Here is a 122678-nt window from a genome sequence, read left to right as displayed (position 1 = left end):
CCCCTTTCCCCGGCGCAGATTGGCACAAGGTGCCTGCTGCACCCTGACATCTCCCTGAACTCATTGTGATTTAAATAACAGCCCTTTCTCATCTAAACAAAGCATCTTAATAGCAGATGCAAAGAATTCAGCTCATCTGAAAATCCAATAGCATTTAAGTGGATTAACTGCAATAACACAACTGAGGAGTGATACTATCCTTCATGGAAGACAATAGACTGTAAATGCACAGCCAGGGAGACTTATCCTTTCATCTCTGAATTTCCTTCAGCATTTCAAAAGCGAATGCTTTCTAGAAGCCTTGAAGGGGTTTGCACGCTACTGGCTTGGACATGCTTCTAGGAAACAACCTGTGCTTTAATGGGCACTTTGCAATTGCATAGAAGTTCCCACCAAAACAGAAGTGGCCTTTCAAGTACGTTTAATTCTCTCTCATGATGTCATGTAGACTTACAGGGTGGTCTCCAGGACCACAAGAGGGGAAAAAAAAGGTGGGGGGTTGAAAAGAAAGAAAAGGAAAAGAGATGTAAAAGATTTGGAAGCACTTTAAAAAGGAGAATGCTTTTTTTTTTTTTTTTAAAAAAGGCAGAAAATGCTGAGCCAGTGTGGAGCCATTCTCAAATGCCTCCTGATATAAAAAAAGAAGATCCGAGTGCCACACTGCAGCAGACCCTTCCACGCAGGCTGTGCTGGCGAGCAGCAGGGCAAGCAGGAGGCAGAGCAGGGTAAATCATTCTGGTATTGGCATCATTTTCTTACATGGGGGTTGACATCGCAGAAGTAAGAAGTGATGACTTTAGTTAAAAAGAAAAGTCTCATCTGTACTTATCATTTGCTGGGGTTAAAGAAACAGTTCTTATGGTCTGTGTTGTCATAGTAATAACAAAAAATAATTACCAAACAGTGAAATAGATTCTGACAGTACCGGCTCGCTGTGCATTTACTCTTCTTCCTTCCTTCATTGGCTATCATGTCTGGGATCAGAAGTGCTGGGTATTGATAGCTCTTTCAAGTGGTATTCCACTACGAAAACCAACATAGAGATAACTCCTACTTTATCTATTGGTAAAAAAAATCTATGCAGTTTTGATTTTTCTTGCCTTTCCCTCATTTTATGAGAAACATACTGCATCGGCATCTTTTCTAAATCTGTCATTGTGGAGCTCAGATAAGCATCTTTCCTCTGGGTCGAGTTACACTTGGAGTAGCTTTTAACATTAGACTGTTTATATGGATCATTGCAAATATTTGATAATAATGCAAAATATGCAAGATCCCAGAAGAGACCAAAGACCAGGGAACGTAAATAAAATTCACATAGATTCTGCAGACAACTTTATACTTGGGTTGTCTGTCTGCTTATGAAACACATTTTCTCCTCGTCTATTGTTTGATCTAAAAATGCCTTTGTGCCGTGTAAGTCCTTACAAGCGTGCAAAGGTAGGTCTGTGTGAAAAACATCACACAAGTGCATCTTTACTTCAGCATGGCACCTTCCCACAGTCTACAAGTCTATTAAACATACGTGCATCAAACATGAAATACCATCTTTTATGTAATACCTACAAGCCACACATGTGGAAAGAGCGACAGGATGGTATTTATAGGTTTAAAAGAAAATCAGTAACAAAGAGCAGAGCACCAGAAAATGAGGGTTTGCACTTTTTTATTTGTCTGGGAGCAGCAAGCAAGATACTGCTTGTCTAATTTAGAGCACGTACTGTTAGAAGTCCTTCAAATGTCAGGAATTATAATAGAATTATACTATGACAGAGTGTTGAGAGGGAGGATTCCCAGGGTTTGCACAGCACTTGGCATGGGGGAAGGGATGCACAAGCTCCTTGACACAAAATGAAACTGCTTCGGTGGCACCAGTGCTTTCTGCAGGCGGTGACGCATGAAGCCAGGGTGCCCCAAATCAGACTTCCAGCACCAGCTACAGAGATCATTTAAACCTCTGCTGGCTCAGTTGTTAGAAACACAGGTCAAGCCGAGTAGCGGGACCAACTCATGTTTCAGAGAAGCGTGCTGGGGCTGCGATGCACGAGAGCAGCCCAGCTGCGGGAAGGTCGCTGGGAGAAGTGTGGTCCGGGGATGGGCAGCGAAGCAGGCGCTGCTGTACTCGAGAGGGGGCTGAAGCCACCGAGGGCACTGGGTTGGCTTCAAAATGGTACTTGCAACCCGTGGCAACTATTGCAGAGGTCAGGCTGAAATGTTGACGCTTGCTTGGCCCTCCTGACAAGCTGTAAAGTTGCAAGAGGAATCATTTCATTGCTTCCTGCTGAGGGAGTCTTGGGAAACCTGCCTGGGTCTTTTTCAGACTTGATTTTAGTGGGGATTGTGCCTCATTGATAATCATGTTAAAATTAACAGAACAGAATGAGTTTGGGCAAGGGTGGGTTGTTGTTTTTTTGAAGGGTGGCTTCCTTTTATTGTAGTGGCTGGTTTGGGGTGGGCCAAAAGGGTTGGGGTGGTTGCGGGCTACATCCTGCCACTGCAGCTGAAAAAGGACCAAGAGCCAAGAGTGTCCTGGCTCCAGAAAGGGACCATAAGAAATACTCGAAGTGAGTTGGACCCACACCAGTCAGTGTCGGTGCCACACAGTATAATACAAAGGATGAAAGTTCAGAACATAAAATCCAGAAAGCTAGACAGGAAGCTCACCCACTTTGGGTGGTTTCTCTCTGGTTTTGAACATTTCTTTGGCCTGTAGCTTCAGAAGGGCAAGTGGCCGTGATGGGGGAAGGTCATCTTCCCGCTCTGCAGCTCGACTGCTGCCTGCCTACAGAAACGGGCACAAAGCTGTCACAGGTGCAGGTGAAGTACAGGCAATGGATTACAAACACAGAAAGCACTGATGGCAGGCAAACCATTCCCTTTCCTGAAACTTGGCCCATAAAGAGCAACAAGGAAAGCTGCAAGGAGAACAAGCAAGGCAGTTATTATTCCAGCTGGTACACCTACAAACATTATTTCCTCCTTTTCCAGCTCTTCCTTTTGGATCCTTGCACTGGCTCCATCCTTCTGGCCGAGCTTTGTTTTCTTTGAAACTTTTGTTGGTGCAGCTTTCCAGATGCTTTCACGGTTAATAATTTTCTTAAATAGTCATGAGATGCAAATCTGCTACAAGGTTTCAGCTAAGCAGAGTGATCAGAAGGGGCATAGAAAAGTAGTATTTCTGGAGATGCTTTGCCCTCCTATGAATGGGGCAGGATCCCACTAGAACTGATCTTCACCCCAAAACTGCCCCTTTGATTTCAGCAGGGGTTAGACCCAACTCTCCCTGGAGAAATGGTTTGGTTTAATAGCAGAGAAAGACAGTTAGTAACGCTCTTGTAAACGTGCTCTTCTCTCCCCCCTTGCCCAGCTCCTTCTTACCCAGGAGATTCAGCGGCACAGCCGAAAGCAAGGGGCCGTTTGACCTTCCTTGCTGCAGGAGCCACTACTGAGTGACACACAGTTCACCTTCAGGGCTGGAGTACGAACTGGCAGCCCTGCCAGCCTGGGTAGCAAGATACCATGTTTAGGCATTAAACTAGGGCACTTGCATACCAGCACAGGCCGCTATTTTAGTGGGTATATGAAGTTGCTCCCTGCTCTCCACCCCTATGGGACAACGGAGCTGCTGCGAGTGTGGGATGTCCTCTGCCTGGTAGATGAAGCTATGAAAAACGGGCTGTGTTTTATCAGTAATACTTAGTTCATCCAGCTGAGTAACTGTAAAAGTACCAGCCCAGCTTAAGGTATACTGATATACGTTGTAAACGAAAGCAATACGCTCTGGGCTCGGCCTCCAGAGTCTTGTGCGTGGTATGCTCATGTCTCCTCAGCAAGCTGGATGTAAAGCTCTTCTCCTCTGACTCAAATCAAAGCCAGTCACAGTGATTTTGTGGAGACCATCCAGGATGTAACTCAGCCATGCTAAGTACCATAAAATTGTGATATTATTCTTCATTGTTTGTAGCTTGGAAGCCTGTAGAGGCCTAGCTTGGAGTGGTCCATTTTATTAAGCTCCATCCAAACACAGTGAGATAGTTGTTCTTCCGAAGAATTCGTATTCTCAAAGTGCAAGCCACCCCGTTTGTGTTCTTGTATCCATGCAACCTTGTTGCTCCTACAACATTACACATTGATCCTGTGAGATTCCCTCCCTTACAATAAAAACTCACAAGAACGATACATGCATTTTCAGCTCTGCACACACCAGAGACTGCAGGATCCAGCAGTACCCAAAGGACATAGGAGATATGAAGGCTGCTGTAGCAGAATTGCTAATTTATTTTGAACTGCAGATGTTTGTAATGGCTGTGAAGTTTCCTAATTGAATTTTTGACCCTTTTTGTCACAGAAACCCAGTTAATATAGGGACAGGAAAAGATCAAATAGAAGCTTTGGTTTGCTTTTTCTTTTTTTCTTTTCTTTTTTTTTTTTTTAAACAGAAACTCCAGTGTAGAGTTCTGTGCATTTTTCTTTTCATTTTCTTACATCTAGGAATACAGCAGCCTGGCCCTCAGATGGTCTCAGTGGTTGCACATCGTCCAAAGGACCATGCACAAAGTCCCCAGTCCAGTGCAGCATCTCTCCAGAGGGCTTCATGGAGCCCACGCTAACCAAGTCCTTCAAAGCTAATCCTCTCTGAGCTCTTCTGTCCTTTTGAGGCATGCTGTTATGCACAGACCCAGTAATGGTGATGGCCAGACCAGAGCCAGCCACCCATGTTATGGCATCTGTTCCTCAGCAGAAATTCCCAGGGCTTCCCAGAATTCAGTGCTTTCCAGCTGCTTGTTCCCAATACTTTGTACTTACTCAATTTCTTACTAAAAGCTGATAAAGATCCTCTATAACCACAAGGCACATCAGTAGTCAGAAATGCAGAGAGGATGTAGTGAACCTACATGTGACTACAGAAGAACCTGCCATCTGACTGTGGCCAAGTTGCAGATGAGAAACTGGGAGCAACCATTTCCAAAGTCCTTTTCTCTCAACCACCTAGCACCTCAGGACAAGTTTTAGCATTGGCCTGCTACGTCCCAGGTCCCACAGACCTCCTACAAGCACACAGTGGTCACATTATTTGGCTGTGTCACATGTAGATGTCTTAGCTTGGTCTGTCACCTGTTAGCCACCATCACGTGTTCACTAGGAACATGTTCTTGCCCTTGATATGCTGCTGGGCTAGAAAGGGAACACGTACCCACATTTACACCAGAAGTGAATTTCTTGGTTCTTGCAAAAAGTGAAGTGCAGAACCTTCTTCTCCGTCCTACTGAATGTAGCATTTGTTTACCTTTCAGCAGTGATTTGTGATGTTGTACCCTCCAATCTGGATGCAGAAGTCCTTCTTTCCTGGAAATCAGTGAGAAATACAATGTTAAACCGGAGCACAGGCAATGGCCCTTTAAGCATTGTCTGTTTAACCGTAGCATGATCTCTCCTGCACTCGAGTGCTTTCCATAAACAGCAAGTCATCCTGGAAGGAGAGGGAGAGGATGATAAATAATCCTGTTATTCATGCAACTGCGTTCTTTCATGAAACTGGGAAAAGGCAAAATAAAGTGGTGACTGTGAGACAGAGAACGAAATGCAAGGCGGTGGGTTGTGTTGCTGCAGTTATTTTGGGCTAGGAAAAAATTTGAAAAGAGAAAGGTGAGCAGAAAAGGTTTAAAATGCCAAGAAGAAAGCCAAGAGACAGGGCATAAAAGAACAGCTTTCTCCGCATCGCTGCTTTGTGTCTCAGCCAGCTGCTTAGGCTGGCTGTAGCTCTGGCTGCCCACCACCTCCTCCCATGGTGTGGCTACCTGTGCTGGAGGCTTTCTTCTGTCTGTGCACCTTTCAGAGAGGTGGGAAGTGGGAGATGCCAGAGCTCCAGCAAGGATGTCTGGGCAGGGAGAGAGGCAAAAGTAGGCAAACCCTGGGAAAGAAATCCCATGGAGCAATGGGGAAGCAGAGAAGAAACCTGTTTGCTGAGGGTTCTAGCAAATGAGCTCTAATTAGTTTTCCTGGAACAGTCTATGGTGTTCCCTCTATCCTGCTTTGCCCCTGTGCCAGAGGTGCCTCCCCAGCTTGTGGTGGAGGTGTCAGTGCCCACACTGCAGCCACTCCAGTTCTGTGTCTGCCCTCTCCATGCATCCCCCCAGGCCCCAAGCTGGAAGAGCTGAGGCCCAGGCATCCGTCCCATTCGGTCACCTCCGCTCGTGGGCAGCCTCCTGCCGAGAGCCTGGACAGACAGCTGTGGGGCAACATCTTAAACCACTGCAGCTGTTTGCGTGTTGTGAGTCAGAGCCCTCCATCCCTGGGATGCTCCTGGATGCTGCCTGGCCCCGTACTGCTGCCAAATTGCCCAGTACCAGCCCAGTCTTTGGTTTCTAGGAGCACCTTATGCCAGGAGAGTGTGTCAGCGCCTTTAAGACTTAAGTAACAACACACATCTATTTCAGTGGTGTGGCTTCAGGGATTAGGATAAGGCAGCCACATTGTTATAATCTTCTGAAAGTGCCTCTTCCTCGTGTAAATTTGTGGCATCAGTGCAATTCCTTCAGGCTTATAAAACCTTAAGCCATTGTAAACAAGGCAGCTTTGGAGCGTAGGTATTGTGGAGAGAGAATTCCTCTCCATGTCCTAGATATTTCAGATGGGGGGAAAAAAAAAAAAAAAAGAAAAAGAAGAACATCATTTATGATGTCAGTTTCTTTGCTAGTGTAAATGGGACCAGCTCCATCTAACTTTGATCCGGTTTCTCTCTTATACTGTCATTGCATGAAGCTCCCGTTTAAGGCAAATGGGAATTACACATGGTGTGATGAGAAAGCAACAGATACTTTTGTAAATACTGCATAATCACATGAGCCACATGTATCTTTCCTGAGACACCCTGCCAAACTAGCAGGTGTTTTTTACATCAGGCCTTATATTAACACACTCCTGCGTATGTCTGGCTGCATCTGCTGCATTAATGATTGTTCGGTGCATAATGGCTGGGTTAGTTTGTGAAGTTAAATACCATGGGCAACAGCTCAGCCACAATGCATACAAATGTTAAACTGCGCCTGTTTGTATCACAGGGTTTATCACTGCTGTTCCTTCACTATGACTTTTTCTTTCTTTCTTCCTCTCGCTGCATTTTATTCCTTGTTCCTGCCCATCCTTTCCCCAGTTTGTGGTTTCCAGATTGCCTCCGTCTCTTTATTTTCTCCATCTTTTGCCATAGCTTTCCTGTCTCATTTCAGTTTCTGTGGATGCCAGAGAAGATGAAAGCTGCAGCCAGCCAGCTCCAACTGCTCCAACACACCCTGACAGCCCCGGAGTGATGGAATGCTCCTCCAACCAGTGCATGTCTGGGGTCCAGGAGCAGTGCTATGAGGGCTGGTGGCTGGAGATGCCACCATTTCGACTCTGGATGCTCTTAGTGGCTGCTGTGGAAGTGAAAAAAGCCAGATCAGGAACTGATGCTGTTTCAGTGCCTGCTCCAATTCCACTCTGAATGCAGACAACAAGCATAACTGGTGGGTCTATGTCCAAGTCCAAATCCACTGGGGAAAATACGTGCCCTTAGCAACAGCCAGTGTGAAATCCTGCTTTTACAGAAGTCAATGGTAGAAATCTTTGGGCATTAGTCTTCTTTTGTAATTATCAATGACTTAAAAAATATCCTGTGGCCAGGCACAAAAGCTGTTCAGAAACAAGGAAGGGACGAATCTGAAGCCAGCTATCATAGACTTCTACCAAAAAACCCCACCTGTCTTTGTAGGGCTGATACTGAAGTTAGGTAGAAATTCCCAAGGGCATCAAAGAGGTGTGTGTGTTCGACTGCCACTGAAATGGGAGATGGGGGCATTACTTTATGAGAAAGATGTAAAAAACAGTCTTCTATCCTCCTTTGTTTAAAATTAAGATGCCAAATGCAAACAGCCATGTTAGCATGGTGTCTGTTTCCATTGCTAATGCTTTTAGTCTTGTAGTTGTTGTCATGGTCCTTCATGGAGGTCTAACCTTTGGTCTCAGGCTCTCTTGGCCTGAGGTTTAGTTTTTTGCAGTACTTCCATGGCATATGCACATACACAAAGCAGAACAGCTGGTAGATCTCTTATTCATGGCTTAATCACTTCCCTCTGTAGGTGTGCGGTGTGATGTGTGGTCTTACTCAACCCTGGCTTTCTGAGGGATGGAGAGGCAGGGTCAAACACAGCCGAGATTCAACCCAGCACTTAAGAGCATGACTAACCCAGAGCCTGGAGTGTTCTCTTGAGGTCATTAGGATGGACCTGCTTCTTTTCCTGGCGTTAAGCAAGCATTTAGTCTTTCGGAGTTTGCCTGACCACACCCTTCCCATCTCATGCTCATCTCAGCATCACGTTGCTAGCTGCCCACTGGGTTTCCACACATCTCTGCTGACTTTCCCCAGGCCGTCCATCTGATCTCATAACCACATCTTCTGTGGTGGTTCACCATGTGCCCCTGGTCCCACCCTCCGTAGGGGTTTGCTGTATCATTGCTACTTTCCCATCCATCTGGAATTTCCCCTGAAGGTTCTGAGCCACCTACTCCCATAAATGTCATCAGAAACCTTGTGCTGGGAGGGACTTTCTGCGTTGCGGCTTGTGTTTCTTTGCTTCATGGTTGCGTAATCCAAATTGGCTGTCGATTTAATTTGAAACGCCATTACACCAGAACAGGGCCTCAGCATTTGCAGCAATTGAGAAAGATAAAATAGTGATAGGGAGCCAGATGGCTCAAGAAACTAGGAATCAGTAATGGAGTCTTTAACTTCTACATCACTGTTTCAAAACGCAGCTCTGATCCACAGTGAACTTCGTGGTCTCAGTCCAATTTCTAGTGTATGTGTGGTCATGGCAGAAAAACTTCCCCCCTAGATTACCATCTGCTTTGGCTGGGAGGTATGTGGAGGTCTCCTCAAACTAGAGTGAAATGTCACCTGCTGCACAAGGGTGACATGGTCACAGCAGCTCTAGCAGTGCTCATGCATGGTCTGTGGCAAGGGAAATTCTAATTGCAGCGCTGCCCACCTGGCCATCTTCCGCAGGAAAGATACTTCCTTCTTCCCCAAATTACCTTTCAAGCTGTTTCTAAAATAGCCTTGTTGCTAAGTCTCATGAAGACCGTAACTCTGCAGTCCCAGAGGTCTGACTTTGATCCCACGTGTACCTAATGAAAGACTCCTCAGAGGTGAGGGACATTTTGCCAAAGTATCAGTAGAAAGAATAAGCAGCAAGTAAGAAGTTTGTGTCTGGAGTGTCCCTAGGATAAAAACAGTGTGAGAACAAAATCTGGCCATGCGCATGGGAGCCAAAAGCCATACTAAACTAAGCTACAATTTCTTGCAGCATAGTCTTCCTTCCTGATGATGGTTATTTTCAAACCTAGCTGTGTGTGAATTAGAAAGAAGCAGGTGCCGGAGAAGAGGTGACTATGAAATGGCACTAAGGTCATTACACACGGACAAGGAGAAAAGCAATCCAAGCTTCCAGGTTTCATTTACTAAAGCCATAACAGTCTGATAGGGTATCAGACCCCTTACTGGTAAAGTCTTCAACTGTACGTGAAGGCAACAGGGCAAATGACTGTTTTTCCTTGCAAGGCTTCTTGGCTTGGATGTTGTCCCTCCTCAGCCCATGTTCATTCAGCTGCTCTCTCCCGGGTTCCCCTTGTCCCCACTGGAAAGCTGCCCAGAAACTCCCTCCCCAGCTTAAGGGCCAAGACCAAAACAGCCGAGTCAGGCTTGTTATTTAGGTCTCTGCCCCGTGTCGCCTCCCTGTGCAGGTCCATCTTGTGCCTTCATCCTTGTTTTGGCTGCAGACACTCCCTATGTCCCTGGGGGCTCCTGGCTGTTAGATGCGCCCAGCCAGCCAGCACACTGCTGCTCTGTGTGTCCCCCGATAGCCAGGCCCACGCCACGTGCCTGCAGCCCCACATAAGCTCTGGGGATCTGCTTTGTACCATCAGCAATTGTTTGGTTTATATTTGCCTATCAGGCTATGACCCTGAACTGGCTTCTCCCTTTAAATTCCTTCCACTTGGCTCTGCCCACACTGTCCACAAAGCCTCTCAAAGAAACGCAGTTGGGGGAAAAAAAAAAAAAGCAAGCTAAGAAGAAGAAAAACCCCTTCACAACAAAATGTCCTTCTCTCTCCTGGCAGCTCTGCTTGGGTGCAGTTTTCCCAACACTCCCCCGCAACTGAGACGCAGAGTCTGTTCAGCACTGCTCTCTCTGGCACTGCAGGCGACAGGGTCACCCCACGGCTGGGCACAAAGCACCCGCAAACTGTCCCCATCTGCAGGGCTCATCCCAGCTTATGAGGGACTGGTTGCCTTCCCGGAGTCGCCGCATTGCTGCAAAAATGTGCTTTTATGCTGTTTTCATCCCAAGACCTATATTGCCCTTTCAGCATCTGCTGTTACGCAGCGCTGCATCTTATGCTGAGCTTGCCAGTGGGGTAGCGTGGCCCACAAGTCCTCCTCCACAGTGAAGAGCCCGTGAAAGCCCCTTGCTGTCTCATTCACTCCCTTATATATATATATAGGATTGTCCTCATAAAGTGGCAGCTCCACGCATGTGCTGGTGGGTGGATAGCTTTGCATTTGCCCTCATGATTTCATGCCAAAAACATTTGCAAGTTCAGCTCATCGCTTGATTTCCCTCTCTCTCATTCTCCCTTTCGCAGTTCCTCACTGAGTCTAACGAAGGCGTCCCGCGCTCGTCCCCCCCAGCAGCCCATATGGTCTCGTGCTCGGATTTCTGCTTGTGTCCCTACAGCTTCATCATTCCCTTGTCCTGCTCCGAGCTCTTAGAGATTTTCTTAAAGACTTTCAGTAAGATCAAAATAAATTATGTCACATGCATTTCTGTTATCAAGCCTTCCCTTTCGCCTCTATTTTCAGCAGCTATTTTGGGATGATTAATAATTTACAGCGAGGCTTGGCACAGCAATGGTTAAAGGGACGAAGCTGATCTGACGCAGGAACCTTCTGGACAGAAGCAGTTTTATAAAGTCTTATAAGTGCTATTTTTTCTTTAGGAAAGAAGTGGATTTTTTTTTTTTAAGTGTTGTGAGAACAGGAATGTTTCTTTTTTAGCCAATTCCACATACTTTTTGTTATAGGAGAAGATGTGGTCTGAGGGTTTTAGCAGAGGCTAAAACAGGGGAGAACTGGATCTATTTTGGTGGTGTATCAAGTGAATAGGAAATAATCGAAAATGCTGCATTAAAAAATGAGTTTAGCAGCAGCTCCAGGCGAACCTTGTTCTGCAGACAGCCCTCCCCTTACCTGCGTGGCACCCAACAGCCAGCGCCGCTGGGTGCAAAGGTGCAGATTTGATCCATTTCCACCCTTTGGCCAAAATACATTCCTTTAATCATGCCCTCCTGGGAACTGAGGTTTTCTGTGTAATTGTTTTTCTGTTGGTAAAATGAAGCATGTTGGCTCCCAGAGGTTGTTGCAAGGCTGTTTTCAGGAGTGTGTCTTGGTGGACAGACAGGTCTTGCCTAGGGCTCCGCTGAGATGCTCTCACACATATTGGTTAATGGGCAGCACGTGGCTTTGCTCGTACTGAAGGACTTTGAATAACCCTTGCTCCCTGGGATGCTGGTGACAGCAGCGTGGCAGCAGCTTCTGCCTTGTATGGACGATTTCTTTTTCCCCAGCTGCTGCTTGGGCTGACATCAGAGCTCAGGTTCACCCATTCTCATCCCAGCACCCTGTCGCCGTCACACCCTGCTCGGCGGAAGGTGATGGTGTTTTTTCAGGACCCCACAGGACAGGCACATCCCCTGCTAAGGACGCTCACTGGTCCTGTCGCTTCAGACACACGTCCAGGTCTGCCAACAACCTCGCCTGTAATGATGGGTGGGACATAAAATGGATTAAAAACCCGAGGCCAGAATTTTTTTAGGTTAATCTGCTAATGCCAAAGGATCATATTTGGCAGCAACATAAGGAGAGAATTCTCATCAGTTTATATTTCTGCTTTTCTTCCCTTTAACAATCAAATTTTATATGTCATCGTGTGGAATCCAGATGCAGATAATCCTCCCCCAGTTAACACCACCCTAGTTGTGCCCTGTGGAGATCTGTGTGCTGCTTGTGGGAGCTGGAGAGATGTGGGTGCTGTGCTGGCCTAGAGACTATCTGGAGGGGTCTCAGAGGGTAACGCATAGCTTGGGGTCACAAGAAGGGCTTCTGGAGACACGTGCAGAGCTTTTCATGAGCACTTTTGAAGAAAGTGCCCTTTCACGTTTGCATCTTGCTTTGCAGTTTGGTGCAGGGGACAGCGGTAGCTATTGGAAAATGAAATATTTTGATTGTCACAGAGGAGAAACTCAGAGTTTTCCCTGAAAAACTTTCACACCAAATGGAAATTTTCTGACAAACTGTTCAGCCAGAATGACCTTTTGTACTACAGAACACACTGCAATGAACACTTTTTCTATCAGATTTTTCTTCTGACATTATGAATCCTGATGGGGGATTAGCTAACGTGGCTCGTTATCAGTGTACGTAGCATTGGAGAGGAAGACTTGAAGCTGTGTGAGATCTTGAAAACAGCCATCCGATGCCAATAAGCAATTTGAGATGCTGCTAGAACCAAAAAGCAGGAACCGTGGACTAAAATCGGTGCTGATGTTACTCCTAGCTATGGGTAAAGTTGCCCCAGGGCTGAATTTCCCTCAAGAGAGTCAAGCTGGGGAGCAAATTAACTTCTAAGAAACTCAGAGTGAATGAATTACGGGAATTAATTGATAAGGTCAGCAATGAAATCGTGACTCTATTGCAGAGGAAACAGGATGCATTTCTAAAGGGATAAGAACAGCCCCTTTGCTAGATTTATGGGGCTAAGGTGATGAGAGAGAGGTCAGATAATAACCTTTCAAACCACCAAGGCAGAGCAAATATGCTTTGCCATCGTCCGCTTGCTTTTCAATGTATGTGTGTCATGTTTGGAAAACAAGGCCCCGTCTGTCCCTGCTGAAACAGAAGCAACAAAATAACACTGATTGTTAGGGAAATGCCAAAACAGAAAAAAAGATAATTGAAACATTCAGGCTGCCAGTAAATGGGGATAAAGGCAATAAATCTTGAAAGCACGCTGCGTTATCTCGGGCAGGAGCGGCTGGCGCTACTCTTTGGCCAGCGTTTCGCCAGGCCGGGGAGGCTTCCTTCAGTGCCCGGTTATCTGGAGTGTCGGCCTTCAGCCAAGGCCACCAGCTTGCGATAGAAAAGGGATGCTGGATTGGAAAAGATACATGTCCCTCCTGCCACAGCTGTTTTCTCTTCTAATCAGAGATGCTCTGCATGGGGAAACGGCTGCAGGTGAAATGGGGTTTATGAATTAACCCTGCAGGCGCACAGCCAGCAAAACAGGAGGCAGAGAGGGGTGGCTTCGCTGGGGAAGGACACATGGCCCCTTACAGAGCTGCTCCAAGGCCATCTAGCATGGTCCTGGTGCTCCCTCATCACCCAGAGGGCTTGGTGGGCTGGAGGCTGCCACTCCGGTACTAGCGGTCTCCTATATCATTTTGAGGGTTCCTTGATGCCTGCACAAGCCACTGATCCCTAGTGACTCTGAATTTATTTTAACATGAATAAACTCGGAGTAAGTGGTCAAGGAACCCCCATGATTCAGCTGCAAATTTGATATAAAAGAAGACACAAACTTTCCTTCCAGTTTTATGTATAGTTGAAACATGAGCAATAGAGGGGGGGGGAACCTGCAAACAAAAATAGTATCCTCGAGTCTTCTGCTTATTACATGGCAACAAAAGTATGTGATGCTGCAAAGCTCTTGGCTCCTGGCCTTGCCCTGCTCTCACACAAATCCTGCAGAAGTTACGGAAGTCCAACGAGAATCCATGAGTTTTGATGAAGAGTATCCCTGCTTCCCTGCCCTCGTGACAGGAGTCAGCGCAGAGATGTGCCACAAGGCAAGTGGATGATAGGGACCACTTCATTACTGCCCAACATTGCACCCCATGACTTTGTTCACCCAATTTTCCCTTCTCAGTATCTGCTCTCCTGTTGTGGTGCTAAGGTTCATCTCTGAGTGATTTTTCAGCTGGCAGCCTGTGCAGCGGTGAAGCCCAGCCTCAGCCAAAAAGGGTCACCTGGTGGGACGTGGGCTCCAGGGAGCACATCAAAGCTGGAGGACTACAATCCTTCTCTGAAGAGCAGCTCCTCTTTGAGATTTTTCAGAGACCACCCTCTGCCCTTTCACTTGCTTTGATGTTCTTCAGATGGAGACAGGATTTCAAAATGCTTGACTACAGGATAAAAAAAATGTAGAGGAGAATGCTATTTCTCCCCCTGCTTCTTTCCGTCATCTGCTCAAGGGCTTGATCCTGCAAGAACTACTGAGACAAAACTGCAGTTGGGGGGGAAAGATGTTTTCCAAGACAACTCCAAGGTGGGCAGTAAGCACAGAGCAATTGGCTCCTGCCTGCGTTGCTTTGTGCTCATCAAGCAGCAGCCAGACACCCTCCAGGGAGACATGCTTTTTCCAAGGTGCCAGTATAGCTCCTTACACAGAGCACGTCAGTTTGAGGTCTCGAGGCATTGCTGTAAGACCCCAGCTTGCTATAGAAATGTTGATCTGGTAAAGATTACTTCTCTTCTGCAAAACACACCCCTTTCTTTTTCTCTGCTGTAGTAATTTTTCTGCAATTATAACTTACCGCTGAACAGCTTAAACTGCAGGCACTAATAGAACACAGGCAGCAGCCTCCCTCTACCTTCGGGTGGACAGCGTGTATCAGATGGCACCCGGATGGTTTCAGCATGAATCACTCACTGCCTCTGTAACCAACATTCCCATAACCTAAATCTATCAAAACGAACATAAACCACATCAGAAGCCAATTCTCAGATACTCATTTGCTAAGACTTTGGAAATCTCTTATATTAAACAGATCATGTCTTTATAGGAGTATGAAGCTGCCTTAATTATACAAAGGGTGAAAAGGAACCATCTTCCATCTGGGAAGGCTGTTTAACTTTTTCTGGCTTCCTAAAAAGCCATTGTCTTGTAAACTGAGCATTCCTTCACTAGCCGGGTAGACACAACATTCCCCATATCCCAACCAAACGCTGCGCAAGGCTGGCTTTGCTCTCTGTGAAGCAGTGGTACCTGACCCTGCCAGCCTGGAGACCCACGGGCACAGCCCCACGGAGATCAGAGGTGTGTGGGCAGGCTGGCCCTGTGCTGGCTTTTGCATGTGGTCCCTCAGCAGTGGCCTCTGGCCTGTTATTTTTTGGAAGGATGCGCTTTGCTCGGGCACTTACTGCGTATCGACACCCTTCTCCCTCTGCTTGCCGGCACCCTCCCACGCCGCCCCTGCGTGGGGTGCACACTGAGATTCAGCTCCAGGCGATGCGGCAGAGCAAGAGATGTTAGTCTTCAACCTTTTGGTTCCCTCCTCTGCCAAGCTGTGTGATACCAACAGCGATTCCCACCCCTTACCTCCCCAGTGACATTTTAAATTTGGAAATCAAACCTAGGAGCTTTGACATCGCGAGTCACTGGACTTGCAGGGTCAGCAGCATCCTCCGAGGCTTTCATCTGGTGTCTCTTGGGCTTCTCTGTATGGTTGGAGATGCGATAAAAACTCCAGATCTTCAGGAAGATGAACTGCTTCGTTACAAAGGCTGCCTCGTTTCTTACCAGCCACCTGGGCAGCAAGCAGGGCCAGGTTCACTCACACTGAGCACCCGAGGAAGGTGACACCTCAGAATACTAAACAACATCCATCAAATGCCCTTTGCTTGCAAACCATGCAGAATTTTGTTCTGCAGCTAAAGAACAAACTGTGAGTAGCAGTGAGGTGTCAGCTACTAACATCAAGTCAGATCTTATAGGGAATATTTTCCTTCCATGTTATGATAATCCCAGGCATTTTCATTCTGCACCAGTAGCTTTTATTCTTAGTTTTCTTCATCTGTTGATGATAACGTATTCACTTTCCATTTGTGTACACACTCTGGTACATGCTATTGTACAGCTGATGGGCCTTAAGTTCATGCTTTATTGAAGGTATATTTCTTTCAAAAGGTTTTACATTGCTAGAGGTAGCAAGTCACAAAATAAAACCATTATTGCAAATATAATTTGAATATTAATCTTGATATAATCCACAGTAAATATTTATATGCAGTACAAAAGTGGCTGGATTTGTTTACAGTTTGAAATTGTTGGAGAGAGGATTCCGTGTAGATTAGTTGGCTAATCTGCTGTAATCGGCTTAAAAAGCAACCAAAATGGGTTTTCTTTCACTGAATCATTTTAGCCCTAAGTGTGCAGTGACTTCAGATAGGGAACGGATTCAAGCACAAAAGGGCATTTACCTTGTGGGCACTCAGAGCATTGCTCGCATTGCAGGAGAGCCATAAATTTCCTCTTCTGCCTTAAAGAATGGGACAGCTGCAGTGACTGAATTTAAGCTGAGGTGGGTGTCAGGCTCTTCTATCCCATTTCCTCGCTGCAGCATTTGAACTACATCGCCTGGGGATAAACTGATCTTTGATGAGGCACCTGCGAGGTGTTTGCACAGAAGTTGTCCTTTCTGAATTTATTCTGTTTTATTTTACTCCCTCCTAAGGAGAATCTACATGAGGTGCCTCTAAACTAGCATGGTCCTGAGTTAATAAGGAAAGCATCCTGCTAGTTTTCTTGACGTTGCTAAATTTTGGGAGGAATGGGAAAGTATCCCATATTCTTTACTCATAGCTCAGCTTTGCTCACAAGGGAATTGCGGCTCACAGTGGAAAAAGATTTTAGATACTCACCATACTTCACAGAAGGTCTCTGGCTGTTCTGGGTTCCCACGGGACCTGTGTGTCTCTGTGCAGGGGCTGCAAGGTTCGGGCTTGGACCTCTGATAGCCCAAGGAGTTAAGAGCAAAGCACGGGCAGCAAACTCAGAGATCCTCCTCCAACCAAGCAACGAGCTTGGCTGCAAGGTTCATTTCACACACAGCTGAGACGGTGTGAATGGTGATGAAATCCCTTAACGTGGTTGTTCACAACGCACCAACATTCAGAGGTAGCAGAGGGATCTCTCCGAGCCCCTGTCCTTGGTGCAGGGATGCTCACAAAGAGGTGGCTTCTCTGAGACAACGCGCTGGCTGCAGCGTGGGTGAGTTCTGAGCCCCCCGCACCCTGTCTCTCCAGGATATGGGCATGAGCCAGGCAGGGAGCAGCCCTGCCAGGGGAGAAATGGGCTGAAAGAATCCTCCCTGTGGGTATGAGGCCATTTTATTTCCCATTTACCCACCACACCTGGGACCAACCAGGTGGCCATCAGCAAAGCCCACATCTCCCTGCTCCCGACTGGTTTTAAATCCCATTTCTTGTACACCCCGTGCCGGGCAGGCTGGGCACTCTCCTGCCTGTAACCTGCTCCTCCGTCTGGGTCAGAACAGAAGCTGCAGCCCAGCTCTGCTCCTGGGCCTTGAGACTGAGAACCTCCCCAGGGAAACCTGGGGAAGGAAAAACACATCTTGCCTCATCCTGTAAACAGCAACAGCCGCAGGACTGCAGATCCCAGTCTGGGAAGGGATCTGGCCCATCACCTGCGCTGCCCTCTGGCAAATGCATCAGCTTTTGGTGTTGGGGCAATCACTTTTTCTTCCCCTACCACATATCCCCAGTGCCGGTAGATTATTTCAGTGTGGGTCCCTCTGAATAATACATTCATCCGCAGTCCTTCCCCCACCCCGTCCTCAGCAAGGCCTTCATTAGTTGAATACAGTGGCTCAGCTCCAGCACACACAGCTGCCGTCACTGCTGCAATTCTTTTGCCTTGAGAAAAAGCATATACAATTTAATATGCTCCTGGCACAACAGCTTTTCTGTAGCAGAGGAGGCGGGTTTGTTTATGGGTATTTTGATAGGGCAGCTTTCATCCGGACACAGGTTCTGCTGCATCTCCCCGCTCACACAAGGACGCCTTTGTTGGGCTTGTTCTTGTGTTCCTCAGGAACCTCTGGCCGTTTTGGTACCTTCTCCTGCCCCCTGCAAATCCAAGTTTTAAAAAGCCCTCCTTGACTAATCCTCTATTTCTCTAAAAGCTAAATCCCAGGCTAAGGGCCAGAAATGCAAGGCAATAGGAGAGAGTGTGATGCTTTACTGGATACGTGTCAAGGATGTGAGCCACCCTGCCATCTCATGGGAATTTGGCCCATGGTAGCATGTGCTGGATGCATCTGAGTGTCCATGTCAGTGGGAATGGAGCTCGTGATGCTGCCGGTGGCCGTTACCGGTGACTTACAGGATTACCACTATCGGGAGCAGCTCTATTGCTTTCCCAGATACCTTTGGCCTCTCCAAGAGCCGTGCAAACCATGCACAGGGGCATGACTCCTTCTTCCTGATTGCAGGACCAAGGCTGGGGCTTTTCCATTTCTGCAGGAGCCGGTGCTAAGAAATGCAGATTCTCTTCCAGCAGCGATTCCCGCAGTCATCGTTACGCAAGTTAAACTGTGAACAGCAACGCATCTCCCCGCTCGGCGCTTCTGTGGCACATTCAGCTCCCCAGGCAGGGTGGGGTGCAGAAGAGATGCACCTCCGGGCTGGAAAGTCTCAATCAAGTAACACAGAGTCTGCAAATGCAGCCAACTACTTCTAGCTGGCAAATTGCTTGAGCTGCCCCCGGATGAGAAGGAGAAATAATCTCTTGTATTTTTCAACTGCTAAGTCTGTTCCCTCTCGCTGCCGTAGTGGAAATAAATGGTGGGAGGGTTCAGCCAGCACTAATTCATTGCCACGTTCGATCTGAAGTCGCTGCGACTTTGTGCTTGGCCCACAAATACAACCAAGAAAATGAAACCAGCTAGAAATACGGGTAATCAGCCGATTATCGTAAACACATGGTAACAAAACAGTGTCACTCTGTAGTGCATATAAATTCCACACATGTGGAGGAATGCAAAGCAGCTATTGTACCCCCACTTTGCAGATCCATTTCACTATTTTCCCAGTTTATCTGGAAAATACATACTGCATGGTACTGTACGTCGTATTTCACTGCTATGCACCATGATGTCTTCTAATGGAACAATCGCCATGCTTGTAGTCTAAGGGCAATACAAAAGTGCTTTCAAATAATAACAATACATTTTCTGTATAAAGAGGATAGGGAGTAGCCACTTCCCAGAAAGGCTTGATTTCCCTAGAGCCAGCAGTATGAACATCCAGAGCGCCAGTAACAGCAGGCAGTGGTGAGAAAATCCCTACCTCATCATCAGTCTATACATCCCATCTCCAACTGCCAGTTCTTGCAAAGAGCGGGGGCTGTTAGCACCCACCAAGGGTAAGGTGAATGCACCCGGCGAGTCCTGGCAGCGCGAGGCTCGATTTATCCCATCAGGGCTTGGGTGAGGGGCACTTTTTTGGCAAATCAACTCTTTCGGCTTCGAACCAAAGCTGTGAGTAGAGAGGAGCAGTGTTCTCGCAGCCCGGCTACCAGAGGTCACGCTGCAGCGCAGCATCTGCCAATTCATTCAGCACTGCTGGCCCATGCAGCGACATGGCACGCCACTGTTCCATGTTTGGAGATGGTTTATACTGGAATAGGAGCCATCTTCTTGGGTAAAATGATTATTTTTTTCCTCCGTGAGAGCTCACAACTTTTTAAAGAGAACTCTGCACACTTAAAATTGCCAGAGCACAGGAGGATGGGATGTGTGTTGCAGCTTGTCTGGGCAGCGAAGGCTCTCTGCGATACTTATCCAGAGAGTGACTTGAAAACGAAGATTAAAACACAGCTGGGGAGGGGCTGGAACACTCAGAGGTGAAAAGTTACCTGTGCACCTCTGAGATAGGAGTCAGAGTACGCCCAAGGAGACGCTCGTGCTTTGCTTCCCTTTCCCAGGCAAAGTGCAGCTTCTTTTCTAAAAGCTGAATCCAGAGTTTTAGACATCAGAAGAATCACTTTGGTATTGGAGCCTGATCAAGCACAAAAAACGTCCTCAGCCTTCACAAAAATACCAGATGGCTGCAGATGCCAGCTCCTTTTCAGAGAAAAGGCCAGCTTGTTGTGCGAGTGCTGCATCCCAGATAAAACTCTGCTGAGCAGCAATGAGCCATAGAGAAACCCTTGGAGGAGGAGGACCATCAAAGCCCATCCATTCCCATAACACCAGATTTTCAAGGCGACGCATCGCTCATATCCAAATATGTTCTCCTTCTCCAGAGGGAATTGGGACCTACAGAAATGACTCTCGCTGTGGAAACACTCTGAGGAGTTTCTGAGCAGTCGTGTGCATTTGAAGAAGGCAAAAATGAGCTCCAGTCAGAGTTGCCAAATCATTAGAAACAAATTAAAAAATCATGCCTGGGAATGTGAGAGTAGATAATTCGGTCTCTAAATGGTGAGCTGGTCTTGGAAATATCACGTGTGAGCTTTTAAACTGGTTAGTACTTCTTGGGTCAATGGTGCAACATCATGTACTCTGTCTTCCTACTCTGCTAACTCCCATCCACCTGCAGCCGTCATTGTGGACACACAGTGATGTTCCTGTGGCATGGCGATGAACAGCAGGCAATAGCACTTCTGGCTCTCTTTAAGGAGATCACCGTGGTTTTGCCTCTGCACAAGATAATATTCTCTCTCTCAGCTGCTACACAGAAATATGCGCAAAGAACAAACATGATCTCTTCCATAAATAGGTCAATGAAAGGATTTATGCACCATTTAAGACTTAAAACTGAATGTGATGCACACACCTTGTGCAACCTTCACAACAGGAGAAACGTTACCCTTCGTGTGGTGACTCTGCATCTGAAGACCGCTTACCGCAAGAAAAACAAACCAGCAGCCAACAACCAAACTGGCATGAACTGGGATTACGTGGTTCTCTGCAATAGCTCCTGTTTTCCACCAACACCTGAACAGGTAACATAGTGCCAGACTGTGCTTGCTTGAGGATCATGGATTGACGGGGTTCATATGACTCAACAACTTTAGGCACCCATTGCCACAAAGCAGTGAGAACGCTTGAGAGAGCTTACAGTAATGATACACACACGAAAGCCTGGTCAGCCACATGGGCCTTATAAAAAACCTGGAGATACAATTAGTTTCTATTAAAAAAAAAAGTATTTTCTTTTGTTTTGGGAGTCCTGAAATGGCTGCAACACAATTAAAACCAACCGAAAAAAGAATGGCAATGAGGAGTGTCAAGATGCTTTTTTCTGGGGAGCGTGGGCTGGTAATGTCCTTCTGGAAGAACCTCAGAGAGAGTGGTCACTTTTGATTACTACATAATGTGAGTAATTCTCTGGAAAGACGAGTCCTTCCCGCCTGAATCATAGCGAAGGGGGGAAAAATAACACACTCCAAAAACGGAAAGCTGGACAGCCCTTGGATGTCGGGAGCCGCCCAAGATTCCTTTGCGGGGGCCACCACAGAGGAGCGGCACAGGGTGAGTCCACCAGCCCTGCACGCCACTCTGAGGCGACGGCTCCAGCACCAGAGCCAAGCTTGGACCCCAAGGTACCAACTGATGTGGACCCCAAGGTACCTACTGAGGTGGCCATCCAGAGCTCTGGTGGGTATCGTAGGTAGTGCAGCACTAACCACACGCTAAACACCTCTTCCTCACCCAGAAGCCGTACTCTCCAGTCCTTCAACCCATGTATTCACCCCGATGCATGAGATACAGATGGTTCCTTTGGAGGCTCTGCCTTCTCCGCGAAGTTTGTTCTCAATGTAGTCCTTGGCCAGCCCATTACATGAACAGAAGCCATGGCAGCAGCACAGTACATCTCTGGTGCCAAAAATGGCTTTGTGCTTCAGTCCCAGGGCAGCTGCACTGCTAAAAATCCATGCATGGCCAGAAGTTGAGAGGAACGATTGGGACAGATCCCCAGTCTGGTCAGGGCCATGGGCTTTCTCTACAATACTCAGGGGGAAAAAGGAGCAGTATTGGTATTTGAGAAAGAGCGAGCATGTTCTTCCTCAAGTCTTCCCGCTGGCTGTACAACAGACTCAGCAGCAGTCCTGTGGGTTTTGAAGTTCGTCACAGGGTCCCTACGACCAGCAAGACAGCTCGCATACTGCATGTTCCACATGTGCTTAAATGCCTGGCTAAACTGGCATCTAAACAACAACATGAAGGTTTGAGAGACATCTTGAACCCCTATTTCTTTATACAAACATACATGGTTACATTGAAACAGAAGAAATTTTGTTCTTCATGCTAATCCTCCAGAAAACCAGTTTGGTTTCCATTACTATATATAGCACTGGGATTCTTGGTCTATTTTTTGTCCCTTTGCATCTGATTATTTTCAGTAGAGTTCAAACTTTTTATGATACGCAGATTTTAACTAGAACATGACTTCTATTCATACAGACTTCCATTATTAATAAACCCACAATGGCCGCATATAATGTAGAAGAATTTTATTCATACTATAATTCTGTCCCATCATCCACTGCAAATATTACAATTATCTTTAAAATGTCATTGAATATAATTTTGTTCCACTTAAAGCATAGGAATCCTGCTGTTAAATGGTTACACTTCTCTTGAGATTGCTTATAACAGAACCATAATTCAAATGTATTTTCCATGAGCTGTAAAGGTTTAAAGCAAAGAATCTGTGTTGTATGTGTGTGCTCGAGTGACTTCTAAACAGTGAGGCTAATACTTGATGTTTAACCAGAAATGTGTCTTGCATATTGTGCGAAACACTCACAATTTTTTACCAATACAACAGAAATGCAATAGGTAAAAGAACATACATGAATGACTGGTAGCCTTTAAAAAATATTTCTTTTAAAAATTGCACAAGAGAATACAAAAACAGTGAAGCAAATCAAAAGTTTTGCAAATGCATATACATTTTTATATATATATTTATAATGAGGGTCTGCCTATATAAATGTATGTGACAAAAGTTGGAAGGTTGAAAAATGTGAATGGTCATATTTAATAACACGTGCAAGAAGCGTAACATAATAATAATAAATAGTAGCAACGAATATACACTGACAGGACCACTGAAAATACACTGAAATAAATTAAGCACCTTGAAGTGATGAGAAGAGTCTGAAGTCGAAAAGCAGTTAGCTCTGTAAAAAACATTTTCTGTACCTTTTAGATGTCAAAGGGCAAAACTCTTATTTCTCCCACCAAGAGGGCCCAATATTCCAGTAGCTGCCCACAGTGGTTTTTACAGAAAGTTTTGCCATAACTGAAAAGCGGGCAGTGCTATTTAGGGTAGCGGAGACGCAGACCTTTGCTGCTGTTAGCAAAGACAAGTTTTCCTTCAAAGGAAAAGCTTCTCAAAGAATAATCTAAATGATCCCATCCTTGAGGGCTGCGCAGCAGAGTAAGGTCTGGATCTGCAAAAAGCTCCGTTCAAGAGGAGACCCATGTCTAGGCAGGGCAGCAACAACTGCCAGCGAGGCTGCACGCCCCTGGAGGGACCTGAACCAGGACTGCAAGAACCTGGTGCTTTTTGCTATGATATACATGTCTTTTGGAGGACAGGCAGCATTTTGAAGCATGTATTTGGCTCCCAGAAAATCCTTAAAAAATGCTAAAATTTAGTCATATACTAAAAGAAAGGCATTTGAATTTAATTAAGTGGACCTTATTAAAAACAAACTGCCATTGTTGCCCCTGATGTACACCTGGCACTCTCTCTTCAGCATTTCATATAATATTCAGAGAAGTGGCTGAGGACACTCGCTGCAGATAAATATGTTTCAAAGCCCACTTAATTCAGTGGAGAAGTTCCCGTTGGACTTTTAAGGGATGTAATGCAAACCCTCATTTAAAAAAAGCTGAGGACAAATAACTTAGGTCCTAAAGGCTCCATTTGAATTCTTATAAAACTTTGTCCCTTGACCTCTTCACCCAGAAGACTGGAGCAGGCTGTTTGGCTTAGTATATCCTACAAAGCAGACCTGAAAGGGCACCTAACACGGAGGAATACGGCCCCTGTATCTAAGCCACAAACAAATTAACTCAAAAGCTCTACTTTTCCCTGGCTTGCTGGAATGATCAAAACCTTCCTCCAACCTTCCCTCATAAACTGCATGACTGCCACTCACCCCGTGGAATTTCAGAAGCCTCCCGTCCATAACCGGTGAAAAGTCTTTTAAAAGTGACAGGCAGAGGGACATCGCTTGGGCAAAGAAGCTTGACAAAAGATGAATAAGACAAACTTTAAAGATAATGAGGGAAATAGAAATTCATATGTATTTTAAATAGTTAAAAACACAGTTTTAAGCTATATGATCCAACAATAGGTAAAAATCTTGCCTGCAAGCCAAGGGCCTAATCTTCCCCAAAGCTAGTCTTATCTAAAGAGTTGTCTTCCTACTTACATGATACATGAGATTTGAACTGACATCCACTACGTGACATAAACAGAAAAAATACACATAAAATGCACACTTTTTATTTTTTTCTTCATAAAGCTATGGAGCTGCACAGAGCAAATTTAAGTGCACAAGGTCACACAAAGGCAGCTTTCCAAAAGGAATCATTTAGACCGTGAGTGAAATGAAACTGTTGTATCTCTGAATGTTTCTCTTGAGGATTTCGGAACAAGGACCGAGCACTCGTTCGAAGCGGGGCCGATCCAACTTTACGCACTTCAGGGGTCCGCGTGCCACCACCGTAGCAGCCCGGGGCCGATTGAGCAGTAACGCTATCTCACCTGGAAATAGGGATAAATATGCGGTCACACCCCCTGTGCCTCTTTTTTCGGAGGGTGCATATTCTAGCCACCATCTAGTTGCTTTGGTTGCAGAACCTCTCCCTTTATATATCTCTTGATAGACACTTTACATAATTCTGTTGACAGTACAAATGCATTACACATGCATAATGCATGCGTGTAAAATGCCTTTGAAAACAAATGCTTTCAGACTGTTTTGCTGATTCTGGATCTGTCTCCTGTCAGCTATACGGGTGTAAACCAAGGAATGGTTTCAGCTTCACTGAAATCTCTCAGTATCGCTGAAAGCAGCAGCTGACCTACACATAACCCCTCTCACGTAAAAGAGTAGGACATTAATTAAGACAATGACTACTTGATACAACTCCACGTGCCTGTCTTTCTGAACCATACTTAAGCTGAAGTGTCTTACCAAAATAATCTGAGGGACCAAGTCTTCCGACTTCGATGTACTCCTCGTTGTCAGACCTGCGCTGCAGCACAGAAGCTGTGCCCTGGGAAGAGAAGTGCAGAAAGTCAGTTGGCTTTGCTTAAACGCGTTATGCTTTAAAAAGCATCAAGTCCTGAGTATTTCCTTTTGCGTGTCACACTCCTTTAATTCTGCTATAGGAGAGATTACAATTTCAGTCAATGCCTTATATATCAATGAAAGGAATTAAAGGATAAAAAAGAAAATCCATCAGTATGACAAACAATTTCACTCTTATGAATTGTTTGGATGCAGACAGATTTAGCTCACACAGAAGAGAAGAGGAACAGGACAGAACTCAGCAACGCCTATTTAACTAATGCACATCATGCTGTGCAAATCTGTGCTTTAATATACTTTAAAAATATGTTCTGGGTGGATGCAGAACCTTACAGAGATGCAGAAAAGATTTACATCAAAAGGAATAGAAAGGCAATTTTCCCAGTCACAATCCTGGGACATGATTTTGTAAGATAGCAAACACAGTTTATTCCTCACTTGAGCATTCATTGGATCTATTGCTGAAACGGTTGAAAAAGGGAGTTTTTAATGCTTGTCGCAGCAAAGGGTGACTTTTTTTAGTGGCTTTGCCCGCTTGTGGCCTGTAGTGATCTGGACACCTGTGAGTCAGTTGCTGGAGAGATGGAATGTGTCTTGTCTCCACCACCCTTAATAACTGCTGTACTTGACACGTGCTAATACATGTCAAAACTCAGTTACAGTCTATTTAAACCTTCAAAGAGGTTTTACATGCAGAAATATTCTAACCTGGAGGAAATCTTAAATTATTGTGGCATAAAGCTTTTGTAGAGGAATAGAGAAGGTATCTGCTTTTCTGGAAAAAAAAATGACAGTAACATACGAAATTATCTTCTGAGTCCAAACCAAAAGCATAGGCACAGGCAAAATGTTAACATATTTTTATTTTAACTGAAATTGAGAAGATTTTTAAATAGACTGGAGAGCTATTTTTTGACAGTGCAGTTGGAGATGTTGGATTGATGTTCCGATGGTTTTTTTAAGATTTTCAGATTCGAAAGTAATACGTATGGGCTGATCCTGCCCCAACCAGGACAGGGAAGGGAAGGGGACACAGTAATGCGGACTATCCTCGGAAGACTGATGCCAGTTATTGGAAAAAATCACAGCCCTCACTCTGTAGTTGAACACCCAAGTCTTGCATTGCTTGGCTCATCAGCGCTGTCGGTGCCTGTAAGCAGGTGCAGGACCACCCCAGCCTGCAGCATAAACCTCCCTCCAGTGCAGAGTGTTCCATGCAGATTCACTGACTGCAAATACCCTGCAGCTTCCTTGCATGAAAAGAAACTTGTGTGCCCCAGGTTATGGTGGGGGACTTGAGAAGACACTGAGCACCCTGAAACGCCTTGGCTTCAATGAGGTTAAAGGCACTCAGCACTCTGCAGAACCAGCCCTTCACCTTTGCACTGCATTTAACTACACCCTATAGTATCCCAAACATCGTCATTGAATTGCAAATCTGAACAGCAGTGTAAGGCTGCTTCACGTCTGGCTTTTGCTCCTCTAGGACCTGGTGGCCCAGGAATAACCAGAGCAGTAGACTATCCACTATTATGTAGCAAACAATCATAATTTGCTTTCTTCTGAAGAAACAGAACTAAGCTGCTGTAATACCATTGTATTGCATTATGTCCTATTTCATAACAGAGTTATTTTTAAGCTCAAACACTTTAAAAATTGCTGGGTCGCTCTCTAGGTTAACTTATGTGCTATATAAATGAAGAGATAAATCTTACTTCTGCTGATGCCAGGAACCAGAAACAAAAATCAAATAATGTGCAATGTTTGTTTGAGACATGCTAAGCAGCTAATGGTTTTTAAACAGACTTGGATGTATATCAAATTAATCTGGCACATTGAAAGTTATAATTTCTCATTTTGCCCATTAATGGTAACCTGTGCTTGGTATAAATCCCTAGATATCAGACTGTCAACACGTTACATTGGTCACAACAATTTACCATTCCACCCCATCAGCTACATGCCGTATCGGTATTACAAAACTACTGAAGAAACACTAGGGCTGTAAATCCAGCTCCATTTGAAAACAATCACAAACCTCTTCTCAGCTTCAGTTCTTACACTCTTAACATGCCAGGCAGTGAATGGCAGAAGATACAGAACTATGTGCTTGGCACAACGTGCATGAGCAAGGGCACCTGAGCTGGGCTAGGTTGTTCAGAAATAAGCCAAACATACAAGGGAAGGTTGGTTTTGCTCTTTTGTGGGGTTTGTCTGGGGTTTTGTCTACCATTAAAACATGGCATGCACATAAAAGTATCCACAGCAAGTCTAAGGCTCTCCACAGAAGTAACTGGAAGAACTGGATATAAGAAAGTGATTTGGTGCCTGTCAAGTTTCCAGCAAAAATTCCTTATCCTTGATATAACTAAATTGTTCCGCCAAAGCTGCTGTTTTCCAAGATCTTCCAGTAAATCTGCAAGGGCATGAAAATGCAAAGACAGTGTAATGAGTTCTGTTATTCACACTTACTGCAATTTTTCAGAACAAACACGCATTCATAAGCAGCATTCTCAGAAATAACCCATACAGGGAATAATGCGTATATGGACCTCTCTCTTGCCAAACTTCAGATCAGGTGCAGCTCACTAAATTGATGCTGTTCTTGTTGCCTGTGCAGCATAGATGGATTCAGCTTCAGAATCGCTTCCATCCCCTGTCATCCTGTCCGTCCTCATCTGGAGCCTGGCAAAAACCTAACCCCTTGACCCAAATAGCTGTCTGCAATCCATGTCCCCAGTCTCTTTCCCAAAACTGTTTTTTTAAAAAAAACTTTTATTACAGATGTTTTATTACATAAAACAAAAAAAAAATCCCCAAAGTAATCATATTGACGGCCCATGTCAAATGAAGAAAGGACTCGATTTCCCACTGCCCACCTTGAGCATGTTGCCGTAACGGTAATCACAATATCAAGCAATATTGGTTTCATCTCCCCAAGTGTCAGCTTTTATTGTGGCTAATATTTTTTTGACAGGGTCCATATGATATAGGACTCCAATAAGTCAGTCTTCTGAAGCAATTTCTTCCACTGTTCCACTACAGTCGGCCTTTTTAATCCAAGAAACACCATGATATCTGTTGGAGGAGGACAGATGTGTCTGGCCTCCACAATAAACACTTGGCTTGGCAGGATAAAGCAACGCATATTCCAGATACATATTTTTCCACTCTCGTTTTAACAGTCACATAGGCTTTTCCCGTTGCCCAGTGAGAACAGGTCTATCACACAGCAAAAGAAGTTTCCCGAAACCCTGACAGCCAGCACCCAGATGTAAGATCTGATTACGCCGCTTGGCCTCTTGTTGCACCAGTCACCAGCACCACAAGTACATCCTGGAGCACTGTCAGAGTTACCTTCACGGGAAGACTGTCCACACCATGAAACAAAGCAGATGTATTTGTAATTATCTATCTGTATCACTTTCACTTTGCATGTCTCATCTCTGGAATCAATGCTATTCTGACCGTATTAGAGGAAGAGTCCAGCTGTAGACAACCAGTGTAACCAGGGCAAAAATAATACAGAATTAAATAACACATAATACAATACTACAGAAATAATCCTTTATTACCCATATACTTAATGAAGTTGTCATACAAAACGAATTGGGTGCTGACCCCTACCCTTGCTCCCATCACAGGTTTCATGGCTGTATTTCATTTGACTTTACTTGTCAAATCTTTCCAACGCAGTTTTTGAGCTTTCTGTCCTTCTTGTGCTTTAGCAAACCCTACCTCCTATAATTGATATGACTGAATAAATCTCCTGATCCCTGTCCCAGGCATTATTTAGCAAGGATTCAAGGGGCTTATCACTGTCACTCCCAAAAGCATTTGGTCTTGGTGGGAAAGATTTCCCCTTAAATGACACACAAAACTTGGGAAGATCAGTCTCTCTGAAATAAACTGCACAATCCTAGATTTGCAGGATCAGGCTATTTAGTGCTGCTCAATTTAAAATACTGTCTTGTACACTGATAGCTATTTCAGCCTCCTACACCACCAAGCAAAACCTACAGAGCACAGGCTCAAAGACTGTCAAGAAGTTTGACACCATTTAATAAATCACCTCTTTGTGATGATATTAAACTAAAGGCAGACAGGCATGTCTTTCTGCTAGCAGTCACTTGGGAGTGAAATTATGATCTTTGGTGGATCCAGGAATATTCCCTTTCAGTCACTGGGGAGTGCCTGTATTCCCAGGAACCAGTATCATTAACCTTCTCTCCTCTCCTCCAAGGAAATGGCATCTTATTGCAAAAACAACAGGAGTTGCAGTTCCAAAAGCAATATGCCATCACCACCTCTCTGCCATCCTCACCCCACGCATCTGCTCACTCCCTCTATCACTAGTCTGTCGTGGTGCTGAGAGTATTTATTTGACTCTTTCAAATGCATCAGCAGTTTGTTTTCTAAAAATTTATGGCTTAGATACGGCACCATAATTTAAGATATAAAAAATAAATTAAGGTTTATAATCCATGAGCTCCCATCCTCTCCAAAGTAATGAGATTTTGATAGATGTTTCACTTTTAAACTATTGGACCATACAGATGAGTGAGACATCCTATAGCATAAAGACAGTGACCCATCTGGATCAACATTGAGATTCCCAGGCCTTATCCTGCATGCACTTATAAGCACTAGCTGCTGCAGGAACCCTATTTTTATATTTGAGTATGAATCCTATAGCCAGCAGTTGACCTAAGTAGCCTGGCTACAAAAGGCAAGTGTTCATGATGCTAAAAACTGAAATCCTGTAATTTTTCCTCTATTTCTAGCTCAGCAGATCAGATGGGATCATTCCCTGGCAGCATAAGGCAAAACATGGAGGATAGGGATGTGCCTGTGTTACCTCTGGATGGGACAGGCTGTGCAGAATGGTCCTTCACCAGGGGCAGTGGGTGGGAAGGGAAATTCAGCACTGTTTTAAAAACTTTTTGGTTTAAAAGTCCATCGTGTTGAAGTTTCGGGTTTGCTGGTTTAATCTCCCATTTTAAAGATATAGCAATCAGTAAAAACTATAGTGAGGCTCCATCTGTAATAAAGGACATATTTATTATTAAAATTGAATCATATTTATTCTACCATGAGTGTATGCAACTCATGTCTATGTCTATGTCTTTTTGGTACACTAAGTATACATAATAAATTTCTACATTTTAAAGAAAAGAATTTAAATTTTCATAAGCAGGAAGTTACTATTTCTATTTTTATTTCATATTTTTAGTTACTGCCTTTTTAAAGAAAATCATGGAAGACAGGTTTTTTCCCCATGCGCTCAAAATATTACATTTTTATCCTAGTTTTGAGCTTAGAAAGTTTCTCTAGCCTATTTTGTTTTCCTCTCCACCATCCACTAGAAAAGAGCAGTGCAGTCTGTAGAATTAGAGATGGAAAAGGTCAGGCTGATCCATCTGCTATTGCTATTAACTCTATCAATTGCTATTATGAACATACCTTTGCTCTTTCCCACTTTGTTAATCTCCACACTCCACAATTCACACATTCAAAAGATAAGTTTCCCCTCACTCCATGGTCACACAGACCCTCATTATATGTCGCTATCAAATCTTTGCAAAGTTACTACAAAAGATGAAGGAAGAGGCTGTGATGTGGTATAAAATGCTCCTGTTCACAGGGCGAAGCAGATGGGACTTTCTGGATGGAAGCTATAGCAGATCTGAAATGAATTAAAAGATCTTTCACACAGTATGATTCTGGGAGTATTCTATTGAATTGCAGGCAAGATGAGGTTTGTGGAAGTAATATCTTTTATTAGACCAACAAGCATAGCTAGAAAAGGGAGAAGAGCTTTTGGGCACACATGCCTTTCTTCGAGTTGCCTATTTCTCCAGATATATCTAATAAAATATACCATTTACCTGTCTACAAACACTGTTTGGGCAATGTTCTTACACTGTAATACCTACAACCAGTTGCACCTTATTTAATCATATCTGCCTGCTTACTGGTTCATGCATGTGATTAAATCATTCATAGAGCATCTCCAAATTATTACCTCAAATTAAGGAGAGTCAAAAGCTACAGCTCCTGATGCTACAAAACTCCTGGAAATAGTGATTGCCTGGTGAATCTGTGAGACCTGCTAAGATCTGTCAGCTAATGTTTCACCCTCCACTTTAAAAAATGATCTTTTAAATTGGTTCGGTTGTCTGATGTGAAACCTCAAGCAACTTCGGTCCAGTTCAGCAAACTTTACTTTCCTGACTATCATTTACGATGTGCCTGTTGTAATGACTGTTGAGTGGGTAAGGGCTACAAGAACAGACCAGGTTTGCATTGACTGAAAAAGTAGTGGTTGGTTGGTTTGCTTATCTCTAGCAAGTGAGTTCTTTTCTGCATCCATTTGGGTTCACTACAAATTACAGCGCAAGACAATGCTCAAGCTAATGAGCTACTGAGAGCCTTTGAAAACAAATATACAACATTTTACACATTCAGCTTTTTAAATTTGGTTGTGACTCTGGAAATCTCGAGCGCCACTGACTTCAGGGGATTTTCAGAAAGCCAGCACCTTGGGAGTATCCTTGGATTAATAATGCAAGGTCAAATGAGCTTGAAAGGCAACATTAGAGTAACAACGTGTGCACCATGATACCTATACAATCTCCTGGAGAGACAACAGTGCTGTAAAAAGTGACTTTACGCTGCAACAATCGCAGTGTCAATGTATATGATTATCATTACATCGTCATTATAACATTAATGCATCGTATTCTTATTGGCCATAATTCTCAACAACACTAATGCACACTGCAATCTAGCAAAGATGGAAAGCAAACTACCCAGCTGGTACGGATCCTATACCTTAGCTCTACAGCCACTCTTGATAAACAATCTGCAGTTCGCCGTGTGTACCAGCTGTATCACACCTGCAGAAGACTACCGTATCTATGTCTAAACTTCCACCACTTCTGCTACTTAGGTACATTTATAAGTTTAGGAATAACATCCAGACCCAAGAAAGAGGAACAAAGCTGTCTAGAGCAGTCACCAAAATAGCCACAAACATAAAAGTACTTTTAAAACTGACAATCAATCATAAATGAAGTGTAGCTTAAAACAGCAGAAACAACCGAGCCACAGGGCATTTCCTAGGGATATACGAGAGGCCAGGGTTAAGGCCCAGACATGACTACACCCAGCCCGTCATTAATCACCAGGAAACGCCTTTGCCTTGATCGTTCAGTATTTAAAATCATAGATGTTTGACATGGGAAGACCTTTTCAATCATTTTGTTCATCCTCCTATTGCAGTATCTCAGACAATCTTCCCCTTCAGTGTTGCTTTGATACAGTCTGCATTAAACCTGTGCTACACTTACGTATTCCCCTTGAAGTAAAAGAAGTGTTGTCATTAGGTGGAAGAAGACAAGATTCAGGCAGGGAGAGACCAGTAAACATAGTGAAAAGCCAAAAGAAGCAGAATAAACTGCACCAGCTGCAATTTTCTCCATGCATGGAGAACCCTGCAATACTTAGGTGAAATAAAGTGGTTTTCACACAAAGAATAAAAAATTAGGATTTTTTTTGTTAAGTCTTTTCTTTTGGAAGGCTTTTCAGAATCAACACATTAAGTTTTACAGTCCTTTGACTTCAAAATGTTGCCCTTGAGCCACAGCAGCAGGGCTAACATCAGGCTAGATCACGTAGGTGTCCAATGGAGGCGTATCCATGTGTTGGGGGACTCAACTTCGACTTCGTCGAGAGTCATCATCATCCCCCACCATCAGACAGAGGGACATCACAGTGGCCTCCGTGGTCCCCAGCCTCGGTGCCACGGTAGTCCCATGCTTCTCTTCCACACCACCAGTTGCCAACTGGGATTGGGAAGCCTGGGAGCAAGGGGATGGTGACAGAAGGGTAAGGATACCAGCTCTGAGCCATGGGAGGAGTCCCTTGCCTGGGGGGAGATCCTCCTTGGCTGGTTGTCCTGGCTCCATGCCCAGAAAGCTGGGAAGCAGTTGCACCACAGCCCAGCATTTGGGATCTCATTGCATTTTTATCTTTTCTCCATTCTAGGATTTTCATTGCCCCTTTTATTACACATTCAGTCCACCTGTTGCAGGGGTGATGAAAAGCAGATCCACTCAGTAAAGGTGGGCTCAGATGCTAGGTTTTAATGAATCATCTCAGTGATACTTGGCCTTGACTAATCAGTAGCTTCTGTGGGAAAACAACTGAATTAATATTCATCCTGGTGCCAGATTTTAAAGACTGTCTGTGCCAAGCGCTGTGGATTATTGGCAACAAGGCACTGTTTTCCTCCCTCAGACATGTCAGTGTACAAAGCAATAAAAGTCACAAAGGAAAAAAAATGTTGCATTTTAGAGATTCTTTCTTTCTACAAAGCTAGCCATTATCTTGACTCTCTCTGAAGCCAGGAAACGTCCACTGAGTCAACATAAAAGTGACTCTATAATGGGTTATTCATCAACTGTTCATATTTGTGACTGACCTGACAGGGCTCATCTCCTGGAAGCAGACAGTGCAGAGCACTACCACCTACAGCAGGGGCAGGGTTGAATGTACGGGAGAGAAAACAAGAAAACAGTGCTGAACCTCCCTCACCCTGCCCACAAAATCCTTTCTGGTGAAAATCGTTTTTAGCTGTTAATGTTGTTTTACGGCCCAATTACTCCTACCACCATCTGCTTCTTTGTGAAAACATTCTGTAGATGCTGAAGTAACCAGACCAAGCAAAAGGCTGAGACAGACATCGTCATTAAAGTCTCATAACTAATGCTGTGACCAGGGCTGGGCGAGCAGCTGTGGCCAGCTCAGGCAACAGCTTCTGAGCAAGAAATAAAACTTGAAGCAAACTGGGGGAAGGAGAAAAGAGAGTTTATCACATAGATCAGGAAAATCCCCCACGAAAAGCTCTCTTTAAGTCCTTTCAATTGGTGAATCTTGTGTATTAAAAGGACCAAATTCTGAAATTCAGAGGAAAAAGCCTCATGTGCTCAAAGTTGCCTCTCCCTGGAGCACACTGTGGAGAGCCTTGCATGCTCCACAAAATCCACACTACAGAGCTAACGAATGAGCCCTAAGGGGTATATTCATTCAGCAAATCTGCAGTCATCTCAATGGTACCTTTGCAGAGGAGGGACAAAAGGCATCCCAGTAAGGGACAGCTTTAACGCGATCCAGAGAAAGGGATGAACTCCAGCAGGGACTAGGAAATTGTCCATTTCTCTTCCACCAGGTTGGATGCCACTATATTTCAGGCCTTGTTTATATGGCAGTATTTTTCCTTAAAGACAGAGAAGCACTCCTCAGGATTGAGCTCCTAGCTCCTGAGACAGTAGATGCCTTTAATTTCAGTTTAGATTTAACATGCCTCGGGCCATAAAGTTCTTGGTCACGTTGACTAAGTGCTTCGAATCGGGGCTTGTGAGCTCAGTCTTCAATGCCAAAAGAGCTTATAAGGATCCTGAGAACCTCCTGAAAACCTTGAGGGGTAAACAGCCTGTGCTGCTCTCCTTACTGACACAGAGAGGTGTTTCGTTACCTGGAAACCTCCTCTGCTTTTGCAGACTTTCACAGGAGGAAAACACTACTGGACAAGACTAAAGAGAGAAGAGTCAAAGCATCAACTATACCTTACAGCAAGTATTAGCTAAGTAAAAAGTCACAGGCTGTTTTGAACATGGAGAAAATCTAGCACTCTGATTTTCATGAAAATTTAAATGGAGCATCTATATATTAAGAATGAAACTGCCGATTACTAACTTCGGGTTTTACTTCTTGCACACCAAATGATCTCTCAGTTTTCCACGTATCCTATAGTGGTAAGAGGCCAGGGTGTGTCTGTATTTCCAGCATAAACTTCAATTTTACGGGTTTACAAATCAGATGTTTTAAATTACAGCTGAATGAGACCAAAGACTCCTACACAAGTTGTCATGTCAAAAGTGAACTGGGGAAACTTTCACACACATTTTTTTGCGCTGGGTATAACATGTGCAAAAGAGAGGTTATGAAAACCACTTTTAAGCCTTTGAGAATAGTATGGCTACACTGCATCCTCTCGATGGTTTTGCTTCAAGACCTAAGTTTACCAATGTCCCAGTGACACAGAGTAACGCAGCAAGTCCTCCATGTACCTCATGATGCTGGCATAAGCAATGTTCTCAGTCGCAACGCCCTGGAAGACCACCAGTATATCACTCCTCAGCTGCCATTTTAGCCCTTTGGGACTGCTGATAGCATCATTCCTGGGACGGCTTTTATGTTACAGCTGAGGATCAGCAGTTCTAGGGCTACTTTCCAAGAGAAGACAAATCCTTTGAACTATGTAGCCAAAGACACTGCAAATATTCCTTTAGCCAGTAAATAATCTTGGATTTTTATTATTTGCCAATCTTTGATTTATGAAAGACTTTTCTAGAAAAACAAGGGAAGAAATAAACAAGTTTCAGTCAGCAATACAAAGTGCAAGTGACTTCCACATAACCTGCAGTAGAAAATAACACCCATCATTTTGGGGTGGTAAAATTTAACATAAAGGAAAAAGGATGGTCAGTTGATGTGTTAGCCTGGGATGTTGACCATAGGGCTAAGATGGCTTCTCTCCCTTAGGCCCTCTGTGAGCAAAATCATGAAGGTTCAGACCCTCAAGGTGCCTAATTCCTGTTGTAGGAATGAAGAACTATCTTAATTCTTGTGCCTGTGCTTCAGACCACACCATGTAACATGGAGGTTGCGTCACGCATCTCATCACACAGGTATAGTGAGGATAAACCCTGTGAAGTTCACGAGATGTTCATGTAAGACAGATAAGTAGCTAAGATGAAATGAGCTGGTTAAAAGGATGGTGCAAGAGGACTTAATTCTGATTGTGGACTCAAGATTGAGTCATGACTGGGTTTGACAGTATTTTTTTAACTGTGCATTTTTAAACTATTATACATTATTCTCCAGTCTCTGGGTTCATAGCAACTCACAGAATTTACATACAGTTGTCCTGGTTTCTGCCACAAATGAGGAACAAAATCTGCAAAGTTCTAAAATAGACTAGAAATATTGGCTAATCTGAAGTTTCATAAAATCGTTAAGAAAATGCTCCATGGCACGTCACTTCTGAGGTTTCAGATTTTGCAGAATTAACCAGAGGTGTCTGCATTGCAGTGGTTATTACCGGGGCTGCAGAAAGAGTTGGAAGGCAGGGCCAAAAGCTGCGGTCACTGACAGGTCCTCCATGGCTGGAGGGAAGAAGATGAGGAGCAGCCAGTTGCTTCCTATGCAACACTGTCCCTTTTTGACAGAGGAGGGATAAGGATACGCTCAAGATTGGATGTATATGGATATTGCATGGATATGCAGCCTGATCCACTGCCCATGGAAGTCAAAGTTAAACTGAGTTTAACAAGAGCTGGACTAAGTTGACGCTTTAGTCCCTTTGACTCAGCAAAATACTTCACCTCCATCCCTAGTCAGGACGGGACCCAATCACACACCTAACTTTCAATCTTTGACATCAGCTGGCCATTAAAAATGCCAGTCTGAACACAGATGAACTTTGTAGCAGGGCCAATGGAAACACTATTGCTCCACCACAGCTAGGTGATATCAAGAAAATTGAATGTACCTTTCCTGTAAGAGCTCTACAGGAAACAAAGTCTCTGCAGTTAAAAATAAGCAAAGTACAGAGCCCTCAGTGACTGCTGGCTCTGCTCATACGGTATATTTTGTTTATTAGGTATATTAGGAGTCGCTGTAGACTGCCTTTGACAAACATTTTCAGTATCAACAAAATCCTAGTAACACTAAGCAGTTCAGATTGTAGCCTTTGAAACTCCTTTTCTAGACAACATTCATCTTCCTAATTAATAATTAATCGCACTGTGTTTTTAAAGAGATTATCAGGTGTGATAGCAGAGTGTGCCTAAGGCAGTGACTTCATTAACCATACGGAAGAAGTTTACTTTGTAGTTCTCCTGCCTGTTGCAGGGGTAGGTGCCAAAGGGGTCTCTCTTAAGTTAGAAAGTCAAAGAGCAACAATTTAGAGCAGGAAACAATCGGGCTATTATTTTTCTTTTTTCTTTTCCTTCTTAAGGAGCTTTTAAATCATAAATCTTCAGATGCTTGTTGTGCAAATTAAGACTCAAGTCGACTTTTCCTACAAAAAGGCTCAATTCTGTGAAGAATGGAGCGCCCTTCTGAGTTAAACCGAGGACCTTCCTCTGTTGGTGCACGTTACCATGGTAGGAAGAGTTTACAAACACTGTTCCACCTAGCAAGGCTTTGAACTGCATTTGTGCAGAGACGCTCCGCAGCGTGCCAAGAGTGTCAGCAGGGCTGGAAACACTGATTTCACCTACAGGACACTATCTCAAGTAGACTCTCAGCAAGAACTCGCAGCAGATCCTGCCCAGACCGGAGCCAGTTTGTGGCCCTGACTTGAAACGTCAACAGCAGCATGAAAGCTAGCAGCCTCCCGAGGACTACAAGACTGTTTTCAATGTGATCAGCCAAGAATAGTGCTGAAGAAATAATCATTACCAATTAACTTGATTCATTTCTGTCAATGAGGCAGCTCTGTGCATTAATTCTGGAAGGATTTCTGCACCATCAATTCAATTTCTTCTCTTATGTGTCAATTTTGCCATTTGCATTGCCTGGTTTCAGTACTGATGGACACTTTATGCCTTTTCCCATCAAGCTTTTGCTCACCTTTGTGAAGTGTCATTAGGATTATTCCCACTGGTGGGGAAACAGGAGGGTAACATTCTGCCCACAGACTGGACTGATAATCCAGGTGAGACTGAAAATCAGATGCCCTGACTCTGCCTCCTCTCTAACCAGCAGGGTAATAACAAAGAACACAAATCCCCAGCTTTTTTTGAAGTACTTTTCACAAAGGATTTGCAGAAGAGGGTACAACTACCCCCTGTAACTTAGCACTAATCTGCAATTAAATATACTGTTTTTTCAAGTTAAAATCAAAAATCTAATGTGAAACTGCTTGATACAATGGGTCCATTTCTCCTTGAATTTTCTCCTGTAAATTACCTTCTATTTTTAGGTCTTTTATTTTTAGGCTGCTGCATGCGATTGCTGGGCAGCTCGACCGACTGTTAATGGGAAATGTTTTACATCTGATTCAGTTTTATTTCTTTGCTTTCTGCACCACTTAAACCAAACTGTCCTCTGAGGAGATGACAGGCTACAGAGAGCACATTTAAAGGACAGGTACAAGCTGTGCTCTTTGGGCGCAGTGTGGCACTATTATAAACCTTTTGCTGTTCTCTCCTCCTACACCTGCGTACATTTGTGTCTGCACACATTTTTCTTAAGCCATGTCAAACTTTATGGAGTATTAGGGCCATATGGCAACAGTTCAGCAAGCTCTCAGTATGCAGCTGAGACTAAAAGACTCCCTGAGCACAGTCGGTGGAGTCCCGTGACGGTATCTGCGTGTCGTATACGGTGCTCGGTCATGACAAGTAGATCCAAATGATCTGACATGGGGAGGGGTGGGAGCTGGAAAACCCAGCAGGGCACTTCACAGCTGCAGGTCCCCACATTTTTGGCAGCTGTGTTACAAACTTCGAGGTACTGTGCCACCCAGCCAAGTTCAAAACTGAACTTGAGAGCGGTACATGATCATAACCGCTATTTTTAATAGTGGTTGTCACTACCTTTCTCAGTAACCTAGACAACAGCAAAAACCTCACTTCTTTCCAGTTTCAGAGCACTACTACACTAGTTCGAACTACTGTTCGAGCTGAAGTCAGTGGCAAAGCACGAGTCAGGAATAAAATCAGCCCCCATTCAACTGGCATTCCATTTAAAGGGACGTAACATTTGCTGGGATATTTAACTCCGCAAAGCTCACAGGCCTTTGCAAGCTACCACTTTAAAATGCTAGCTAAAAATATTTGCTTTATCTGAAGTTAGATGAATAAATCCTCCCTACTGCTGGGTACACAGTGTGGCAGTGTAAAATACAACTGGAAATTTATTTGTTAGAAACTGTACATCTGTTATGATTTACGCTTGCCAAAATATAATTCTTTATGGCAACAATTGTTTCATGGTGCTTAAAGTTTTTCACCTCCGTGCCAGGAATCTCATATGGGATAATTCCATGACCTTGGAATCCAGCAGATACATTCCACATCTGTCTGGTCTGGGAAAGCCCAAATTTGTTGTGTGAAAACCATAGTGGGAAAATAAGACCTGGAAATATCTGAAAATACAGAAACTGCAGGGCTGCTTCTTTTTTTCTTTTTTTTTTAATTACCAGTTTCAAGTGCAGTAAATCAATCTCACAGAAGCGGTTACTTTGCTTTTGTAAGCAGACATTCACTTCTGATCTTATCATCAAATTAAGGAATATGGTATAAACATTAAAATAATTCTATCTCTGGAAAAAATCACAGCCTTTAAATATTAAAACTAAATTTTGTTGAAGGCTGCTTGGGATTTAAATGGAAAAGCACCCAACCTACTGCAAGTAAACATCTTACTGGTGCATGTGAAGATTTAGGATGGCAGAAAAACTGTAGCTGTCCCGGAATCTCAGGGTAATACTTTTCTCATTAGATTTTTTAACAAAAAATGAACCATAAACAGCTTTGTGAGCAGTGAACTTAAAAAGCCCTGGTTTCCTGTGATACTTTCCTGTGCACATTTTCTGTTATTCTAATAATTTGGCTGAGCTCCTGCTGCAGCCTTGCTCCCCATGGGGCACTGTAGCATTTTCATGCATACAGCCTGCACTCTACTACAACCTGTGCAACACTGGAGATAAGATGGTGGACAGAAAGCCACGAAAAAAGGTTATATTAAGAAAAACAGAGAAAAGGTGAATGTGCTTGCTTGACAGAAGGAGGAGACTAAACATTCCTGGTTTAAAGCAGGAATTGCTGTTCTGATCATCACCGAGGCTGGAAGTCTCCCTTTCAAAAGGGTTTAATGGTTGCTCTTCAGTCTGCAAATCCTGAAGGTGTCAATTCACTTATAGGCTATGTCCTTCTGCAGGACCAATATACTTAAAAGATGGTATCCCAAAGGGATGTCACATAGGAAGGCAGCATTGCAGGCTAAGCAGAAATGAATGACTAATTTATGAAGTTCATACAAAACTGTGCTCACAATTTAAAATCCATGTGTGAATCCTGGGTGTCTTAGAGAAGCTTTTATGATAGGAGTCACAAGATCCCACTTGGAACCAGTATCTGTGATGCTGGTGCACCAAAGCTTTGTAAATTGGTAACTGATTTGTCTAAGGCATGCCATGAATGACTGTGGTTTATAATAAATGAGTACCTTGCCCAAAAATTGTGTGGCGAAGTTTAGCTTTGTACTACTGGATATAATGTGCTCCAAGGGAGACTGCATTCTGGTGATACATGAAATGGTTTCTGCATATACAGCAGTCAAACAAATTTGCTGCATTTCTAGTGTTGTGGATTATAAGGCCACAAACATCAAAAAACATATGAAAGAATCTAATGACTTTTCAACATATTGTGACAATAAACCAGCCAAAACTACTTTCAACCAGTTTGTAGAATGATGTGTTCCTGGCAGCTCTCATCAACTCTCCTGCAGAAAAGTTTAACATCAAAGATGTAAACTCCTGTGAAATCCAGTTTAAAATACAAAGCTTAAACTATGTTTGACCAGACAAAAATACCACTGCAGCACAAGAAAGAGTTGATACTGGATGTTCATTCTTTAATGTAGAAAAATATAGACAATTTCCAAAGTGAGAAACAATGTTAGATTTATAGTGGAAGGGCGAGGTGTGCAGATACTTTATGATTATGCGGTATGCAGTGTTAATACTTTTCTACCCATTCAAGTCTTAACAGCTGTTCCATCAACAGGGGAAAATAAAAGCCCTTGGTAATTCTTAAGTAAGCTGCCAATTTTCCACATGGGATTCGACGGCTAAGAAAATTAGGTTTTCCTGCTTTCATGCTGCTGCAAGGCATAGCAGCACACTTAGTAACACTAGTAGAAATAAAAAATTAATATTTCTGAAAAATGTTTTATTTCCTAAATTTTTTTATATACTAAATATCTTGTTAACAAAAAAAATTCCCTATCTAGTATTTAGTCTCTTTTATTCAGATACTATTGTTTTGAAGGGGCACTGCTCATCACATATTTAAAGTTCTTTAAGTGCCTAACTGTGTGATATACAGGAGCACTTACTTGCACTGACAATTTTGTCAGCATCAGAAGAGAAACTCTGTTAACAAATCAAATACATATTTCCAGCACTCAAGAGGAAAGAAAGATGCAATTTTAAGTGTCAGATATTGATTATGAACCAAATTCTGGCTGCCTTGGATAGAGGCACCTGTCCAAAAATCCACAGATAAGGAGCAAGCAAAGAAAAACTTGTTGGCCTCTACATCATTTGGAATGGGTGCTGTACAAGCCCTTTATCACTTGAGTGGGGAAGGGTCTCTTTCCTCATAAATCACATCACAACACAGCAGCCTGATGGAGCCAGAGATGTATTCTGTGTATCTACAACTGGATCCCAAGGCAACACAATGATACCAGCTTCCTTACTTCCATCTGACTCACCTTCTACTGTAGTGAGGGATTCAGATTGCCTCCTAGGTCCTGTGCCACCACTGCCTTGTTGCTAGTCACATAACACCTGACCTGGCCTGGCCTGTGTACTTGAGCTGTCACCACACAACCATATGTTGGTCATTCCTAGTCTATATATTTGTGTATGAACACTCACAGCTGGTACTGAAAAGCTCCTACTTCAATACACATACAACCATATCCTAACGCTGTCTTGTTAGTCTTAGTCTGAGTCTCTGTAATACCTTTTTATAACCTGTTATATCACAGCACCTAGGTATTCGTACGAGATACCAAGGATCCAAATATTTATGTCAGAGAGGGAGGAAAAACCCCGTCAGCATCTGTTTGCAGAAATGAGATGGTGGAACTGAAGTGTCAGATAATCTCCCAAAAAGATGTCAGCATTTTCAGCTGCCTGACAGATCTGTCTGCCTGTGTGAGAGTAAACAAGAAAATGGCTCAGCCGTTTGGACTGAGTTTAAGGCAAAACAAAGAACAAATTATCCATTTTCAGATCAGGTCTCCTGCTCCAGTTTACAGATGTTCGTTTGTGATTTCCCCTGCAAGTCCCTTTGGGAACAATGATCAATGCACTGTGTGGCTGGCCAGCCTGGTTGAAGTATTGGCAATTTGGAACAAGAAAAATCTCATGCAGAAAACGAACCTTCAAACAGTGAAGACACTAGACACACCTCAAAATTCCTCCACATCTTCAATTTACTGGAAATTAGGGATTGTCCCACTTAAGGCATTTCCATGGAACTGGTGTTTGAATTCATTTGAATTTTGAGTAATTCTCCTGGTCTGAGTGGAGTTAGTTCAGATTTATGCTGAAGCAAGAGATTAAACTGAACCCAAATGTCTTTTCATACAAAGTCTTGATCTTTACCAGGAAATGACAGAGCTTATCAGGATGCCAATCTTACCTCTGTAATAATGAAGAAGTCATCACCAGGCTCTCCCTGCACAACAATTTTTTCTCCATCTTCAAACTGGACAGGTTCCAGTGCATCAGCCACTGTCAGCCGCTCCCATTTGTCCAGAGACTCTAAAATATTGAAGATCATAAAGCTTTATTATAAAAAGACTCTTAACTTTGGCTGAAGATTCATATCTAAACTGACAGCTCTGCTATGCCTGGTTGTGTTATAAAAGAAACATTTCTTTCATCCAGACACTTTGCACGAACCTCCAGTTGGGAAACATGAATGTATTTATTCATTGTGTCTTAGACTTTAGTAATCAGCCAGATGATAATCTTAAAAGTTGGACAGGAAAAGTTGGCTCTGGTTCCCTACGCCTGCGATCTGATCTGCACTGCCCTGATGCTGCAGCGGGATTGGAGCAGCCTAGGAGTTGTTTGGAGATACCAGCAATATGGGAGCGCCGAGATTCGCTTACCACATCCCACACCAGATGTCAGAACAAGTCCTACTGTCTTTTCATCAGAGTTGCTCTCAGCTGGTTACTGATGGCCTGCTAGATAAGCAATGCCAAAGTGTCAATCTAAAAGATGACTCTTCCCCCGTAGGTGAGACCATGCACCACTGAAGCCAAGGGCAAGACCCTGGTAGCATGGGTAGCAGTGAGACAGAGGGTCAGTATGGATGTGTTTGAAGTGGCACCTCTGTTTCATTTGCCAGCTGGATGGTTTACAAAGTCTTTTTCTTTTCATTCCCCCACTTAAGAGAGAAAAGTTATGAAACTTCAAAGTAAACTTCATCATCCACTTGCAGCTGCCACAAATCCCCTGTGATACCTACATGCCAAAAGACAACCTGCACAGTGGCTCGTCCAGGGCTGCTCACTGTCCCACTGCCTTCCTCCTCCTGCGTTTGCCAAGGGAGGAATTTTACCTGTCCTGCTCTCGGGGAGAGAAGGGGTGCCAACCTGTGTCTCTCTCCTCTACCCATTCGCATGAGAATTCAAGGCAATGAACTGTACTTGAACTTCTGTGCTTTTATCAATTTTGATTGAAAGAAGTGACAGGTTTAAAAGTTATTAAAAGAAACAGATAATACAATGACATAACCTTCACCTCAAAAAGCTGGGCTAAAATTCATGTACTAGAGCTCTACTGATCCTTACTTATTATGAATTATTGAACTAATATAAGTCAAGACATGGCTTCTGACACCAGGATTAGATCTGGGCTGTTCTCTCAGACTCTGTTTTCCCCATTTTGTCCAAATATTGCTTAGAAGTATTGTGTGAGGGTGAAAGAGTTGTTTTTTAAAAGTTTAAAAAGTGTTTTGGCTGAGCTCAGAAGTGCACACTGAGTTCAGTAACAAAACCAGATCGAAGTGATCAATGCAAAGCTAAGGTTTGAGTTGCCTGACACACGTCTTCATGTTTTTATGCCACTTTCTGTTGCTGTTTGGGAAAGATTATTTCTAATATTTTCCCCACCTATAATCACTAATGCACTTTCCTGGTGTATTTCTGACCTTTGCTGCAGAAGCATTAATATCAAAGACCAAGCCAATATTGTCAATGCAACAATTTGACTAAAATTGTTTGACTAAAAATAAGGATAAAACTCTTTCATACAGACTAGACTAGGCTTTTTCTTTTTTTTTTTTTTTTTTTAAAGAACTCAGTAATTAACAATGAAAAGATACAGTCTCTTGAGACTTCTTCATTTGGCTTTACGAAACATTCAAAATTAATTCAGTCTTTAGTCATAAAGTGTCTCTCTTTTGTCTAAGGGAATTGTACCACTACAAATACATTGGTTAATGATTCTTGCAAACAAAGCATTATATAAATATTGTACATGATAAAACTTCTAAAGTTTTAGTTGCAGAGTTAAAGTCAAGCATCAAATAAAGTAGACCATATGCAATTTTTTGCAACTTCTAAATTGTATGTATCAATTCATGGTTTTACAAACTCCAGAAGAAAGATTTAAAACAATTAGTCTTCTCATATCTTCTTTGATACACTATAAGCAACTACTGATAATCTAAGAAATCCTTAGATCTTAAAAAAAATACGACTCTTACAATTATATGGCTAGTTACAGACCCTAGACAGGCCTTGCAAAAATATATATAAAAAGCAGGTAAAGGTTTTTCCACCAAGAAATCAACGAGTTCTGACCACATTAAGGCATGAAGTGAAGTTGACTTCTCCGTGCTGTGTTGAGATTTCTAAAATACCTTTCTGTTTTGCAGGTGTCATCTACTTTTTAGACATGCAAAATAGATCCTTACACATTTCACCTAAATTCTCCATGTTCCTGAAATTATGCGTTATTTTGTCCACTGCTTTTCCATACTTAAAAAAGGTTCAAATCTTGAAGTCCTTCCTCTTTTTTTACTGAGATTCAAAAGCCGTACTACAAACTAGGATATAATTACATTGCAAACTGCATGTTTGAGGAAGCACATCTTTGAATAACCTTTCTACTCTGAAATTGTTTTGAGATGTCTCGTCGTAATTGCTCCTCATTAGTGCAGGTGCAGAGATCCTTTTTTCTTTAAATACTCATTGTAATTTGGTATAATTTGTACTCTTAATTTAGGAAGCTTTAAATTAAGCATAAAAGAAGCCATTTAAATGACAAAAACTTCATTAATAAGTGAGCAACATACTTAGCCTTAGTTTGAGCATACAAATACAATTGAAAATTTCATGGATAGCACTTCTCAGAAGTTCAAGTATATTTTCACTAAGACACTCTCATATTTCAGGTACCTAAGCTTGAATGGTAGACGAAGACCATAAACAAGAAATGGAAATTGTTTAAGTAGAAATATAAATAATTTAATTACATAGCAAATGAATCCTGAACTGTTTTTTTCAAAACAGCCCCAGCAGAAACATGATGTTTTTCCCACAGAATCAACATTTCATTGTACTGTCTAACACTGTCCTCCTTATTAGAAGCTTTTGTTCTCCTAATGGTGATTTATTGGTCAGGCATTATGGGTTTGTTGTTTTTCCTACTGAAGGCCATCAAGAACATGTCCAAATTTTGTGGCTATCACATTAATCAAAGGGAAACAAAATCCAAGGACAAGCAGCTAAACAGATGTTTTAAGAATGTGAGACAGGGGTCGTAAAATACATAGAAAAAAAAAAAATCAGTCCATTTTGATTTGTAAAATTAGTTTGTTTAGTGCACATAAATACCGTATTCTTGCAAGAAAAATCTTTTCACCTGTCACTTGGAAGGATGTAACTAGACTTTATGACAAATTCATGTCTCTGCACTGCTTTCTCTATCCGTATGATCTTTACTGCAACAGCAGCCACTGAAAGGTTACCAGTGCATGCCTGCTCCCATATTTAAGGAAAGATTTGTCCTTCAAACATGTTCAGTGCATATTAAAGAATGAGAAAAAGAAGTCCTAAAAAGGGCCCTTTACGCTTTCATTCCTTCAGAAACGATGCAACCGTGAGACCTTCTGTTTGACCACCATTGCTTTCATCGTGCCATCAAAGACCAAAATTCATTCTGCCAACACGTATAACAGAGGAAGTAACAGGCAAGTCCAAAGGGCAACTGACCCAAAATGGAGACCTTGCTCAGGAATTCTTCATACATCTTCCGCTTTCTCAGCGTGCTGCCCTGTTATTAAAAGAGAGAAAAAAAGGAGGTAGAACATTACACGAAGTATTTTTGTGATTTCTTCCTACAGCTGCTCTTTTTTTTCCCCTCCCCTTCCAAATCTTAAGCATAGCCAGTATAAACAGCCTAAGGCAAATGCTTCCCCATAAAATGTCTAGGCAAGTTGTATTGCTGATAAGCAAAGACAGAAGGAATCAAATTCAATCCTGGTGTAATTTCACTGACTTCACTGGTGTTACTGGACACTGCAGATTAATTGTATCCATTATTTACAGGCACTCATTTTAAAGCCAGAGCTTCATCAATTAACTGTTTAGCTAATTCAATATATATCTTCTTACCAATGAGGCCCTGCTAGATGCGAATTCACAATTACAAAGTAGGATAAAACTTAAAATGTCCCCCTCATGGGTCTCATCCTTTTAGGTTAAAACCTCTTTAATGCCAAGAGTGTTTATCTGTAACCTTGGTTTATATCCTGTATACTGTTGTACGTATTGTTACTGCTGAGCAACCTATTCATATTATTTTTTTAACAAGATTTAAGCGTTTTGGAGCAGACAATCCATCAATGTATGTGCAGCCACCAGCACAGTCATTCCCACTCTACTAAGATTTTATTGTGTGATAAATTACTGAGATACCTTCTGCTTACATAGTGTTTGATCAGCATAGACAGAAACCCTAAGTAGCCATTCCAGCATGCATTTTTGAAGGAGATTCAGGTATGAACAAATATGATGCAGTTTTACCAATACAAAATAATTAACTCATCCTTAACTCCTTCTTCAGTGACACAAATGACTTGAAAAGAAAACCTTCCCAGGTACCAAAGAGGAACTCTAGGCTGTTCCTTGGTACCGCGCAGTTTATTCCACACTGTTACATGACAGCCCCCATCATTTCTGCCTGGGTAGATTCCCTGTGGATGTCAAAGGCTGCCTGGTGCCTGCTGGTCAAACCTACAAGGCAGGAGTACAGCACAAAGATGATACATTCATCTTCTGAAGAAAGGGGAAATACAGATGGCATTTACTCATAGGCTGGGCAGAGAAGACAGAAGCAAATGTTAGTGTCTGCCACAGAAAAAGCCACTTCTCTATTCCTCCTTTTCCAAGTGAGCACTGGTAAGTGCTGGAAGCAGAGGCAGAAAGTGGGGATAGAGAAAGGAAAAGGAGAAGAAACGTTTTACCCTTCACTGTGAAAGCATTCAGAAGTGCTTTAAGTAAGAAAATGGGAAAGGCTGGAGTACTCAAGTGCAATGACATAACTAAGAAGTAAATATCATCCTTCCTACACATGCTGTGCAGGTGGGGCTTGATCCAATGATCATCAAAGCAATGTGAGTCCTTCCACCAACATCAACAGACTTTGGCTCCAGCTTCTGACCGCAGCACCAGCAGAAGCTGCTGGGTGCTCTCCTCCGAAGAGAGCTGCCATTGCATCCCTCTCCCGGGGCCACCCCTGCTCCGAAACAGCTGCAGCACCGTCAGGAGCTGCCACTCTTCCCTGGTATCTCTGGATCAGCACCGGCTACCAAGGTCTCCCCCTCCGCACCCTGTTCATAATTTCCGAGTCTGGTGATGACAGTTCGCCTCTCAGCGATAGCATCGGTAACCCTTGTCTGACCTCTCTCTCTGAGAAACCTGGTTCTCAACCTCCGGGGCCCCCGAGAGCATTTGAAGTGCCAGAAAGAAAAGAAAAAAAAGTACTTCAAACGGAGAAGGCTCTGTGAACCACGCCAGATCCTGACAGTTTGCTGCGAGACAAAGAATGGAAAACTGGACACTGTGCAGTTGTTGCTTTCCTCCCTACAATTGAGTGGAAATGAGACCAGCAAAATTGACAGCTGTGGAAAACCAGATTGGTGGTTTAGTTTGATGGGCTGGGGCACCCAGGGACAGATGTGGAAAATGCTTTTTAAATGACTTGCGGACACAGATGAATTTTAAGAAGCAGTAATCAGTAGCCATAAGTGACGCCTGGCCACAGCTTCGAGTATTTAGAGATGCAGACAAGACCCAGGAAGGTAAGAATTGCAGGCATCCCGCCTGGCCTGGAGAGCAAGAGCCCATCACTTCCTACAGGAAAATGGGTGTGTTGTGTCTTGGCTAAACTAAGACAGGGCAGCGGTACAGAATCCACCATGAAGACAAGTGCAAAAGCAAAACTGAAGTGGAAAGAATTAATTAAAAGTGCTGTTACCATTTTTTGTATTGTGATAGTATCTAGAACCTCAGTGGGACTCCACTTAATGCATAGCTACACTGTCTTAAATATCCCGTGCCTCAGAATGATACCACAGAGGTAAGGGAGAACAAGAGCCTAGGGAAGAACAAGTGATTGAGGCTTTGGACACTTTCCAAGCACATGCACTGAAACCAAAGGAGACCCAACTGATGGCTCATGACTCAACCTGCAGGATGGCTCCATCCAACCCTCCATCTCCATCCAGGAGACAAAAAATAGCTTCCAGGGTGGCACGAGCCTTCCAATAGCACAGCTTCACCAAAGGGTGCCAGGCAGGCACAGAAGCTTCCTCTCCATTTTCAGAGAACATGAGGCTGGATTCCAATTGGCACAACCAGATCTCAATTTCTCTTCCAGAAAGGAGAAGCTTGGCTCACCCTTACGCACATTATTTTCACTTGAGTGTGTTTTCCCGCTAAAGCTTTCACAAGCAGAGTGAGGGGAAGAGATTTTGAGAGAACACTACTGTAATATAAGCTAAAATCAATCCATCAGTAGAATCTTACAACCAACCAAATCATGGGCTTATTTCCAGTGGTATTAATCATCTTTTTCTGCCCATGAAACAGGGAGAGAACATGCCTACTTCCCACCTTCCCTGATCAGTCTAATATTCCCCTTTCATCCCCTCTCACAGGCATAATGTCACCTCTGACTCCTGACGTCCTTTTTATATTTGTTTTATTTGGTCTAATAGCTTTACCCAAATTGTTGAGGCCATGGGTGTGAACACCATCATAACCTCTTCTACTCTTCAAGTCATTTCTGCAGAAGTGTCAACTGGCACGCTCCCTGGGATTGGTACTAAGTCTGTTCTTATGCAATGTTTTCATGGATCTTCTAGAAGCAGCAACAAATCAGACAGTAATGATATCTGCAGACTAGGAGATACTATGAAAGCTTGCCAGAACAGGAAAATAACAAGAAAGGACCTGGAAATATTAGAAATGAGAGTAGAAAATAATAGAATGAGCTTCCATTTGGAAAATACAGATAAGAAATGCAAAGAAAAAAAAATCCAAAGCACAGATGTTTGACAAACAGAAGAAGGCTGGAAAGTTGTAACGCTGAAAGAGATTTACAGACAGTAGGTGAGACCCGGTTTGCAACATCAGACTTGTTTGCAACAGGAATACAGCCAAGGCTATTTTGGTCTGTATACTCAAAGACATCATCCTGGAATGAAGTTTAGAGGCTCCATCTCCATGGCTTGGATGTGATGGCATCTGACGTGCTACACTCTGTCTCGGTACCTCTTCTCCAGAAAATCAAACCAAAGAGAGCCTGAAGAAATGCTAAAGCATTTGGGGAGAGCTGATGAGAAAGGAGCAAAACAAATTCAGCCTGTATATGTTAGCTCAACACTGGGATCATAGGTATGTCATCCTTATAGCTAGCATGCATTGTTGCAAGTGTTTTAAGTAAACAGTGATAATCATCTACAGATCTATGACAGAAAGACAGGGCAATTTAGTACAGCATAACTTGACATAACTCAAAGTAATAGGAGAAAATTAAGAAAATCTAATTTAAGATCAGTAACAAAAAAGTTTTCCCAACGTAGGAATTATTCTCTTGCAGAGAAGTTTTCCAAGGGAAGGAATAGAAATCTTACTCCTTGAGCCAGATAAAAACAATAGTAAATGTACATGAATAATTCTGCACTGGCAGGGTTCTTGATGGCATGTTTTAAAAAGTCTTTATTAATTCTGCTTTTTCTAACCTATTAATACCTTATTTCAATAGTTGCTGCTTCTCCTCTCCCCGCTTCCCTTTGTTCACTTTCTCCCCGGTTCTGAGCTGTCATGCACAAGCTCATCTTCTTAAAGACAGTGGTTCCCACTAACTACGAAGACTCGTTAATATTCTAAGCTGCAGTGCTCCTCCCTGAAACAGTCCCAAGGAGAAACAAGATCACTTGCATTTGCCAAATTCACCCAGAAAAGAGCTCAAAGTCAGTTTTAGGACCACTTAAAAATGTAGCAAGCCCTAGGCTTAGCTTAAACAATACACAGGCTAGGAAAAAGGAATGCCCCAGAGAATATAACAGGTCTTGTTGAATAGGACTGTTGCATCTCTTTTCCAACTGCCCCTTCTTCACTTTCCCTGTTTGCTTCAATTTTTTTCTTCCCACTCCTCCAGTCCAGTCTCTGTCTTTCTTCCCCTCTGTTCATCTTTTTGCTTTGTCCTTCCAGCACTCTTCATGTCTTCTTTATTGCTTCATTTTTTCAGGTGGAGTTAATCGGGTCCTTCTTAGAAATCCCCACCTTCAGTTAGAAGCCAAACAAATGGCTAACGAAAGGCAAAGCATGGTTCAAGTTTCAAATAAAAAGAGTATGCTGGCAGGAGGTGCCAGAACGGCCTTCTGGACTGTTCCAGCTCCATTTAATCCCTGCATAAACCTGATATTGAATGATGCTTTGGGTGTACATTCTTACAGGAGCGTACGAGAAAGAGTCACCATGCACACTGGCCATGAAAACAAAATAGCCCACAAGATCCCAGTGCTATATTGCACACGTTGGATGGATTGCAGGCTTCGGATTTGCTTTATGTTTTCGCACCATGCAAACTACATTTTATGGCAACACAAAGTCCTTCTGACTTTATTTTATCTGAGTAGTAAACAGCACTTGTTAAAGAACTTGTTCTCAGGTTCAAAGCTGTGAAAAGACGGTAAAACAAAGCCAAAATAGCATAAATAAAATGAGGCATAACATTAGGAACTGACTAACCTTGATTTGTCATGACTTACATCCCAATATTACAACTCACTTTCTGCAAGCAAAGTTTGCTAAATAGGCAAAAAGTATCGTGTATGGACTAGTGTCAGCTGGGATAGGATTAATTTTCTTCCTAGTGGCTGGAATGGGGCTAAGTTTTGGATTTGTGCTGACAACAGTGTTGATAAGACGGATGTTTTAGTTACTGCTGAGCAGGGCTTACACAGAGTCAAGGCCTTTTCTGCCTCTCACCCCGCCCCACCAGCAAGGAGGCTGGGGGTGCACAAGGAGTTGGGAGGGGACACAGCCGGGACAGCTGACCCCACTGACCCAAGGGATATCCCATACCGTATGATGTCATGCTCAGTGTATAAAGCTGGGGGAAGAAGCAGGAAGGGGAGGACGTTCAGAGTGATGGTGGTTGTCATCCCAAGTAACGGTTACGTGTGATGGAGCCCTGCTTTCCTGGAGATGGCTGAACACCTGCCTGCCCATGGGAAGCAGTGAATGAATTCCTTTCTTTGCTTTGCTTGCGTGCATGGCTTTTGCTTTACCTACTAAACTGTCTCTATCTCAACCTACGAGTTTTCTCACTTTTACTATTCAGACTCTCTCCCCCATCCCACCAGGGGAGAGTGAGCAAGAGGCTGTGTGGGGCTTAGTTGCTGGCTGGGGTTAAATCACGACAGTATCTCATGCAAGCCCGCTCTCAGAGCCAGGTATCTTGGACCATGGGAACTAGAGGATAGTTAAATTATGCTGAATCAAGCCTTCTTAAAGAAGAAATTACAAGAAATTAATACTTCAAATTTCCTCAGTCTGGGAACTGAATTGTCTAGGGGATCAATCTGATGTTGGGATGCAGACATTTGCTTCTCTGGTATTTGTGGTATTTGCTATGTTTAGAATACAAATATTGTACTACCCTGGGATGTTTCCCACTCTGTGATGCTCTTGAATCCCAATTGCAAAGAAGAGAGCAGCAACATTTCAGCAACTGAATTACATGAATCCTATGGCAAAAAATTCCTTTGCATCTCTTCCAGAAGAATGTAAGTAAATAAATATAGAATAGATACATAAATATGTGGGCGTGTGCTTGTGTATGCACACACAGAGAACATATACATAAAAAATTTGCAACAGAAGGAAAAGTATGCAGATAATTTTGTGAAATAAATGGAACATACAGATGGACAGATAATTTGTGAGTGTACTCGTGGGGGGAACATGTTGAGGTGGGTTTTTGTAATCCGTCTAGTACAATGAATTTCATGGCGTAATACTTTGTTAAGAACTGCAGTGAAAGCCAAGCAAATTCACTGAAAATCCTGACACAAAGAACTATCCCAATATTTACAATCATCACAGCTGCTAAAACAAACTTGAATGTGACCTTCAAGCCATGAGAGTACCTAAGCTGAGACAATGAAATATAAAGAAATATATCTGTTTTAACAAACTTCCTTTGGGACAGGCTAAATAATAAATGGATGACAAGTGTAACTAAAAGCCAGCAGGAACTTTTTGCATCAGGCTTTGTCCATCCAAAAAAAAGGAAAACCCAAACTCCCAAACCTCCTGAGATGCATTTTATTCATACCATAAACCAGTCAGGATCAATGAGACACGTGTGGGGAAAATGGCACTAAGCAGAAATAAAAACTAGAAATTACTACATGCAAAGCAAAGAACCAAAACAGACCCTGTAAGGAGAAATGAGGTAGAGTCAAGTGTCTCATGACAGGATAAAATCTTTTTGGCAAGTGTGAATCTGAAGGGATGATTTGCAAATAAATATTTACAACTTGAATAAAATTTCAACATCAGACTGAGATAACATGGGGCTGGTCATGGCTAGGAAGGAATGCAGATGAAAAAAAAGCTGTCTTGGGTTATGGAGGGGATGTATCTGACTACAGAAAAAAAACCCTACCTTTGTGAGAAAAAGGCCATTGATCCCTTGGACAAAAGTATTTGCAAACAAAAAATAAAAAAGGAAAAACCTGCTCACTCTCCAGTTTTAAAATAATCTTAAATTATATATTTCAAATGATATCCTAAACATTACTACCTCTTATTTAAAGGCAGAAGCATTTCTACATCCAAAATATCCAGCAACTTTCTAGAAATGTGAGGTTAGAGGCTAAATGGCAGCACACTGTGTTTCTGGGACTTGAAAGGCAGCTACTACTACATCTTGAAACTGAGTACAGCAAAACTAGCCAGGTAATGGTGGAGTTAGCTTCAAGTATGAAATGCAGCCACTGAAACATGATGTAATTAATTCTTAGGCTTGAGGAAATGTGCAGAGAGCCACTGTAACCTGCCCTCACACGAATGCACAAAGACAGGTGTCTCATTTCACCTCCAGCAAAGAAATTATCCACGCTTCACCTACAATAAATGAAAAGATGACAGAATTCGTGTAGTCTGGGTGGGTAAATTGCATTCACCGTGGACAGCACTTAAAATTGGACATTTTTTATACCTGCAGCAATCAATTCACCATGCTACCTGAAATATTTCCTATCTAAGTGTTGGGAATACTACAATTACACTGTCTGGGTATCTAATATAATGCAACAGACTACCAAGTTTTAATGGCCCCAACTGCAAAAAAAAACACGAGAAGAGAGAGAGTGAGAGAAAACATCTCCATCTTAAGTTAAACGTCTCATCAACTGCAGAAACTGAGTTTGCTCGGTAAAGTACAGCAGTCACTGTTTCAGAGAATATGTAGATTAATTTCAACAGCACTTAGCACTACACTAGAATCAAATAGAAGTACATCCATAATATTCCAGTTGTATGTATGGCTAAAGCTAGCATTAAAAACAGTCTTTTCCACTGTGACTTTAGTAAAATCCTGTCTCTGCATCAAGTATTCATCTTCCGAAGGCTGCTGTCAGATGGTAATGGACACAAGACCAAACCTGAAAGCTCACAAGGTTGGATGATGTTAGGTACCACTATCTTCATCAATGCTAAAATTGAAATTACCTCTAGGCTACAAGGCCTGTGAATCTGTCCCTTCAATTCTTTAGTAGCAAAATTGCAGGCAGCTGTAAAAAGCTATGCTTAAAGAGCCAAAGAATATGTGGCTTGTCCTGACATTTATTTCCCTTGTACAATCCTTCTCTTTTATACGTTGGATTCTTCCTTGCAGCATGCAAGTTCATCGCACCAGTTATCCCAGACACCCCTCCATTGCATCCATGTAGGACATGGGACAAATAAGCTGAGTGTGCCTCTTAAATCTGTTAGGAAATTCTCCTGCTCTATGTTTTAGAAATACCTTGCAGAAAGGTCTCATTTACTACTGCCTGCTTCCCAGCATTGGGAAGCATTTAAAACTACTCATCCTGCTTATCCACAAGAGAGAAGACAGTACGCTTCTCATCATTATTCCTCTATTTTGTCTTGGAGTGATCAGGCTGAATATTTTGGGATACAGTAAATTTCCGTAAGATGTACTCTCCTAGATGACAGTGTGATGTTCATTTATGTGATACAGAACTCAGCCCATGAAATACAGAGTGAAAAAGAGCAATGTTTCATACAGACATCCAACAGTCATCACACAGTATAAATAAAGATCACTCTTACACTCTGTTGCTTAAGAACTAATCATTTAAGTGTAAAATCTACTCAATTCTTTTGCTAATTTTTCTGTTATCCATGACATCCACTGGAAATATAGATGATCTCAAAACGCACACTCCTTTATTATTCTGAGAGCATAGTGTAATTTCCTTCAGATCAGAATGAAACAATGCAGCTTTTAGAGACAAGTCCCATTGAGAAAGAAGCTTTGCACAGAGTTATGTCTGTTAATTATCAAAAAGAAAGGAATATTTTATGGAGAAGAAAGATATGCACATAGACATCAGAAGCAAACTCATAAAAAAAAGTTATGACATTGCTGAAGTTAATTATCTGTCAAAGTTTCCATTATAAACTCACCACTCAAGAACCACCAGCAAATCCAGAAGCTAGCACACACCCCAAATGCCCAGATGGTCTGTTGAGCTTTGCTGCAGAGATGAGGGAGTTTGAAAGGAGCAGAGCAATGAAACATTAGCAGGAACTCTGCAGCTACCATCCTATCATACGTGTGGCTGTGTGCTGGCTAACAAAGATGGAGGGCTCAGTCCAACTAAGATTTTTTTTTCAGCAGAGCTGGATTTACCTTGTATTGCCTGCTTTGAAGAGTATAATACAAGTTCAGACAAAGACCTCATAGGCAAGGGGTAGTGCCGAAAGACACTTTGAGGTTCACAATAAGAAGAGGATTTGCATAGCTTCGGTGGGTAACAGAGGCCTCCTGAGGTTTTCATTCATGTATAATAGTTATGAATAAGGTTATTCAATTGCATCTCTGACTCAGCGTCTTTCCGCTGAATCTTGTCCCCTTTTCCTTCACTTCACTTAATTTAGTTACTCAATGTTATTGTCATGTCCTCTCTCTTATGTAGAAACACAGACCACGCAGCTTTCTATCATTAGTGTGCTCTGAACACAGAAGTGCTGGCACTACAGAAGAAAGTAAAAAATATCAACTCCATAAACAAGCCCTTCTCCACAAACTTACCATTAAAATGCGTCTGTAGCTGTCTCTGTCGATGCCCCAGAGCTTGAGATCTGTCTTGGCCTTGACGGTGGCAGCCCGGGGTGTTCCATAGATCAATGCCAGTTCCCCGAAGCTGCCTCCTTCTCCGATGCTGGTGACCCACTCCCCATTGACATAAACCTACCACGGCACAAGACAAAACAAGAAGCAAAACCAGTTTGGGGACTTAGGTGCAGTTTTCCTTCTACTGCCAGTTACTTAAAAAGCTATTAGTAATTTCCTTTCTAATCATCAATGCTGGTGACACAGAAGGAAAACAAGAGCGTAACAGTTTCCACAGTTGGTCCCCAAAGAGGGCAACAACCTGCTTTGTGGACAGAATTTCAAGTTGTCTTGCTTCGGTACAATGACTGTATTTACTCTCTGAGTTTTCAGCTCCCATGGTTAACTGGCATTGTGTTTTCCTTCTTCTGTTCAAGGCTCAGGCAGTCAACAAGCAGAACTGTCACAACTTTGGCTTTTTATTAACACTGTCAAACTTGAAAGAAGGAAGACTTGTTGATATGTGTAATGAAGTTTGCTGAAAAGCACCACACAAAACGAAAAACAGTCAAAACAGGGAAACATCTTTTGAAAAGGAACATTTTTTTCTTCCCTAAGCCTAGTGCCTGCAACAACCATTTAAATACAACTATCAAGATTTCTATCTCCCTTAGTGAAGACTACTAAGTGCTTTGGACTTGAGAAGCTATATGCAGCATTAACCTTCATCTTTAACATCAGCTCTACAGAACTCTTGAAGCAGTATTTGATCCACAGCCTATTTAGATAACATGTCCTCTCAAAACACGGTATGGATTGATACCGCTATCACAGTATTTTTCCTAGACAATGTTTAATTTGAGAAGAAATCCTACACTTGAGTGGTATGTAAAACCTTCTCTGGAGAAAGGAGGACTCATGCAGATGCTTTCCGCTGGGCTGCATTTTCCTCACTATGCATGGACAATGCAGCTCATGATACATAAGATTGTATTCAAAGATAGGTATGGGTGGTGTATTCTGCAGCTTGCTTGTAGGCTTGCTGCTATAAACCTACGCAATAAATCCTTTTCATTCTGTTACTGTGTCTGTGAGTTTAGAGGGCAGGAAAGGCTGTGTGCATTTACCCTGTGCAGAATATGTCCCAATCTGTTACAGACCAGTAACAGCAGAAAACAATGAGAATTAATTTCATTTGTTTGGAAGCTCTGTGAAGAAAAATAATATGAAGAAAATACGTAAGTATTTCTCATCTTAAGCAGAAAACTATGGCAAAGGAAAAGACCATAACCTATTACCAATTACTGAGTAACAGACTAGCAGTTTTTTAAAAATATATGAATTAGAGCTGTGTTCAAGCTGGGCATGAGAAAAGACGTGACCAAAATAAATGAACTGGGGTGAAAATTCAACAACCTGTCAGTATTCATTTTACTTCTATCTTCATTTTATGATGAAAAGGCGTATTATAAACTACAGCTGGAATCAATCCCAATTTATCTTCCCAATAGTCAATTAAGATCTGATCCAGCTCCTACTGAGGTCAGTGAAATGCTGGTTCAGTAGGAGATGGATGAGGCTGCTGATCAAGGGACCTCTTGGGTATCAGCTGAAAAGGAGCAGTATTAGCGTCACTGCTGAACTCGAGGCAATGTTGTGGCTCTTGGTGTTCCTAGAGCATCTGAGGATCAAGGGGCTGAAATAAAGGGTAAGAACAGTCTCAAACGGGCAGGTGGTAGCAGACTGCCAAGAAAGAACTAGAGCCACAAAAGCTATAGCTTCATTTCTTCACCACAACAGAATGAATGTCACATAGAAGAATATCACACAAGAGAATAACAACAGCATTTCCTTTGAACAGAGCATTGAATCTAATTTTGATTCTCCTCATGATGAAAAAAAAAGAAAGCAAAAAAAGAAGTTTCAAAAAAGCCAGGCAACCCAAGCACTTTTTTGGTGATACAAGCAGGTAATACTGTGGCTCCTGGATCTTTTTTTGTGAGACAAGCAGGAGAAATGGATGAATAAAATTAGGATTCTCAAAGACTTGTAGCATAACGAGAATATATGAAAATTTTTAAACTGAATGAATCCATTGCAAAATTGTCCAGATCCAAATTTGAAGGTAGGGACACTCCTTTTCTGTGGGGATTTCACCAGATGGATCCAGGGTTTGCTACAATACAGTAATTCATGTCCTCAGTAAAAAGTCTCAGGGATGATGGGGAAAATCTAGTAATTCCAATGAGTTTTGGACCACATCCTGAATGTCAACTGACATTGCACCCCTGACTCTTTTTCAGCACACCAAAAGTACACGTGTTTCTATATGCTCTTTTGTTGAAAAGCACAGGTTTTGTTATTGCAGAAGGGTCTGGATTATAAGCAGGAAATAAACTCATTCCAACACGTATTTTTTTAAGCGATATGGTGACATTTCATGTTAAAGCAGTATGCATGATACGACTGCAGCCCAGAGAGGGGAATTACACTGGTAGAACTCAAGCTAGAGCAATTGAAGGATGGACATTTACTGTTGCATGGTTTTTATAAAGAGAGGCTCTAAGACTCTTTAGTCTGCTCTAAGACTTCTTTAATTTTGCTGTCTTACTTGACAAGGCTCCCCAAAACGTGTTTGACATCTTGCCTGTAAACAGTATATGCAAATGGCCATTCCTCCACCCTAAGGGTGTCAGGTTTAAAGTATTCTGAGATGAGACTAAATCACTGATCTGACAGTCTTTGGGCCCAGTATTCACTCCCTCAATAAAAATGCCATTTCCATTATGTATCTCCAAAAGAGAAAACAGCTTGAGAATAACTGTTATTTGCTAGGAGAAAAACCTTTGCACTTGATTTTCTGCAAAGGCCTAAGTCAACAATCAACTTTTGTCTTCATGGTGAAATTAAAGTGTGTTGATGGCACATTACAAAGCCATTCTGCCCTTTAACAGAGAGTTCAGCTCCACTATGAATCCCTTTAAAATAGAATTTTAAAAAAGAAGTAGAAAGAAAAGTAGCTCTGCTTGTAAGGTGTGGGAAGTAAAGCTATTTTAGGCTCAAAACAGCTTATGAAAGCTGATGTTATATGGCAGCAGCTCAAATGATCTCCCTCTTTATCCTAAAAAATGCTGGGCTGAGGTTTCGGCTCAGGCAGTCTTAGGCATTCGTGAACTCTCACCAAAGTGGCAAGTACATAAGTGAATTATTCCTAATTGTTACTTGACCTGCCGATCACAGCTCCATAATAGCTGGAACCTTCTTTCATGCAGCTGAAGAGGAATGTAGAACTGCAGATGCCCAAATATGACCAAGCCATCAGGACCACCTACTTTCCACAGATCAAAAGTACTTTAGATTTCTATTGTTTTCCATCATATAGTATGAGCACTGCAATTTTTGTGGGCTTGAAAATCATACAACTTGATTAATTTCATTATTTTTTTAGGAGGCAAATGGGAAAAATCTCCTGTGAACATCAGCAGTTCCTCTCTTCATGGGCTGCAATATACATAGGCGCTAACTGTGAGAGAAAATGCAATGAGTCACACAATGCTCAATGCGATAGGAATGCATCTTGGCCTCATTCTTCTTCATGTTGTCTAGAGAAGCAGAAAGTAACCTTACCACAAGCAGTAATATAGCCATTTTACTTTGAAGGCAGGATATGAACATCTGTCTCTGAGCTTCATTGGAGTGAATTTACCTTTACTTTAATCTTATATTGCTGATTTCAAGTTAACTTTTAGCATTTTTTTTGCTGCCACTTTGTGATCTATGTGGACAATCTAATTTGTTCCAGGCATTGCAACTTTTAGATCTTAAATCCCCTCCCTTGGATCTGTTTGTAATAATTTGTGCTTTGTGTCTTGTCAGGCCTTAATATTTGTTATCCAAAAATGAAGATGAGGTTTATTTATTCTTGGAAAAATAAGCAAGTTAGACATGAAGGGTATTTATATGTGGGTAGTTTTCTCAAATAAAGCCAGTGCTTTATTTGTAGTATGAATTTGCTTCTCTTAAATATAAATATACAAACTTGGAGACTGCCTTGAGAATCCTTAAAAATTCAAGCTGAAAACCTCCAAACTTTAAAATGTTCTGTTTCAAATTTCAAAAAGCATCCTTCTGAAATTAGAAAGATCATTAATGATGGAAGAATTCAAACCAAAAGCAAACTATGGAATCTAACCATAAAATATAACTAATTTTAAAATCCAACAGTATTCTCACATAAACAGCGATGTAATTTTCATCTTTGTATATACAAATTTGACAGTTTGTATATACAAATAAGGGCTTCAAGATCTGACCTACAATCAAAAGATAAGATTATCTATTGTGCACAATATTCATGTATAGCTCCACATATAGATTTATATAGTAAGTACAGAACCTATTTAAGAAAAAATACTGAAAAGTTTTCATTTTGATTTTCACCATACTATAGTTTGACTGCTGTTGTTTTACAAGAAGAAAACCTGAGAATGACTGTAGAGAAACTTGCTGTGACACTAAATAGAATAGGAAGTTAAGTCTAAAAAAAATACATCTGCTTTAAAAGGGTAGTTGACAGTGCTTTTTAAAGGAAAAAATGTGAGGTTATAAGATTAAAATAATAAACAAGAAGTCATTTTTATATTTAGAAATATGGATTAGAGATTTTTGCAAGACACATACTTTAGCAGGTACTTTCAACATCTTTACTGGAAACTATAATTTAAGCTCTGCCAGCTACTTTTTGGCATACATTCACATCTGTCTGAGCAGAAAAGCTTCCGGTAGACAACTGACCTCTAAGACTTCAAACCTCATGCCATCATCTACCTAGTATAAACTTTACCCATCTGCAGGGACGGGTCACAAGTTAACAATTCTGCTCTAACCCTGAAGTGCTAAGGAGGAAGACTGCAACTGATAACGCTATAATGTTCTTTCCCATCCAATGCGAGCTCTGATCAAATTATACCTGTAGTATAGAGTATATAAAAGGAAAATCCCAGGTTCTCCAAGACCTACCTCTTTCTGATTTCTAAAAACACTTCTTTTACACATGAAAATTTGTCCTTCCCCCTTGGCCCACAGTCCATGTTGAGCATGCCTGCTAACAGAAGGGTAATGAGTCTTCTTTGGCTGTCCAGAGTAATACTGAGAAGGAAATGTACAGATACTTTATTCTGTGCTAACAAGGCTTGTTTATATCCTAAGAAAGTGTAAGAGTTGAGGATAAAGTGTTATTATATTTAGAAATACTTTATTGGACTTCTAATTTGACTCAGATTATTTTTAAGAGAAAATATTAGAATGTTCTTTCGTACTCTTTGGGGTGCCTATGCCAAAACTCTAACAGTAAATTACTTGTAAATGTTGCAGTTTTTTAAACTCGAACCACCACACACTAATTTTGTTATTCTGGCTTTGTTGGTCATTTCTGTTCAGTTTTGGTTGCTTGCTTGATAGATTTATTTTTTTTTTCAGTTTTGCCATGACTTTCTTCCAGGGGATGGGAATTTTATGATGGCAATTGCAATCTCCTTTATGTGTATCTTTGCATGCGTATGGAAAACCTGGGTGCTTGTCGGTCATGATTTTCTCAGAGTAAATAGCTCCTTGAATCCACCAGTCCTGGTATACCTGCCACTTCCGTGCAGATCAGGTAAACGATGAAGGCAGATAGCCTGGCCAGGGGTTAAAAGCCTCCATGCATATGCCAACATCAGCTGAACTAGGCAGAAAATGGTTTGAGGCTTAAGTCTTGGGGTCAACTGTCTACTCTCCAAGTCACTTTTTTTCTTGGAGAAGGGTGGAAACATGCCAAAAAAGTATCTGGCAAGGCTTAAATGAACTGCAGCTCACATACTAGCGGTCTGGATTTTCTTCAGACAGTAAGGATTTTAGCACTGCTGCCCAAAAAGTGGAAGAACTCTTTTCTGGGGAGCACTATATACGGTGTGATAGTGCACACCCATGGGATCTGGGAGCTGCTGCCTTGTACAGGAGCAAGTTCCTCTGCACTAACTGTCCTAGTAGAGACTTTGTGGGGGAAAAAGCTGCATCTCCTTGAAGCTTCCCAGCAAAGGCAGTTAACATAGGTGACTTCTGTAGCTACCAGGGCGTAGTTGCAACTTGCTTCTGGATGAGCAAACATTTCTTGTGGCTTTCACAGTATCTTGCAAAGGAATTCAGTGTGTGTTTTGGCTGAAAATATAGGAAAAGCTTAGGAAGGAGACAGCGCCTAACTGAGGAGATGGGGAGAGCAGTGGTAAGGTGCAGCAGGATGAAGGAAGGGGAATGCAGAAGAGAGACAGCATGAGAGCTGGTCACAGAAGAGTTTTTCAGACTTAAGAGAGTCAGGAGCTTTGGTTGTCCCTGGAAAAAGCTCAGTTCAAATGACATCTCAAGTACTGTTAGGATGTATTTGTCCCACAGGTCATGTCAGAAAACTGTCCACACGTGTGTCTGAGAAGTGTCAGGACAACATTATTGTGGACCTGTCCATTTTGATCTGTCCTAGCAGCTATAGGCTGCTATGGGCAATTAGGGGAGTAGGGATTGAGAATGCTTATGAAATCGAAGTTGCAATCTACTCAAAGAAACCCAGTTATTTCATTCATTCCTTAGAAAATGTGCAGTGCAAGTCTCAAAGACAAGGCAGGAAAAATGTATATCCTATATCATACATAACTGACGGGAGGACTGCAAACTACTCAGAACACAAAGAAAACCTGCCTTCACCTCTAACAGCGTAAAACAAAACTGTGCCCTATGCTCTTCATTTAGCAAAACACTGAGTCCCACTGAAGTCCACAGAATTGCTCATGTGCTTAAAGGAGGACTGGTGCTTAACTTGTCAAATCAGTGATCTGGGATAAAATTTTCAAAAACTTCTATACAGCTTAAGAGCCTATGTGTAATTGCAATGCAGTGGCACTGAGGCCATGTAGTCACTGTGGCAGTTTTTCAAATTTTACCCCAAATCCTATCTCAGAAGCCACACAGGTCCCTGCATTGTTCTGGGAAATATAAGATTATTCTGCAAAAGACTTTCAGGAACTCAAGAAACTATCAATAAAAATGATCTAGACACATGTCTCTTCTTAGGCCATTTGTGGTCAAGATAACTATCAAAGGATTTCAACTTTCCATAAAAGCACGGAGAACCTCTGATATACAACTAACATGATGTAGTGAACGTGTTTCTGACTAGATGCCAGAATGTACCTGGGAAGGGAACTACAATGCCGTCTTACCTGACAGAGAATACAGCAACTGGTGCTCTAAACAAGTCCTTCTCAACATTGGCAGAGTCATGGCCACCTTGGCCATTAGTGGCAACCATCAGTTACAGACAATGCACAACCAACCTCTGCAATGGTTTTATAAGCAGACACAAAGCTGGCTAGGTCCTGGTCATTTATTTTCTCCATTTTGTCACTGCTTTGTAAGAGCAGTATGTACGTATGAAAGATTATCTTTTTTGCAATTAATTGCAAGGGTTTTGCAGGCTGTTTTCTGATGTCATTCGGTACCCCATATCCCTGAGCCAAACGCTGAAGAAAGCTTTCCTAAAGGTTTTGAGCTAGGACAAATTATTTTTAAAGAGGATTAATCTATAACTTCAATGTGTGCATTTGCGTATGTTTGTGGGTCTGATTCAAAGCCAGTGAAGTCATTAGGCTCAGTATTGGGCCCTAACCAATTATTTTAAAACTAAATTTTAGCACTGTTCTATAAATATTGCTCTTTTATTTTCTGGCCCTGTGGATGTGGCAATGTTTGCTATTGAGAGGTATGCCTGATAGGAACAGTGAGTCAGACGGATTTCCTGAGGAGCAACTTCCAGAGGCAGAGGCAGCATATGAGGTTTCTCAATTCCCAACAATACCAATTAGATGGTCTCCCGACACAAACAGACTGCTAAAAAAAAAAACTTTCACTAAAATAACTGTATGCCTCCTGCCCGGATTTAAAATAAATCACTTTCTTCTTTAAATATGCCAAACAAAACTCATCTGGGCATCTGAGGAGCAACATTGCTAATGAGCAAGCTTGTCCTATCTGACAACCGTGGATATGTAAGATGTGTGTAGAAAATTCAGTCAAATAAGAAACTTGTAGCAAAACTGAAAAAGGGTGAGTTTCATATGAGATAAAAATGATAAGAGGTGAATAGATTATCATTTGGAAGGCAGGTTCAGAAAGAAGTTTTTTTTCAAAGGCTTGCTGATTAAACCACTGCATACTCCTATAAACATTTTGTGGTCTAACAGATGACTTTACACTTACAATAATCTTTGCTTTATTAATATGCTGCATTGTTCATATATTTGGACCTAATTTTAAAAGCAAATTAAGGTTTCTAAGATGAAACTCACTGCCTGAGGCTATATCTCAATTTGGGAAAAAACAAACAACACATGAGCTAAGCTAACTGATTAAAGAAAATATTTTCCTTATGGTTGATCTGAACCCTCGGGTGCATTCCAGCATGGTGGCCTGCTCTGCCAAAGACTGCACACCTCCAGGTGTGGTTAGGGTTCTGAAGAGAATGTCATTTGTTTGGTTTTGATACCATATTTTCCTGCTTGGAATGGACAAATAAGCTAGGATGTAAAACATGTCAATTATAAAATTATGCACAAATGACTTAACACAACAAAAGCAAAGTAATGAGACCAATCCTGTAAAATCTATTTCAAGAAGAAAGGAGGCAGAACCACAGCACATGGCTGGATCAAGCTGTATGCCAAAGCATACAATTTTATTACATAGCTTCAAAATAAATATTATACTGTAAGAGTGTACTTACATCCACCTCGCCTTGGTCAATCACATAGAAGTTGTCTCCTTCATCACCTGGAAGCAAAATACAAAAGGTGATTGTTTCCTGAAGGTCTGCTAAACTATTCAATAATTTTCTGTCTCCATATTTAATCCTGTACATATTTGCACAGGTTTGTACACCAGATTACTTACAGAGAGATTTATTTTCTGAAACATCCTTGCCTATTTGCCTTCATAAATCAAAATATTGCTATGATTTCATCCTATTAATGTCTTTCAATTACATTAATTTATCTCTTTTGATTGATTCAACACTTCATTCAGTGTAAACACGCAAAAGGCTTTAATATAGCCTGAGGGTAGTGAAGTCCTCCACAACATGCTGCAGGCACACAGGTAAATTGCCAAGTGCGATAACTATGATACAGTACAATGAGGTGTTGAATATTCCCAACAACCATAAAAGTATTTTCCATCTCTAATTACTCTCAGCTAGCTTGTGCCACCTTATGCATTCTGAACTGTGGTTTACTTCTTGACTTTCTTCAGTTAGGCAATGAACATTTCAATTTGAAGTGTTACTTATCTATATTTAACTGTAGCACTTTGAAACCCTGGAGATCTACCAGTATGGTTTTGTAGGAGACCTCTGCACATGTAGCAAAAGACCTGCATCCCTGAACTTATGACCACAGCTGCACACTTAGATGCTTTTGGAATATGGTAATTCTTCCCACTAAGCAAAGAGGGTGAAATCTCAAATGGAGACATGTGAATTGTACAACCTTAGCAAACATACAAGGGAAAAAATGAGAGGAGGATTTACCCTGTTGTATGACTGTTTCTCCTGCGATGTGTGTGACGGGGAACATGGCATCAAATATGTCACTGGAAAAAAAAACAAAACATTTATTAATAAATCAGATATGTTTCTTATCTAGCCATTAGACCTACCTTCATTGTTTCATTTAGCCTTCATTAACAGATTTTGCAGAAAAAGAAAAGGAAAATGTTAGTCGTAACTGGAAAGTGAGCCCCTGCTTGGCAAGAAATCAAAATAACTAGTTAGGCTGTGGTTTAAAACTAAGTGAGATCATGATTCAGTGCATGCTATTTCGAAAGAACTGAATTATATGCATACAGGCCACTTCTTATAGCACTGCACAAACTAGCCAGCCTGTGTATTTTATTGTCTAAGCAGACAGATTTCTGATTTTCAGCTGCGATCCCTATGTGTCACAGCAGTAATTGCTAGATGCCTAAACGGGATCTCTCCTCTTCTGAACATCTGGCCTCACATTTACAAGTAAAACCTGTTCCACAATACAGAGCACTTTTGGAAAGGTAGATGGCTCTAAATTAATGTAGCACAAGAGCTGGCAAGAGATTGCACTCACAGTGCAGAAGAGGCCAAACTCTGAAAATCTTTGTGAGTTACTCGTGAGAAGGGAATTTGACCAATGCTACAGAAACACTGAAGCTGCAGAAGAGCACTGTGCTCATTAATCATCGCTGAATTACACACCTTACTGTGGTCTCCAGCATACTGTCACATATCCTTAAAAGGCCAGGCAGAGCAGTAAGGATGGGAACGCACCCTGCACCAACACTTTGGGCAACTTGCCCAAATCCAGTCCTTTGTTTATTGAGGGAGACAGCAGGCTCCATGGAGCCAGGGCTTCCTTTCCCCACATCAGATTTTGGGGAACTTATTTTCAGAAGCATGAACTGCGCTGAGACGGGCACTCCCCACCTCTCTTCCCCTTCCTATGCATCAGTCTCAAGGGCTAAAGGAAATGGCTCCCCGACACAAACAAAAGGCAGCAAGGAGGAATTGTTAACCAGTCTCTTCCCTAGTTGGGTCTAGGAATGGTCCATCCAGGGACCACCGATGACAGCAGAGAGATGAAATGCTTTAGCCTGGGATAGAGCAAAGTCCTCACAATTGTAATGGAGCGCAAACAGTGAAGAAACCTAAAATTTTCATCAAAATAACCAGAAGATCAGCAAACAAACCCATGATACATTTCAGTGCCTTATATGGGAAATGCATATTGTAAAATCCCATTATTAGCTTATTTCCTGTTCAACTGTTCAAGAATTTATTCAGGCTCAGCTCTAGGAAATGTTTCACTCCGAAGTTCAAATTGGTCATGTCTTTCCTCTTCAGCAGCCAGAATGTTTGTGCTCAGTATCGCAGCTCTGAATCAGCACCACTTGTAGGAGAACTGGGAGATTTCAAACCACGTACCTCCCGCTGCTCCGCAGTACCTGCAAGGTAGCCCATGACCTACAATAAAATGATGTATTTTACCCCCGTTGTTTCATCAGGCCCACCCTGTGCTGTTCCTACTCACATTCAGGAAATATCTCCACCACAAATAAAAAGCCTGCCCAGAGGCTCTACGGAGAAACCTCTTTCTCACCTCATTCTGACCACCAATGCAAAGACCTATAACAAATTATTCTGAAAAGGATATGGACTGTATTCTTCATTAAAAATGAGTTTAGTGGATTTAAGAATACAGTCCATATCCTTTTCAGAATAATTTTTTATAGGTCTTTGCATTGAGATCATTATCTTAATGTTCAGCATTTCTCCAGTTCAAGGGACTTCTCTGTTGGCAGAAAGCATCCCTCTGGTGCAGGCTGTGGAGCTGGTCCCTATACTGACCCTCAGGGCCCTCCACCTAAAGAAATGGGAACTGAGGTTCAGATGAGATGGGGGAAACTACCACGATGGCAGGTGCCGAACTGGAACAGCCACCAAGGGACCTTATGTCAATGAGGCAAGTCAAGCTGCTCTTCAGTAGCTCTGGGACCTGGAAAATCAGTATGCCAGAGGCTCATTTGCCTTCCTGTGGTTTCCCCTTGGCTGTCCCTGGGCACCTCACCAGGCTTTAAGAACAGCCCTGAAGCCTGCAGAAGATTTACTGGAGGAAAAGGCACTCTGTGTGGCAGAGAAGAGTCTTCAATGTGATACATCCAAAAATAGGTCCAACACTGTGAATGTCAATAACAAAACCAAAATGTGACTATTTGAACAAACTTGGAAACCTTTTTTTTTTTTAAATAGAAATACAGAGGAAATAACTACCCACAATTTCACCCTTTCATCTTTGTTTTAAGGCTGTATTTTATTTATAACTTAACAATTGACTGTACAAACAGTGCCCAATAACTTATGTATAGCACTGCACCCTTCTCCAAAATGTTCCACCTTTGATTTAATTCAGATTAAGTGTAGAATCTGTTTGGAAGTTTTTCTTATTGCCTTTATCCTCAGTGTCTGAAATAAACACAAAAATGTCACAAGGATCAATATACCACAATACTTTGAAAATTTGAAAAATTTGTTCCCGACTCATGCCAAAATCTGAAACTACAATAAACAGACATATTTTCCACCTCCTCAATAAATGTCTGATGCTCCATATTCAGTTTCAGCCATGTGTCCTGGGTCTGTACTATGCAGAGAAAACAAACTTTAAATACTGAATAAGTTAAGAAGTGGCTATTGCTAAAGGCATAAACAATATGGCCAAGGCCAAAAATACAGCCGATTGGTTTTGTCCTGTACCATGCACCTGTTTATCACTCTCTGACCATTACAGTAAAAAAAAGCCCTTACAAATACAGTGCTGCAACCATCTCACCACCAAGGAAAGACGGTAGCTGCTCCCCTACAGCTCTGCAAAAATCAGTAGTTGTATTTCTTGGGTTTGAAGGTTTTGTTAAATAATTAGGGCCAAACACACACATACACATTTCTAACAACCAAAATTTTTGTCAAGCACAAACAGGTTTTATTCCAGAATAAACAGAAAGCCAGAAAATCAGTAGTTAAGTCTTCACAAAATGATTTCATCTTCTGTCTGAGCTGCAGCACCAAGAACACAGCAGCCTCTGTCTTCTGCCCTTGCACCAGCCATTTAACTGTTGACACCGACCGTGCTAGCAATGCTGTGCGCTGAATTGATATGGCAACAGTTTGATTTTTTGCCAGGATTTTTACGATTGTGCTGTAAATGAGAACTGCTCAGAGGGATTTCCTGATTTTGTTGAAAATGTATTGTTTGCCATGTTTCCAGATGAGTTATTCAGGTGATGGAAGAAGAAAATAGGGCACCAGTTCTGGTATTTCAGCTGTTGTTTCATAAGACTGCAACCAAGAGAGATGCACTGCACTGAGTGTGTCCCAGGCTTAGCTTCAGGACTTGGAAGGCTCTTTCTCACCCTCTCCAGAGCCAAAGCTTTTGACAGGCTTTGCAATTTTTTCATAGCTTCCCTACCTACTTCCAGAGGATCTGTATCTGGTTACTGATGGCATCTGGAGACAAACATTTGTTAGAATCGGAAGGTATCGAGGGCAATTTTTGGCTTGGAAGTGTAGTTGCAGGTGGGACTGTATGTACCTGAATATCCACGTTTGGATCCAAAGGGAGATGCTACCAGGACATTACTAATGTCTTCCAGGGGGATATCTGCACATTTCATTCTTTGTAACTTTTTTACAGTATCATTCAAAAACAAATTACAAGAAAAGATTGTGAGCGGCATAGAATATACTGAGAGCAGTTAATTAGTCCAACAAAGTGAAACCAAGAAATGCGTTTAGACATGAAATCTCTATCTATTCAATCAAAAAATACCACCTGTCTTCTTAGGGAATATAAAAATGTAAGAGGCTTTTTCTAAAAGGTCAAAGATATCAAAGGCTCTCAGCAAGTTTTAACACATAAAGTGTCTTCCATGAGTGTACAGCAGAATTGCAAACAACTGCAATCAGACCTGCAATCACAGGAGCTGATCCTCCGCTGTCTGTCATCTGTAATGACTTCTGGCCACCTGTTCAGGTCGAGCCAATTCCCTTTTCATGCAAAGAAAGAAAACTCCACTCGAATCAATGAGACTGCAGCTATTTGGAACAGCAAAGAATCTGTCACAGATATTGCAAAATAAATATGATGAAACACTTTGCTGATTTAATTCAGTAGCATTTTATAGACCCTTTTTGCCAAGATGTAAATGACTGTGCTAAGAGGAAGCCAGTAGAGAGGGCAGGCAGGGCCAAGGCATTCTCTTTCTCACAAGAAAAAGAGAGTGATAAAAATAAATCATCTCATCTGCTTTTACACTGAGGCTGGTTGGAGTTGACGTAGAATATGATAGACAAAAAAAAATAAAGTGCACTGTAGGTGAAATAGCACTAGCAATGGGCAACCGAGAAGCTTGTTAAAACAAAGCGAGAGAAGGAGGATTCCAAGCACTTTCAGAACCAGACCATGGCAATGGCCAAAATAGGGAAACTATGTAAGACAATTTATCAGTTTCACAATCAGATTTCTTTCCAGCCCTTGCTGTGCTGAATGCATTGCAGGAAAGGAAAAATGGAATAGACAAAATGTATACGTGTTAAGCAAAAATGGAAAATCCTCTTTGTACCTGCAGGTTATAATTTGTCAAGAGTTCAATCAGAACAATTTCATTGTGCAAGCAGACTTAGAAAGCCTTCAATGTGTGCACTCTACAGAGTTTTTTCTTCTCTTGCTATCTCTCTAGCGAAACAAAGCAAGCCCTGTATTATTGAGGGTAGCTTTAGAAGATATGTAGCTGCTCTGGCATAATTCAACAAAAGACACACAACATTTTCTTGGAGTGAGTCTGCCCTAGTAGGAGGATTCCAGCATTTTAAACCTTTCCTACTTACATACTTTTAAAGTTTAGTAAACAGAGTTGATAGTAATTCCACCTTTATTTAGCTGTAACTCTTATATCTGGGTACTCTTTTAAGATTTCTAAAATTGGGGGGGGGGGGATGTTCTCTTCTTGTATATGTCTAAGATTTTCTTATGAAAAGATAACAACTTTCTAGCAATCGTTCTAACAACTGCTTCTCCTGCCCTGTAACAATGAATGACAGAATTTAAATCAAACTGGCTTCAATTAACATCTACGTGGTGGAGGAATAAATGCAGTACTTTACCACTGAATAAAATGCAAGGGTCTATGCTACGTCTAAGTGTACGGCTTTGATCTATACTGCGTGTTCCTAGGAACACTGCAAGTCCTAGCTGATGTACAATACTGAAACCACCGACAAACTATTACTACTATTTACTGACTATTGAGAAGAAAAGGAATGCACCTAGGTAAAATAAAAGATTTGTTTGTAGAGGTGTTTAAAATTAACGGTCCCAAGCTTACAATTGCTATAATCAAATACATGGTGTCGCAGACATGTACCTAAGAAAGAGAGTCAGTACCAAAGCCTTAACAAAAAAATTACCTATCTACTACTGTTAATTTCTTTTCCTATTCGGACAGCAACAAATTAACTATAGGAGCCTACAAAGCTATTAACAATTGAGAATATTTAATTACTTCATTATAATGGCCAATGTTTATGATTAAGATATGCATTAATTTTACTATAATGGCTATATAAGTCTTCAAAATTAGACATGAGAAGACATTCTGAATGGCAGGTTAACATTAAAGTCGATGTCTAATTCCATAACATTTATTAAGTCACAAGTCCACATAACTAACAGACATGTGAAACAGAAAGAAATAAAAAATTGTTGTCTTCTATTTCTGTGAAGTATTTCATTTTTTACTGTTTTATGAAGTCCTTTTATAGGTTCATTAATTATTATTACACCAAATGAACTGAATGCAACTTTATGAGCAGAGCATCAATTCATTTTACAGACTCTATACATCTATGTGTCAATGGTTCACATCATCTTCCACATGTTAACAATAGCTTTCAAAGAGAAAGTTTCTGCAGGGAACTTCATCTGGAAAACCATCTGCCATGGCCTACTGCAATAAAAGGTGAAAAAAGGGGCCAGGCCTTGTGGCTTGAGAGTGACAAGGTCCAATCCCACACCCTACCCCACTGCTTTCGTCTTGGCCTCTTTTCCTCCCGTCCACCCCTCAGAAGCATCATTTCATTGAACCCATGCTGCCAAGGCCTTGGTTGTACCACACTTGTCCAAGAGACAGCGCTCGGTGAAAATGTGACTCAGGTCTATCTCTTACTACCATCTCTACCTAACCTTCCACAAGGTTGAGAGAAGACCCATGTTTCCTTCAGCTAGTCCCAGTTCCAGACTCATCAGCCTGTTTGCGTAAGAAGCCCTGTGGCAAGGCACGTGATGGATGCTGGGAGGTGGAGGAGGACATTACACAAAATGCATGTTAAGCCACATATCACATTGTGTCTAATGCCAGACTGCAGCCACACAGCATCCCTTCTAGCAGGCCCAGCTCACCGCAGGGCAGCTCTCCAGAGTCCTTCAGGGCAGAGCAGTTTCATAGGTTTTCATAGTTTGTAGCTCAAGGATAATTGCAGACTGGGCTGTATCAACAGGAGTGTAGCCAGCAGGTTGAAGGAATTGATTATTTCCCTCTCTTCAGCCCTTGTAAGACAGCCTGGTGTACCATGTCCACTTTTGGGCTCCCCCGTACAAGAAAGACACTGACACACTGGAGCGAGTCCACAGTAGCCACCAAAATGGTCCAGGGCCTAGAGCATACAGGAGATGAAGAGAAAGTGGAAGAACTGTGTTTATTCTCTTATGAAAAGATGATCAGGGAAATCTTATTGCTTTTTACAAGTGCTTAATGGGAGAGTGTAAAGAAGACAGAGCCAGACTTTTCTTAGAGGTGCACAGCAGAAGGATGTTAAAGCAACAGACACAAATGGGAACAGAGAAAATTACCACCTGATATAAAGAAAAAAAAAATCACTATGAGGGTGGTCAAACACTGGAAGAGGAGCCCAGGGAAGAGGATTGTTTCCAAACTCCACTGGGCAAAGATCTTGGTTAGAGCAGCCATCTCTGATCGGACCTGCTTTGAGCAGGAGGACAGAGTAGGGATGTCTGGAAGCCCCCTTCCACCTGCCAGGAGCCCAGGGTTTGGCATTGAGCTTCTCCCAGTGGGAGAGAAGAGGTGGTCCTGCGCTCAGCCGCAGACACGGGGGAGGCAAGGGAGCGTGAGTCAGGAGGCCAGCTGGAGGAAATCCCATGCATAATGCATGGAAAATATGCTCTCTGTACAGACGTAGCAATATCTGCGCCCTTCTGCATGAATAATTGCAAGGAGACTGTATCCCAGCTTCACACCAGTAAGACCACTGCCCATCACCAAACTCTGTGCATATCAGGAGGCCTTGATTAGAAATTGGGTAACATTTTTTTTTGTGGAAAAAAACAGTTTGCTGAAACAGAATATTAATGTGGAAAATGGCTGATGTCATTTCCCATTTCAAATGTTTTAAAAGTTTCAAAACCATCTAAATGTCCTACTGTGGTATCTTCAGAGGATCTACTTTTCACTGTGAAATTACTTCAAAATTATTTTCTTAGGAAAAGGTTAAAATCAAAATAAGGCATTGTTGAAAATGATATTTCAGTTGAACTTAATAATATTTGTTTTCTTGGAACTAAGATTCAAGATGGGGGGAAAATTTAAATGCCAAAAGAAAAACAAACAAGCAAAAAAACCCAGAGAAACTTGAGTCAATAAAATACACTTCCTACTTGGTTACGATGTACAAATATATATATATATATGCACATATAGCAAAACACACATACTAGACTGCACAGGCTTTTTTCTGTTGTAGTAGGTACAGTATAGTGATTAGGAACTCTTTCCTTAGCCAGCAGGTACGGGACTCTAAGGCAAAGACAGAGACATTTATGGAGGTTATATACTATAAGAATACAGCATTGCTGCCAGCATACACTACAGAAGCTTTTACTTTGAGAAAGCTCCAAATACATTATTATTAGAAGCACAGAACAGCACTGTAACAAAGTCAAAGGTCTTATTTGTATGCGTTGGCATTGTAGAAGTGGCCCAGGGAAACGCTTAGCACAATGACAAACCATGTACTGCACACAAAGTAGGCCAAACTCATCCCTGGTGTCACTGAAATGCGGTCGGGGTATTTGAGCTGACTAAAGAGAAGGATGGCCCTTTAAGTCATAGATAAGTATATATGATTTACATTTGCCACACAATTACTGGTCATTTTCTCAAACATTTGGGAAAAGTAATGGTGGATACCATGTTGAAAAAAGAAGTATTTTAACTTAATAGCTGAAAGAAAATTGCTTCTGGTGGGACAGAAACACACCACCACAAGAATTATTATCATCCCCCAAACAAGTCTCTGTTGTTGTTAATATGAAGCAAATTCCACCACTGATAAAGGGTGACTGTAACAAAGTTCCCATACTTGAACAATTTATTCCTTCTGGTACTTTTAAATCTCTTCACTCTTTAATTTCAAGCTCCCTCTTCTGGACTATCCCAATGAAGCCAGAGAGTCACTACACACTACTCCTCATCCTTACTTTAGTAATCAGGTAATACAGCTAAAGAAGCCCTTGGTAAATGGCACTGGTACAGATCAATAATCACCGTGTCCCAATTTCATGGCTACTACAGCTAAAGTTCTTTCAAAATATAATCGTACATGCTGAGATTTACAGAGCTCTCAGAGGTTTGCAGTTACAAATGCACTATTATGTGATCTCTTGAAGTAGATGATGGAAGAGATGTCTCTCCACATAGGGACACGGGACATATATCCCTAGGGATATCCCTATGTAGAGATATAGGACATTATTTTACATAACGGACTATGATATATTGTATTTCATATGTACCTAAGTAAATATGAACAAAACCATGCTATGCACATTACTGTTCACGCTATGCAGTGAAGAGAAATACCTCCCCTACAACAGTAATAGCATTTTTTGTTTTGCCTTTGAGATGGAGATGGAGGACAATCTTTCATGAAAATGAAATTACATATATTTATTTTTCTTGCATCCCTATGATTATCAAATGTTGACAGCGAAAGTCTTATGCTAATAATTCACCCAATTTTCCTATTTAGAGCATGTCTACAAACTGTTGTAGTTGTGGAACTTGGACATGAACAAAATATTCATCTATTTTCATTATTTTCTTTTATTTTACTTTTGTTTTTCACTCTGTGCAAGAATCACTTTTAACAGTTTTCTATAAATATGGGAAAAATAAATTGTATTTGATAATTACGATTGTTCCTTCAAATCATATACTTACTGCTCCCATGGACTATTTTTATGACTACAGCTTCTGCACCTAGAAGAAAGGCTTGAGTGCCACAAGACAGTACCTGTGTCTGGTAACTATATCAGCACAAAAATAGATAAGAATTGTCAGATTAAAATTTTTTCCCTTCTGTGCCTGGTGGCCCTTGCCATTAAAGATCATACTGCAAGAATGCTAAAGATGCTAATGCTAAAGAATGACACACTGGTAAAGAATGACAAGATGCTCAATATAAATGCAGTTAGAGGTTTTTTTTATCATGTTCATGTAAAACAGTTTTGTACATCAGGAAACTCCTAGGTAATTCTGGTAATAGGCGTATCAATATGTAGTGCCACTGGAAAAGCTCAGAAACGATCAGAGACTGAAGCCAAGGCTCTGCAGAGTTGTAGTTCCCCAGTCACTCAGCAGGATGCCTGCTGCGAGTCAGAGGAACGCATGCTGCAACTAATCAAGCAGTGTTTGACATGCGTCTCCTCTGGCTGACAAGCACATAACATACGGCTGCAACCATCTCCCACATCTTGCTTAATTAATTTCCATCCCTGTTGTGTGCTCCCACACCTGGAGATATCAAACAGCTGCGTATAATAAAAACATTTTAACCTGTGTTAGTGGATAGGATTCAATTTAGTTTATAATTGGATCAGTAAATGAAATCATTGTAAAATAGCTGATAAAGGTTCTCCAGAATGAGTCAGAATGATTTTTTAAAAGTGTGTAAATCTAGTGTTAAAGAGCTGATGAATAAAACTCATAGCTGACACAAAACCACATGTCCACAAGCACTTGCTTTTCTATTTGCATATCTATTATAGCTTACAGACATGTGCAAACTCATACACCCACACATTTTCCTTATGTTTTCCTTAAGTTTATCATTACTCCCCTTCATCTCTGATTCACAGCATTTCTGAGATAGAATCTTTTACAATAAAATGAACTGGAGATAAAATTTCCCTAGACAATAAGTACTTTTTTTGTAGGAGCTTTTTGGTGAACTATCGCAATTAAGCAGCTTCATTTTTTACAGCTGCACTAATTCAAAGAAGGAGAAAATAGAGATCGATTAGATCAGATGATACATGCATTTTTTCTTAAGTGATCTGTATTTGCAGGGGTCTGAAGGAAAGGGAGCTTTTTAAGCATGAAGAGCTGTTTAAATCTACAGATGCACAAACACAGACCTAAGGGTGCGCTTTCTTCATATCTATGTAAATAAATTCAGATGCAGTTACATTACTTTGTTCCACCTTTCTTAATAATTTTCTTCCCAAGTCTTCACTAACCACTAAAATGTACATCAAAGACATCCTGAAGACACCCAGCAATACCACTGGCAGCAACACCTGCTACTTTGAACCTCACAGCCTTAATTCCCCAGCAGTTTGCTGTGTTTTAAAAACCTGCCTAGCAAACACGGCACTAATCTCGTTCTTCTGCATTCTGCTGCAAACATTAAAAAAATCCAGAGTGCCCAGCGTTAAATTCTGCAATGTAATGTGCACGGGTCTACTTTTATCTTTCCATGGCGATAGCAAATCTGGAAATCTCAGCTATGTTGGGCTTTCATTACCATTGCTGAGATGGGAGAGGGGAAAATGCAGTGTTGTATATGCCTTCCTGCATATCTGCAGTACATTTTTTAAATGCCTGGTTGAAAGGGAACATGAAGAATTCGTCAGGCAGGCTGGTGGATCAGTATTAATGCAGACGTTTGCGGTCACTCTTAGTCCAAACCTTCAAACACCTTTTGCTTGGCCTTGCTGACTCCGTGTTTGCTTTCATGCCGGTATCACTTTTAAGCAATTTCTCATTTAGGAAGAATTATATTTTATGGCATTAAATAAACCGGGGCAAACTCAGCCCCGAAACAAATTGCAAGAAAAACTTGCAGGAGTACATTATCACACAACTCATGCTGCTTCCTCCCAACTAAATAACCCTCCCGGTTTACAGATTTCTGTTTAATTTGGCCTCTGGCATGACAGAAAGGAATTTTTTGCCCATTTACACAACTCTATGAATCAAACGTTGACAACAGTAAGCTGCTCTTCAGTCTGACTTAGAGGCATGCACCGAAAAACAGCCAAGTGCTGTACTTGCTCTATCAGGTCTCTCGCATAAACCAGCTACAATATGGCCTGTAGCATACAAATCCCTCTGAAAAAAAAACATGCTTCATGGTTCCTTCTCTCCAAGACCTGGTGTATCAGCAGGTATAATTGCTCTAAATCTTGAATCCTGGCTGGGTAAGCTGCTATAAACTGCTCCAACATCGGCACCTTAAAATACTCTGTAAGCTGAGAACTCATTTAGGTTAGGTTTAAAAAATAGTTTTAAAAAATAGAAGATTTTGCTGTTTAAGAAACGTATCTCCACTGGTTTAAATGTATTTTTAACATAGGGTAAGCAGGCTTTATCTGTGTTGATATGAAATTCCAAAATACAAAAAAGAAATGAAGCAGAAATTTCTATAGTAAAGCCCACTTAAAAATAAATCCAATTAAAGGGAATAAATAGGACAAGAGAACAACTAATTCCTTGTCTTTGCTTCTCTTCAAGGAATATTCATATAAATCCCCGGTCTGACATTTATGCCGTTTCATGTGACAGGGATCAGAATTCTCCAGAGCACAACGTTTTTAAACCATTTACCCCGACAGCACCTTTATAACGAATAATAGAAACCTCTCCACGTTCACAGAACATTTTCTATAGGCTCACAAAGGGTTTAACCCTGCAAGCTTTTATCCATGTGAACAGTCAGCACTCATACTTGAAACAAAAGGAGCAATTTAATGAAAAGGGAGTGGTAGAATCAGGGATTTGGAGTGAGAAGGTTCTGGGATGAAGAACATCTCTCTTATTTGTGCTGGTGAAGTGGCTCGTAATCACGTGTATTATGTATGTGCTTTGTAATGCAATAATAATAGTAATAATAATAATGATAAGGAATATTCTGAACTCAACACCTGAATTAAGAAACTGCCCAGGATCCTCCAGGCTGCTTTATTTTAAAGAGAGGGCTTCACAACTTGTGTACCCACATCATATGCCTCCTTTACATGTTCCTGGGGCTAGAGGAGGTGGAAGAAGGTCATAGGTGTTTAAACCTCACTTTGCATCTCACCTTTTAGGGGGAGGCCATCAGGAGGGACCCCACCTATGACTGAAGGGCTCAAGATAACATTTAGATGCAATGCTCATGTCTAAGTATACAGGCAGAAAAGGGCAATGTCTGTGCATGTTTAGGGGTGACAGCCTGGAGAAACACAAAGCAATGCTCCAGACTTTGGGATACTTCAGTCTGAATCTAGACTGAGATGTTACCACACCAAATAAAATGGAATTTAAAAAGAATACTTTAATAAGAACACTGCAGAGAAATTTCATCTTGGTGAGGGTCAAAAGAGAGGGGAGGAGGAAGGCGGCAAAAAGTGTTTCTTAAATGGAAGAGATAAAGATGGCAGGAGATAAAAAGGTCAGACTAGGTGGTCTAAAGGTCCCTGCTAACCCTAAACTCAGTGACAGATACAGAAAAGCAAACACTTGATCTCAGAAAGATTTGCTCATACAAAGAAAGTCTTGAAAAGAGACCAGAAAAGAGCCAGCTATCAAAGCAACGCTTATACCCTGGTAGTAGGTAAATACATGATGAACCACACAAATATCGACGAGTACTACGGGCCACCTCCCTCTCCATTTGAAATAGCAACTTGCACTCACATTCCTGAGATTCTCCTCAAAAAACGTACTACACACTTTCTGCAACACCTCCACGGTACTATCACAGGTTATTAAAAAAATCTTAAATGAATAAACAGATCTGAAAAATAAACTACAAATGTGCCATAGGATTTGTAACATTAAGTTGACTTTAAAAAATAGACTAATACATGCAAAGGTCACTAAAATATTTATATTAATGATGGAGCTGAACACTAAGCAGATATTGACTTCTGTTAAGGTGAACCTCAAGATTTATTGGTCTAAGAGGTAAACATTGACTGAGATAAATCCAAGGTCAATATTTACTGCCAAGGACAATAAATCTTGGTGGCCTATGAAACATGAAATAAATAAATATATATGTATATATACATTCATAGACACAAGTATATCTACAGACATTTACACAAATTATTTGGAAGAATGATCATCAACATAATTTTTTACAGCATGTTTTCTTAATTATGCTAGAAAGAACCAATGAACAATTATGAACCATTGTTAGATACATCTATTTGCATATGTCGGCACTGATGATATCTAAGGGTGACATTTCTGCTTCTCCAAGTGACTCCCTTTGCCCACTGAGCTGGGTGAAAGGTTTCTAAGACACAAAGGGAAGTCACAACCTTAAGTGCAAATTAACTACCCTATTTCCATCTTAGCTTGAGAACACACGCTCGTAACTCAAGAAGCAGAGTTACATACAGCAAAGTAGTCTGAATAATTGTCAAGCTCTGGACTTATCAGCCAGAAAGATTCCTGATGGAGCACTTCTGAATCCAGTGCAACTTCATCTAAGGTCAAGTTTCTTCCCACACAAGGCAAGCCCAGGAGGGGAACACGTGGATATTCTGGAAGTGTTTTAACAAGAGGCACTTTTACTGTAGTTGTGGTCAATTTTGTATGAGCTCAGAACAAAGACGTATCAATCAAACTGAGCAAAATAAATAAATAAAAGCATTGGATGACTTTCAGAGTTATAGGTTTTTTCCTTGAACTAGAAAAGCAAATAAATTTAACAGCAGTGCTGACAAAAGTAGACCTTCTTCCTCCAAACAGTATACAAGATCTAAGCCAAAAGGAAACAGATGACTTTGTGTGTTTGTAGGAAGTGATTAGAGAAGATAGAACTTAATTTATTAAGATGGGAGATGGTGATTCTTTTGTTGACTTTTCAGGTCAAGTGTTAAAACCTTCTGCAAATAAGGCAGCAGATATGCTACAACTAAGCCTTAATGGTTCAGGAGACTGGGCTTTTTTGATACTCCAGGTTTTTCTTGTTCTTTGAACAATTGCTTTGGAAAGGCAAGTGAGAGAAATTTCCAATCCTTACCTATGCCTCCTGGTGGTCTCCCCTTTGCAAACTGCACCAGCTTGGGCAGTTGGAGGCTGGTTTGGACCGACATATACCTACCATCCCAATGCAGGACTCGGCCTAAAGCCAAAAGGGGCAGCTTCCACATTACTTTTTCCCTATGCACTCAAGGGATGACAGAACAGGCAAAAAAGAAAAACGAAGAAAAAAGGGAAAAAACGGAGAAAATTAAAAAAAAAAAAAAAAAAAGGAAAAAAAAACAAAATGCTCTAAAAAAATAATAAAAGGCCAGTCTGACAAGTCTCAGTGAGAAATGCCGCACTGCGCAGGCAGTGCTGGCCACTGGATTTGCAGGAAGGAAGAGCAATTAGAAGCGCTGGGCAGGAAAATGCCTGTTAGCACTGTTACCTTTAACTTAATCTTTAATCTCCTCCTATGCCTCCAGCTTGTCACCACAGGCATTAATCACCTTGCAGGTCTTATAGCCGTCTCAGGCTCATTTATATTATTTGTTTTAATGGCCTCTCTCATGCCATTGGTGTTCACTGGTGTACAGTTCTGCCCTTATTTCCTGCTGGCTGTTTTGATCTATCAAAGCGATGTGGTTTATTTTTACGCCTTAGGTTTCCTAAGGCTACAGTATAGCCACAGGTTTCAGTGATCATATCACAGTCGACCTCTACAGAGAGTACTCCAAAACAATCCATGAAATATTATTGGTCCAAATATTTTAGACACCTCTGAAGTCTCATTAATATGAACACTTCTGTATTTCATTAAATTTTATTAACATTCTTAGTAATTCGAGGAATGGCAGAATGGCTGCGCTCTTAAGCACGATTTATTTCTTACCTTGCAAAGAATGGAAAAGTGATTTTCAACTATACAAAAATTGGAACACAGAAGGAAGATAATAAACTGACAAGCAAAAGACAAAATGTCTTTGTACTCTGTCTTCTAAATCCAGATGAAATCTCAGGCTAAGTGTTCTCTCGACAGACAGAATTGCTATATAAAACTTATAGCCAAGATTTTCAAAATTAGAAGCCAAAAATCCACATTTATGGGCTTTCAGAAGAACTGATAATTTCAGGACATTCCTGTTCAGGAAAATATAATGCCAAAATAGACTCAATTAATAAGCATAACTTTGAAATGCTCAGCAAAAGGACTGTTGTCTCCTTTGAGTAGAAGCTATGTCCAGAACAGGCAGATCTTGTTTCTTGCAAAATATTTACCCCCGTGAGGATGCTTGTAAAAGGGACTATCGGTGAATAGTGATAATAATTACAATATTCAGAATATTTACATTTAATATCACTTTCACTTTTAAATAATGCCAAAAATTTTCCCTTAAAATTGAAGTTCTTTTGGCTACTGTGAAGAGCCTACTATGGATTCTTAATCCAATACAATATATATTTTATATAGTGAACTCATTTATATGGTGAAACATTTTATATGGTAATTATTTCACAGCATTCAAAATGATGAGGAAATAATGAGGAAAGTTTTGGATGAGATTTTAAGAGAAGTAGTGACTCAGTGACCTGATGAGAGAAAAAATGGAGGAACATAAACCTCTTTCAGTTTGATTTTTTAAATTAAAAATAGAGATTTCTAAAAATACTGTCTGCTTCACTAGCATTTTGAGGGGGAGATAGCCTAGTAGTTAGTTTTTCATGCAGTTGAAAAATAAAACTGTTAGACATCCCACAGTCTGAAATTCTTATTCCGAAAGACTGAGGAAAGAATATTTTTCCTGATGTGAAATCAGGATTGCAGCGTGAATGTCCGATCTTTTATTAATCAACGCAGAAAAGACTGAACTAAAAGGCACTTTGTTCATCATCTTTGATGGCTATAGATTGATGTAATCCCAAGGTAACCTGTGAAGCTATAGATTCGCCATTAGTCCAACCTCAGTAATGCAAGGCTTAAAAACAAATTTTGAAGGCAAGAATAATGAAAGTCATAGAGGTAATTGGAAAATGAGACACATTGCAATATCTGCTTTCTCCCTTTATTTGATAACTGATATTCTAGACAAAACAAATCAATCAGTTCTTCAAGGAAGCATGTTCAGTGCTATGAGGTAAACTGCTGGTTAAAATGGGAAAGCTGATCAGGAAGAAGAACCTTAATGTGTTTAAGGCAATAATTTAAGGTAGATTAACAACAGTTGATATTGGAAGTGGAAGAACAAGCCCAGAGGTAATTTTATTAAGAATATTTCAAGGCCCAGTCTTAAGAAGTGGAGATGATGTGTTCAGAGGTATCGCAGAGTATCATAGGAAAAAATTAATGCTTTTGATGACTGAAGTAATAAAGTTGGAATGAAATTCAGTAATCTAACATGAAAGGCTACACATGTTGAAGTTACAGCAATAATTTCTACTTTAATCTGAATTTATTAAATCACTGGATAACTGTAAACTGCCCTTTTTACCCTTTGCTGGGAAAAAAGCAAAACCACCCTATATCAGTACAAACTGGGTTGCTTCCAAGTAAGCAAGAAAGTGTTAATGCCACTGCAAAAAGCACTTCTGTAAATGATCTTACTTCAATATTGTGCACAATTCTAATCAACCATGTGCAAAAGAAACAAAGAAACAAGATGCATTTGATTCAAAAAGATGTAGAATAAAGGTATTCTGGCGTGATAAGTGTAATGGAGAGCCTATCTTTTATAAAAGAAGAAAAGAGTCTGAATCATTTAGAGCAGTAAAATAAGTAAATATACAGTTTTGATTTATAAATAGATAGAGAGGCAAGAGACAGGGTGAACATCAGAGTTGAAAAAGAGTTATTTAACTAATGGACAATGAGGGCAAGAAAAATCAACACATATAAACATTTAGTCTGGAAATGAGATGGCTCTTGCCATGGGAACAGTAGTGTTATGGAGCAGCTTTCCAACAACTGTAGCCCAATAAACGGGAGAAAATAAAAATATCTTCATTTAGGTTATCCAAGGGATCATATGACTTGGTTTTCTACAGTATCAGATGGCTGAACTTAGTGATTCAAGACAACCCTTTCAGATTTATTCCCAAGGACGAGCAAAAAGATGTTTCCTAGCAGGGCAACGAAGAGTAAAACAAGTGCAGGATCGCTGTCACAGAAGACACACTGATTTCTGACAGCCTACTCTTGTAACCGAGATGAAATAGCTGGAAACCTCATCAGATTTGCTCCTCTCAACTTTTTAAAAGATGAGAGGCAGTGCCAAACACTCAAAACAATAACGTCTTGCCTTTATAAACAACCTTTAGTATCAGTGGATATAAACCAGAGACTTGGACATCTGCTGAGCATGCCTATTGGATTGGCATCAGTACTCTCCCTCTGGCTCGCACAGAAGGTGACGGGGTCAGGAATGAGACATTTTATTCTTCAAAAACAATCTTCCTTTTTGCCACTGGTAGCTTTCAGAATCCACCTCCTATGTAGCTGAAGCCTGTTTAATTTTGCCTGCTTTAGGAGTTTTTTGAGCATCCTCTAGATTTCAATTAGAGCCAGAGAATCCGTCTAACTGCATGTGTTGTGCTGAATTACCGACTATCAGGAGATGTGTGGCGTTTGGTCCCTTGGCACAGCCATGGATAATGCTGTATGTCCTGGTACATACTGGAAACCGATTGTCTGAGACTACTGTAAGAATTTCATTATTACAGATGTAGCTTGGCACTGCCCTTCTTGCTGTTCCACAAAACATTCTTCCCTAGCCTTTAATCTATCTGCTAATAAATGTTATTTTTAAACTGCACCAGCCCTCTCCATATTTTGCACATTCCCACCAGAGATTCAGACAGCCTTTATCCAGACAAACATGTCAGATGGACAGGGAATGACAGTAACTGGGAAAGGAAAGTACCAGTAGTACAGCAAGAAAAAAGGTGTAAGCCCCAAATAATGCTATAATTCCCATATCTTCTGAATTTTCTGCCTATTCTTCCACCCTTGCCAGGAGACAACCCTACTTGGCATAGCCCAGCATTATGCTGGATGAGATGCAGAACAAACCAGTGCCACGTGCCAGTGTTTCTCCAGCTTCAACTAACGGGACGATTAAACTAAAATGAGAGTTGTGGATGAATACAGTAACTGATAGAGGCACTGGGTGATTCAACCAGGTCAAGAGGGAAGGAAGGTGTTTGGGTACTGCAATAAGCAGTGTGAGATCATTTACGCCCAGCTGACGGATTAAAAGAAAGGCAAAGGAAATCTCTGAGGTCTCCCTGTTTCTTCCTTTCACCGATCTGAAGACCAGACAGAAATATGGGCATGTGTAGGGGAGTGTGAGCTATTTTAACCAAAACATTTCATCCATCCCTAAATATGGTCACAAGATTTTAGATACTTGGCTTACTCTTAAACAGTAAGATTCTGAATTATCTCCAACTGTGTAGGCTGTAAAAGAAAATGCATAAACCAGCAATCCTGCAAACTCCCTAGAAACATATTCACTGCCAGTTTTTCCTCTGTAGCTGTTATATTAATCAGTGTCTTAAGAAATTAGAATGCTCTGTGATTATATCTCTTTCAAACCTAATAAGCAACGCTTTGCAATTAACTTCAACTCGCTCTCCTTAATGTCAGTCTCTATCATCTAGAGCTTTGAGCTACACCAGAGGAAAATGCCAAAATTATGGCAGCATGTATATGGGTTGCATTTTCCTTTCGATGAGCAGCAGACAGCAGTATTTCAGTGTCATCTTGGTTACTCTCTTAAGATTTCTAACCCAAATGGAAAAAATGTGAAAAGATCAGCTGTTCCTAAAAATATTGCCAGAAAAACATATTCAAGGGATTTTGCCTGAATCGGAACTCAAATAATTTTCCAGAATCTGGCCTTGACCCAAAACTCAAGAGATCAGACCAGATTTCAGGCTTCAGTTTTATATCTTATCAGATACTCACATACAATTTCATCTTTCAAAGCAACTTTTATGCACATGTGTATAAGTGTGAGCATACACACAGTGAATGTGACACAGGGGTGTAGTCAATGGATTTTATTTCTGTACCTGTAAATGTATATAGTCTCACAGAAACATCTCTCCTCATTCGCCATATGAAAGTGTTATACTTACGGAATGAATGGTATAAGGCATTATCAACATAAATTTGGAATAGTCAAGTTATTTATAAACAGGCTTGGTAATATCAGATTTTAATTGATAAATGTTGATAAAAATGGAATTTATATTGCCTTTCAAGACTCATGGGCTAGAATTATTTTTTTCTGAAATTGAACAGATGCCAGAAATAAATCAGAAATTGCAAAGTGGAAGAGACATGTAAGGCAGCATGCCGAGGGCCAGGAGGAAAAGAAAAGTGGAAAACTACCAGAATGTAAATCTGATGGATTTAAGAGAGAAAGACAGAGTGGCATCACTGTGAATATCAGAGGAACAGAGATAAGAAGAGAATCTAAGTTACGCAGAAATTATAATCAATAATGTAAGTCAGGAACTAAAAACATCCTGTGAGTTAAACCTTGGGTTTTCAATAAAAATAACTGCAATAGCCTACCAATCACCAAATCTCCAAGTGCAATAGATGGATTTTGCCAAGCAGCATACCTAGCAAAGATGGGTGAGTCTTCTCTCATATCTCATTTGCATTTTAGAAAAGCAAACTGTTATAAAGTTGCTTTAATATGTGACTTTTAATTATGCTGATTTTTCATGCCTCTGTGACTGGTAAGCTGGGTCACCCTACTACCAAGAGGCTGAATCAGGGAGCAAAGAACTAAAAACAACTGAAAAAAAGGAGAAACTTTCAAAAATGACAATTAGGAAAATATACTGGGTTTAAAGCCATATATTTGCAATTTCTGCAATGTTGCACTGATGCAGTATTATACTTCTGCATATTAAATCAACAAAAATAATGAAAGGAAAAAGCAAACTCCAATAACACAAAAACATTAATTCAATCACATTAGAATTATACTCTTATTTTATGTGAGACTTCCAGTAACTATGAAAGGCAGCCAAATTTAAACCGCTCCCAGAATTTGTAAAAACAAATTAGTGACTTTCTGATTGAGTTAGTTTTACAAAAGAGCTATCTATGAGCACAATTTAATTCTATTCTACCAATATTTTCTGATGTTTTGCTCCCAATCCTCAGCTCCTTTACTTTGGCCATGAATTTAATATTGATTAATCCTCCTGCATGTAGTAGATCTCACTGACATCCCCTGAGCTCCTCCAGATTATAAGAGCTTGTTTGCATAGATCCACTTTCAGGATCAAATACTCACTTTGTAATTTTATTCATCAACAACAATAGCAAAGGATATCCAAAAAGTGTTCAACATAGATAACAGTTACTTATCCTTCTTAATAAAAAGCCGAAAGCACAACAGGCAAAGACGACCTTTTCAGGAGTCAACTATTGTTAATATAAATACACTTCACAAAGTTTTCCATCGTTTGCTTTTCACTGCCATTCATCCTTTCTACTGGTCTCCTGCACAGACTTTCTATCAAGCTACAGATCAGATCCTACAGCTGGATTCTCCTTTCTCCTGAGACTTAACACAGTTAGATGTCATTAATAAGTATTGATTTACATCCATAAGGAACTTCTACTTCTGCCTTAATCTTGTATCTGATCCATTAGCAGCAGTTAACTGAGGACTAGACGATGGGCTTTTGAGGGACTGCTCAAGTTCAACAACGCTTAAAACAACTTGGGAAACAGAGAAGGAAAAAGTGCAGTTAGCAACTCCAAGTGGAGTTCACAATTTATCTTGAACATAATCAACCAGTAACAAAGCTCATCCTGGTGCATACTACTGCGGTCATGCTGCTTTGCTGTGTGAGGAGGACCAATTCTTCCAGTCCCTACAGCAACAAGTGGTACCACCAAGCCCCTGCTTTTGCCCTGCTCTTGTGATGAGACAGTAAGACTGGTGTCTCAGCATTGAATATCATGTTTTCTCACCCAAAGGTTTGCAATTCTCTCTCTTACTTCACATTCCACACATTTTCACATGTGGAAAGGGAAAGCAGCTGTACTATATTTTTAGCTTAACTAGTTGAAAGGAAAAGCAAATGAAGCTAAAATCAGAAGTATTATTTTGCACTATTGAGCATATTAATGATGCCTTTCCAAGCTCATCAACATTCCCATCAAAACTAACATGTTAATTTATGTTCTTCATATAGTACTAATTATGTGTACAGCAGCTTGATACCCTGTATGAGGAGCAATCTCAATACAAGAGATAGAAACATAACGTTCTGATTCTGATCTTGTGATGATATAAGTAATGAATTACTCCAAAGAATACTGATTATAATAGGGCTAAAATGTGGTCCTTTGAGATGCTTTAAAGATCATGTAATTACAAAAGGTGCTAAATAATTTTATTTAGAGGCGGTGCCAGTGATGCAAAGGTCATTTGAAAAGGCAGAGGAGTAAGGTGATTTTGACTATATAACCCTTCAGTATTGCAAAGAACGGATTCTTTCCATTTGCAAAAAGCTAGAGAAGAAACAGTACTATTTGCAATACTGTTTTCACCATCCTATTCTCCATCAACTATACCTGTAACTGAAGTTCTTCTTATCTAATCGAATGCACAGATATGTCAACAAAAGCATTAAGTAAATTATACATATAATTTCTAATTAATAATGACAAAAAAAGGGTCAAAATACTGATTTACCAGTTTTTCATACTAAAGAACAGCCTGAATTCCATACAATGTCTTGTATAGCCCCATTATCTGGAAGTTTCAGCAATATTTAGCTGAGAAAAAAAAAAAAGATGCCCTCCATAGATGTACATTATCTTCTTCAGCTCTAATGGAGGCCACCCAGTGGCCAGGTACAGCAGTACAAATATGTTCTCTGGGTACCTGCAGGTCTTTACAAAAGGATTTGTGAACAGAAGAGAGTGGGAAAAGGGTTTCTGTGCCTTGCTGCTTTAGCTTTGACTTTCTCTTTCACACTACTAGGCAGCAATTTCGCAGCTGCTGTTAGAGACAGCTCTCAAACAGCACTGGGGATATCCAGCTTCTGAGCAGCACACACACTGTGGATGCCGCTCTGACAATAAACGGGGTTTAAAGTAGCATTTGCATCGTCTGGAGCTGCTCTTTTCCTAGCACACAAGCAGCTTTTTCTCTCTCAGGATGCAGCACATCCACAAAAAGATTTACATCCACACAGCATTCTGAGGAGTTTTAACAGAAATACATATTTTGACTGCTTTAAGCCTAGCCCGTTTGAAAATTCAGCTAAAGTGCTTTTAAGAACTACTGCCGGTACATAATATATCATGTGGAGTTAGCTGAGACAAAGGTTTAAATAATAGCATACGTAGTAAATTCTGTAAGATGGGTGCAGATTCAAAATATATATTAGACTCACCCATAATCTCACATGTGTAAATAATATGAAAAGCCACTGAGATATGTGCAGTAATTCCAGTGTACAAGACCAGCATCAAGACCACTGAAGATTTCTCAACCACAAAATTACACTGCCTCAAAGAACTTTAAAGTCAGCTGTAATACTGTATGAACTGTATGAACCAACAGGTAGAAGAGCTAAGACAAAATGCAATAAGAAAAGGTCTACAAGAGAGAACACTTTTCTTGTCGTAGTTAATCTCTTACTTATACAAATCTCTGACCTGTTAAAGCAGACACCTGTTTACATATCGAAATACACGACTTCATTTTTTCACACACAATAAAAATTTCAAGTAATTTGTATACTTACGGCAACCTCAATTTTAGCCTCCAGGGTTAGGGTTTGGAAGTACATTTTTTTACTACTTATTTTTTCTTTGTTACTTTATACATCTCCATTTTAATAACCTTGAACACAGTGACCCCAGGTGGCAGATACAACGAAGCTGAGCCAGACCTTCATGTTTCATCACGAGGCTGAGAAGTCCCCAGCGTCAGTCCAGGACAGCTCGGTCCCTGCTATGGGACTGGGGCGGGTTCATTCCAAGCAGGTCAATACAAGTCCTTACAGGACAGAGCAATAGGTCCTGTTAAGGTTTTTATCTCAGAACCACCATTCCCCATTTATGGATGGAGGTTTCTCTAACAACACAGCATTTAACTTTGCTTGAGCTCTGGAAGGAGTCCAGCAGCACAAACCTCTATATCTGGGGTAACTCAGGCTGCTGAGAAGCCAGGTGAGGTACCCTGCACAGATCCTCACTTTGCCGCAGCCAAGCAGTTGCTTTGCCCTAACTCGATCATTCAGGTAGTTCTGTACTACCAGCTTGCCCTGTAGATGATCTGAGGGCTGGAGCACCTCTCCTATGAGGAGAGGTTGAGAGAGTTGGGGTTGTTCAGCCTGGAGAAGAGAAGGCTTCGGGGAGACCTCACTGCAACCTTCCAATACTTAAAGGGGGCCTATATGAGAGATGGGGACAGACTTTTTAGCAGGGTCTGCTGTGACAGGACAAGGGATAATGGTTTTGAACTAAAAGAAGGTAGATTCAGATTAGACATAAGGAAGAAATTTTTTACAATGAGGGTGGTGAAACACCGGAACAGGTTGCCCAGAGAGGTGGTGGAAGCCTCATCCCTGGAAGCATTCAAGGTCAGGCTGCATGGGGCTTTGAGTAACCTCATCTAGTTGGAGATGTCCCCGCTCACTGCAGGGGGCTTGGACTAGATGACCTCTAAAGGTCCCTTCCAGCCCAAATGATTCTATGATTCTATGAAAGTTGCTTATCAAAATGAGACACAGATCTAGATCTGAGAAAAAAAAAAAAGTAAGTATTCTCCAACACCTGGATTTTAACAGGACTTAGGCATCTTAATGCCTTTCTCCAGGCCTCAGCCACCCCACTTCACTGTTCCAACTGCTTTTACTGTTTTTTCTCATTATACTGGCCAGAAAAAAATTCAGCTGCAAGAAGTTCACATTTTGTGACCCATAGCCTAAGACAGCACAAATAAAAGCATTACCAATGCAAAATACAAAATTAACAGTAGGCAGACAACTCACAGTAGCTTTTCCATCTTTAAAAACCTCTGCTATTTCACAGGTAGAACAGATCAGTGAGTCATCTCAGTTCTGGTGTGAGCCACACAGCAGCCAGAGGATCTGTAAGGCTTTGCTCAGAGGCCGCGCTCCAGAAGAGAAAAGCATGCTTTAGAGTTGATGTAAACAAATTAATTTAAGTACAAAGGGAGACTTTTCAAGCTGCTCACCAGAAAAAAAAGCTGCCCAACACTACTTATTACATGGTACTTTAATTTGTATCAATTAGCCATCACGTTCATGTACAACATTAATTAACTTCACGTGTGTGGTTTTTAGTCTTGAGCCAACTAGCTGTAAGAGGGAAGGCAGCACAGGGTACGCCAATGCCTTTCCAGTGAGATTGCTCACCGATTGCTAAAGAGCTCCCTAATGGCAATGAAACCATCCTGCCATTGCCAGAGGGTGTCACTACGGCACTAGAACAAAGCAACAAAACAAATAAAATGGATAAACAAGAAACGTGGAGAAGTTTAGCAGAAATAAGCTTTATGTAACCTTCACAGGAATTGTTCGTCATTTCACCCGTGGGCTTTAAGAACATGATTCTGGAGTCTAAGAAAAAGAAAATATAACTCTGTATTTTCTTTTCCTCCCTGTATCTCTTGTGCTCTAATCTGATTTCTAACACTAAGTATTGGAAGGAAGACAGGAACTACCTATTAGAGCTGTTTGCAGAATCTCCATTGTTCCCACACAATTTAACCTTGTTTTCCATGAAAGCATCCTTTGAAAAGAAGACTATTCTAAATGTACATCATTCACATTCACAGTAACTATATTCTTCAGGCAATTATTTTAATAGGCAGTTGCTGCAAAAGAAATCTAAATTTTCTGACATAATGATATAGAGCCCAGGTAATTAAAAAGAGCCTACACTGATCATATTAAAGTGAAGATCAGATCTCAAGTGCTGAATTTGGCTAAAATCCTAAAACAGAAGAGGAAGGAAGTCCCAAAGCCAAAGAGCACAGTAAATGAAAGCACTCACAAGCCAGTGACAAAAACCCTGCAATATAGGAAGGTCCCGAGGTGCACCAAATTAGTATGTTTATTGTCTTTCTACTCTAAATGCAATTTACTTATTACCAAAAAATGCCAGGAGTCAGACAACCATGAACCTGTATTAATATGGTATATGACAGCAAAGAAAACTTGATAGATGTTGGAATCTATGAAGAACTCAATTAGGATATGTATGTAAGGGACCAGACATTAAAAAGGCATGTGTTGCTAGCCCCTGTTCTGAAGATGACCATCAGTATCAGAGGGTGGAGTGAGTGTGAAAAGGAGAGCATTAAATAGTCCCAGATGCCACAACACATTGCCCGAGCACCTGAGCAGCTTTATTTCAGCTATATTTTAGTACCAGGGTAAACCAACTGACATTGCTGAGGACAGTTTTGATTAGGAAGGGCTGTTCCTGCAAAGTGCTGCAAAGCCCTTGTCAACCTCTCAAGGAATCAAACCTTGTGCTCTAATAATAGAACAATAATTTCATGTTCTTGGAAATAAGTTCTAGTCAAAGCATGGGATTTAATAAGTAAGAGAGGAAACATGACACACGACATACTATTAAAGAACAGCAAGTAAACTTGGACGAAACATAACTTATCAGTATTTTAAACCAAGTTTCTAAAAGCACAGGAAAATCTGCATGGATGTTGTAACCACATTACAGAAAGCAGCTGTACAAGGAACACGGGTCAACTGCGGTGATGAAACTGTCAGGACTTGAAATCAGGGCACTGCTACAATATTTTAACATAGCAAATCCAGTCTATTGTGGTGAAGGTTCAGTTGGCTGTTCTGGGAATTATTAGGATGTCAAAAGGCCAAAGTCTGTTTCTGGATACTGAAAAAGTAATTCCCATTCACCTCATAAGAGAGTGATGTGCTTTTGTTAGGGAAAAGAAGAGCAAACATTTCAAAGGTAGCAGCAAAGTCTTCTTACAAATCTTTTCAACAAAGAATAAAAAAAAGACAAACTTAAATTCAGAAAATATGTAAATCTGTTGTTTTGTTTCTCTTGTTTCTTCCTGACTTGTCACGCTAAACAGATCTCACAGACTATCAGACAGATGAAAAATACAAAGATGTGGAAACCTGAGCTGGAATTTGGCTTAATGACAGCAAATTTGGTCTTTCATTGAAAACGGAGAGAGCGATGTCAGGAAGTCTAGCCTTTATGCGGGCCTTGTAGCAACTGTAAATATAAAATAGACTATCAGAACAGTAAAGTGCTTTCCTATTAATGAGAATTAAAGCTCTAGATTGCACGGTTTATTCTGCTCACCTCAATTATCACATCTGGAAAATCATTCCATTTATATCAGCTTTTACTCAAGGACACTCATTCATGTGAGCAAAGAACTTTCAAATCCTCTGGCATCATGATATAAATCTACTTTTTTCTCGCAGTCATATCCAGAAGCAGAAGAATAAACTGAACTTGATTCTGCAAACAGTGACGATAACTGCCAATCTTTTACTTACTCAGATGGCACAGGATCAGGACCCAGGAGTACAGGGCACAAGAACGTAAGCTATACGTGATCAGTAAAAGACTTTTTATAAGAAGCCATCACTATGTACTGCTTGGAAATACTGAAGTAAATCAGTTAGGAGCAAGTTTGAGCCAGCATGGCTCTTTGGGCAAGAAAATAGTGTTCAGTGCTGAGACAGCAGTCTCATCATCTGAACAGCAGCACTCTTCACGAAGCAAAGCAGAGGGCTCAGGGTACCACTTGCTGGGTGCTTCATCTTCTCCAGCAGCGGTAAGATCAGCCATGCTATGCAGCATTGAGAGTTAACTGATGAATAGATGCTAAGGCAACTACAGTTTTCCTGATATGATCTAAAACAGATTATAAAATCTCAGAGGCTCCTGAATAATATCCCATCCTTTGTAATTGAACTAAAACAATAGTTTAGCAAGAGTCCCAATATGTGCCTACTTCAGGCGTCCAAAAATCAGTCAGGCTCCAAGTTGTAACAGCTTGGCTTTCAGGCATACCAGAGTCATACAAGCATTTTGTTCACAAGAGATGGTTGCTGACTCTTCATTAAGCAAAATAAATTTTCATGTCATCACATTTTGCCATCTTTGAAAAAAAAACCCACAATATTCTGGAGCATTTCAGAAAGCGCTGCAAGAACTAGCAACAGCAGAGAGCCAAGCGTGATCTGAAGGCTCCAAGCAATGGAAAAACTGCCACATCCCAAGCTAATTTAAATTATGGATCAGTTCCCTGATTACTCTAAAAAGAAAAAAACTAAACTTTTCCAGTCTGAATGTGCCCAACTTCAGCCACCAGCTTTTGGATCTCATATGCCTCTGTCTGTTAAAGAGACCATTGCTATCACTTATCTTTCCCTTCTAGATATGATAAATTCACCTTCATTCTGCTTTGTTAAACTAAACACACTCTCCACATACAAAACTGGGAAGATGCTGAGTGCCTTAAAATACCATCTGACACTGTTTTCTGGATACGCACCATTATATTTTCTATTTAATGCACCACACAGAGAAGCATGTTATACTTTTCTAATACAAACAATCTGTCAACAAGCATGTCTTCATATTGCTTATAAATCAGAAGTTGAATGAGTATAAAAAATAAAATCCCTACAAAGAAAGTGATAGTTTTGTGGGTTTTTTTTTAATTTCTGAAACCAAAAGGCAAATTGAAAACCCGATTTATTTTTCTGGCTTTTTTTAAAAAGGAAAACAGAGAAAAAGAATGTGATGGTGCCGAAGGGTTAAAGTATCCCGTTTCAGGCAGTCTGAATATCTGAATTTAGCAGCTGACAGTGCATGGTGTGTCAGTCTTTTACAGCTGTTCCAGTTGATTCAAAGACCATCTTTGTTTCTTGAAATCTTAGCAACTGTTACTTTTTTCCAAAGACAATGATAGGCCAGCTGTTACCTCACAAGATGTGATGTACTTCAGGTCAAAGTCTTTAGTAAGGAACTTGTAGAACAAGAACTAAATCATTGTTTGGGTTTGTCAGATTTTTTTTCATTAAAACAGAGTTAGCAGCCTAACAGTCAAAGAACTTACACTTGGTATTTCCATTAAGTGCACTGGAATGACAGAGAAATTTCATCTGGTTGTTGAGCTGAATCCCCTCTCTATAAGGAAAAAAAACACCACTAAACTTCATAGTATTATAGATTATTTTTTGCTTGAAGGTCGGTTTCCTTCTGTCTTTCCAAACGCAGTGTTGCTAAGCAGATGTTATCTCATAATGGAAATGCACAGGTCTAACCATTCAGAACATAAGATGGGGATTTTCAAGAGAACCTTACAGGAGTTAAATGTTCACTTCCCACTATATATCAATCTATGTGAATATCTAGTTCCTTTAAGCTCTTTGAATGTCCTCTTCAAAATGCATAAGTAAGCAACTTCATCATACAGTTGATCCTCCAGTACCGTTACCAATAATATTCCCACTTGAAGACACATAGGCTTTCAAAGCCGTACAAGGTTGCAGAATCGGTCATCTAATGAAAACTTATTAGAGTAGGAGTAACTGTTGACAGGTTACCTACAACCCTTCTGGGGGGAAAAAAAAAAGGAAGCATCATTTTAAAGAGCTTTAGTTGAAATAAACCCTTGTTCATCCATGCACAGACAAATTACTGCTTCCAGCTGCTCCGATGCAGAAGACAAAGACTTGCTGAGAAGAGTGGATGTTCTTTTATTCAACCTTTGTGTTTAATTCTGGAAAGCCTTAGCATTGAGTAATGCATTTTCAGAACCACTGCCAGTTAATTGTTGTGTAAAGAAGCACATAAAGACACGGTCATATACTCTGCAGTGGTAGAAAAATTTTACAAGGCCTGTTAAATTCGGCAGTAGTCTTAATTTTTCTGGTTTATATAGAGAGAGATAAGTTTAGACTCAAGATTTTTTCATTAGCATGCATGAATACTATTTGTCTCAGGCTATTTTTTCTAGATCTAAAAAGGATTTATGTAAATTGCTTCTCCACTTTAACTCTGTTTTTCAGAATGGGTGACATACTGCCCGTATGTAAACCACTATTTTATGCAGAATTAAAAATAACTACCATTAGGAATGGCGCCACTAGAATTTGTGATGAAGAATATAAACTGTCTAACAAAACACTGAGGGTGAATCACAACTTCTAAAAAGCTATGAACTGACAGTATTTGTTTCTCAAGGTAAAAATAACCATTAATACCAAATGTGTGTGCTTTTTGTTACGTTTAAGAGAATAACCTATCCACCAGGCCAAATACTGACATCACAAAAAGTACATCCCTAGTACAAAGTCTGTATGCTGTCAGGCTGTTGTAAGGGGATTGATGCTAAAGCAGATACAATCTCCCGATGACTGCTGAGAACAGAACTTTGCATAACTAATTTAAAGACTGCTGCTTGCAGGCACGACAACGGTAATTAAAGACAATAATTCTTGGATAAATGAGATGGATGTACTGGAAAATAAAGTCAGCGTTAAATTCATGGCTAATCCTTGAATGGAGAATTGGATCATTTATTTTCCAAACTGCTGGGCAATTCTACCTGGTTTCATTTCCATCTCTGCTGCCAGATGACTGTTGTCTCCAAAATCCATAACTTTTTCTAGTTTAAGTAGTATCCCTCCTTGGCAAGCTCCAATTCAGCAGGACTGAATGTGCTTCCATTTAAACACATGAATAGTTCCTTTTACATCTATAGCAAGTCAATGGAACAACTCAGAATTAAACATGCACTTTTAAATACCATGCTGAATCAAGGCTACAAACAAGGCATAAAAGGCACAAAGAAAAGCTGGATTACCAGGCAGTTTACCTGGAAAATACTTTGGCATTACCCAAAGAAGGAAAGCTTTGTTTAGCATGCCTTGGTTGATTTAAGAGAGGAGTTTCCTCTTCTTGATTGCATACAAGTAGAATTCAAAGGACAGGCTAATCATCTAATATGACTGACAATCAGAAGAAAATCTCTGACACATAGAGGTTTTGCACCGGTTTCTTTGGTACCAAATCTGTTACATGTACATATAACTTGTATATATACATCTCCTCTGCCCCCAAGATACCATGGTCTCCTGACCATCTCCTGGAGTTCCAGCACAGGTGGGACATTCATGCCTCTACAAACCTTCACAGGATGCAGCCTGCCCTGCTGTGCACCCTGCACAAAGTGCATTGGGATGATGCTGTCATCCTCCTCTCTCTGTTGCTACTCCCAAAAAGGAGGGGGAAGAAACCAATCCAACTCTTTGGTCACAAAAAAATCCTGATATAACCCAAGGAAGCCCTGTTATTGATTCAACAAAGCCCTCCGCCCCCCACCCTGCTGTGCCTCACTGTGCAATTTCTCTCTCATCTCTTATTCTTTCTCTTCATCTCTCATCTTCTGAGTGGCTTAGTTCTACATTCTGATCATTCTTAGCAAGGAACAATAGCTCATTATAGAAGTATTCACACCACCTATCTCCATCCTCTGACTTTGTCCAATGACTAGTAAGGGAAATCACGGTGCAGTTTTGCTATCACTGAATTTGATTTCGGCCCCTGCTGCTGCCAAAAGGGGAGGTCCTGCCCTGCCCTCTCCTCCCTTCGGCTCGCCAAAGTATTTTGGCACCCAGGTAGAGGGTGGGAGAAAGGACCTGATCTGACTGAAAACTAACCCTCTGGGGGAGGACCACTTTGCAGAGAGCTGATCCGGCTAACTGCAGCCGTGAGAGCGATAGCATCATGCAGCCAAGGTTTGGCACTCACTGTGTTACTTCCTCCTTTGGTACCAGCTCAGAATTTGGCTTAAATCAATGGTGAAACCATAACCTGAGGGTCCTAACTGAGGTGTTTTAAGCACCAGCTAATTTAGATGCCTACTGCGGGCAGAGTAAATATGCCCTTTAATATCCATGTTTTAGCACAACATGGACTCCTGCAGGAACAGAAATACTAATGCAGTATCATGGGAAGGGAGTTTTTCTTGCACTGTTCTACACACTGTAGGCATATATGAAGCACAGGCAGAAGACAGATCTGTGTTTGGTTTTTAACAAAAGAGTTAAGTTACAAATGCAAGGAAAATACAGGATGTGTAATTAATAAGTCATAGCTGTGGCATCCTGTTTCTAAAATATCTTGCTCCTGAATGGTGCCGTCTTAAGTTTCTTCCACATATATGAGGCTTTCCAGCTGGCCTGCAGCCAGTGCTTTAATAAAACATGGTATTATGCAGAATTGAATAAAGCTTATAGCAATAATAATGTCCTTGAAATTCACTTATCACCAGAAGTTTCAAGAATACTTTAATATGAGATCAACAGGGCAACAACTAAAATTCATCTGTTAGCTACGGAAAACCACTTTTCTCATGTTCGATTATGCCTACACTGAAAAAATTCCCCAAGTTATTATTGACCTGGACAAAGAGTGTGTTTTCTGAATTTGAAGACAATACCTAGATGTAAAGGAGCTGCAAGCACTTCAATGAACAACATTAGGATGTAAAATTATTACAAATTGAAGAAATTATCTGAGAAAATAGATATACTTTCAATAAAAACACAACAACTAAGTATATTTGAGTAGGAATAACCAACAGCATAAATACATGGTGAAGATTCACTGCCAAGGTAGCATTTCTGCAGGAAAGGATCCAATGATTTCAGTGATCGCATGCTAAGCAGTAGTCAACAATATCCTGTTGCTGTGAAAAATATAAAGGAACAAGAAAGAGGTGGACCAACTGGAGAAAGCTGAGGAGAACAACAGAATGTTCAGTGGTCTGAGAAACCTGGTCTGCAAAGGAAGATGGGGAGAATTAGATTCATCTAGCTGAGAAAGCAGATTGCAGATGTGCAAAATAACAATAACCCTTCAAATAGATAAAAAAAAAGAGAAAAGAAAAATGTATAGAGAAAGAATACACTAGTTTCCCGCTACTGAGGATCTGAGAATTACAACAATGGAGCTAAGAGATCTCCCATCCAAACAGAGGACAAACTAAATTATGTTCAAAGAGATTTGCCTAACCTGTTCTTAACAATTACAGATTCCACAGTCTATTTAAGTATCCTTACTATTAGAAATTATTACCACATGTCTAGTTTACATCCATCTTGTACAAAGTAAGCCTAATTCTGATGTTTTGTTGTCAGTGTACCCAGATACCTGATTACTCATTTCCCCTCTGTGGCAGCCCTTAATACATTTTAAGAACGTTATTGTGTCTCAGTGCTGAGGAAGTCTTAATTTGGACACTAATGTCTTTCAAATAGCGTATGTTTATGCCCAGTAAATCTCTACAGAACACCGCTTTACCACCAGTCATGGCTTACAATATTGCCTGAATTGCAGCACACAGGTTACATAAAACACACTTGTAAGAAGGTAGTAGAATATTTTTTTGAAATGCTAACAGCAAGGTGATCTACAACGACTTGCCTCCAATTTTATCTACAGTATCACAGCAGCATGTACCCTCCACAATGTTTGGGAGGATGCTAGGAAAAGGGTAAGAATTTTTGCTTGAAGAAAACTCTTGGTTGGTTTGCATGCCTAGTACAAGCGTAAATTTTAACCTTTGCATCTTGGCCCAGACAAGCATGGAAAATAAAAAATGCCCTTTATTCTCATACCTTTGCCATGCAGGCAACACTCAAGAGTAAATGCAACGCTGTGTGTTACTATAATAAATACAGCAGTTTTATCTACTGTTTAGTTCATTTGTTGTTGCTTCTTTTGCGCCTTTACAAGAGCTCAATATTTTAGTAAAAGCATTAAATAGAATTTCCTGACTCTTGTTTCCAAAGCAGTTTCACACCAGTATACTGTTCAAACAAACCAATTTATTATTAATCCGAGTAATAAAATACACAAAAGTATTCTGAAAGCTCTTGCAGACATTACAGCTGCCTGTACACTAGTAATAAAGAATAAATGCCTATAAAAATTATAATATACTCTAAAATGCCAAAAGTGGAGTCTGGAAGCGCATGTTAAATATTTATCGATTCTCTTTACTCCTGAACAAGTTTTATATAACATTTACATCTAAATTTTACATAGCATTTACATAGAGATATGGTGGACGTTTAAGCATTGCACTTCTTTATGTGGTCAGGAGGTCACCAAGCTTCTGAACAGTGACTGACAGGCATGGCTCATGACAGAGCAGAGCAGACAGGTGCTGGTGACATCCTGGAACCAGGACTGACACTCCTGCTGCTCTCAGTCCTGCTCTCTCACCCACCGGTTATGCTTCAGCTCTATTTCCTTCTCCTTGATAATCATCAGCTTTGGGTCCAACTTTCATTCCCACAGTAAGTCACCTCTGAACCTTCTCACTGCCGCCCTCTCAGTGGCTGTCCCCGTCCAGTAGAGACAGAACATCCTGGCAATGAATTGACAAAAAAAAAGCTTTTATTTATATCCACAGAAGGAAAATGAATAATCTCTTCATTTTTTCTCCCCCCTTTACTACTCAACATCACGTCAAAGCCAAGTGGGTGTACTCATATTCCAGCATTGCATGCTGAACTGATAAAACTTCTTCCTAGCTACACTGCCAGGTTAGAAGAGATTGGGACAATCAGACTATCCCCTTGTCAGCAATTTTGACTTTATACACCATTTCACAACTAGGAAGCCTTAGAGGATCTTAGTCTGCTGGATATCCAAGAGTGGGAGAGGAAATAAAATGCTGCCAAGTTATGGGTGTATTTCTATCTTTGCACAGATAGAAATCATTCACTGCCTGCTGACTGAACAAAACCAAAGCAGCAGAGAGGGCATCAGTACAAAGCACCCTGCCTTGCTGATTTCTCCCATATGCAAAACTCTCAAGCACCACAGACCAAAAGAAGGGGGAAAGTTTATGCAAACTCTTAATGGCCATCAGAATGGACCTGAACCACGAGATCATGCTGGAATCAGGCGGGATAAGATCAGCAAGAAACTTCTTCCCCTTATTCAGCCATTAGAATCTACAGCACTGGCCACCTAAGACAATGCTTGAATGTTATTAAGTGTGACTTCCCATCAGCACTCTGGAGGGACATTACAAAGACAGATGCACTTTCTGAAATATGCACTTCTGCAAAGTCTGTAATTTCATCTTTGAGTTCTTTTTATTAGGTACAAATGCCATAATCAAGGATTGTATTTAATTTTTGTTTTGCTGGGGCTTCCTCTTGGATCACAGGTGCAAAGAAGAGCAGAGAAACAAGACAGCTTCTGCCCTCAACTGATGTTAAAGACAAACTGTTGCAAAGAACATCATCTATAAAAAGTAAATTTATGTTTACAATGCAAAAATCCCTCACAGTTAATGTTGCCATTTCACTTTTCCCCAGTATGAGAAAAGAGAGGGTGAATGCCTCTTACCTGCCTGTGGGTTCAGCTCCACCAATGTTTTCTCTCAAGGCTGCTCATCTTTGAATAGACTGCAGAGCAATTCCTCGTTCTTCTAGGTGCACAGCCTGCACAGTGCTGTCTTCTGTATCAGAAGTTGTTCCATGCTGCAAGGAGCTCCTTCAGAGCTGTCACACAAGAAGCTGTTGTGCAGGACTGTGCAGATATATAGGTAAGGCTTTGGTGAACACCAAGCCAGGACCAGAGTTGCTTATCTTGCAGTGATCATAACTAGCAGGTCTTTAGAGTGCTCTCTGCCTGGGAAAACTGTCCTCTTGGTGGCCATCTCCGCAGCTTCTGCATGATGTTTGCACGCCAGTATGAACTATGCTTTTCCAGAAAATCTTGCTGCAGTCACATCTGAGCTTAATTAACATGCTCCACTGCCCACCTAATGAAACCCTTTGAGCAGTCTCTTCCAAGAGTTTTTGAGTGGAGTCACGAAGGAAGTGGAGTACAGAAGAAAAACAGAATGAAGTGCAAAACCCCCATGTGAACATAAGCCAGCCAATATGTCATCATATGAGGTGGGGGAAAGGAGGAGAGAGAAGTTAGAGCACACATGCCTAGGGACCTGCAGGATGATATAACAACACTATCAAAATCCAAGCTTAACTACCCAGGCATTAAATACATCCTAACTGCAGAGTAAATACATCAAAGCCTGAAACAAAGTGAAAGGGCTTTGCCACACATCCTAACCAGGGAAGTAAACCCCAACAAAGCACGTATGACATAAGGCTACCGTGAGAAGACTGAAACTGAGTTTGGGCTGATAACAAGACAAGAAACAAGGATGACGCCAAAGGTAGGCACACGGATACCCATCCATGTACTCTCTGCAACTCATTAAGCTGTTTAGTTCATAATTAAGCCCATCACCCACTTAACATCCCTGTCTTCCCCACAGCTCAGAAATATTTACCCTGCTGTATTTCACAGAAACTTTTAATAGAGTCCAGTATTTTTGTTAGATCTGCAATATTTTAATAAACAATCAAAATCAAACGATACCTATTAAAACACAATAAGAAATTAATTTTGTGAAGCCCTGATGTTGCTTTAACTTGTTACAGCTAGTTTGTCATCGATTCAAAAAAATTTTGGATAATGAGTATGTGATAAATCCATGTAAATCTGAGGTTTTGCTGTCAGTGAGCATGCAACAGACCAGCTCTAGGCAAAGGAGGACACGCATAAAATATACATCAGGTGCACATGTGCAGAAACACAATTATAAAGCCATGCATTCCTGGTTCTGCAAATGAGAACAACAGCTCCCTTACAGTTAAAAGCTCATTTCCACTTCAGATAGTGGGCATTTTGCCACTGGCTTTGAGAGAACCAGGACCTTACTCCAAAGTGTAATCAAGATCTTATTGAAGTCAGTGGAAAAGTCTCATGAGAAAACAGTGGACTGCCACGTCACTTTGCAGAGCTGCACTGTTCTTTATAATATTAGCAACTTTTGAAATGAACATTTTGGCAAAAGTTGCTCATAACTAGCTCTGCTGCTTTTAGTACTGATGCAGTTACAGTTTCCCTTTTATTGCACTTTTCAGTATAATTTTACACCAGACATGTTGTGTGTGTGTGTGTTCATGTGTGTGAGTGCATGAGATAGATGGCAATTCTTTTTTAAGCATGGCACATGAAAACATGCTATCTAAAGTAAGACTTGAACAAAACTATTTCAGACACTAGTGCAAAAAGATACTTGTTTAGCTTAACTTCAGCATGACTTCTCATGCAATTAATCATTCATATGGAATATCTGACACAGAGATAATATGCTACACATTGCCTTTATAAATGAGGATTTATGTCAGCCAAAAGGACCTCCACAGCTGCCAAGCAGCAAGTGCAACACAAGTCACATGGACTGCACAGCCATAGAGCAGATTAACATAAATATCTTTTCAGAGAAGAAGGAAAAATCTAAGAGTCATCCATTGTAAATGAGGAATTAAGCCCTTCTAGTCCATCCTTCCCTCACTTGAATGCCTCCTACATCTTGGCGAATGGTCAACCATGAAATTAAATGAAACAATGATACTGTCTTCAGTGTAGAAAGCACTGGAAAATAAACACCACCACCACCACCACCACCACCGCACAGAAAATTAAATACCCTCACCTAGCTTTCCACCATTCCAAGAGGACAGAACCCAAATGAAGTCATATGCCACTTACTTTACTGAACTACGCATCTGCATGAACAAGACGCAAACTGGAAGTGATGGTAATGATATGTTCCAACTTGGTGACTTCTCCATACTTGACAAACGAAACCAGACAAGGGCAATAGCATGATGTCAAGAGTAAGCTCAGTAAAATGCAAAGAGAGAACAATTTATTTGTTCATTGCAATCCTGTCTGCAAAAGCAAAATGCATGTGTCCTTCTGTGAGTTCCTTTTTTTTCCCCCAATGCTAGCAATAGCTTGCTGTGCTTGTCACGAGGCTTGAAGGAGGCCCTTAGACACATTCCCGAGCAAGAGAGAGAGTATATAGCTGAATATACTCCAGTGCACAACCCAGATACCAAGAAGCTTCTAAATGTTTTGAAAGGAGAGGCAGCATACACCTGGTCAAGCCATAGTTTGAGGACTGCAAAAGCAGATAGTCTACAGCCCATCTGCAGCACACATATGGGAATCTATGCACATCTTTTCTCTCCTAACACATACCCATAACAGGACAGTCTGGCTGACAGAGGTAAATGGGACATGGGAAATGTACAGGAGAGACCATGACCATGATGTACAATCAGCACAGTGCAAGTAAAAGCACCTTTCCTTCAGTTTTTCTCTCTCACCCTACTTTGATAACATATTACTGAAATGTCCCTTTTCCAGCCCTAAAACCTATCCTTTCAGTCATAAATCCTGTCCTTTCAGCAAAACCAGGACACAGTGCCTGTCACGTTAGCATGTCGATAGTATAATTAGGATTTATAGCAGTTCTGTACAAGAATTCTCTGCTGTGAGTGAAAAAGCTAGAAGAAATATGCGAAGTTAATCGTCTTCTAATTACTCCAGAAATCTGCATGCTAATGTGATATCATAATAATTAGGATTGCAAAGTAATTAAACTGTGTAAACGCCTGCAAGAGGGAGCAAAATTTGCACACTTGGAACGTGCTTTGACTGACAGCATTTGAGTAGCCCCACCAGACGACTGTACCGCTGATGTTCTGCCAGTACTAAAAATGTCAGTGTAGACAAAGTCTTTGTGCTTTTTTAACCGCAGCAGCACAGAAAAGTAGGGTTGGCAAGGACCTCACGACATCACTTAGCCTTTCTGCTGCAAGGCAGGACTGACAGTACTTATGTCATTCGTGGCAGACCATAGTTTAATCTGTTCTTAATGGCCTCAAGTGGTGGAGGCTCCACAACCTACCCAAGCAATCAGAGAGCTCTTCCTAGTGCCTGACTTGATTCTTTCCTACTGCAGTTTAAGTCCATTATTCTTTACCCTTTGGCACACATAACAGTTTATTCCTCATATACCATTATTCATACACAATTATAAGCTATTATCGTGTCCCTCTGCCCCTGACTTTTCTTCTGCAGGTCAACCAATCCTATTCTTTCTTCAGAAGTGATGTTATCTAGATCTGTGATTGTTCCCACAGCTCTTCCCTGAACTTCCTCCAACTGTTTATTCTTGAAGTGCAGTGCCCAAACTGGACATTGTGTTCCAGCTGAAACCTTTCCAATACTGGGACATGTCTTGCGTGTTCTCTTGTTTAGCTACCCCAGTAGGACGTTAGTATTTTCAAAACAGCTTGAGATTAGTGACTAATGTTCAGACCATGATTCACAATAAGCTCCACATAGTTTTTCAAGGAACTACCAAAACTGCAAAACCATCTTATAGTTATAAAGGTGTTCTTCCTGGCTAAGTATGCTTCTCTGCACTCGGCTCAGTGACAATCCATCGTGCTTTTACTAGAACATTTCTTCAACCTGTCAGCATAATTCTGAATTCCAGCCTTGTCTCCCAGTTTTTTAGTAGCCCTTCCCATCTTCATGTCATCGTCACTCATACTCTATTCCACCACTGAGGTTATTAATGACAATAATGATGAAAACCAGAGCAATCCTTCCTACACTTCAATATATCTTTCCATTAGAATGATGGACCATTGATAACAGCTATTTGGTAAGGCAATCCAATCAGTTTTGCATAGATTCCACTGTGGTTTCACTGAAGACATGTTTCCCTTGACTGTTTATGAAACAGTTATACACATTAATGTTGAAAATGATGCTAGAAGTCAAGCTGTTGGGCCTCTGTTGTGCCTTCCCTAGCTACAAGACTTGCTAGTCAATTGGAGAAAGACATTTTCAAGTTTTTAAAAGTCATGTTGGCTGTTACTGAACTCCTTGGTCTCCTTCAGGTGCTTACACATAATTTGTTTGTTCCAGTTTTTTAAAGAACAAAATAATTTACCTGTAATTCTCTTTTGCCTCTTTATAGACATTATGCTTTTTCTTTCCCACTCTTCCAGCACTTGACTTGTCTTCCCTGAGTTCTCAGAAGTAACTACAAAGGCCTCTGAGATTGCTTTAGCCAATTCCTTAAGCAACCTAGAATAAAGTTCATCAGGCATAGCTGATTTGAAAATATTAAATATGTCTGAATACATTCTAACCTGTTCTTGCCCTTTTTTAGCTTTTGATTTTACCTGCTGTCATAATACTGTAAGTGTGTGTGAGGGTACATCTAGTATGACTCAAATGCATCAGTGAGATTAGTTCTGATCCCTGAGTTAAAATTTAATATAATTTCTTGTCCTCAGATCAAGCTATAGATTTCTTTACATCATAAAGCACCTCATACCTTCGTTCATTGTCATCAAGGTGAGCAAAGAGCACGTTCTTGGAGATGGCCTTTGCCAGAGCAGTCATAGTTTTATAGTCCTTTGGAATAACCTGTAGTGAAAAGAATGAAGGGTAATTACATGCCTGGTTGTATTTCTTCATAGATCTTGAAATCTATAGAAAATTCCACTATTCAAGATAATGGATGCAATTTGATTTCAAACACTGAGACAGGCTTAGGCTATAATATAAAGCCACTAAGAAAGTAATAAATTACAGATTTGATAATGTGAGGATAAGAATTTATGTTCTCAATATGACAACCAGAAAAGAAATACAAGATCTGGGATGAGTGGGGATAAGGATATCCATAAAACACTATAATTAGCAGGTACTGACAGCTGTGTAGTCTCTTTTCAAATCTCTCGGACTGAGGAAAACATATTTCATATTCTTCTTCCCCCCAAACAATATCAGAAGCAACCTACTTTTAAAACTAGAGAATGATCAACATTTCTTTAGGTAAAAGGTAAAAATGTGTTGATTATGCCATACTGTCAGTACTGGTTGTGGTATAAGGAACCAAGCTCCTGATAGGCCCACCTAGGTCAAAATCCTGTGCCTTTGCTTCATGGTAAACGAGAAGGGTTTGCATTTGAGAATGAAGAAGTATTTTTATTTGTTAATTGGAGAGATGGTAAAAGTCCTGTTGTACATGAATTTGCTCAAAATACATGTTGAAATTCAGGAGTATGTTTTCATACTAGATGAAGTTTTTTATAAGACTTTTGCAAGTTAGGCTTTCCATCTTGGTAAGTATTTTGTTAAGATATTAGTAAAGACATCTATCCCTGTATTTGTCAAGCATCTTCTTCTACCAGTCAGAGACTTTGTGATTGTGAGAGACATAAGAAATCTGTAACAAGGTTATGACTTGTAAAAGATGTTCTTTGACTTTACTAATGTGATTTTCCTTAAAATTTTCATTATAACAGGACAGACTCAAGCATAGCAAAAGTTTTAAGTGTTAAATAAACCTTACTCCAATCTGAAAATCAACATCTGTTTGCCTGTTTTAATTACCATACAAAAAAGGTCTGATAAGAAATAGTGTATCTGTCTTATTTAAGTTACTACATATACTGATTTGTAGGTAGTTTCCTTTCTCATCCTGGAAAAGCAAGATATTACCCATCCAACCAGAAGAAGGATCTCTCAAATGGGAAAACTGATGTAGAACTAGTTCTCAGAAAGAATTAATCTAGATTCATTTCAAAGGAAAATACTGCACTGTGAAGACCTGAAGTTAAACTCTGGCTTCAGACATCACTTATATTGACTGCTGTCATCATTAGACTACTCAAATTAAGTCTAGAGAAGCATATATGTATAAACTGCATATTTGTATTAGAGTGAAATATAATCTAATTTAAATTCTAAAAGTTTAAATTACTCAATGTTAAATAAAATTAGCATTTGGCAAGCATCTTATTCTTGGGTTTTACCCTGTCAAACAAGCCCTGGATTGAATTGCAGTCCTGAACCCTTGTTCTATTAAGAATACCCTAGGTGTTCAGCTTACTGCTGATGAGCCAAAAGGGTAGATAATCAAATCACTAAGATATTCAACTCCAACCTTTCTGGCTGACTATGGAATAGCGTAGACTAGCCTTTCTCAGTTTAAACCTGCAGCAACGAAAGTCACAAAGCAGAGACCAAAGTTGGTCTGTTGGGGCCGGGACACAGAAAACACAGGAGAGATTCTTTAGGTGCCACAGTAACCAGGCATCTGACCAAAATCACGTCAGGAAGAATCACTTGACCATTTCTTACATCACTCTTCCAAGTAATGATCGAATGTCCTTTTCAAGCCGATAACACTCTTTACAGCAAAATTCCTATTCTGTTAGTTGTTAACTATATGTTATGTCAGACGTGTTGACAAATATTGCTTTCTCTAGCTTCAGGAATGAAGCAATGAAATAAACCTCTGCAGAGATCTTCCTTTGTGCTCCTCAGAATGGAGCCATGCCATGTGCTTACTCAAGTCACAAAGCTAAATCTCCTTTGATTTTCCTCTCCAGTGACATAACTCATTGCACTGCCTTTAGCACTACTCATCCTATGGCTCATCCCTTCAAGGGATCCTTTAAATTGGCTTATGACTCAGATGTGTTTCTATCCAACACCTGAATTCAAGCCAGCAGTTCTTCCTGGCTACCATCTAAAATTCCATCTGTTTGCAATAGTCTAACACAACCCTTGCCTTGCTTTTTACACTTTTAAATTAGTTTCATAATTTGTCCTTTCAGTGTCTACCTTTAGTCAGAAATAATAAATCTCTGTCACAAACTCACATCCATGGGATTCATTTGCTGATGGCAGAAGACAAAGCACTGACACAAACTCTCCCAGTGCTAGTGCTATATTCCTTGCAGCATCTGTAGCCTGACAAAAAACCATCCCCTAAATTATTATTATTTAAGCTCAGTCAGTTCCTAGGAAATTAAAATCATAACAGTCCTAGTCACAGAACACACAGAATATGATCTGTATTGCTTCTTCCGGTTCTTGCCTACTCATGCTATTGTCAGGGCTTATTGGCATCACTGTTGAAAAAGGAAGACAACAAAGTTAACTTCAGGTTCCATTATAAACATAAAAGAATTACTTAGGGGTGTGGGAAAGAATATTTCCTTTGATTTTCAGAAGAGTCGGAGGGAGCCCATATTAAGCAGAGACAAATGTGATCTCTTCACAGAAGTTTTTAAGGGGGATATTGCAAACTGCACAGAAAGAAAAGTGTTTGAAAGTGGCTTTTAAAATATCACATAAGTTTTTTAACAGTGCAGTGCATTAATAACTTGACCACAGTGCTGTTAAAATTTACTGTATACTTGCAAACATTATTTAACTGCCACAAGAATCCTCCTCCATACTTGTTTTTAGGATGAAAGGCTCTCCTAATTCTTTGTTTCTTGGGACAGAAATCCTCAGAGCAGACAGTGAACTTGTATCATAAGTGGATGACAAAAGCACATCTGACTGCAACAGCAAAAAGTATTCTGCCAAAAAACAGTGACTGACAAAATGTATTCCCATAAAGAAAAAGCTCTTTGGGTTAAAGCTACTCCAGGCGTGCACAAAAGCACATTAGTAGCATCCGTCAACCTTATGAAACGCATTTTTAGCCTAGCTCCCTAAACAAACATGACAGACGCTATTGTAATGTCTGTCTTTTAATAACCTTTGAAAGCTTTGGCCAGTTTAAAAAAAAATTGCAGCATTATTAAGAGATATCAAGGATATAACATAGCTAGATATTTTTGTGAAAAAGGTAGTTAAAAAAAAGAGAAGCCCAAATTAGTACTCCTACTGAAGAAATTACCTAATTTGGGATTGGCATTTCTTCAAAGACAATGGTCACATAAAATTGCCCAAGTATGGTCAACAGATTTCCAAAAACTCATGGGTTAGGTGGCACCCAGTCATCATGGGTCTAGAGAACCTAAATGACCTAGGTTAGAAGAAAACTTGAGCTGGAAGTGGCTTTTTGGAAAAAAAAAGCAGGAAATGCTGCAATAGAAAAGGCTGCTTTCCAAAACTCTGAGGTTCTGACAGAACTGAGAAGCTACCAGAGTCTGTGAATATCAACAAAATGCTGAGAATTACCGACCCTGTTAGAGGGGGAAACAGACTAGCAGCACATCTCAAAAAGGAAAGAACAGAGAATGCTGAAGCCACATTGATGAGGAACTTAGTCAAGGAGCCAGTAAAAGAACTTGAGTGTGAAGAAGACAGTCAAACCATGCATATGCTGGCGTGAGGACACCATCTTACAGGCTGACATGAGTCCAAATTACGAGCAAAATATGAGTCACTCGATTGCCCTGTACATCTCAGAATCACACAGATGGTAACACATTACCTTTCTGACGTAAGAAACAGCATCTTCCTCAGTGTACACTTCAGCACTGACTCCCCCTCTCCTGCGTCGGGCTTTTACCACTGGGTTGGGAGGAGGAGGGGAAATCTCATCATCATGAGAATCAGACTGGGAACTGGATTTCTGCTGAGCCAGTATTTGTTTGCATTCTTCCTGCAAGGGAAAAAGAGACAATGAAACATCCCTTACCCGTGTAGCTAACTTGCTAGATATACTCAATTCACTCTTCTTTTACAACTACCAGCAGCCCCATCACTTCTACATTTGGACAACTGTCAATTTATACATGTGTACTGCTGAAAGAAAATTAAAAATTTAATGTGAGCAGCATGAAGGACTGATGCTAACTACAATGTGTGTACAGTTATCATCATTCCAGTACTTGACCTGTTCAACTCTTTCTTACATGTAATGGAAACCAACGTATTATAAACTGCAGACATATCTTTGCAGCTACTCTTGGCTGAGAAAGCAAAAGAACAAGCCTCTTTTGCTTACTCTCCAACATCACAGCTGTTATTTTCTCAGTTGGCTTGTACATATCTTTGTCTCTTGTACAGAGAGCATATCAGAAGTCACACATCAATATATTAGATACGTTTCTGCATCTTGCTCTGCTTTGCAGGCTTATTGTCACCAGAAAGTACAAAGATGCTCCCTACTCCACAGTTTCTGCCATATAACAGATTTACAATCAATGGGACTACTTCCAAGCAAATAAGATCCAAGGTAGGCTCCAGAGGACTATGAAAAAGGATAGCTGGCCTAGCACCAGCTGGCCAATAGGGACATTATTCTCCAAATTTCACACTTATGGAACAGAAAATAAAATATGAAGGGGAATCCCTGAAGACATAGTAACAAAAGTGGGAAACAGTATAGAAAACCTTCAAGAAAGGATATCAGAGTTGCAAGACTTTGTCAATTCATACACTGAATTATTTGACTTCTAAAGAATTGAGACAAATAAGATTACTCGTAATTATATTTTCCCAGAGTCCTGTCTCCTATTCTTAAGCTTTCTGGGATTCAAGGGGAAGCACACACAAGTAAAATTCCCTTTGCATCATCCACATCTATCAGCCGAAGGAACGGGAGCCTGTCTGCTCGTTCCTAGCCCACCTCCTCACGCCCTGGTACCACCTCAGCTTGGCATCCTGCTCACAACACACCACACTGCCTTTGCTATTTCTTCAGTGCCTTCTTAGCTGGTTCCTTCTGGTCTTCGCTGACCTACCTGAGGCAAGGGAGAACTGGAGATGGGATGGACCACATGTCCTGTCCTCGGCTTGTCTGATACAGGAAACTAAACGGCACGTGCAGGAGAGACATGAGCACCGTAAGGAGGCAAGCCGTCTTGTGCAGCAGTAGTCCAGTAATTTTATTTGCTGCCATCTATTATATCATGATAGTCTCAGGGTTACGTTGATCGACGTACAAGTAGCCAGCTATCACCCAGCGACTCCCTGAACAACTCCAGTATTTTGGAGACAATTCAGATTAGCAGCATTGCAGGCTACCCAAAAGAAAATGCAGTAATGCCAAGGTCCCTGCACACCCCATAAAACCAACATTCCTTTGACAGGGATGCCAGAACCTGGCCTCTGTCTTACACAGTTAATTTCCAATGAAACTTTCCAATCAGAGCTAATACACAGAGTCAGTGGAGGAGGGAGATCTGGGAGCACCAGCACTAGACATGTGGCAGATTACCAACATAGCCATTTGGTCTCATTGACAGAGGAAATGACTTATAGTTAACTCATCAGTTATGACACCAGAAAAGAGCGGTACAGAAAACTGGCACAAGTTCACAATTTTTAAGCTTGCAAGAAAAAGAGATGATTAATACATGTTTTGCCATCGATGTTTACAAATGTCTGACAAATGCAGTCATGTCACTTGTCTTTTCTGGTCTTATTCTAGTTTCTTTCCCCACCACCACTGACATTGCCCCTCTCATTATCCTAAGGAGCCTTTGACACCAATCTTTGATGTATTATTGCTACTTGAAATACATACTAAATAGTATTTCCCATGCTGCATAATTCAAAGTAACAAGTCACACATCCTTGTTTTGATTAAGGGACTACCAAAATATTTAAAAGACAAGCACAGAGATAAAATATAGAAGGCTGGCTAAAGATCTGACTTTTCAAGGTCCTGACCTGCCTCAGAAAGTGTCAAGTTCTTTCTGAGATCAGTATTTTTTCTAACTGGGATTACAACATGATAACTCCTGGGCCGTAACACAGTTGAGCTAGGTGCTGTAACCCAAAACCAGAAAAAAAAAACTGATTTCAGATGTATTAAATCCTTACTGAAACTTTTTCATTTCCAATTCAAATTTCAAATAGCAGCACTGGATATGTAAAAAATGAGTCAGCTAGATTTTCTTATCATGTAAGAATTGCAAGTCCTATTTAAGCATTCTCATCAACTCCTTCCCTACTCCTCTCTGACGGTCTCTAGCTTCCTTAACTACAATTATGCACTTGTAGAAACACAAATATTTAAAATACAAATGTGTATGCTACATATTATCATTATATTTAATAACATCATCAAAACCAAACCTATAACTGAAGAATTTCAAATAATATTACTGGCTATTGCAGCTTATGTATTTCTCTGATAGTGTTCATATCCTTGGTTTATATTAAATGAACACAACCAAATGCACCTTCTTCATAAGCTTAACAGAAAGGTAATGAAGACCTTTCCCGAGAGTAAGCACCTGAAAGTATACTAAAAGGTCACTACAAAAAGAAGGCAGTCAGGTAACCATTTAATGGTATGTAGCACTTACACAGTTCTTTTTATACATAGCACGTTTACTCATAGAGAAGAGTAGTAGTTTGCCCCATTTGAATATCAATTACACACTTCTTTTTCAGTATACATTGTATAAAAGGCACTTCCAATGAATTAATAAATAATATCTCCTCTGCCCCAGCACAGATTTATACACGAAAGAAACCTCAGTGAGATAAAATTAATATCCCAAAGCATGCTCTTAAACCCAAATACCTTTTAAAACCAAAAAAGATATTAAAGGATTATAAAAGTGAGTTACCATATGATTCATTTTAAAAGCAAGTCTCTTCGCTACAAACTCCTTTTATATAAACAGCAGATAGTTGACTGGCTGGCTTTCCCATATGCCGCTATTTGTAGTCTAGCTAGGATTTCCATTACTGAACTAAAGAGTGCCTTTTGAAAATAAAAGCGTACACTCTGTCTTGGGTTAAGCTTTCAAAAAGCCGTCTTCCATATATCCTGGGGTAAAACTGCACAAATACAGCAAATATTTTAAAGGAGGAATGGACTCTCTGAAGAATAGTTCTTCAAACACTGATCTTCAGACACAGCTTGATGTGAACGCTTGTGCAGAACTCACGTTCAAGTAAACACCTCACCATCTTTTGTTGTCATGACAACAAGCAATCTCACTCTCTATTCGGATGGCACAGATAATTCACAATCATATTGCCCAATTCTGTGCACCTTAAAATGAGAAAACACATGGAAGACACAACTGCAAAACACTGTAATTGCCTTTGAGCAAACCCCAGTGAGCATCTTGTTCTTCCCTTCACATCAGTATCTGCACGGGCTTCAGTGGAGATGCTCCTGACTTGTAGGACACACAGGGTCTGATCCAGTTATCCACAGTCCAGTGCCATTTTGAGTGACCTTACTTGGCTTTCAGCTGCCAGCCGAGGAGGACACGAGTCTCATGCTGTCCTGTGTCATATCTACCAGCCCCAGCAGAGATCGCACATAACTTAGGGAGTCTTAAATGGCAGTAGGGGGCCACGTGTGCACCGCTGACTGAAGCCTCCAGCGTCACTGCCACAGTCAATACAATGATATATTAACACACCCCAAATCTACAAACCAACACTGCTGTGTGACAATAACACTCTATTTCATATAAGTATAACCTAATAGTACTTCTATTCAAACCACGTTGCAAGTGACCAAAAACCTAGCTGAGGTTGTGAACAAAAATCTTTCCTGGGATTGCTGGGGGAGATGCACGGTGAAACTGGAATAACATTACTGACTACAATGACAATAAACTGGAAAGGAAAGAAAATATACCATTGTTGCCTCAAATTAAAAGAAAGAACCACCAATAAATGCAACTGCAGTGACCCATTTATCTTTTGAATGTTCACCTTCGGCTAAAACATTTGTGCTACAAGAGGCTGAGGTATAAAACATAGGAATTTAGCATGCTGTCCTCAGCGTGTGGGGTCATTGGCTTTCCTGATTAATGTTTCCATGAGTTTTTAATAAGTTTAAACACTGCAAGTGAAGCAGCCACAATGCCAAGACAGTTTTTAGGTTCAGCCTTCCTTTCAGACCACTGCTGAAGAGCACACATGCTTCCGGACACAGAAACTTTCTTCTCTATCAGCTGGAGCATTTCCAAACAGAAATTCGCTTCCAGTACTTCCTCTCCCAGTCTCTCCTTTCAGGCTTTGTCACTGCCTGGAAACTCAGACGTTTCAGTTGAAGGAAGGACAGCACCTAAGGAGGCTCCAAATCACCCTGCAGCTTTACCACAACATCTCAAGAAGACTTTTAAAAGCAAGTCAGCTGTTCAGTATCACTGCTTACTATCTCTGCTCTGCCTCCTACAATTTATTCATTGCATTCAAAAGCAACAACACAAAGTACACCCTAAATGAAATCTTTTTTTTATTATTTTTTTCCTCAAGCACACTCAAAGTTTTCTGACGGACCTGGAATCTGCTTTCTATTTATCCAGAGAAAATGTGCAGGATAGTTCATGCTCATGTAACTAATCTCTCTTTGCACTGTAATTGACCCAGAGGAGATGGTCTCAATACAGGAAGGTTTCTAACACTGCTCCATCACTCCTGGAGGCTGACATGATGATTTATAGCAACTAATAAAGCCCAAAGGCAAAGCACTCCATTTTGTTGGAAGCATAGGACTGACTGATGCCATCACTGAAAGTGGGAGAAATTTGGGAGGTCTAAATGTCCTTCCCAGTCTTGTCTTAGCCATGACGGACAACTCTACTATCTTTATGATCATTCAGCCTTGTAATCAGAGACTTTTCACACAATCCCAACTATTGTTCCACTGCCTTCCTGATGTGAAATGTCATCTTTTCTTCTACAGCATCACTAAGAAATATCTTTAACATCCACCCCTCCTACTAACATACTTATCTACTCCATAGTCATCCACCACTTCGATTACTACTACTGCGTCCTAGGTGGCCTCTCTGCATCTCAGTTCATCCCAACTTCCAATCTAGGCAAATTTCTCCTGCCAAAAATCAACCTACTCTTCTGCCGCTCTGACTGCATCGATCACCTTGAGTCCCTTTACTGGCGTCCTTTTACCTCCTGCAACATGTTAACACTTCTTGTCTTCCCTTCCAGTGTCTTGCAGTTTCTCAATCCATCACCACCTCTTCCCTACTTTCTTACATATGTCTCACAGTAAAGTAAGAGAGGTTATGTTACAAAGCACAGACCAATTTTTGATACTTAAAAGCTTATATAATCAGAGAGAACAATAGCCAATGCTTCTGACTTTTAAAATCCAGCCAAATAACAATGTATGCATGCATACCTAGTACAAGAAGAAACATTCCACAGAAAAAGTCTATTTCTACTAGATAAATATAATTTAAACTAACATGCTAAATATTATGCCATATTTTTCAGCAACAACCAGAACACCTAAGTCACTCTGAAGTATTTAAGCACTGGATATGTAATGCCAAAGCTGCTTATTTATTTTTTATTCCAGCCTTCTAACATAGCAGACCCTTAATACAAGAGAAACGCTACCAATCTCAGGGAGGCTTACATGTAAGAGGCAGAAATGCACTATCAGAGCATAGGGAGAGATAGCTGATAATTGAGGTTATCAACAAAGAGGGAATCATAAATGCTGGTATGCCATTTTGCTCCTTAAAATACTTCTGCTGTGTAGGCCCGCTTAACATTTGGAAGCATACTGATGCCCTCAGATTGAATGTGCTGTCGACAGCAAGGTTGGTTATTGAAAATCTTGTGTTCCCTCAGTCATTTCAGAGTGGAAATTGTCTCTAAAACATTTCTACGTTTTCTACTCCTCAATAAAATTCAACTCAATTTATTCTCTCTTCTAAGAAATTATCAGATGTTAATACAAATATGAAAATATGTCTGCTGGGCCACCCACCTTAAATATACACTCAGGTTTTTTTTCTCTCTTTCAACCTCCTTCCTCCCACATGCATTTCATTTTTGAAACCTAAAACCACTTCCCTGTGCTTTGACTGCCTTCATTGGTACAGGGGTATTAAGGCTAGATGGCAACTTGAATTGCATGCTCGGGCAAGAATCCATGTGTCCCCCTTAACAGTGGGATGTTCACAACTCATTAAGTATTTTTTTCTTCACAATTTGCCAATAAATCCAAGCTAAAATAATTATGGACATGTTTTTATTTAGAGTTCCCCAAAGCTCGCTGTCTCAGTTCCCTAGCGTCTTGCCCAGGGGTGATGGAGCTGGTGGGCTCAGCTCGTGGGAGTTGCAGAACCTCAACAGCTTGAGCTTACAAAGCTGTCACGGTACAGCTCCAACACAGGCTGCCAAGCAGGCAACCACAGCAGAGCACGCCGGAAAGCAATTAATTCCCCTGCCTACCGAATTTCAAAATCTAAGGTCCTTTTCTTAATTGAAACAAAGTCAAATCTCAAATAATCTTAAATCTGATACAAAAACTGCAGTTCTCCACCCACTGTTACTGGTGTCCAGTCAGACAGTCTCAACCCCCATCCTATGTGCCTAATTAAAATGAATTCATGCAGCATTAAAAAGCGATTTAAAAATAAGGAGTCACCTTTTTCTGCATTTAGGAGCATATTAATGAGCAGTTACTTGAAAACTAACTGAAAAACAAGAGCAAAACCAAAATTCTTCCTCATATTGGAAATCTGGTTTGATTTGTATCATTTTTTACATAGTCTTTCTCCTTGCTATCATTCCTCTCAGTTTAAAATAATTACTGTGGGAAGACAGAAAAGGCTTAACTACCTCTGCTCCTCAAGTCACCTCCTGCAACTGAAAGAGAATAAAAGGAAGTAATTTTTAAGATAATTTAGTGGCTTCCAGAAAAGCTACTGCCTCGCCTTAGTTAAGCAATCAGTTGTAATGGAAAGGGTCAGGAGCTGTCAGAGCACCTTGCCCCATGCTCTGACAACTGTAAAAGACAGAGAATAAGGAGGTATTGCAGGAGTACAGCCTCAAAACGCTCATATCTCTGAATGTGGACTTTTACCTTGTCCAAGGGGAGTTGCTATGTAGTCTGACTGGCCTCTCAAAAGATTAGTAAAGGATTTACTGAGCTGTAGACAAGCAGGAGGGCAGGTACTCAGCCAGTTCTGTAGCCATGGACTCCAACACAGATAGGATTTAAGCCTGGGCAAACTCTTTTTCAAAAACCGATTGGTAACATAAGGCTTGAGGGCCCCTACATCTGTTTGGGAGCCTATAAAAGTCTGCAGTCAGCTGAGAGCAAATATATGTACGTATCTGTTCCTAGCTGTAAAGGCTTGTTACTGTCAAGAGCTTTCCCAAAGTCTGTTGTGATGGAGTGAAATCTGCCATCAGATAGTGCCTGACCCAGCACCATTTTTAACTTTACACAAATTTGGCAAGGTATTTCATTCATGTGTTTAAAGCTAATTATGAACCTGTTTCTTTAAAGCCACTAAGATGCTTAAAGATTAACATGGATTAAGTATCCTGATGAACGTAAAATCACTGCCTGTCACTGTGCTCCATTTTTGTTAGGTTTTTACTTTGAGACCTGGAAAGCTACTCAAATTTGTAGACACACAAAGTAAACAGGGAGCTCAGCGACACTCTAACGTGTACTGCACAAGCTCTTAAGAGCATGACTTCACTTATATCCAATTTTATTTCTTAGGAAAAAACTTTTTTTCTCTATCTGCTCTTATCCCCTTCATCCTCCACCCTTCCCTAAACCTCTTGAGTTTAGGAAAGCTTGCCTGAGGAGTCTTAAAAATGCACATAGTTTTTCCTTTACCTGTTCCAAGAAAACTGTCATCTCTCATAACACTGCCTGTGGCTGACGACAGCAATCAGAGGTCTGACCTGAGATGATTTTCATCCAGCTCTCTCCAGTACAGGTATCAGAGGAGTGGCAGGAGCAGAGGCTGACCACAGTCACACAGCAAAGGCACCCAGTGCTCCCATTGCTGCGTTGGTATCAGCATCTTGGGTAGCTCAGGTATGTTCCCACATACTTTAGCAACATTTCTGACCACTGAGCAGATACTGCCTGACTCCTTTGCAAGCTTTGAAAGATACAGAAATACTTGTCTTAGTAGTCTTTATCAAACTGCTTAGTTAATGCATTTTTTCAACAGTTTTTCCACCATAGGATTTTCCTTCCAATCCATAACCTCTCCCCAGCTTATCTTAAAGGAATGAGTTATACTTAGCATAATCACCTGTACTTATAAGAATGAATTTCATTGTTTTGGACAGGTTCTGGTGGCAATTGATTGAAAAATTTCTTTTTGTGACAAAATGTAAATACTGGGAGAGACTGCTGTTGCAGAGGAAAAGCCTGATGCTCAAATTTTGATGCTCAAATAACTTTGGTTCTGAAACTCTGTATGATAAATAAATAAACTGTATTTTACTAACAGTGAACGAATTTTTAGTTTACTACACACTTTCTTTTCAGTGCTAGTTTACAGCAAACCTGCCACACAAATGCCTTAATTTTTCTGACCAGGTCTGTGTGCAACACTGTCTAATATCACCTGGTGGAGCTACGCAGATATGCTCATTTTGCTTTATTTAGTCACAGAAGTAGAGTCCAGGTTTTTCTAAAACTCTCTTTTTGGATGATACTTTAAGACATGCAGCATCAGCCTGGGTCTGTAAAACCACTGCCAATCCACAGCAGTCCAAGACAGTAAATTCAGTATGTGCAAGACAGTATTTCTTGTATATGCACAGGGCAATAGAAGGAACCAGGAGAGAGCTCAGGTCCAGAAGGTATCAGCAAAGATCACCTGTCTCAGCCAGCAAAGCCACTGCTCTGAAATATCCTGCATGCAAAATGGCTTCAGCAAAGTACTTGGTAATGCCTAAACATATCCTGCAGGTTCCTGCTGCTTCCCTTTCTTTTGTGCCATTTTTTTCATTAGTTCTACTCTTTATTACGATTTTTTCTGCTGAACAACAGTCTAGCTTAGTCTGGCAAGATAACTCCACCTTTGATCATATAATCACAGCACTAAACAGCCTGACACTAAAGTTTTGCAGTCTCAATATAGCTAAAAATACAAGGCTTTGCCTGTAATATCTTAGTAATTAACTTTTTCACATAAGGTAAGAACCAGAGATAAAAAATGGGTTCCCTGTTTTTTCTGCTATGCCTTCTTTAGTCCTCAAGTAAACAGGACCTAATTACAGCTGTTAAAATAATGTCACAGTTTCTCAGCTAACATCTACTCCCCTGCTCTAAAAAAGCCAATTAATATCCCTAAGGGAAAGGTTTTCCTCACTCCATCCACCAACAAGAAGTTCTACACAGTCACATGGAAATGTAAAACAAATTATTCAAAAGAAAACACTACATAATTTTTTAAATCTCAGGTATCTAAACTGTTTTGAACTCTTTTCTGTGCTCAATGGAATGTTAGAGATTTTTTACAAAGCAACTGTTAATGTGATCAGAGTAGATTCATCTTGAAGTTTGTAGGTCACAGCATATGAAAACTGACTTGCAAACTTCAGAATACAGAAACTTATGCTGATTTCCAGCAATTTCTGACATCTTAAGATAAGCAGGTCCTGCCAGTATTAAGAACAGAAAAATACCTATTAACATTCTCCTACAATTATTTTCACAGTTATGTTTTTTAGTATTGTGCTTGATACAAATAAGCTGCAAACTTCAAAAGGCATCAGGCGTTTCTTTCTAACCTTGGCACTTCTCTAGCTGAAAATGATGCCTGCAGAATCAAACATCAAACCTCAAACTCCAGCTTTTCATTCGTAAGTATTTATTCATGTTCTCACTCTACAGCCCTCTCAGGCCATGTCCATACTGTGAAATAAAAATGGCCTAGCCATGGACCTGAATACTAGCCGAAGACAGTCCACATCCCTCAACTATTAGCTCATTCCCTGGCTCAGTTCTGAGCTGCTTGTACTGACTCCTGCCAAAATAAACCTGCTCCTAGACGTGTTAGACCTAAGGATTATATTTGGGGCCAGTTAGTGTCATGGGGTCAGGGGTTAGTCCCTGGCCCTTTCTCATTTAGTAGTACAGATGTAGGCTGAAGGCAATGGACCTAACTCTGATGTCATCAGAAGTAAGGTGAAAAGCATTTATGATCTGGTCTGATCTTGTAGATGATAATAAATCTTGCTTTTCTGAGTTGATTTTATGAGATGTAGCTAAGAATTAGCAAAATGAAATAAACTTTTTTTGTATTCACCTCTGAGGTAGCTCCAGTACATTGATATGGATCAAGCTTTACATGTTTTCCAATAAGCTCCTTTTTTAATCACTTGAAAAATACCCCACACTTCATTTTTAAACTGCCCACATGACTTTTTTGACAGATAAACTGTTATTCTACTGCTCTCTTCACTGGAATGTCTTAATGAGTTTGGAAAATAACCCCAAAATACCATGCTTTGGTGGAAAAATGCATGACTTTGTTGAGAAAATCATGCTTAAACGTAAAGATTTTCACTCCTCTCCCTGCACAAGACCAAAACGGAAGCAGATAATAGCAAACGTGCTGGATTAGGGTATTGATCATTCATCTCTACAAGCCTTTCTTCAACTGTTATGATGCAACCAGCTAAGTCAAACAGCAGAAAATCCTCCACAGCGCAATTCATCTCAAGAAAGTCCTCAGAGATGGTAGGGCAGAGAAGTCAAACTGCTGTAGGAACAGGAATTATAGTGCTGGAAACCTCCAGAAGCATTCTAAAGCCTTTAGACTCAGCAGGCTTAGCTCCCAGCTTGCTCTACAGAGTCAGTGGCAAGATTGTTTCCTTCCATACTAAGCATGATATTCACTGAATTTGATGCCTTAAGACTGGTTGTTTCTAAATCATCTCCTTTCATTTTGAGACAAGTGACATCCACCAGCTTCTGTGTTTGCATCCTGATCAATACCCTGCTACAGAATTCTAGTATCTGCTGTTCTTTGGGAAATAATAGGAGAATACACAATTCCTCAAGGGTAGGAACTGCCTTCCTGTCTCAATTGTGTATACTGTGTTTAGATCAATAAAGCCAAACTCCCCCAGTACAACAACTCAAGTAACCCCCCTAGCTGTGGAGAATATTCTAAAATACTACAGCATATTTTAACATTTTTTGCAAAAATGGTGTTTATCCTTCTTGCCAGGAAGTCCAGAATCACACATGCTAAGATGGATAACAATTCATAACACAATAAAGGAAATTCAACAGATTTGACTCCCTTGAAATGGGTCTTGGCTCTCAGAAGTTTAGAATATGTAGAACTAAGAGGGTTTCTTTTAATAATAAGCATTACAATTAAAAAACATCTTTTATTTCTTACACCTCCCTGATGTTCCAGGCATTCTTACTGGGCTTCCACCAAAATGCAATGTTTGCATTTTTTTCAAGCTACACAAATTTGGCATATACTCACCTATACAAAAATTTATCTGAAAAGTGAACAATGAGATGTATAAAATGCTTGTATCACCTGTAATATATCAGCTCTATGAATTATTCACTAGTGATTATTGTTCTTGCTATGTCCTTACAAAATTCTGCCACTAGAAGGAGAAAACTACATAAAACTCACATCTTAAGCATACAAACTTTAGATGTTTCCTTCAAAAAAAAGCAAATAATCTTCTTCTTAAACTAAGTATATGGATAAAGTCTCTGGCAGACTGAGGACTTGTATAACCAACAACTTGCAGCCCTGTGTTCCCATTTATTTCTGGAGGAATCCCAGCCCGGGAGAAATGTTGTGCTCACACCACATGCTCTTCCTGCAAAAGATACCCATAGGCTTTAGAAGGATTTGTGAATGTTTTAAAATGTTTCACCCTCTCACTACTTTTGAAGACAGCCACAGTATATGAAGTCTCTCTGAACACACCTCTTGTTGAAGGATCCTGGGATAAGCAATGTATATGGGTGAGAGCAGTAAAATTGAATCGCAAACTGTTCAATGATTTTCAGAACTTGTTGGTTCCCTGATTTTGTTCAGTTTTAGAGGAAGGGAAAACCACATCACTTGACACTGGAATAAACAGGGAACAGCATCTTTTGCTCTCGCAGGCAGGTTCTTCCCATAGATGAAAGTTCGGGACACTATGTATCATAACACAAAGTATGCTTGTAACTCTTTGGGTCACTTTTTAACAAGTGCAGTTTGATAAGAAATTATAATCTTGGTGTTATGCACAAACAATTCTATACAATAGCAAACATTATAGTAGACATCAGCAAATAAAGGGTCGGGTTTTTTCTTCTAACAGTCTGGTTTTTAACAGTAGCCTGATAATTTAAAATTTAAAAGGAAAAATGTACCAAAATATTTGAAACTTTTTAAACAATCTTTTCAAGTTTAAAAAATGGAAAATTGTAAGTCTCCTGAAAATCACTGACCTTTTCTAATTTTTCAAAGTGTTCTCTGAGGAACTTCATGGGTCGGTCTGGCTTTGCTATGCAAAGGTTTACAATGCACTCTTTTAAAATCTGTTGGATGTTGTGCTTCTGAACATAGAGTTCACATCCCTTCAGGCTCTCATCTTCTTCCACATTGCAGGAAGAAGCAGCAGCCATCTTCAGACTTGTAAACAGAAAACAGATCTAGGTAAGAAAATGGTGCAAGAAAGAGATAAGAGACAGTTCCCAAATCCTTTGTCAGAGAGCTCTAAAGGAGCAAAGACATTTTAATATTGCCTGTTGCCTACTCAAGGGCTATTGATTCTGAATGTTTTAATGTTCTGGGGTTGTACGTGGAAATGCTGAACTGTGTAATCTTTGTATGATCAACATACCAGTAAGTATAAAAAGAGCATTTTAACTCCTAGATGGTGCTCAACGCTACGAAAAAACAGGACAATTAATCATACAAGGCCATGAGTTTCAAAGACAGCTATTAAATGACAGTGTAAAGCCTTCCTTTTCTATTCCCTCGGGGACTTCTTCCCAGTCACCAGAAACCCATTTTTCTGCAACAGAAGGATTTTTGGTGAATTTTAACATTTCTCCCTTTCACAGCAAACGACTCTTCCCGGTCCCGGGAGAGATGGAGAGAAAGAGGCAGAGCTGCCCAAAGGGAATTTTGGTAACTGAAGGGAAAACAACCCCAAACCCCTCTTTATTTCCCGCAGCGAGCATATACGACCGCTCCATTCCAAACCAAAAACCGCGAGGGCAGCTTTTACACCGGCCTCCCAGCCGCCCCTGCCCGGGACGCTGGAAC

The 122678-nt window shown here is 40.8% G+C and overlaps 1 protein-coding gene across 1 annotated transcript; it reads right to left on the bottom strand.

Annotated features, from left to right (window-relative positions):
- Positions 1–24138: 24138 nt before the first annotated feature.
- Positions 24139–122055, bottom strand: PRKAR1B (protein kinase, cAMP-dependent, regulatory, type I, beta). The gene is made up of 10 exons (XM_009695396.1): positions 121856–122055; positions 109145–109315; positions 105236–105327; positions 65596–65657; positions 64795–64841; positions 55965–56123; positions 46337–46397; positions 42748–42869; positions 25115–25196; positions 24139–24681 (listed from the first exon to the last, which is right to left on the bottom strand). The coding sequence occupies exons 1-10, from the start codon at positions 122030–122032 to the stop codon at positions 24509–24511; spliced, it is 1146 nt and encodes a 381-aa protein (XP_009693698.1). The 5' UTR covers positions 122033–122055; the 3' UTR covers positions 24139–24508.
- Between the last annotated feature and the right edge of the window lie 623 nt (positions 122056–122678).

Source organism: Cariama cristata, unplaced genomic scaffold, assembly GCF_000690535.1.
Source record: "Cariama cristata isolate BGI_N322 unplaced genomic scaffold, ASM69053v1 scaffold37042, whole genome shotgun sequence".
NCBI classification, from domain to species: domain Eukaryota; kingdom Metazoa; phylum Chordata; class Aves; order Cariamiformes; family Cariamidae; genus Cariama; species Cariama cristata.
This window is presented reverse-complemented; position numbering and strand designations above follow the sequence as displayed.

What these genes read in the sequence shown, in the direction of transcription:
- PRKAR1B (XM_009695396.1), bottom strand. Translation starts at nt 122,032, where the DNA reads ATGGCTGCTGCTTCTTCCTGCAATGTGGAAGAAGATGAGAGCCTGAAG. An exon ending in ACTTCTTCATTATTACAGAG is followed by an intron (nt 25,197 to 42,747) that starts GTAAGATTGGCA and finishes TTCTCTTCCCAG; the next exon opens with GGCACAGCTTCTGTGCTGCA. An exon ending in TGGTCCCTCAGATTATTTTG is followed by an intron (nt 24,682 to 25,114) that starts GTAAGACACTTC and finishes CCCTATTTCCAG; the next exon opens with GTGAGATAGCGTTACTGCTC.